Source organism: Lichenostomus cassidix, chromosome 18, assembly GCF_008360975.1.
Source record: "Lichenostomus cassidix isolate B80296 chromosome 18, HeHo_3.0, whole genome shotgun sequence".
NCBI classification, from domain to species: domain Eukaryota; kingdom Metazoa; phylum Chordata; class Aves; order Passeriformes; family Meliphagidae; genus Lichenostomus; species Lichenostomus cassidix.
This window is the reverse complement of record NC_139498.1, coordinates 3,360,643-3,462,849: the sequence shown is the minus strand read 5'-3', so window position 1 is coordinate 3,462,849 and position 102,207 is coordinate 3,360,643. Positions and strand designations below refer to the sequence as shown.

The window sequence follows — 102,207 nt, the reverse complement described above, 5'->3', positions numbered from 1 at the left end:
TCTCCTCACCTCCCCCTGTCGGGCTGGACCAGCTGGACCATACTCCCTGCCGCTAGCAGGGTGGGGGGCACAGCTCTGGCAGCACCTGGCACCTCTCCTGGCATTTCCAGGATCAATGCCCTATTGATCCTGGCATTCCCAGGGGATCAATAGGGCAGGTGCATTAAGGTGCCTCTTCCCCTCAGGGGCATATGCTGGCCAGCCCCTGCCCGCTTGTGTATGTGCTGTGCTCAAGCCACCTGTGCTATGGCTGATGCCACACTGCTGCCTTCTCCCTCCCTCTGCCACGTGCCCCCCCAGCCTTGGCCCCCCAGGTCCCCTATCCTGAGCCTCCTGCAGCTGCCCCCCTGCTGTCTGCTCTGCCTGTGCCCCTGCCTGTGCCCCTGTCCATGGAGCCCCCTCCCTCACTACCCCCCGTCGCCCCCCACGCTGTCAGCCCTGCAGATGAGTGAGCCATAAACAGTCCTTCATGAGACGTTTTTCACACGCAGGGCCACATGTTAACAGTTTTTCTTTATTTACTGCCTCCATTTCCTCTTTGTTCCAGGAACTTGTCCTCCAACTTCAAGCTGCTCATGATTAGGCAAAAAGGCCTCTAATCTCCCCGATCTGATTTACCGTCACTGAGAGCAGACGCTTCCCGTTACTGGCCCTGGACCTGGGAGCATGGACAGCTGAGCTGTGCCGGCTGCTGAGCCCAGCCGAGCCTCCCCAAAGCTGCCCCGCCGCACACACCGCCTTCCCGGCAGCTTCCTCTTCCAGTAAGCACTGGGCAGCACAGCCGGTCATGCTGCAGGTGAAGGGCTGGGGGAAGAGCAGCTGTGGGGCCCTAGGCCAGGGATCCCTCCCTCCACCTGGGGTGGCTGCTGTAGGGCAGGGCAGGCTTTCTGTGCTTTCTCTGCATCCCTCAGCATGGCATTCCCAGCCACTCACCCATCCACTCCCACAGCACCCGATGGGGTGGTTGATGGCCCTGGTGTGCCCAAAGCTGAAGGCAGCTCAGGGCTCTGCTCTGTGCAGCACCCCCAGCCCAGTCAGGGTCTGCAGCCAAGCAGGGGCTACTTCACTGGGCAGCAGCCACAACTTCTGCAGGACTGTGCAATGTGGCTGGGCATCCTCCGCAGTGTCCCTTGTCCTTCAGCCCCATCCCTTGCCCTGGGACTTCGGGCTGGGACCTACCTTGGTGGTCTCTCCTTACTATCAGCACCCCCAGAGCTCCCCCATCTGCATGGGGCCCAGCAGGGCCATGGTGGGGTCAGCACCGGGTCCATAGAAGTGCTTGTGACTATATGTGGAGTGGCTGAACCGAGACCACAGGAGTTGGGCAGAGAGTGGGCACTGCCAGCGCCTGGCCAGGGCATTGGGTGGCAGCTGGGGACTTGATGGGGACCAGGATTACACTGCACCATAAGTCTGCAGTCACCTCCTGCCTACACCAGCTCCTGTGGTGGCCTAGGCTCCTGCCCTGCTGGGCTCAGCTCCTGCTCCAGTTGTGCCTCCCCAGGGCTAAAATTAGCAGCTGAGGCCTGGCTGGAGAGCCGGGAGTGGAGCCCAGATCCCACCGCGGAGGATCGAGTTTCCCCCCTCCCTGCCACAGGCCTGGCAGTCGCTGGGGCTGATTCCCGGAGCTGGGCCCCCCCTGCTACCAGCCCCACCGGCAGCCCCATCCCTGCCCTGCCAGGCCCAGCTGCTTGATCTGCACATCCCCATGGCTGAGCCCTGGCACATCCCAGCTGCAGGAGGCTCAGGAGGGGTTGAGGCATGGGGGAACACAGTGCTGTAGCTCCCCAAGCATCACCGGGCTGGGGCTGAGCCCTCTGCTCCTGGCACACATGGCACACAGAGATCCCTGGGACAGGCTGGGAATGGGCTCTGCTCCCAGCCTCCCAGCAGAGCCAGTGGCTGCAGCCATGGAGCTGTCAGTGGCCCTCGGGGTCTTGTGCGGGGTGCCAAGGGCTGACTCAGGGCCTGGCAGTCACCATAACATGCTCACCATGAGCTTGGGGTGTTTTCCTCTCGGGCTGCCTTAGCCCTGCAGTCACACTGTCCATGCTGCCCGTGCTGCTCACCCTGTCTGCTCTTTGGGCTAGCATGGTTTGTCCCAATGGGATGGCACTGGCGCTGCCTGTTCCCACCGGTCCACCGGTCCCACTCGTGCTCCCGGTCCCACCAGGGCTTGGGCAGCTGCCATCCATCACCCCCGAGGGGCTTGAGCCCCAGAGCCGAGCAATTTCTTGCTGCTGGGAACGGCAGGGCAATGTCCGGGAGTGCTGGGAGCCCCGGCTCCAGGCTCAGGCGGATCCGGTCGTCCCCCACCCGCCGCACTCCCGGTGTCCCCGTGCGGGTGACATGTCCCGAGCTGCGACACGCGGCGGCAGCCGCTCGCACACGGCACCGGCCGAGCTTCGGCCAGGGACAGTCCCCCGACGGACAGAGTCCCGGGGCTGCCGGGGCCGTGCTCGGTGCGGGAGCCGCGAGCTGCCCCGGGGAGTCTCCGATGGAGCCCCGCGCGGGCCGGTGCCGGAGCTGGAACCGGAGCCCGGCGGCCGCGTGGTCCCGGCCGGTGCCCCGTCCCCAGCCCGCGAGGCCGCGGGTGCCCCCCCTCCACCGGCAGCGACTTTTCCAGTAAAACCGCCGCAGAGATCCCGGCTTCCCGACAGGCCCGGCCTCCGCGCCGGGGGGGCGCCGGCCGCCCTTAACCCTTCCCGGCCCGGCCGGCCGCTCGCTGCCCGCCCGACGGGCGTCTCCGAGCCTGGGACCCAACTGGGTTCTGCCCGTCCGGCGCGGCTCGGCGGCTCCGGGGACCGGCGGGGAACACTGCCCGCCTGAATCGGGGCGGCCATGGCCCCGCTCCCCGGGGTCCCGGAGGCGCCAGTGCGGGGGCAGCCTGACCCGCCGTGCACCGGGAGCTAGTGGCAGAGACCTGGCTCCGGGGGTCTTTTGCGGCCGCAGCCCCCGTGGGTTCCAGCCATATCGGGAAGGGTACCCCCAGCCCATCGCCCCCCCCACACCAAGGGTTTGCCTTCTCAGGGCGCATCTGAACAGGGGCTGGACCCCATCGTGGAGCAGAGGGAACATCCCAAGGGCCGAGGAGCTGGAGAACCGTCGGGGAAAAAGCCCCTCTGCACGGCGTACCCCAGTGCGGGCTGCCCAGGGGCTGTGGGGAGGGAGCAGCTGGGGGTTCCTGGGAGAGCCCTGGTGCTGGGGGAGCTCTGGGAGTACCCTGGGAGAGTGCTGGTGCCAGTCATGGCTAAGGGCTGGTGGCTGTGCTGGCCCGGCGGGCAGACCCGGGGATGGCTAGGCACCGGGGGTCCGTGCCGAGGGCTGTGCCGGGCCGTCCCCGCTGTGCCCTGCCTGCCGCCAGCTGCTACACTGGCCGAGCCAGGGCTGAGGTAAGTGCTCTAATTGTTTTCTCTGTGGCCCGAGATGAATAATTGAGAGGTCTTTGAGGAGAATTAATTAGCCCATTTATTGGCAGTAAATGCTTTTCTCCAGATGATGAAATAGATCCTGAGCCACACGTGAGGCAGGCAGATGCAGGTCATTGATGCTACTCCAGAGCTTGTGGGTTCCAGGTCCACAGGCCACCCATGCTGATGTGCCATGCCCACAGGCACACTGGTTCTGGCTCCCACAGCCTGCCACCGTTCCCAGCGTGCCCGGAGTTCACTGTGCCTTCAGCCACCACTTTGTGTGGGGAACCTGGTGTTGGTGGGAGCAGGGGACACTGAGGGGCAGGTAGGGTCCTGTGGCAGCGAGGGAGCCCTCTGCCCCCATCATGCCCATGTGGCTTCCTGCTTCCCCCTGGCTCACATCCCATCCTGGGGGCTCCCACCCTGTGCAGACCCTGCTATGTCCCTTTGTGTCTCCTTCCTCACTCTCCTGACTGCCAGGGTGGTGCCAACCTGGGGCTTGTAGCTTGCACCTCCTGCTCTTCCTTCTTCTCCTCTGGGCATGGGGTGAAGGGCCTTGCATGGCCAGAAATGCTTAAACAAGGATTTCCTTGTTGCTGCATGAGCTGTTTGCCTTCTCCCGGGCCAGCCGTTAATGAGGTTTGGCAGGAGACACCGTCAGCCCCAGCCATTGGATTTCTATAAATCAGCCTGGAGCTGATGTGTGGGGCTGTGATGGAGCTGCTTGACCTTGGTGCATGGGACTTCAGCTTGTGGGTCCTGGGAGCCCCTCCAGGAGTGGAACATCCTGGCATAGTGGAGAGGGGCAGGAGCTGAGTGGGACAACGGGGCTGTGGCTGCTTCCCAGCAGGCAGGTCAGAGCGGCCACTTCAACTGTTTCCAGGAATGGCAGAAAGTGCAAAGCAAAAAATAAATCAGCTTCCTACAGCTAAAGTGCTGCATTGTCCTGATCTTTCCCACATGCCCATCTTTATTTCCCAGACCCAGAGAGGCCGTTGGGTGCTCAGAACTGGGGTAATGATGCCTGCCCTGCTTTGGGGTGGGGGGCTGTGGCTGTGTGTCCCAGGGCAGCCTCAGGCGTGCAAAGCGGGGCAGGCAAATCATGCAGATCCCCGGGAAGCATTTGCTGCTTCCTCCTGCCGGGAAGCAATGTTACGGTGGCAGGGCTGGCATGTTGGCCCCTTGTGCTGAAGCCATGGTGGCAGATGTGTTGGCTGCCACTGGCGTAGGGCAGCAGGTCCTGTGGTCTCTGGACTGCCAGGCTGCCCCATCCCACATGGAATGTGGGGATGCCTGGAGTGTAGCAGGGAACAGGTTCTCATCAAGAAGGGTCTCCTGGGAATGGCTGCTCCTGGCAGCTCTGTGTCCAGGAAAGGAGGTGCTGGGAAGTGGGACCCTTATCTTTGTTTTCCCAAAGCCATTTGCTCTGCTATCCTCACCTGTGGGATGGTTTGTTTGGGAGCAGGCACAGCCCATCTGTGCTGCGTCAGACTGAGAGGAGCCACAAGTCTCAAAGGTGATGTTTCCATTCCTGCTTTGAGTGTGATTCCCCCTTATTCAGAAACACCTCTGCTCAGAGTTTCTGCTGTGTGTGGAAACTCAGAGAATCCCCAGTCCCAGCATGGCTGCAGGACTCCTTGGAGTCACTACACTCTGCTGGGAAGGCTCTGGCCCCCTTCTTGCCTCCTCTCCAGTAGCCTGGCCCATGGTGGATCAGCCCCATGGCCACTGGTGTCTGTCCAGGTCAACGGTTTCCCCACAGTGACCCCTCAGCAGGACAGCACCAAGGTGGTGGCAGCAGCAGTGGGCAGAGGTCTACCAGGAGCTGTCCTTCCATCTGCAGCTTCATGCCTCCACCCTGCCAACGTTCCCCACACTTGCCAGCCTGGGAAACCGTCAGCCCTAATGCGGGTGGGATGTGCCCAGTCGGAACAGAGGGAAGATACTCCATCGGAGCCCCCACTGCAGGTGGCACCCTCCACTTCCCGGCTCTGTCTGCACACGCTCGTGGGTGTGAGTGCAGCCGGAGGCTCCAAACTGCAGCCGATCGCCTGGCGACAGTGCAGTGCTGAGCGTGGGCAGCACCGGGGAGCCCTTGGCCCCATGGGGACACACTCGCGACTGTGTGGGGCACCAGGGTGCGCAGCTCTGTGAGTGGGCAGCTGTGCCGCGCTGCGAACCAGGCCTGGCCCCTGCTCTGTCGCCGCTCTGCCAGCTGCAGGGCTGTGCTCCGTGCCGTGGGTAGGGATCCTCTACGCTGGGACGCCTGTGCCCGCGCCCCTCAGCGGCTGCTGCGGCTGCGAAGCCGGGGCTGGGAACAGCAACCCCGGCGAGAGGTTGTGCAAGAAGGGGGGACCCCGGAGGGCACGGGCGGTCAGTGTTGAAACTGCATGCTCTTACAGAAAAGCCCCCGGGCAGAATTCCTGACAGGGGTGATTCATCCCCCACTGGAAGCGATGACTTTGCCTCTCCAGTAAAGACGCCTCAGCTCAGCGGGGTGGCACTGCTCCCTCCTGCCACCCGCCGTGGGGTGACAGGGCTGCCCTGACCACCGCAGGCAGCGCCGGGGGTGCCGGGGAGGGCCGGGGGGGCAGTGGGCGAGTGGTAGCCCACTGCTGGGCAGCAGAGTGGTGGGCGCCAAGGGCAGAACTGAATCTTTGGCTCCCTGCCTCAGCTGCCCCCCAAATCTGGCACGGGCCATTGCTGCTGCCAGGTGCTTTGGGGGCCCCGTCTCCCACTGTTGAGGGCACATGGGACAGCCCTTTCCAGGAAGCACGCAAGGGCAGCCAGGCTGTGGAGTTCCCGACAGCAGTTCTGGTTTTAATAACAGCAAATCAATGGATGCCCAGTTCTGGCCAGAACAAACTCCGGTGCTTCCTCCCTGGCCTCCCCCGCCAGTAGCTTCCCCACAGGGCAGAACAACCTGTGTGAGAGCCCCAGCTCTGGCCGTGGCACATGAGGTTCTGAGTTCTGATGGCCCATGCCTGCCTGTCCTGCCTGCTGCAGCCTGTCCAGGCACACTGACTGCACCCCAGCCCCGCTTTAGGGAGGGAAAGTTAGGGGTCCTCGGTGCCCCTGCCCGTCTCTGCTGTACCCACCCCCCTCTCAGGTGGATGCTGCCTACAGGGCTGTTTCGTGGCTGGGCATTCCCAGCTGCTCCAGCATCTTGCCTCCCCAGTCCAGCCCCGTGCTGTGATTCTGCCTCCTCCCCCCGGGTTTGCACAAACCTCCCTCTTGCTTTGTGCTTGTTTTGAGAACAGATTAGTCATGGCTCTGAGCTGGCTTCCAGCAAATGCACAACAGCACCATGGAAAAACGAGAACAGTGAAGTGATGACTCAGCAGGGCTCCCACTCTGTCCCTGGGGTGCCAACTGTCCTTGCTCCTGAGTGGCTGGGAGCACCAGCGAGGACCACCCGAGGACACCGCAGCTGGGCCAGGATGGGTGGGTGGGAGATGGTAGGAAAGAGCCAGGGGCAGCTCCTGCCTGGAAGCTGCAATGGTGCTGGCAGGGTGGGATGCCAGGTCCCTGGGGGTGACAGGCAGCCTCCTCCCATTCTTCTGCCCCCTCCTGCGCCCTGCAGGTGGGAATTCCCCTCCAGCCTGTCGGCACCTTGCTGTCCTGAACTCCCACTGCGCAGGTGGCTGGAACATCCTGCTGCTGGAAGCTCCAGCTCAGCACCCGGCAGGCCGGGTGTGTTCTGGGGGTGCCATAGTGGTGGGCGGCTGCTAGGATCCTGCCAGGACCTCAACAGGCTGGGGAACCCTAGCTGTGTGGGCTCAGCAGTCAACCCTGGACACCAGGGACCTCCTGGCTGGCACCTGTGCGCCAGTGACGGGAACTCCTGGGGTGGGCCCTTACCGTACCTCACACCTTGCTCCTCAGCCCTTCCCTGCCCTGTCTTGGCCGGCTGCCCGGTGGCACAGCATGTTGCCAAGCCTCATTGCTAGGTGGCTTATCATGATCCCATGGCGCTGGACACCAAGTGGTGTCAGCTGCCAAGGATGAACAATGTAATTACTGGAATTACAGTAAAGTGCTTCCATTCCCACTCATTAAATGCCAAGACAGGGCCCCTGGGTCCTTCTGGGGAGCATCTGCTCCAGCTGTGCCCTCTGCCAGCCTCACACCCCATCTTCACACGAGTGGCACTACTGGCACCCACCACCCCTTGCCCAACTGGCATGGCTGGAGCTGCTCTCTGCTGATGGCTGGCAGAGCTGTGGGATGGGCAGAGCCCCCCAGGCTGGTGGGGACCTTCAGGCCCCCAGCATTGTGCACTGGTGAGGAGGGGGCAGGCAAGGAGGGCAGGGCTGGATCACAGACACAGGTTCCCACATCTGGGACCCCCATCCCCAGCCACATGTGTGGCGCTGCCACTGCTGGCTCCTGTACCGCGGCAGAGACCAGGACTGATGTGAGGCCAAGGGATGCTCCAGGGCTGGGGTTTGGCACCTGCCCATGGCTGCTCTGCCAGGGTCATCTGAGGACTCTGCACTGTGCTGGGCAAGCACACCCCAGGCAGCTGGCAGCCTGCTGCTGGAGCACCCACAGGGACCTCCCATGATGTGCCACATGCCCAGCAGTGACCACGGCTGGTGGTTGGCACATCGTTGCTCCCTGTGAGTGCAGGTGCAAGAGCAGTGTAGCTGTGGGCCCGGGTTTCTGCCAGGGAGCAGAGAGCTGGGGCTGGGGGGTCCAGGGCAGTGCAGCTCACGTAGCTGCTGATGGAAGCAGTGAAGAATCCACAGCTGCTGGCTCCCTGGAGCTGGCCGCCGGTCTGGCTGGGGAAGCAGCAACAGAATGGGGTTTCCATGGGGATGTACACAGCCTGCTGGGCTCAGCTGCATCCCGAAATACTTCCTGGCCTGGAAGTATTCCTGGCACGGGTTCCTGCTACCACCCCCTGCTCCCTAGTAGCCCTGCCTTCTAGTAGCCTTCTAGTAGCCTTGCCTGGCCCAGGCAGAGCCAGGGCCAAGCCAGCCCCCATGGGTCCCCAGGCCACCAAGGCTCTGGGCCACGTCACCACCAGCTGAGCTGCTGCCAGGATGGGGACATTGAGCAGTACCTTGAGTTCAGAGGCCCAAATTGAGGGGCAGTTGTGGAACTGAAGGGCTCTGGGAACATAGAGCTGCAGCCCTGCTCCTCCTCCAGCCCAAGCAACTGTCTCTTGTCTTAGGTCTGCAGCTGGGGCCACCAGTGCCAGCGCTGGGCTCTGCTGCAGCGCTTGTGCTTGTGCTTCCCGGCAGTGCAATGAGAGCAGATGTCCCAGTCCCTGTTCCCAACAGTCCCCGTGGCCCTGGCTTGCAGAGGAATTGCCACGTAAGGAGCAGGTGGTGCCATTTACAGTAAGTCCCCAGATGCCGCACAGCCCTTTCCTGCATTCTACTGGGAAACGTGGTGGTAGATGTGGGAATGTCCTGGCGCTGCAGAGCAAGCAGGAAGAAGTGCATGAGGGGAGTGCGAGGTCGGGGTGTTCACAGCAAGCTCCCTGACTGGCTCTGCTGCCCCAGTGACCTCTGGTGCTGTGTTCACTGCCACCATCCTTGGCATCCTGGTGCGGGGCTGGGGAGCCTTCATGGGTCTATCCTGCTTCCCTGTGTTTGTGCGTGGCTGGTGTAGCCACAACAACAGAGCTGTGGTGCCGGCCGAGCCCTCCGCTGCTGTGCTGGGGCTCTCTGCCCGCAGCAATCACAGGCTGCTGTGGTTTCCTGTTTTGGCTCTGCAGAGGCTGGTACACACCAGAGCAGGTTTCCTGCACCCCTGACCCCACAGGGTTCAGGTTCACCATCCCGGCGGACACTTCCTTCTTGTGCCAGTAATGAGCCAGCAGTGTGATGGGAAGCATTGGCGGTTACCCTGCACCCCATGGGGAGGCCAGGCTGAGGCAGGATGGGGGATTGCAGGGGCTGAGGCAGCAGCCTGTCCCTGCCTGACCACCTGCCCGTGCCCCAGCACCTTGTTAGACTCTCATTGGGCCTGGTGCTCTCACTCTGCTCTGTGTGGCCACCATCACACCATGGAGGAGCTGATGGCACTGGTGACGTGCTATGCTAGCAGCTGCACTGAGTTCTGCTGGTGCTGCTTGGTGCCCAGTCCCAGGAGATCTGGGGTGTGGAGAGCTGCAGGACCTCAATGTCCCAGCCTTGCTTCTGGAGTCCTGTGCAAATTCCTATGTGGCTTCTTGCACCATCACACAGTGACAGGGGCTGATCACCATGATAACACCTTCCCCATCCAGGAACCCTCCCAGGGGGAGCTCAGCCCAGGGGCAGAGGGGAACTGGCTGTGGGACAGGCTTGATCGGCTGCTTACGAAATGCAGGACCAAGTCCACTCAGCTGCTCTGGAGCAGGCGAGAGGTTTGTGAAACCTTCAGCAGGGATTTGCCCGCCTGCTGCTGCGTCACCGCTGCCGCGAGCTTGACTTTATTCCAAGAAACCCTGGGGCTGGCGGAGCTTCCCGGACTCTCGACTCAGCCGCGGGTTGCAGCACCGCGAGGGAAGAGGCCCTTGGTCGGCGGTGCCAGGGCCCTTCTGGGAAGCGAAGAAGTTGGGGCTGTTCCCGCAGAGATGGGAAGGCTGGGGTCTGGCTGGGGGACTTGGGCAGGGTCCCTGTGGGCAGCGTGGCTGCCTTCCCTGGGGGCAGCTTCCCACTCTGCCCCACCATGGGGTGCTGTGGACCCCTTGCTCTGCCAGGAGGGCTGGGTGTGCTCATAAACCCTCAGGGCCCTGGTTTCCCATTCCCTGATGCACCTCATGCTGCCTGGGAGCGGTGGTATTCTGCACAGAGATGCTCCTGCCAGCTGGGGGCTGCTGTGCCTGCAGCACTGCTCCCACCCCATGCCTGGCATGGGACCGGGAGTCACCGGTTCTGCCAGGAGCCCTGATGTCAGGGATGTGCCTCGGCAGGGTCTGGCGGGCGGCCACCCATGCGCGTGGACATTCCTTGCATAGCTGTAGCAAGTGCCTGGGCAGGCCACGGCACTTCCTGGCAACCCGCGTGCCATGGCCCCACGTAGAGGCCCCAAAATAATCATTGGGACTGTGCCGTGCCCACAGCCTGGACCGGCACACTCACCATGCCTCTAGTCTGGGCTGATTCCTAAGGAAATCCTTTCCCCAGCAGCAGGGGTTCCCTAGAGAGGGGGGGAAAGGGGGGGGTGAGCACAGCACATGATGCCAGGCATAATGCCCACAATGTGGAGCTGCAGATTGGGGCCTGGGCACAAGGCACCTGGGTACAACCTCCTTCTCACAGCTGGGGACTCTGGGGGAGTTCCTGAGGGCTGACCCACAGGGGATCACCCACACCCCTGGATGCAGCTCTCCAGACGGGCACCGCACTGTGCGCCAGCCAGATGGAGCTGCAGGTTTATTCCCACACCTACTTCATGTCCTCAGGAGCAGGGGCCAGACACTTCTGGGGGCCTCTCCTTCAGGAATCTGTGCCTGGCTGGGGTTCTGCACAGGACAAAGCTTTTCTCTCTGTGTTGTGGGGGTGAGCAGGATCTCAGCACACTCTACCCTGAGCCCGCCACATTCCCAGAGGAAGCACCTGCAGACCCTTTCCTACCTGTGCCTCTCAGCACCCAATTCCAATTCCTGCAGCTCCTCACCCTGGCATGAGCCAAAACAGGGCTAGGGGAAAGCAGGACTCATTCAGCACTTCGCAAGTGCTGCAGTAGGGCTGTGCCATGGATCACCCTGGGCCACCAGCTCAGCTCCTCCTGTGCCCAGGGCCACGGGCTGTGTCTGCTGTCCCGGGACAGTCTGTGAGCGAGCCAGGAGTGGATCCCATCTCTGTGGCTTGGCCGGCAGAGCAACGTCGCAGGGCTCAGACATACCTGAGTGCTGGGGCAGAGCTTACGCATGCCGGGCTGAGTCACCGCGGCGGGATCACCCGGCATGGACAGCAGCTCCAGGAAACGGCGCTTACGTGGTGTAAACACATCCCAGCATTGTGTCGGGGCCAAGCGGCCTCAGGGGTGTAAGAGAGAAATCAAACCAGATCTGACGTTTTTCATTAAAAAATAGTGCTCTTTATTATAAATTATGGAAACATTTTCTTTCTGAATATAAATATAAATATGTGCAAAGTTTCATCTGAGTTTGGTTTTGGTTGAATTTTCAAGCATCGTTTTGCTCAGCCCTCAAGGCTGGAGGTGAAGATGGAATCTTTATAAAAGACAGTGATTCACGTTGGCCTGTAAACATCCCTTCGGTTAAAAAAATAAGAATAAAAATTAAAAAAAGCCAGAAAACCCAACAACTTCTCTGGGCAGACGCAGAAAAGCACTCACGAGATGACACGCTACAGGGGATCCTCCTGCTGCGTTCCTGCAGGAATCGGTGCCCTGCAGAGCAGCATAGCCGGGGTTTGTGGGAGTGGCTGGGTAGAGGTGGGATGTGACTCTCGGGAGTAAGGGCCCGGGGTCCCTGGGATGATCCTTGAAGGTTGTGTGGAACTCAGCAGCATCAGCATGCGACGCTTCCCCTCCAGCTTCACAGCACATCAGCAAGACCGTCACTGCACAGCATCACCAGTTGATGTGCACTAACCCAGACCACGGGGCAGGGAGGGTATTAAGGCTTAGTCCCCTGGAAAATGGCAATGAGAGGACAAAGGCATCGACCTCTTAGTCTGGGTCTTGGTCTTGCCTCCACCCACAAGGAGGCAGCAAGAGGTAAAGTACAGTATGGGCAAAAAACACCTTCCCCTTAAAACAGGAAAAGCGATCAGGCACTCCTGGGCTCCAGTGCTTTCCATTTCTGGGGGTAGAAGGGGCTCTTGCTAGGACACCCCCAGGAAGGGGCTGCCAGGGTGCACGTTCCCCCACGCTGCGGGACGTGTCCTGGCTGCCCAAGCCCACACGGGCTTTGCCAATGGGCTCACTGTAACATCCACAGTCCAGCCGGAGTCATCTCCTTCCCCCATGGAAAGGAGGTGTCATGCTTGTTCAGGGAGTCTCCCCAGCACCAAAGGTGCCCAGCTGTGCTGGCCACAGCCCTGAACCCATGGCAGTCCCAGTTCCCCCCTTCTTCTTCCCAGATGGAGAGGCTTGGTGTGCCCTGCCAGCTCCTGTGCTGGTGGGGCATTGTGCCTGTCCCCTGTTCTTGTGCTTGTAGCATGTGACCTTGCTCCACTGGCCCCTTAAAGGGGGGCATCATACTGGTCCAGGAACTCCTTGATGGGGGCTGGCAGCTGAGTCATCTTCTCATAGGAGTCCAGGTGCCCATTGACAGTCTTGCGGCAGAGGTGCTGCAGGGTGGAGACGCTAGAGGAGAGCGGGCGGCTCAGCACCAGGGGGATCTTCTCGCCACCTGAGTAGATATAGTAGGTGCGCTTGGGGTGCAAAGCCCCCCCTGGCTGCTCGGGGACTGCGCAGGGTGAGGGTGGCATGTAGTGATGGACCAGCTTGAGCACGCAGTCAAAGCGGGGCACAGGCTGGCTGCTGTGGGGGTCACTCTGCAGGGAGAAGCTGCCACCCTCACATTGGATGCGCAGATTCTTTGTGCCCGACTCCGTCTTGACGCTGAGGGTGAAGAAGTGCCGCTGATCTGAGCTGTCCCTGATGAGGAACGTGCCAGCCGGCTCGGTGCTCAGCAGCAAGTTGGCTTCGCCACCTGTCACAGTGCTCCAGTAGAAGCCGCTCTCCTGCAGTTTGCGTACGGTGTTCACCACCAGCTGGTACTCGCTCTTGGAGCTGAACGTCTTGAGGCGCAGGCTGGTGTCGAGGGGGCGGCTCATCCCGGCGGCGGGGAACTTGCTGTGGGTGACCATGGCGCAGGGAGCCAGCTTCGTGTGCTCGGGATGCTGCTGCCAGCAGCAGCCGCAGCTACACCATCACCTGTGGCAGAGAGAGCGGTGAGCCCCGGCAACCCAGTCCCCGGCTCTCCCTTCTCTGGAACACCTGCACACCCGGTCCCTGGCTGTTATCCTCCCGCAGCAACAGCGCTCCCGGTCCCCGGCAATCCCCTTCCCCAGCTCTCTCTTCCCGGGAACACCGGCAGCTTCCATCCCTGGCTCTCCATTCCCGGGAGAGCCGGCAGCCCCCGTTCCCGGCTACTGTCCTCCCGCGGCACCGGCACTCCTCGTCCCCAGCTCTTCCTTCCCGGGAGCAGTGGCACACCTGCGGTCTCTCGCTCTCCCCTCGCTAGGAGCACCGCTTCTGCCGGTCTCCTGCTCTCTCACTCCGGGGGGAGCATCGTTACCCCAGGCCACCGGTTATCGCCCCGCTGAGGCACCAACATCCCCGACGATCCCCTTCCTTGGGCAGCACCGGCATCCCCGGTCCTCGGCGAACGCCCCCCCCGGAGGTCCCGGCATCCTCGGTGCCCGGCTGTCCTCCCCTTACCCTCCGGGACTCCCTCCCGCGGCCGTACCTGGGACGCGGGAGCCGGTCTTGGCGGCAGTACGGAGCCGGTTCGCGGCGGCGGAGCTGCCGAGGCGGCCCGGGGCGGTCTCTTATAGCGGGCGAAACGCCCGCCCTCGGGTTCCTGGAACTGCGCGGCTTCTTGTAACGCGGCGGCACCGCCCGCGCCCCGCCCGGCCCGGCCCGGCCCGGCCCCCCGGCGCCCCGCCAGCCCCAGCTCTGCCAGCTCCGGCCCCCCGGGTCCCCGATCCGGCCCCAGCCCCGACAGCCCATTCTGGGCAGGGCGGTCGCCCCCGCCCCCCGGCCTGCGGGGAAAGGGAGAGCCCCGGACTGGCCCCCCCGGGGCCTCCGCCGTCCCCCGCCTCCGCTGGGGTAGCTGGGCCCCGGCCCGGCAAAGGAGCGGGCCCGCCCTGACGAGGAGTTTGGGCTCGATTGATGGGGGTACACTAGAGGAGAATGGACTTCGGGCGATTACACCGGGGCGAAGGTTGCAGCCGTGCCGTGGGGCAGCAGGTCCCACGTTCCCAGCCCCGATTTCCAGGCTAACGTGCCCAGCTGCTGCCAGCCCCGGCCGCGCCTCCTAGGGGGCCCGCGGGGTACCCTCGGTCTGGAGACGGGGAAATCCACTCCCGGGGCTGTGGGGTGGCTCTGGGCTCCGCAGCTGTTCCCGAGTCCCGCTCCAGGCGGCGGTGGCTCCGGGAGCCCCGGGACACTCCATGGGGTTGGTGCTTTGGCCCCCCTGTGAGCCCCCCTGCCCCTGGCTGCTCCCCCGGGACTCTGTCCGAGGGGGCTCCTCACCCCTCCACCCCGCCCCGGGCCCGCAACCGGAGCCCCCCCGGTTGGGACGGTGCCCGGCGGGAGGAGCAGCCCTGGTCTCTGCATTTGGCAACTGTCGGTTCGAAGCTCGCGCACAACCCGAGCTCTGTCCGTGGGTTTATTTTAAACAGTTTAATTTGCCCCGGAGGAGCGGCCGCTGCCCGGCAGAGACCAACCCAGTGCGGCAGTTCTGGGAAACAGCTCCGGCGAACCGGCTGCTCTGAAATGCAAACGAGCCCCGGAGCGCTGCCGGGGCGGGCAGGGGATGGCGGGGGAGGGACGAGACGGGCACGAGGCGGCTGCCGGGCCCCCGGGCGGGACCGGCTCCTCGTGTCGGGACCTGGCGGGGGGACACGCGATCCCCGGTGCCGCCTCGCCCTGCCCGCGGGGCGACGAACGCCGGTTCCGCCGCGGGGAAGAGCCTTATACGTCCCTTTCAGGCCATTCGGCCAGGCCGGGGCTCGCCCCGGGGGGAAAGGAGAGACCGGGGAGGTGACATTGCCGGGGCGGCGATGTGGCTCCGCGTGAGCCCGTCCCACGTGTGCAGGACCAGGGGAGCCTCGGCCCGGCCCCACCGGACACCGAGCCTTTCCCGAGCTCCTTCCGGACCCTTCCCGGCCCTCCGCCGACTCCGCGCTCGCAGGCCGGGTGGGACAGCGGGAAACAGCGGACACCCCGTGTGCCCAGCCCGGGGACCCCGGTGGCTGCGGGTCGGGCTCGGGCGGGGCGGGCGCTGCGGAAGCCGCGGGCAGCGGCGCGGAAGCGGAAGGCGGTGTCGCCATGGCAGCGCGGAAGCGGAAGGCGCGGGCGATGGCGGCGGGCGGCGCGGCGCTGTGGCGGCGGCTCTCGGCCTGGCTGCCGCGGGGCCGCCTCGGCCTGACCGCACTGCTCGGCCGCCTCTCCGACCGCCTCTCGCGCGGCCGCGACCGCCGCGCCCGCAGGTAAGGACCGGCCGGGACCCCGCCGGCTCCCCCGCGGCTGCAAGGCAGCGGGAGCCCTCGGCCGCCCCCGCAGTCGGTGTCGCGTTACCGGGGCATTCCCCGCTCTCCGCTTCCCTTTCCGGCTCGGCCCAGCCCCTTGGAAACGCTGCGGAGGGGGGAAGTGGCGGCTCGGTACCCCCAGGCCGGGGTCGGGGTTGGGCTCGGCTCCGTTCCCGCAGCCCCCTTTAGTTCGCCCCACTGCCCCATCGCCCTTCGGACAACAGCTGAGTGTTATTTCCGTTAATTTCCTATTTCTTTGCCTCCCACTGCCATCAGGCGCTGGCCGATATCTCCCTTCTCCCAGGCCAGGCTCCCCTCGGCTGTCACGGGTGCAGCTCAGCACCGGCCGGGTTTGGGTGTTCGGCACAACCCGGGCGGGGTGATCGCGGAGCGGGAGATCCGAATGGCGACGAAATAGGTGTCTGTTTGTCCCTCTGTGCCAGGGCTGCGTCAGGTAGAGAGAGATGAGGGGCAGGGCTCGCTCTGCCTGGCGGCAGTGACTGCTGGCTGTGGCCGGTGACAGAGACCGGCGGCAGTGACCCGTGGCTGTCACCGCGGTGTTGGAGGAGGTGGACCATCAATCTGCTCTGTGTTCTTGTTCACGCCAAGGAAATGCTTTCCACACTTCTCTTTTAGTCTTATCAGTGTTTTTAGGGCAGATTAATCGGGCTGAGCCGTGCAAAGCAATCACTGAGTTCAAAGAGCAGCAGTGTAGATCCCCCCGTGTGGTGATGTGTGTGTGAGTGAAAGGACAGCGCCGTGTCCCACAGTTTCACTTCACGTCTGGCTCTGCAGATGAAGTTTTACAGTGAATAAGAGTTTCAGCTCCATTGTGGGTTTCTGTACAAAACCGACATTTAAAAAAAATAGAATGCACGCCCAAAAATCCGTGGTTTCTATTTAGGGTCACCTCTTTATTCGGAAAGGATCTGAGGTGGTTCCTTTTGGTTCTGTTTTTTCTTTCTGGTTAACTCAGTGATGTGGAGTACATGGAAAGGGTTCCCCCCTAGTCTGTTTTCTGTTCCTCTGAAACTGGTTTGTCACAGTGTGGAATTTTGATGATTTCTTCATAATGTTACATGGTTTCTGGTAGTTTTGTGTGTGTGGTTGCAAGGATTGGCTGTACTCAGGTAGTCACTGAGCTGATGTCAATCACTGGTGGGTAGAAGCTGCTGGTTTGGGAGCCAGCTGGTTCTGTGGCTGGGCCATAATATGGATTTATTTGATAATTCTAAAAGCCATAGGTTCTCAATGCTGAATAAGGTGTAAATTTCAGTATTGGGTCAAAAGATCAAACAGTGTAGACACACTGTAAATTACTTAAGGAATGAAAAATCTGAAGGATGGAATTAGTGGGGATGAATTGACCTATGCAGAGTTAATCTGAAGGCTCAAACCAAATAGCACTGGTATTGCAGGTTGGTGTTCCTCCAAGTGTTCCAATCAGAACCAAGATGCTCCAAGATCAATCCATCGCTGCCTGCAGCCCTCAGAGCTACCTCTGGCTCCAGGCAGGCAGATGCAGGGCCACAGGCAGGGAGGCAGGTACAGTTGGACTTGCAATTCCAATAGTCCTTGCCAGAAAATGGCCTCTGGGAATCATGTTTCTGGAAAGTGTCTGCTTGGCTGCTGGTCTGGCTTCTGGAAGTGTAATTGGATTGGCCAATGGGTAATGAGGACAATATTAGTCTCTGTTGGTTGTTATTGTAAAATACATGAAATTTGCCACTGCTTCCTCCCTGGGAATAATTCCTGAGGATGTTGTTTGTGACCTGCAGGGCTGGGTTAGGGCCTGACTGTGCCACTGCTCTGTGGGCTGAGCATTTGTTGGGTTTAAAAACCTGCTGGTTTTGGATCTAGTATGAATTTCTGTAGCTCTGTTTGCTGTCTCCCTTGCAGTGATGGAACAGTGGGAATCTGCTTTCTGTGTGTGGCCTGTGTGGCATGAAGTGGGCAAAGGTGTATGAAGGTCCTGCTCAGGTTTAGAGCAGATTTATGAGATTTATGAGATTTATGAGAGTAGATTTATGAGAATGTGCTTGAAAAGTGGTATTTCTTGTGTTTCTGTTCTGCTTTTTTTTTTTTTTTCCCTTTAACTTTTTAGGGGATATTTGTATTGTTTTTAACAGCCTGTGCTGGTGATTTGTCTATTCTGGGTATTCAGGCTGAGCCCAGTGCACATGATCTGTTGAAACCCGCCATCCCAAGAATTCCTGCACTGATTGACTCAGATTTTGGTGTTGATGAATAGTTAGTGACAAACTCGTGGATTTTCCAGGAAACACCACTATGAACTGGTTTCCTTGTAAGGATGTTCGGAAACCTTGTGAAGATCCAGGGTTGTATCATGAACCAGATGAGTGAAATCATCTTCCTGGAATCTGTGGTCATTTGGGCTCTGGATTGTGGTAAAAAGCCAGAAGTTCCTCCTAACAAATTCTGGTAAAGGTTGTGATCAAGTTTCTTCTTGGTGTGTGGTGGCGGTGGAATGATCAGGATGGGCCACAGGATGGTGGCTGCCTGCTGGCCTGAGGACCTAGTGGTCCTTGGGGTGAGACCAGCCACCCCAGTTCCATCCCAACAAGCCTGGCTCCCATGAGTGGGATTTGCAGACTGGAACGGTTCCTGTCGGGTTCACGGATGCAGTTAAGCCCATTGCTCATGGATTCCTGGATCTCATGGGAGCTACTGCTGCTAATTGTGTTGAAATGTGGTTTTGTCATGCGGACAGACTTCATGCTGGGGGTTATTCTATGACTGGATGAATTTGCATATGTGAAACCTCCGGAGAGGAGAAGTTGCTGCTTGCTTCCTGTCACCCCCTGCATGACGCTGGCAGTAAGCTGGTTTCTTCCCGAGTGACTTCAAAGAAATTAAACTTATTCTGAAATTTCTTTATGAAGAATGAGCTTCCTGCTGTTTCCCTCACAGCTTTTGTGAGGTTTGCAGGGGAAATTGTGACCCTCTCTTGTACTTGTGCAGAATGTCGGTGGCATTGCTGGAGAGGGATGGATCCCTGTTGTGGTTCTTGGAGCATTCCTGCTGGGACATAGTCGCGCCTTTTGTGGGTCATTCTTGGGGTGCAACTGCTCTGCCTTTGCTGAGGCTTGCACTTGGGCATCTTGTGTGCTACAGATCTATTTTTGGATATGACTGAGGGGTTGAGGCACTTTTCTCTTTAGAGCAGTGTGATCTTTAAACCTGAAATGGGAACAACTTCAGCCCAGCTGAGAACAAAGCTGGACATTGTCTTGGTTTGACCCTGGCCGAATGCCAAGGCACCCATGGCATCTACTCACTCGCTCTCCCCTGCCACAGCTGGGCAGAGGAGAGGAAAAAAAGTGAACAAGGAGTTCATGAATTGAGATAAGGAACTGGCAGGGAGAAAAACCAACTCCAAGGGCAAAACAGGCCCATCTTAAGTTACAAAGTGATTTATTACTAAACAGAGTCAGAGGAAGCTAATGGGAAGTAAAATAAAGACACTTAAAGACACTATTTGTCTGCTCACTCCTCTCTCCCTCCTTGCCACCAACAGCACAGGCAGACAGTGTATGGGGGTTTAGTCAGTTCATCACTGAGATCTTCTGCTGCTGCTTAGGGAGAGGAGTCCTTTCCTCTGCATAGCCATGGGGTCCCTCCCACGGGAGACAATTCCCTGTGAACTCCTCCAGCGTGGGTCCAAATCTCATAAGCAGCAGTCCACCTAAAGCTGCTGCAACATGAGCTCCTCCCACGGGCAGACAGTCCTCCCAAAACTGCTGTGCCATGGGTCCCTTGTTCCTCTATAAAGAATTTCTCCATCTTTCTTTGCACAGATCATCATGGCTCCTTCTAGCCCCACTGCTCACCCCTCCTGTTCCAGTGATCACAGCCCCACCATGTTCGCTTTGTCCAGAAGGAGCACACAGGTTCCAGTGGATCAGGAATCTGGTCCCGGAATTTGGGATCTCCAGCTCACATGTCCAGGTGCTTTCATCCCCTGTGGAATTCTATGAACTCCTGAAGGTAAGGTGTGGGCTGCATGTTGTGGGAATGGTTTTGATACAATCTCAGTGTTGCAGCTGATGGTTCCTCAGGATCAGACACCGTGTGTGAAATTGAACTTGTTTTCTGCTACTCCCAGGTGCAGATAAAAGCAGCCAAGCAGCGGGTGGTGATGGCCTCACTGTACCTGGGAACAGGACTCCTTGAGCAGGAGCTGGTGAGTGGAAGGTCAGGAAGGGAATGCACGGGAGGAATGTGGAATGGAGGCACACGACACTTCTGGTTTAGGTCTGGTATGGAGCCAGGGAACTGCTGCACTTCTTCAGGGGGTAGTTAGTCTGGGCCTGTCAGGGACTGGCCTGGTGTTCATAGTGCTGGTCATGGGAATGTGTTTTTCTGTGGCATTTTTCTTGAATGGGATTCAAGCTGTAGGTGTGTAGTGCTGTGTTTGGTGCTCCAGGTGCAGGACACAGATGAAGGATTGGTTCTCTGCATTTGAGAACCGAGGTCAGCTTTGCTTCATCGTATTTGCCTTTTTTTTTGTTCTTTCCACTGGAAACAAAAGCATTTTGCCTAAGGCTTTAGGGAGAAGCCTGGCCTTGGCTAGGTTCTGATGTTAGGATGCAAATGCCCTGGCAGGGTAAAGGTGGACAGAGCCTGCACAGGATTTGTGCCCAGCTGTGTCTGGACTTGCACACAAGATTTGAATTTGCAACTGGCAAACAACCTTCTACTTAAAGAATAAAACTGCAGTGAATTCCTACCAATGTTTGTCTTTGGTGATGCAATTCTGTGATTTGGGAATGATGTTGGGGCTTTTTCTGCTAACATTAATTGCTCTTGGGAGGCCTGAAGAATGTGGACATGTAAAACGGAGGCCCTTTGATCTGTGGCTTTAGGCTGCCAGAGGCTGCCAGGCTGGCAGATGTAAAGGCTGAGCTGGCTGTGCTTGGCACCAGGAGGAAGGACTCGCACCAGGGTGTGGGAGCTGTCTTGGCCACAGTCTCCTGCTGCTGAGCACTTCCCTTGGAAAGAAGGGAAAGTGTGTTTGCTTTTGTAATGAGGAAAGAACTGTCTCTGCAGGTGGATTGCTTAGAAGAAACACTGGAGAAATCGCTGCAAGCAAAAGGCTCACCCGACCTCAGAGTTTCCATTCTCCTCGACTACACCAGGGGTTCCCGGGGTAGGAATTGCCTCTCTTTGTTTTTGTCAGAGCCTGATTTTACTGTTAGGCTAGAGAGACAGTTCTTTTCAGAGTGACTGTCTTGGCCAATTGGAACTACTTGATTAAAGAATGCACCTTTCAGTATAGCCCCTTTGTATTCCAGAACTGCATATTCCCGGAAAATGCTCAAGCTGAGCAGCTTTTCTTCCAAAGATGGGTGGTAGGAGCAAGAAGGGCCAAACCACTCTGTGCGACTTGTGCAGTCTTGCTTAGTTCATTTGTTAGTGCATTTGCCCTTATTCGTCATGCTCACTTACATTTTCATTTTGAAAGGAGAATGGGAATTGTTGGAAGCAGCAGCACACTGAATCAGGAACCTGTGGTCATGTGCAGTGACTCCTGTAGGTGTGTTACCAGTGCCAGTGAGGTTTGGTTAAGAAGCTTGAAAAGTGTCAGACCTGCCCTGTGACTGATTCTGGATGTTGGTTACAATACTGACATAGTGCAAATGAAAAAAAAAGAAAAAAGGGGAAACATGTGAAGTGCCAGTGGATGGGGTGGGTGCTCACCCTGTAATTGGCTGAAGAGCTGTGTCATGATGTCTCTTGTCTGTGTGATCTTTGTGTGAAACTCCCTTTCTTTCCCAGGCAGGAAGAATTCTCGGACAATGCTGATCCCATTGCTGCAGCGATTTCCCGAGCAAGTCCGTGTGTCCCTGTTCCACACGCCAAACCTGCGTGGACTTCTCCGACTCCTGATTCCAGAGCGTTTCAATGAGACCATTGGGCTGCAGCACATCAAGGTCTATCTCTTTGATGACAATGTGATCCTGAGTGGGTGAGTCCTGCTGCATATGGCCTTGGTGCAGGTTATTTCGCTGGGATTTGGAAAGGGTGCTGTGCTGCCAGAGTTGTCTGTACATCTGAACTTGCCATTATGATTCTATCAATGTTCTTCTGAGATGGGAGAGCAACCACAGTTCCTCCACATGAGATTCTCAGATGAAAGAGAGTCTTTCTTAAAGGGAAAAATCTTTTGAGATTCTGAAGGAAATGGGCAATCTGTGCTTTTGTGGGGCCTGTAGCTTGGGCTGGGAGGTTGAGAATCTTGTGCCCATGTTCTGAACTTAGCTCTTCCCTTTCTCTTCAGCGCAAACCTGAGTGATCTGTACTTCACCAATCGTCAGGACCGCTACGTCTTGCTGCGGGATTCTCCTGAAATCGCAGACTTCTTCACGGAGCTCGTGGATGCAATCGGAGATGTGTCCCTGCAGTTACAGCAGGATGATACAGTCCAGATGTTGGAGGGAATGGTACACCCATACCAAGGTAGGAGGGAGGTGTTTCATCTGGTTGAGTGGTGAGTGACAGCCAGGGTTTAAGGATGACTTGGACTCCATCCATTTGGGAATTGCTGGGTATCTGACCATTGTTTAGACTGTGGGGTGTCTGTTTTGTGCCATCCAGTATTTAAATCAAGATTGCTCAAGTTTAGAACTGGGTCTGTTGGAGTTTTCCCAGCACAGTGGCTGTTACAGGCTAATCTGGCAGGGTGTGAAGAGGCTGGAAGTAACTCTGCAGCCATCTCAGCGGCTCCTCCTAGATGTGCTGCTTTTGGCCTTAAACAAGAACTTCAGTTCTTTGGGAAGTTTTTCTGATATTAGCAGCTGCAATTCCACGTGCTCTGGGTGTGCATGTTCTGAAGGGCTCATGAATGTGCTGCTATTGTTGGCAATTAATTTTTTGTAGTAGAGTTTCTTCTGGGAATCAAATGGGAACTGGTTCAGAAAGACTGGGAACAAGCGTAAAAGTGGGCAGACAAGGGTAGTGATGTGCCAGGCTGATTGCGTCATCAGTTTTTTGTCCTGGCCTTGCGCTGTGGGGTGATGTAAGTTCAGGCTGGGGGTGGGAGTTTATTTGTGTGCTCCAACTCATTCTTGGTTTTCAGTGTAGCCTTGCCCTGGTTGTTTCCTTTCTCAGAGGATTTTTCAGGTTGCTGCCAGTTACTGAGCATTTCAGTTCTGTAGCATAGCTCTGCCAACCTTGAAATGGGTGGTTTGGGCCTTAGGACAGAGAGTCACGTTCACTCTGTGTTGGCTCCTATTTGTTCCCATATCTGTGTCCTGTCAGTAGTTTTTCCTGGTGTGTAATAGGTGACACATAGCTCTGTGCCTGTAGGTCTCAGACACTCTCTCTCTGGTTTTTCCTGCAGGAGACAAGGTGGCTTACTGTGAGATTGCCAACCGGAGGGTCATGGAGGTCATCAACTCTGCCCGGACACGGCAAGAGCTCCTTCACGCTAAGACTTTCCACAGCAGCCAGCCAGGCAGCTCCCTCTTATCCCAGCAAGGCTCTCAAGCATCTGGGAGTCTGAAACCAGAACCTGACACCTGGATCTATCCCTTAATCCAAATGAAACCTTTTGGGATTCAGATAGATGAGATGGTCACAGAGACGCTACTGACCGAGGCTGAGCGGGATGCCAGGATATACCTCACCACTGGCTACTTCAACTTGACACAGGCCTACATGGACCTCATCCTGGGCACGAGGGCTGAGTACAGGATCCTCCTGGCCTCGCCAGAGGTCAATGGGTTTTTTGGTGCCAAGGGGGTGGCAGGTGCCATCCCTGCTGCGTACGTTTACATTGAACATCAGTTTTACAGCGAGGTCTGCTACCTGCAGCAGCAGGAGAGGGTGCAGCTACAGGAGTACTCCCGCACTGGGTGGACGTTCCATGCCAAAGGTAAGATGTCCTTATCCCAAAGGGTCTTGTTCAGAGGTGTGTGAGAGTTGTGCTTTTGGATTGCGAAAGGAGTGAGGGGCTGGCTGGGTGCCAGCCTGGGTTTAACCTTCTAAACACTCCTCCAAGGTTCAAACAACTTGCTTGTGTAAACGTGGAAGGTTTGGATCACTTGGGGGATGCCTTGCCTCTGGATTTCCCGTTCAATACAGTTCCAGGGATGATGTAAGAGCTGTTCCTGTGGTGACACTGAGACTCTGCCTGGATGAGAAATGTGATGTGAAGGAAAGGAAGCATCTGGATGTGTTTATGATGCAGTCAGGGCCGTGCTGCAGTTTCTTGTATCCATTGGGCTGGTTTCAGCAGTCAGGAATGCTGACTCTGTTGGGGACCCTGGAGCAGTATGTGGAGCAGGTGCTGGAGGGGAGCTGCATGTGGGCCTTCCCATCAGATCTGTGTGGGGACCATGTGAATGTTGGTGGATTTGCACCAGCTGCCATTCACAGCACAGAGGGGATGTGGTGTGTGAGGAACTGCAGCATGTGCTTATGGGAGTCAGGGCAGCCAGAGGGCGAGGGGCTGAGGAAAGAATATGGACTAACATGCAGTGAGTTAATGAACTCAAGGTCTTCTATGGGAGATCCTGGATTCCTGCTGGATATGCTATGCCCAGCTCCCACACGCTCAGCGTGGTGCTCTGATTGAAGTGTTTGGGCTGTGATTGGAGTGTTCGGGCTGTGATTGGAATGCTGGGGCTCTGGCCATTCCTGTTTTGAAGAGAGCTGTTAATGGTAGTGGGAATGCCTCCATCTCTGTGCTTCTCACAGGGATGCTTGGAGATGGTGGGGAGTGAAAGCTACAGAGTAGGCCTTCTAACTGTTGAAAATCCCTGTGTGCTACTGGCTGCCTCTGTGCTGAAACCGCAAATGGATCTCAGGGTGTCACACCCCTCCACAGCAGGACTGGGAATGCAGTGCAGGGAAACCCTTATCTCACGCAGGACAGAGCAGGGGAGATCCTTGCCTGCCTGCCTGGGATGTCCTGTGTCCTCCAGCATGCATGTACTTGAGCAGCCCATGGTTCCCAGGTTCTGGGCACTGCTAGCTCCCAGTGGGATCTGGTTTGGCATAGATTGAGCCCAGAAAGAAGGGCTACTTTTCCCAGCTACCAAAATGCATGTGTTCATTGGTCCTGTTTGGGCCAGCCAGACCTTGGGATAGTGCTTTGGGCTTTCTACTGTGTGGTGTTCGCTTGGAGAGGGATGCAGGGCTTGGAGCTGAGCAGTTCCCCTGCCTAGCAGGAGGGACAGTCGGAGACATTTGCTGCCTGGTTTCCATTCCCCTTCAGAGTGCTGAGAGGATCAGCATGCAGATCCTCCTCTGGCATGCTCTGCCCTTGGCACGTGTTGGATTCACCTGGCTTCCTTCTGCAGGAGTCATATGGTGTGTGTGGCAGAGAGGGCAAGGACAGAAGAGAGAAGGGAGGAAGCCTTGGAGATCTGTGGGGGAGTTGCACAAGGAGCACTTGTAGCCTAGCTCCTGACTGAGGACATGAAATCCCCAGCAGCAAATAGTGCCTGTTGGTCCTTCCTCTCTGTGCTAAGACATGAGACACCCTTTAGTCTCCCACAGGATCTGGCTGACATACCCCAAACACTCTGGCTGTACTGCAAGCTGCTCCCACTCCCCTTAAAATGTTTGTATCTGCACGTGTGGTGTCAAGTGGTGTCCCCAGGAATGTCTCTGGGGTAAGTTCAGCACCATGCAGATGTAGCAAAGTGCAGGGGTGTAGCAGGGGTGCACATGTGAGCAGGACTGCCAGCAGGTGTCCTGGTGTGACATCCCCGAAGCCTACCTGCAACTTTCCTGGATGTGATGTTGTGGGTGACACAGGTACATCCCTTGGGATCAGGGTCCCTTCCAAGCAAGTGCTGGTGGCAGGGTGCTGGGCAGGTGCTGTGTGCTGTGAGATAAACCCTGTTACTGCTATTGACTGCCGCTGGGAAACTGCACTTCCCCTTGCTGGAAAGGTGAGTCACTGTTTGAGCAGATCCTGCCAGATGGCCATAAAACCAGAGACCCATAAAGGCTGTGGGACTGCAACAGGACACTTGGGAAGGCGAGGAACCTGTTCCTCCTGGCTGCTGCTTGGGCAGCCTTTGACTGGTCGGGCAGCAGACAGCCTCTGGCAGGGTTGTGCTTGGTGGCAGAATGTGCCAAATCTCTGTGCCATGTGGGTGCTTTCCTGTGGCTACCAGAGGCTGTGGTGGGCTGTCCTGCCCCTCTGTGGTGGGGTGAGCCCACAAGGGCTCGAGGTGGTGTGTCTTTAGGGCAGTGTCAGCTATGTGAGTGTGTGCTGTGGGGGCGGGGAGGAGGTTACAGGAACTGGCGGTGAATCGGCAGCGTCTTACTCAAGGCATTCTTGGAACTGCTCTGGGGCTGAGTTAGGAAACCTGATGCTATTTTAAGGCTGAGGTGATTTTTATGCTACGGGTTCTTTGTTGCAGTCTGTGTGTGACTGGTTGTGGGGATAAACCTCTACCAGGGACTCACCCAGGGCTCTGCTAAGGAGAGCAAAGGATTTCTGGCTCCATTTGTGTACAGCGTGGCCACACAGCCTCTCCTTGGCAGCAGTTCTGACTCTGCTGCGGCTGTTCCTTCTTGCTCTGCTGCAGTGGTGTGCTATAGAATAATGTGGTTGCTATAGAATAATGTGGTGTTTCCATCTTTCCCTTGAAAACCTGTCCTGGGCTCTGTCCCGCCTGCTCTCTTTGCTGGCAGAGCTGTGGGAGCTGTGGTGGTGAGTGGCGGCAGGGGCCAGCTGCCCTGGCAAGTGTCTAATCTCATCCCTGGTGGCTCCTCTGGAAGAGAGGGAGTGAAATAATTTGCACTTCTCTTCTGCACAGTGGCATGTGAATTCACCTGCCAGAGCTGGGAGATGCCTCTTCATATCAGAGTCCTGGGGTTGGTCACTGGCCCTGGGACAGGTTGGACATACCTAGCCTGTCTGCCCGGGTCTTTGGGGCTGGTTCCTTCACTGAAAACCTCTTTGTCTTTTCTCAGTGTTTCTGAATTCACTGTGGTGCTAAACAGCCTCTAATGCAGTGTCAGGGACTCGTTCTGGGTTGTTTTGGGGCAGTGTCCCCCTGGGGCACTTTGGGAGTGCTGCACTTCCAGTCAGAACACTCCAATTTGGGCTGTGCCAAGGCACCCTGTGAGTCACGCACAGTATCACAACCCTACAGGCCCTGCTGGGCTGCTCTCTGCTCTCCACATCCTGTACAGAATCTTTAATCCATGTTTAATGCATTTAATTCACTCTGAGCAAAGGGACCATGTGAGCCCACCCTGGCCATTCCTTTGGCTGTTACGCTGCCTCTCTTCCTCATTTTTCCTGCAGGCCTCTGGTTGTACCTGGCAGGGAGTGACCTGCCCTGCCTGACCCTGATTGGCTCTCCAAATTTCGGATATCGATCAGTTCATCGTGACTTGGAGGCTCAGGTTGCGATAGTGACAGAAAATAAAGCCTTGCAGCAGCAGCTCCATCAGGTAAGTGACAGATTCTGGGGATGCAGCAGGGATGTTGTACTTCTGGGTCACACAGGGAATGCTGATGACGCAGTGGCAATAAAAACCTCCAGCTACAATAACTCAAAAAGCTGCTGGAGCATGGGGAGTCCTGAGGAGCTGTCAGTGAAGTGACTATTGATGATCTGCCTGCTGCAAGTACTCAGTGCTGGGAAATGAGGCCATAACGGGAAGGAATGTGTGTCCCCAGTGACCTCGGGTACCAGGAGTGCTCAGGGCTGGATGTACAGAGAGTGTCAGGAGGATCTGCTGGCTCCTCTGCTCACCAACCACACTGCACCTCTCAGCCTTAATCCCAGCATTTGGGCATTGAAATTTTCTGGGGTAATGAACAGACTGGAGGAGGGTTTCTGGGTTGGCTGGGTTGCCCATGAAGTTCTGTGACAAAATTCATACATGGAATAATAATATGGCATTATATAATCTTGACACAAACATTTTCAAGTGGTTTGGTATTCAGTGTCCCAGGGTTTTTCTGTGCTGGTATTTTTTTAATTAGGCAGCTTGGAATACTCAGCACTTCTGCTGCTGCTCTGAATCCTGCCTGTTTCTCCAGCTGTCTTGACTGACTCTTCTCCTGGAACTGACTGTCCCAAGTAATCTCTCCTGCAGTGTTCTGTTTCAGAGCAGATCAGTTTGGTGCCTCTGTGTGACTTGGAGACCTTAGAAATGCACTCTGTGAGGTAGATCCTGGCAGAGTTGTCTGCAAGATCAATGGGAATTGCCCTCTTGCATCAGGGCTCTTCCCTGGGATGAGTCAGAGTGTATCTAATCAAAAACAATTCTATTACTGGAAGAGTTGCTTGAATATTTCAATTCATATCTTGCCTCTGCTTGTTTCTAATGGAAGGGGAAAATCAATGGAAATGTGACACAAAGGAATTTTCTCACACAGGGCTGCACTGATCTCATTCAAAGGGCTTTAAACCATTCCCGATTGCTGGAAGCTGATTCTGAGATGGGCTTGGTGTTTACTTTCTGTGGTTTTGTTTAGAAGGCTTAATCCATTCCTGGGATGCTGCCATGAAATCACTTTGCCTGTGTAACGTTCAGTTCCATTTTAAAAATGTGTGCTGAGATTTGGGAAGAAATGTGAGTGGTCTGGGTGTCTTTGGGTACTTCTCTGAATGAACTGAGACTGATTCAGGGAACTGGCCTCGCCTCCAGTGCTCAGACCTCACCATATTGGATCATCATGGAGCAGAATTCTCACAGCAGGGCTAACTGTAACTCTTGGAACATTTTGGGGGCTCTAAAATTAGAGTGAATTGGCACATGCATGTCTTGCTTCTGCTGTTGGTTCATCTTTTTGGTGTTACTTTCCAGTACTTGGTTCTTGCTTCCCTGTTCCACCCTGAGTTTAAATAGTGCAGGGTATTTTCTGCTGTTTGTGACAGCTTCAATGATAAAAAAATATGATGAACAAACTTCCAGGAGCTGTTCTGCTCCTTGTTTGCCTGCAAATCCTGAAACCTGACTGTGCTAAAAAACTCATTTACCTGTGATCAGAGCACTGCTCTCACGTGCTGTGAGCTTGTTATCAGCAGGGTGGTTCATTTCCTCCCTCAGCAGTTGGGTACATGCTGTGGGGGCCCCGAGTGTTTCTGGTAATTTAGCTGAGATCACTACTGCACATTCATCTGTAAACACAGAGCCTGAGCTGTGTCTAGAAAGAGCTGTGTAAGCCAGTCCTGGGAAGTTTGGGTGAGGTTTCCTTTTCAGGCAGTTACAGCCAGGAATTGAGGAGTTTTCTGAAACTGAAGCTCTGCTCTTGCAACTGTGGGGCACAAAAGGGCAAAACCCTCTACCCTTGTTCTCTGTAGAATTTAAATTGCAAATTCTTGAGGAAAAATGGTGCATCCTTGTGGCAGGATCCCTGCTCAGCTTTATCTGAGAATTTGCTTCTCATTATATAATTTAATACTAGGAATGTGTATATGTATATATATATGTATATATGTGTATATATATATATATATAATATAATGCTTATCATTATATAATTTGACACTAGGAATTTACTGAGATGATGTCTCCTTCACTGTTCAGGAGCAAGAGCAGCTTTACCTCTGCTCAGGTGTGGTCTCAACATCAACGTTTGAGCAGCCAAATCGTTACGTGAAGCTGTGGGTGAAGCTGGTGACACCTCTGATCAAGAATTTCTTTTGAAAGAAGAAAAGTTGCTGCTTTGGGTGAGTTTGCTGTCATTATGGGGAATTATATTATGACTGCAGTGAATAGCTGCAGTGCTCTGTCACGAAAGAAAGACGATGAACATGCAGATGATGTGGGGAAAACCAGGCACTTCTTGATTCCTCTGGGAATGGAGATTCCTCTGCCATGGATTGGGATCAGTGCTCAGGTCCAGACTGGGTTTCATCTGCTAGAGTTTCTGGAAGGGCTACTGGCAGAGAACCCATGCAGGGGTATTTCCCATGACCCATACAGTGGTATTTTCCATGCATGGAAATAAAACTCCCATTACTGAAATGTCTCTTTCAGAGTTTCATGGAGAGAGACTGTGTTTGTTTTATCTTGACCAGCCAATAGAAAGCATTGCTGGAATACTTAAAAATGTTTTGTCTTTGCATCCAGTCAGGGCTTTGCTTTGCCCCTGTAGTGTTGGTTTACAGGAGCAGTTGGTTTTGCTTTTCTGTTTTGTGGTGTCCTGGGTTTCTTGGCTGTTCAGCTGCCCCATGACTCGAGCCCTTGTGAGCTTCAGGACATCACTCTTGACTGTCTGTGCAGTTGTCACCTGTGTACATGTGCCCAGGATGCTGTGTGTTCCCATATCCCTTATACTTACCCTCAGCAGGGTTTGCCTGGCTCCTTCACCTTCAGATATGTTACGAGTGTCTTTCATGAGTTGTGGAGTGGCTGGAGAAGACTTTTGGTGCAGATGTGGGTTTGGGATGTTACTTGCTGAAAGTGGGAAGTTTGAACCATAACATCCTGCAAAGAAGGTGGTTGGAAGCCAGGTAAAAACATGTGGGAGTGCAGGGTGTGGCTGCCCTGTGTCACTGGTGGGGTGTGAACAAGGGTATCTGCTCTGGCAGTGCCACAAACAAGATTTCTGGCACCTGGAAAAGATTGATGGAAAGTGTGAAACTCGGTCATAACTGATTATGAATGCTGCTGTTCTATAAAGAAATGAGGCACTCTCTGTGCCTGCCCTTGGGGCTTCTTTGTGAGCTGTGAGGGAAGTTTTAGGCAACTGTATTTTAGAACTAATTGTTCCAGTATTTCATGGGGTGGGATTTTGGTGAATTGTTTTATGCCAAAGGGACTGGCCTTGGCAAATCTACTCAGCTTAACATGTGTTACTGCTGCTAAAAACAATTTGTTGTGAAGAAAGGGCTGAGAAGGTTTTGTACCCTAGAAATAGAAGTAGCATACTTCAGAGAAAGACCTGTTTGCAGTTGGACCTTCTATGGGCTGTGCAGGTTGGGTTTGGGTGAACTGGACCAAATAGACATCTTTCTTCTCCTGTCTGCTCCAGCCAGACACGTGCTCCATGCAGGAGCGTGAGGAGTTTCTGCTCAGTTTGCACTGAGCCATCACACAAAGAGCTGTGGGAAGATGGAGAGCCAGGAGAGAGAAGGGAGTCAGGCACTTGCGTGCAGCTGTTCGGTCTGGCTTCCCACGGTGGTCTGGCTCCCCACCAGCGCCACGTCAGAAACCACCAGTGGAAAACCAGTATCCGCCCTGACAACCCCGTGTGCCGCGAGAGCAGGCTCCACACAGCAGCACTTCCAGCACTGCTTTTATTGATACTTTGCTAAAATAGTTCTGGTACAATCAAACATAGATGAGTTACACATCTAGGAGGTTTATACAAGTAAAAGCAATGCTGTTTTCCATTGTCATTGAAGTCTAGGCCTCTAGGAGCAGAGCCACACCAGCCAGGACCCACTTGGCAGCTTTTTCTTTTGTTTTCAGGTTGAAGGTCCAGACGAAGGTGGGCCCTCGTGTCCGTGTCTTGTAGACGGGACATTCGTAGATGTTGATGGTGTCCATGCGGTCCACAGGGATGGCTCTGAGCAGGATGACTGGCATCTCAGGCGTCAGCTCCTGCATCCGCGCCTCGGTGATCGACCCAGAGGCGATGTCCCAGCGCGCACCTGCAGCGTGACAGCACCATCAGGGAAGCCTGACACCTCCACTGGGGCTTCTCGCTGGAGGGGCTTTGTTCAGAACGACTGCTGGGTGGGAGCTCAAGGGTTAAGGTTGGGTGAAGTGGCTCAGTAGTGGTTAGGGCTGACATGTTCTCATCTCACTGTGACCCAGGACTGCATTTGCCTTACTGCATGTGGGATGTCTGAATAAATTGTCCCCACCCCTCCCTTCAGTACAGCTTTATATGGGAATTGCAGGATTTAAGGTGAACTGGCCGTGGTGGAATCTATCATGTGCTGTCTGTCCCATGTGCTTTCTGCTTTTGTCCAAGTGGACCTCTCAGTTGCTCTGCTGAACTGCCTCCTTCCCCCTCATTTTAGCAGTAATTATTATGGGTTTGAGCTTCCCAATTTGTCCTACTCGAGCATCAGCTAAGAATGTGACATATGTAATCACTAGAGCTCTGTAGCGCCGGGAGCCCTGGGGTTCCTGAGCCGCAGGCTGAGTTGCTAAAATACGAATTTCTGGTTTGGAAAGGCTGTGTAATCCGGGCAGTGCTGCCCTCAGCTGGCTGCTGAGCCAGGTGGAGCCAGGGCTCTGTGCTCTGAGCTGCTGCCAGCGCGGGACAGAGCAGACCGGCCAGTGAGTGCCAACACTGCTTGGCTGCACGAGGGAGAAGGGCTGAGCTGGGCCTGCTCCATGTCTGTAACATCTCAGAGATACATTTTTTACCTTCCATGAACAGCCCATGCACGTAGGAGCCTTCTCTAGGGGGAAATGTTATGTCCTCTCGGATTTTCTTGGTCACTTCCACTGCCAGACACATCTTATCCAGTGGCCACTGCTTTTTCCTAGCTGTGGACTGCATGATCGCTGTGAGGAAGGATTGGGGGTTGAAGAATCCTGCTAGCCACACTGTCGCAGGCAGCACAAAATCTGTTGCCCAGACTTCCAGTTCCTGGAAAATAAACAAGCAGAGTCGGGACTGGTTGGAGGTGGTATGGGAGGACTAAACAGCAGATTCCCCTGCAGCAATGAAGCTGAAACTCTGAATTCACAGTGCAGAAAATACTGCTGTTATTTTTTAACAAAGCCTATTTTATGGATTTTTTTTTAATGGGACACCCAGAGTTGTAAGAGGTGAGGGGAAGCTGATGTTCTTTTTCTATGGTGATGTACTGTTATGGGAATCCTGGTCAGACTTGTGCTCTCATTCCTGGGGGAACAGCCCTTTTTCAGGTACTTCAGGCTGGTTAAATTGATACTGATAAATAAACCAGTTACCAATAAATCAGTGCACTGGTGGGGAGAGCCCTGGTCTCTGGGGTACCTGCTTGCACCCCAAGCTCTGACTGTCACACAAACTCTGCTCACCCTGATCCGCTGGAGCAGGTCTGCATACCAGGTTCCCAAGCTGAGGAGAGAGGGATAGGCATAACGTGTCCAAGATTCTGGAACGCTGTCATAGAAGAGAGCATTTCCCAGGTCTTCCATCTCAGATGTAATTGTCAGCTCTCCCTATGAAAAAGAGAAAAGTCCAGGCAGTGCCACCTGCAGCCTGTGGTGGGACATCTCCACAGGGATGTGCTTGGGCTCAGAGCAGGAGGTTGGGGCTGCCTGGCTGCACCTGGCACAGCTTGATAGGTGTGAGTTCCAGCAAAGGTAGAGGGTGCTTTGGAAATACTGGGAGGTGATCCAGGCAGCTGCCTGCTGTGTACCTGCAGTCCCAGGTCCAGCTCCTTCAGTGAGCGCCTAATCTCACGGGTCAGGATGTTCATCCTTTCACATTCCTGGAGGGCTACAACAGTGTATGGGTTTTTATCCTTTGCCTTTGCCATCAGCTCCTCCATGTTGAACATCTCTGGCAACTGCTGAATGATTTCATCCAGGACGGACTTCACCTGAAATGAGAATGCCATAAACTGCTCCTACCTAGAGAAAAATGCTTCAGGGTCACATTTAATTAAGTTGGTAAGATTTTTTTTCTTTTTCTTCCCTGGTGTTTCTTTGTACTTCCTCCTCTGTTACTAATGGTCCATTCTATTACTAACTGCTCTTGGGTCTTGAAAAGCTGTAGCTCTTTTGATAGCCAAGGTAAGAGACGTGAGGCTGTGGAGGCTGTGAAATGCAAGTATGAAGTCCAGGCAGTCAGGACGAAGACTTTTTAAAAAATGTATTTTATATCTTTGTTTTTAGTAGTTACTATCATGAATGGAGGCTTCTCAGCCAGCTCCATCTGCTGAGGACCCCCACGTGAGCCACATGTTGCCAGTGGTGCATCTTGGCTCCATCAGGGCATGAGGTTCCCGACCATGCTGGTGGCTGCCCGTGTGCTGCCATCCCCAGGCTGATGACCTCAGCATGGTTGGGCTGGAATCACCTCCCTCTGCTATCCCTTCCTTACTGCTATGGGTCCTGCTCTCTCAGTTGTCTCCAGGCCTGTAGCTGTCTTCCCCTCTCTCTTGTCACCTTTAGGGTTTTTTTCCCCCTACCTTAATTACCTCCTCACGCCTTAAAAAAGTCAGTTAATTTCTACTACAAAGAGACAGGGCTTGACTTTCCTGTTCCTCTCTGGAGGTGCCTGAGCCTCCAGCAGCCTCGGATTCCTTGGGCTGCAGTTCCAGCACCGTGCGGAAGAGCCTCTCCGAGGTGACGGTCAGGAAACCCATCTCTGCGTTGGGGTGCAGGCCATACAGGTGGGGGCTCTCTCCTGGCAGGTTGTCTTCAATGTACTCGTGGTAGGCCTGAGCACAGGGCAGGGACAGCATTATTTTGGAAGTACAGGCAAAGGAGCCCAAAATTCCCTGCAACTTTGAAAACTCGTCACCACACTCAGGGGGCCCTTTGCAGCACCTGCCTCTGTGCACAGAGGCTCTTTTTTGACTCATGTCTCAGCCAAGTTTTTCCCTTTTCACCTCAACCACAGGAATTACTTTTGCAGCAATTCTGCACATTTCCAGGGGATTGACACCCTCTCCCTACATTCCCCTTGTGTGTGAGTGTGAGGGAGCTTGGACTCATGCATTTATCCAGAGCCAGGGGTTTCTACAGTAAATTGCAATGTTTCTTACCTGGTAATCCAAGCGGGGAGGGATCATAAACCCTGGAGCCAAGGACACCTCCCCATCCAGCATCTCGGCCCGGATGTATTCGCTGAGGTATGTGCGGCACAGCCGGCGGTCCCAGTCATCAGTGATGTGCCCCCCGTACATGATCTCACCAAAGAGGTACCGGAGATCGTCCCATGGTACCTGCAGAGAGATGCTCAAGCTGGGACTCCTGAGTGGCTCCCCAGGAGTCTCTCATGCAGCCTCAGGGCCACAGAGTGGTGGCTCCAGGATTGACCTATGCAGGGAGGTGACAGTCCCTGGACCCACAGACCCTCGGGAGGAGGGGTGTCTCTTGATCATCCACAGATTTTGCCTTGTCCCGCTATGAACACAGCCATCTGTGTTTTCCATCCCATCTTTTTTCCAACCAGCACTGATAATGTCTATGAGGGCAGGTCCAAAGGTGAGACTTCAGCCCTGCTCACTGCACCTGCATTCTTGGGGTAGGCTTTGCCCTTTAGGTGGAACCACCCACCAATCACCAAGGCATGGGATGGGGCAGGTCATGGGCCAAGGGCAGGCACTTGTCCTGGCTGGTGCCTGACACCCCTTCTCATCCAGCTCAGTCAAACAGAACTCATCCCCTTCCCCTGCCTGAGCATGCAGGGGGCAGGGAAGGAGCTGCTCCTGGCCCTGAGCTTCTTCATTAGACAGCATTTATGCCAAAAACTGGTTCATGTTCCAAGGAAGGCCAACTGTTGCAGTGTGTGCTGTGCTGAGGGAGCAGTCACCTTGGGGTTGGCCTCCAGGTAGTTGTGCAGGACGTTAACGGAGACGGTCAGGTCACCATTGTTGAAGGGGTATGGCCTGTTCCAGCCCTGAGTGCCGAACCTGCGCCGCTCGGCCACCGCTGCGTGGAAGTAGCAAAGTGCAAACAGGATGCACCTGAACTCAGATTCTTTGCTGCACTGCTCCAGTGTTTCCTGTGGAGGAACAATGAGGGTGGGTTGCAGCTGAATATGCCCCTCTGGTGAAGAACATTCATGGGCAAAGGAGAGCTGAAGGTGTTTATTAGAAAAAAAAAAAAGGCATACGATTATATTTTAATTCTATGCTAGTTGGTAATTCTTGCACTCATTTGTTTATAAGAGAATTAGGACTTCACACCTCAACGCCCTGCTGACAGCTGAGGCAGCTTGTTCATGGCAAAGCTGCATCAGCTCCAGGTTCAGCCTCAGGAAAGGCACTGGCAACCTGGCACTTCTTGTGTTGGAAACCCTCGGGCAGTTCTGGTTACCCCTAAACCCATGGCAGAGGGGAGCTCTGGGCACTCCAGGAGGACGTGCTGGTGGGTGCTGGCTCCAGGTGCAGTGTTCCTGGCAGCAGTGACACCCCTAAGGTGTTCAGCCTGTGGAACCCTGGGAGGGGACACACATTGACTGGAGGATGCAGCTGTGGAAAGGGCAGGGGGTACCTGGGAGAAGAGGTCGAGGGCTCTGTGCAGGTTGGCACACATGCCTGTCGGTGGCTCGCTGGTGATCTTGATGGAGTTGTCCAGCAGCCCCTGTGGGATGATGTGTGTCTCAGGGCTGGGGGCTGGCTCAGCACTCATGAACAGTCGGTACTCAGCGTGGCTTTCCAGGCTGTGGTGCTCCACCAGCTTGTCCAGCGTGTCCAGCCATCGTGCCACCAGGTGGATATTCTGCAACAGAAACCCTCTGGATCTTGTGGATCTCACCTCCCCCCCCATATTCCTACTGTGGCTCCACAGGGAGAAGGTGCAGCACAACATGACACCACTTGGGCTGGCTACAGCCAGCTAGCTGAGGCAGTGTCACTGCCATCACCAGTGGGGTGATGATGCATGGTGTGCCCAGATGCTGGCAGGACTTTGTGCACTGGTGTGCCCCGGTTGCTGTCAGGGCTGTGCACCCCACGGTGTGCCTCACTGCCCCCCACCCACCTGCAGGATGACCCAGTGGCCCTCTGCAGCTGCCACCTCCATGGCCCGCTCTGCCACGACCTCCTGGCCTTGCCCCAGTGATACATTGTGGATCTTCCCATTGTCGATGGTGAAATTCAGCCTTGTGCCTGGGAGGGGAATGTCCACTGTCATTATCGGTATCCATACCGAGCTGGGGCTGTGCAGTTCCGTCTGCTTGGCCCCACAGCAGCTCATGGCCACTGAGCTGGTGTCAGCCTGGGGCAGGCAGCCTCTCACCCAGTGCCTCCACATCCTTCAGTGGGTCGACACCGGGAGAGAGAATGAAGAACATGGGTGTGGTGGGGCTGCTCTCCTTGTACACCTCAGAGAGATCAATGCTCCTTCCTTCCACATACTTCTTCCCCATCTTCTCTTCCACAAATTTCCTACAGAAAAATAGAACCATCCTGTGAGTTCAGAACAGTCACTGATCCCAGGTGGTGTGGTGACACTGGGGTTCTTGCAGGAGAGGCCTGTGCTGGGCGCCAGCATACCTGATGGCATATGTCATCCTGTCAGGGCGCAGGCACCGCAGCACACACAGCTTCTGCATGGCTGTCTTGTTCTTCCAGTCCATGGGGAACACCTCGTTCTCCGGCGCCTCCGTCTCCACAAACCTTTTCCATCGCTTTGCCGAGCCCTCGATGTCACTGTCCAGGCTCCTGAAGTCATCCATTTCTGAAAGTGCCTTCAGGTCCCACAGAGAAGGACTAAATCACTCCTGGTCACTGGTCATCCTCAGGGACCACCTGCAGGTGACCCCGGACCTGCTGCAGTAGGAACTGTGCTGGCATTGCCTTGGCACAATGGGCAACTGTGCAGACCTACCTTGACGGAACCCCAGGCCTGGTTCTGCAGGAAGTCCACAGGGGACGTGACACCGGGCTTGGAAGGGAATCGCAGGAGAAAGTCCAGTTCTGCTTGGTTCAGTTCTTTCTTGAGAGCCAGGACCTGGAAGTTGGGAGTGCAGTGTCACAGCCACCCAATGCCCACAGCCCTGGTGTGAGGGGCAAGAGGCTCTGAGCATCCAGCGGCAATACCAGAGTAAGAGAACAACCTGTCTAAAGTCACGTTAAAGCCTGTTGTACAACAGGAGCCCCAGACATTTGCAGGGATTACCTGGAAGGCAACCTGGGCCAGGAAGATGAGTTTGTCTCTCTCAAAGAGGCCCTGAGCAGTGTACACGTAGACTGAGTAGGTGATCTGGTCCGTCAGGTTGATCACCCTTTCCTTGGTTTCTTCACTGGGGGTTGCACGTTGGATGGCTTTCTCGAAGACCCCATTGAAGGCCTGAGGAAGATCCCAGCAGGCATCAGCATCTTGCTGCTGGTGTCTCATCAGCAGCATGAAAGCTGAAACACTGAATCTCAGTGTTCCCTCAACTCTGTCCCACCCACAGACATCTCTGTCCCTCCTTGCTCCCCATCTACCTTGAGAGAGAACTGGTAGATGGGGTTGATCTTGCCAAGGTCACTCAGGATGAAGTACAGTAGGGATGCTCGCTCTGCTGCCGGCCGGTAATTCTCTCTTGCAACGTTTATCTGTACTTCAGTGACTTTAGCTTCTTTTACCTGGAGGCACACGGGGATGAGTGTTACCAGAACCCTGTCACATGTCAAACAGTGCCCACCCTCCTGCTGGGTGCTCAGCCAAGCTGTCCCTCTGCCTGCGGCACCAGCTCCAGGGAGCATGTTTACTTTTTCCTCAATTTCCTTGGCTGTGCGCTTAGTTATCTCCAGGTTCTCCACCAGCGCTGTGTCCCGCAGGAAATCTCCCCCAGCAGCAGACAGCCGGGCGAGCAGTGAGTCCTCCAGCTCCTTCAGCTTGATCTTGAACTCATTCTGACTCTTGGTCAGGTTTGCCTGCGATAGCAGTGCCCTGGGATGTATCACTTTGAGATCACGACAGAGTGCTGGCACCAGTCATTCTGTCATAGGGCTGGTGTGAGGGGAGGGTGAATGTGGCCCCTCCTGGTACTCACTGTCACCCACAGGGTGAAGTGATGAGTGTGCCCAGGCAGTGCTGAGTGCGGGGGGCAATGGGGGACCTGCAGCTGCAGGGTCTGGTTGGGACTCACTTGGCTCTCAACAAACAGCAGTGAGCACATGGAGGGGAGATCTCACACTTCCTGCCCCAAAACCTGTGCAGTACCCTGGCCTCTCCCACCCCTGTAGCCAGCAGCCAAGTCTGTACCTTCAGGGTCTCCAGGTCTGGCCGCTCTCGGGCTACCACAGCAGCCAGGAGCTGGTCCTCCAGGCCCTCCCGTGTCACCAAGAAGTTGATGAGAGTGCACTGAGCCTGCACCTCTGGCTTGTAGTGTGGGTTGAAACATCGGGTGTGCAGGATCAGGCGGAACTGCTGGTGATACTCTACTTCTTTATCTCCAATTCTAATGTATCTGTTCAGTTAATTAAACAAATTAATCCCCATTCACCGGGCAGTAACTCATCATAGAAAGATGCTCTCAGCCTGTGTACTGTTCCTGGCTGCTTGGGATGAATTTCTTTGATTGGGAAAAGGCATAGCAAGGGCAGAAGTACCAAACTAGCCCTGGCAGGGCAAGGGCAGAGGAGCAGGAGCTGGAGACTGCCCTGTCACTGCCCCCCATGGCTTCTGGGGTGCTGTTCCCCTTCCAGTTTATCATGCCATATATGGCAGGTATCCCAGGGAATATATCCTTAAATCACTAAGTGAACTGGATGCTGAGGACCAGACCAGTTGAAAAGGCCCCAGTTAGTATGGTGTCCTCTGTGGGACATGCTAGAGAACACTGGGAAATATGGCCAAAGCCAAAGAATGATCAGGCCCCCAGCTGCTTACAGTGAAGGTGCATCTACCAGCATTTTTGGGCAGCAGTGGTTGTGTAGCACTGGGATGTGCTGACCTGCCCTTGGCGGTGGTCCTGCCCAGCAGTGGGTCCAGCACCGCCTCCACTGTCTCTCCGATGTCCTCGATCAGTAATGTCTGTCCTTCAGAGACTGCCTGTGCGATAATGTCCAGGTATCTGAGGGGAGAGAAGAGAGGCATGTGTGGCAAGCCTGTGCACTGTGGGGGGCTTGGGCTGCTGCAGGGGGTTCACAGAGTGCTTTCCACCCTCTGTGCCCCATTGGACCCCTGCTGTGTTCTGCCAATCCCAGCCCCCATAGAGCCTTTGGAGATACTGGGTGCACCATCAGTGCACCCTTGGATGCCCTGAGTCTGATGGGCGACATGATTGCCCTGACTCAACACATTTCAATGGCAGGGAAAGGGGGGCTGGTGCAGCCCCAGTCTGTGCCCACCCCACAACCCGTGGCCCACCTCCGTTGGCCCAGGCGGACGATCACAAGGTCCTCCCCGAATTTGTTCTTGATCCACTTGCTGCCCTGGAGCTGGGCATCCACAAGCAGTGGCCACCGCTGGGTGCTGCAGAGGATGGCAGCATTCTCGGTAGAAGTGCGGTCGCTGGGCAGCCCCTGGTTGTTCCAGGCAGCCACGTCGGCAGAGTCCGTGAGGAGGCTGAGGGGGTCCAGGTCTGGTGTGATGGGGATAGGCACCTGCAGGGAGGGGCTGTTGGGTGCCTGGCCACAGAGAGTTGGGAGACCCCGGTGCTGGTGGCCATGGGGGAAGGAGCCCCAGGCACTCTGGGATGGAACCTGTGGTTGCTCACCTTCTGCCCATTGAGGAAGGGGAGCCAGTGCTTCTCCAGCAGCTCAGCCCTGTACTTCTTGGTAAAGTATCCGATGTAGGACACAAAGGCAGAGACCAGCAGCACGTCCCCGCACAGCGTCTTCTCCTGCTCTTTGAGATGCTCCACTGACTCAGCCCAGCGGACGTTTTCAGACGCCAAGCCACCGACAAGCCTGGGTGGTCAGAGAGGATGGTGGCTGCTGTGGTCCTGGTGCTGTGACCCGCGTGGGGGTGTGTGGGGACTCAGCCATGGTCACCCAAGGTGTTGTCACCAAATGTCTCCATGGTTGCCTCCCCCGTGAATGTCTAGTCCAAATAATCTCAGAATTTTTTAATTCTGAGCAGCTCTGCTGCTCCCATGGTCCCAGTGTCATGCCCACTAGGCAATGCCAAGGAGCAGCAGCCTGCCTGGATTCTTTGAAACCAGAATTTGCATGGTACCTGTTTGCCAAGTTGATGACTTTGTTGGTTTCATCAGCCTCCTGCTGGCATTTGATCTTTTCTGCTGTGGCTTTCTCAAACTGAGCAGTGAGAGTTGCCAGATTTTCATTCAGCATCTTTGGAAGAGAACAGCCCCAGAGTTACTCCCTGCCCAGATGGAGGGCTCCATGGTCCCAGAGCTCTGCAGCAGCCCCATCCCAGCACAATGCTTGGGCTAGGCTCTGGGTTCATGGAGTTCTTTCACTCGTTTGGTGACTGAGGGGCTTGCGGCTGGGGCCTGCAGGGATGCACACTTACAGCAATTTTGCTCTTAATACGACTGAGCCTCTCCTGCGCCTCTGCCAGCTCAGCATCAGCATCAGCCACTGCCTGTCTCTTGGGCTTCACTATGCAGAACACCTCATAGTAGCGGACCATGTTGAGGCACCAGGAGCACAGCCCTGCTGCAGCTGTTGACTTGGACTTGATGAACTCTGGATTAAACCTGGGGTCTGACCTGTATGGCCTGGAACAGGAGTACATGCCGTGCTATGGCACTGCACTGCAGCTGCCAGCAGCCCGTCCCACTCCTGCCAGAGGTTGGGTTGCCTCTGGATGGCAGGGTGGGAGAGCAGGGTCAATGCCTGGATCCCACTCCTGCTTTTGGGAGGGTCCTCTCCGGCCACCCTGCTCAGGGCAGCTTGTGGCAAGGGCTGTAAAGGGGCAGGAACCAGTCACAGACTCACTCAAATGCCTTGAGACAGGGCTCAGGGATGTTTGACCCATCAAAACCTTTTAAGGCTGCAAGGAAAGCATCTGCTTTTCCTATTGTGACTTTTGCAGCTGTCCAGCTCTTGTCTTTCGGAATCTTGCCTTTTTCAGCCGTCAGAATCATCACAGCTGCCATCACATTCACCACCTCTGGTGGTGGAGCCCCAAAGGACTTCAGCTCTGTCAGGTTGTACTGGGAAGAAACCAGAGGGCCACTGAGCATCACCCTGGCCCAGGGCTGCCAGCACTAGCTGGGCACTTGCTTCCCACTGAGAGGTCACCCACCTTGTTGAGCGTGTTGAGGGCCTCACTGGCAGCGGTGAGCACCACCTCTGCTTCAGCCAGTTCAGTTGCACAGGCTTGTTGCTTTTCAGCCACCATCTGGGGAGGGAAGACATGGCATGGGGTGAGTGGCTGTAACCACAGAGCTCACACTGCCCCGTCCCACGTTGGACATCAGCTCAGCACTTTGCACCTTGTTGATGGCCTCGACCTTCAGCTCCTCCTCATCAGCAATGGCTTTCTCCTTGCTGACCTTCTCTGTCTCAACACCCACCACGTGGATCAGTTTGTCTGTGTCCTCATTCTTCTGCTTCAGCTCTATCTCCTGGACTGCCAGCATGGCTTTCAGGTCATCCACCTCAATGAAGGAAGAAACAAAGAAGATAAGAGGGCTGATCCTACCAAGCCCTGCCTGATGGAGCAGCAGTGTCTTGGTATGGCTTAGGGACCTCATGGACACTGTGACCACTTTGCAGGGATGTGCCTGCTTTCTACCCCTCTGCCAGACCCAGCGCAGGCATGATGCACAAGAGAGGCTGTGGGCAGACACCTGTGATGCTGTGCTCTGCAGCTTCAGCAGCCCCTTCTCCAGCCTGTCGATGTTGGCGGAGAGCTTGCTCCTTTTATCCGCCAGCAGATTTTGGTAGAGCTTTATCTGCTCCAAGAAGGTCTTTGGTGTGGTGTAATTATAGCGTCTTTCTGCAGCCAGGTAGATCTTGGACATCTCCTTTGAACTTGTGTGGACGAAGGACATGAACTCGCTGATGGAGACCTTGACATCCGGCTGCACAGGAAGCACAGACAGGGAGCTGCTGCAGTGTGCTATGGTGATGTGCAGTGGCTGCACTGAGCCCTCCCGCAATGTTGGCTCCATGTCCAGCAGCAGAGGCTGGAGCAAAATGAACCTTTTCATCAGCAGCACAATGCGGGACAGAGACATGCCAATGGTCAAGGCACCAGTGCTGGTTTCCATGCCCAGCTCTGGGTCCCTGACCCATCCTGCTTGGGGAGGAGCTGCTGTTCCTAGGCTGCTTCCTACGGGGGTGTTTTAAGGACAGAAGGGAAAGGCTCTGACCCTGGAGCCAGGGTAAGCTTATCCCTATTCCCAGTTTGCTGTTCCCAGCCCCCTGGGTCATGCCAGACCCCCATCCCTGGGCACACTAAACAAGGAGAGCAGCAGAGGTGCAGTTTGCTGCCCAGTGCAGCCTGGGATTCCCAGTGCCCTAGGAGAGCAGCTGTGCTGGGATCCCAGCTCACCTCGATGTCTGGGGTTTCCTCCAGGAACCTGCTGCTGACGGACACGAGAGCATCCTCCGGCCACTCATGGAACCAGTCGATGGCCGTGCAGTTGACTACAGCAGGGAACTTCCTGGCCCGGACACGCAGGGTTGAGCCCACAGGGGAGAAGCAGAGGACAACCTGGGGCAGAGCAGCACTGCTGAGTGGGGTGTCCCCACTGTTGGGGGTGGGGGAGAATGTTGCCGGGGGCTCCATGTGACTGCAAGGATTCTGCTGCAGAGCAGAGCTTTGCTGCCTTCCCATTAACTCCCAGTATGGAGGACGTGGTCTGTGGTTGTGCACCCTGTGCCTCTCACCAGGGCTGGAACTGGGTCCCCTTTGGTGGCTGCAGTCCACCTTTGTGAGTGAGTTTTTGTGAGTGTCCCTGTGAGTGCCCAGCATAGTGTGCGGTTGTGGAAGCTGCTGACCCCCAGGGAGGTCAATACCCTGGTGCCTCTGGGGCTAGGGGCACCTGGGGAGTCCCTGAAAACACCTTTTGCTCAAACCCACCACCCAGGGATGAAACTTTGGTGTTCTGTGGCTTGTTGCAGAGAGGTTTTGGATCAGGCAAATCAGGGTCCTAGGCAAACCAGCATGGGGAGAAAACACCCACCTTTAACTGGCGCCTGACTTTTTCTATAAATATTTTCCAACAGTTTTCCTTTGTATCCTCCAATCCAAGGGACTTCACTTGAGGCCTCATGGCACTGATGATAGTTTCCAGGTCAGTATCCTGAAAGAGGCCTGGCACCTCCCCAGACGCCAAGAAATCATTGATTACAACAAGGAATGATTCTTCAGCCACCTGGGAGTCTGTCATCAGGAACACCATGGGGATGTTCTTCACAGCTGCCTTGATGTACTGGGAGGCGAGGTCCAGCTGGGACAGAGAGAAACTGTCACTCCACAGGGTCAACCCCCATGAGGTGTTCTCTAAAGTGACCCATTTGGAACAGCCCCGGGCTGCCCCAGAGAGCTGGAAGGAAGACTTTTGGAGGGAGCTGGTGCCAGCTGCTCTGCGCTCAGGCACAGGTCTAGCACCAGAGTTATCCACACCACACCTGCTATCACCTGTAACTCCTGCCCATGCCTGGCTGGAGAAGTGCTGTGGCCTCTTGGGGCAGGGTGCATGGGTGAGCAGATCCTGGTGTGCAACCGCAGTGTTGCAAGGAGAGCAGAGCCTCATGAGCCCACCCCAGGCACCGTCACTGCAGGTGCAGGACCCACCCCCAAGTAGGTGGCACTGACCCAGCATCCAAAGCCACTCCCACCTTCAGGTCTGGGGTGCTGTAGCCTTTCCTCAGCGTGATCTGGAACACACCCAGATTGCTGATGTGAGCTGCCAGCCGTGCCAGGCTCTGCTTGCCGCTGCCTCCCACCCCCACCAGGAGTGCATTGCCCCGGGGACACTCCAAGATCCTGTTAATTCTGCAAATGTGAGACATCGCGTCTTCGAAGAGAACCTGAAGAAAACAGGAGGGGAAGGTTCAGTGTTCTGGATCAGGGCAGAAAGAGCAGTGGGTGCTCCATAATGCACCAACCCAAGGAGTGCAATGCTGCAATCCCGTATTTTCGGGGAGGTGTTGCCTGCCATGGGTACTCACCAGACTCATTGCTGCATTCATCTCATTGTAGCTTTCCAGGGCTTCCCCGAGCAGGTCACTCAGAACTGACCAGCTTGGCACTGGCATGTACTTGGACTCATCCATGCCCTGGGCGAAGTGGCAGTAGATGTTGGGCTTGGCGAATACCACATCTTCACTGATGTTCTGGGAGAGGCAATTCCAGCCATGAGGCTCAGCTGTGGGGCACCAAGGACCACCAGTGGGCTGGAACACTACTTTTCAGCACAACTTACTTGAAAGGAGGCTTTGCAGGTGTCCATCAGCAGCTTATTGAAGCTGTACTGATCCTCTTCATCGACAAGCTTGTCTCCATACACCCTCTGTGCTTCGTGAAGCCAGAGACGCAACAAATCCGTGGGGCTTTTCAGGCAATCGGGGGTGGAGAAGAGCAGCCCCTGATGAACACACAAATCCCTCAGCCCTCAGGGTTATTTTAGTGCCACACAGAGCTGATTGCAAAGGTTGGCTCTGGGAAGAGCCCAAGGCCCTTTTCAGAGACATGGTATGGTGCAAGGGTATGGGATGAGGAAAGGGAGGAATAAGAAAGTTTTAGAAGAAACAGCTCTCCCACTACCTGGAATATGTTGGAGAGGTCCCGCAGGTTGAAGATGTAGTGGAACTTGATGGCTGTTGGCAGATAGTTGGAGGCAACCCTCTGGTGCAGGGCTGTTGGCAGGATAAGGGGTGAGCAAGTGCCAGGTCCACAGAGACCCCTGAGCCTGGCTCCCCAACAGTGCATTCCCCAGGAGCTTGTCCCACCCTGGCATGGCAAAGGCTCACCCAGAGCTGCTGCTACCAGCTGGGCCTGCATCTTCCGGAGAGCTGCTGGTAAGCTCTGCCGGGCCAGGTGCTGCTCCAGGATGGCACCATACACCTGGTGCAGAGCCTCCCGGCTGGGAAAACTCACAGCAAGGACGCAGAAGTGGCGCTGCAGAAAGGGGCAGAAATTTATTTGGGCACCTTGCCCCACAGGGCTGATGGAGCCAACTGGCACTGCAGGGTTCCCTGCCCCATTCCACCCTCTGGGCTTTGGTGCCAGGAGAGTGAATGTGCCAGGCACAGCCTGGCCCCCAGGTCCTGCCCACCTGCAGTCGTGAGTCGATGGTGAAGGACCCTGCAGTTGGGTTCATGCAGGCCACATACTGGCAGTTGCGAATGTCCTTCAGAGTCAGTTTGGTCCTGTCGTACCTGTGCAGGGACCACCACTGTGACACTTTCCCCAGGGATGGGGACTGGTTCCCCCCATCATGCTGTGCCCCTCCAGCACCCACCAGTGCCCGTGGTCCAGGTGCTGCCGGATGAGCGTGTGTGGTGCCACAGTGCCATACTTATCCACCTCTGGCATGTTCATGTCATCAATGAAGTACACCAGCCTTCTAGTACCAGGTGGGCCATAAATTCTCCCTGATTTCTTCTCCAGGGGTTTCTCAAGGACAGCTGCAGTGAGAGGAGTAGGTGGGTGGTGGGTCAGCACTGCAGGACCCTACGGCACAGCCCAGTGCAGGGCTGACTGCTGGGTCTGCCAGCCTTACCCTGCAGCATGGCCGAGGTGGTGTAGAAGTTGAGGGGCACAGACTGCACTAGATATTCATCTGTGGGGAGTGAGTCCAGCTTGTCCCACATCAGGACTGACTTTCCTGTTCCTGCATTCCCCACCAGCATCACTGGCCGCTGCTTCTCCATCAGCAGGTCCATGAAGTAGCGGAGGCGAACAGTCTCTGTGGTGTGCACCACAGCAGCCTGGGGAGAGGCACCATCAGTCCCTGCACTTACCCTGGCATTGGCAGAGGCAGGATTCTCTGTCAGAGTAGTGGATGGCGTGCCAGAGTCCTGCACAGCATTTTTGGAAGGTCCAACAGACAGTGCTCTCTGCATGCAAACCTGGTTCCTCTCAAAAGCAACAGGTCTTGGGTGCTCTATTATGCTAAAGACTTTCTGACCAAAACCAGGTTATTACACAGAACAACATGGACAGTTCCTGAAACCACCAAACCCAGCCATAGCTCCCCACCTTTTCCCTGGCAGCTTAGATAACCCCTGCAAGGTGCCATTGTAGGAGACACAAATTGAGTGCTAACAGACATTTTGCACTCAGGCAATAGTCACAGCTACTTTGTGGGACTCTCAGAAGCTGCAGGTTAATCTGAAGGTAAAGGAGACATGGAACTTGCAGCCCGTGCTGAAGCTTCTGTGGGGTAAAGAGACAGGCTAAACAGGTAAACAGAATAAACAGGAGGCCATTGGGTTTACTGGGTGCTACCAGTCCAAATCCTAATGATGCTCCAGGCATTGCTGAGGGGAAGCCTGTGGAGTGATAATCAAATAAACCATATAAACATAGAGCTTGTGGGAAATACCTGTAAGGGAACTTCAGGGTCAAGCTCAAACTCTGGCACTCTGTCATCCCAGGGACTGAATCTCTTCGTTTTTGGATCAATGTAATAGTCAAAAATTGTCCCCTGACTAGGAAACTTGACGGTTTTGAATTCTGAGAGCCACCACTTGCTGAACATCTGGCGGTGATCCACCAGCTGGAGAACAAAACAGAGATACTCAGACACTGGCCACATGATAGGATGCAGAGAGGGGTGGCAGATACCGGGCAGTCCCATGGCTGTACCTGGTCCTGGAACAAGGCTGCACCAAAGGCCCAAGCACAGGCGAAGACGAAGTAGAGCTCATAGTCCTCCCGGGGTGAGTCTGGTGGGACATTCTTGGGTGTCAAGAAGCATTCTAGCAGGGACAGAACTGTCTGTATGGCTGTGATCTCAGGAACAGGGGTGATTGTCTTGAACGAAGACTTGAGCTTCTCCAGGCATGGTGGCAAGTACTTGTCAAAGAGGACCATCAGAGCAGCCTTCTCACCCTTCTCTGTCCTTGTCTCAATCCAGCTGGCCACAATGCTATGGCAGAGACAAGCAGGGCTGCAGCAAGCATGTGGGGGCCAGTGCCCATCCCATCCCGTCCTGTCCTGTCCCCATGTCCCATCCCATCAGACCCCATCTTGTCCCATCCCATCCCATCTTTCTCCCTCCCTGGCTCACGGGTTCCAGCCCAGGTCTGCGGGGTTGATGTAGAGAATTCCAGCCCGGGACACGGTGGCCGGCGTGGCTGTCCGCAGGTGGCTGATCTCGAAGATGAGCCGCATGGTGGGAGTGAGGGGGATGCGCTCGTTGCTGGCCAAGGTGAGAACCTGGGGGAAGTGGCTCGTTGTGGAGGATGCCTGGAGCTGGTCCCCCCGAGTTCATAAACAATCAAAGCCCCTGGGGTGTGATGGCACCAACCTTATTATCATCCATGACTGTGTTCAGGGACTCGATCCACATTGGATCAATGTCTCCATCAAGGATGATCCATTTGGGCCCATCATGTGTTATGTTGGCCAGGTCACGCATTGCTGTGGAGAACAGACCTGCCCCACAGAAAGACACGAGTTGCTCCTCTCCACTCATGACTGTTTGCTAGAGGGCAGGCGGGATTGGTGCTCCCATGAAATAAATTCCTTCTCCCTCCCACTCCAGGAAAGAGCCAGACCTAAGGAAAAGTCTTCACATTCCCTCTCATATCCTATAAACCGAGCTCGGAGCATTGGTGTCTCACCATCCTTCCATTCCCGTGTGGCTGGGTGAATGATCCCAAACAGCTCATCGCAGGTCACAGCCTTGGGGTCGAGGTCCACAGTGACTGGCCTCCTCTTCAGCCTTTGGTACGTCTTGTTGAGCGACTTCATCACCTGTGGAGAGGGGATGGTGCAGCCAAAGGTGCTGATCCCACCAGGGCAACCACAGCCTTTGGCAGCCTCTGCCTGCAGTGAGGGGCATGGAGCCTTGCTCCCACCTGGACTGCTTCTGGGAAAACACCTGACCTCCCTCTGCAGAGCCACCCCTTGACAGGGCATTGTGGAAGGCAAGGCCCTGCCAGCCAGCACTGTGCTGTCATCCTCCCGGCACCACAGCACACACAGGATCAATCATGAGAGTGTGTCCCCATCTGCTCCCTGTCTGTGTCTCAGGCAGCCCCTGGGCTGTGCATCCCATACCTGCTCAGCTCCATGAGGTCCAGTCTGGCCCACACAGTGCCCGAGGGCCTGGCATGGCCATGGCTGCACCACCAGCCCAAACACTGCTCTGGCAGAGCTTGGGCTGTACAGCCAGCTGAGGCCAGTGGCCATGCCCTCGCCAAGAAGCTGTGGGAGGCTGTGGGATATGTTTGTTGGAGGCCAGAGGGGCCCCATGGCCTCAGAATGGTTTGGCTATTACCTGGGTCTTTCCGCAGCCAGCGTTGCCGACGATGAATACTGAGTGTCGCACTTGTAGCAGCTCCTCCAGCTGTACCACCTTCAGCACAAAGTTCTCCTCTGCCTGCAGCTTCAGCTCCAGCACGGACTCACGGATATCCTGGGAGGGAGAGCAGGCACTGACCACCAGCAGCCTTGGCAAGACCCTGGAGATGAGCTGGCTGCCCCTAGAAGTGCTGAATAGACCATCAGCCTCTGGGTCCTGCCAGGACTGGGACACCTCTGGTGATGGTGCCATGCTCGGGCTTGCACCTTCTCAAAGTTGAGGTCCCTCTTCCTGGGAACATCCAGTGCTGGAAACAGGTCTCCAATCAGCCCCAAGAATACTGGCAAGTCATCTGTCACGATCTTGGGGATGTTGAAATCTCGTAAAGCTCTCATCAGAACCTGGTCCTCTGCAGAGCCAGGGTCCCCCCTCTTCAAGGAGCCTGCCACCACCAGCACGGACTTGATGGCCCGCAGCCCCCAGTCATAGTGGTCCTGCAATAGGAAGCAGAGAATCACCATTTCACTTTATTGAGGGAGAACTTCTTCAAACAGCACCATAGAGGAACATCCTGTCCATCACTCCCCAGCCAGGTCATCCACACGGCACCCAGTGGACTGGACCTAAATCAAACTTAATTACAGGAGAAGCCTCTGTCAGTAACGGGGTGGTTTGGAACTGAGAATCTGACTTCCTTCTTGGAGACACATTTGTAGTGTAAATTACCTCTCCTGAGATGAATAATCTGAATGCTGTCACCTTAACTGGCCTAATTCTAATTCTAATTCTAATTCATTCTAATTCTCTGCTAATCTACTTTTGGGCTTCTTGATTCCTTCCTGGAGGCAGAAATGTGCCATATGATGCACCAGGTAGAAGTGGATCTTGTCCAGCCACAAATCTGAGCTGTGGAGAACCGTCACTCCATGTGTCACCACCAGCAATCCCACTACCGTGTGTCAGGCTTGATGATCAAATGGACTCTTTCCTCTCACAGCACTGTGTAATATTGTTAATTACCTGTTTTGACAGCAGCTCTTTGCAGAGCGTGTAGAGAGTGATGAACTTTCTTGCCAGGAGCCTGGCATCGAGAAATCCCTCTGCCACAAGCATAATTTCGCAGATCAGTTCAAAATCGGGGACCACCATAGCACAGGGTCTAGAGAAGAGCAGCAGCAGTTGGCAGGGCCACTTACCATGTCCTTACCCTCCCACAGCCCCCAGGGTTTGCCCCCAAGTTTCCAGTACAAGCCAGTTACTGAAGTTACACTGTTGGGGTCTCCTGCCCAGATTCTTTCTCCAAGTGGGGCTCATGTCCCACCAGCCCTTCTGCAGTCATGGGTTGAGTTTGTCAAAGTACAGGGGTCCCAGAGTATGCCTGTGCCTCCCCTTCCAGTGCTTCACCAACTTTTTGTCCTACTCTCAGCTGGATTTTTAGCTGAGGGTTTCAATTAGACCCAACCAAGCAGACTCTCCCCTAGCTGAGCAGCCCAGCTCAGCCTGCCTGGCCACCTCTGGGGAGTGACAGGACTGTCCCATGGTGCCAAGGGCTCCCTCACATCAGAGCCACCAGTGCACACAAATGCCCTTGGCTTAGGTCACACTGTGGATGTGGCACAAGTGCCAGCACGGAGGTAAGTGCTGCACTGACACCAACCCACCTGAACAGAGCTTTTAGATTTTCAGGCAGCTCTGTGCGCCCGGCGTAACCAGGGTTCATGGTGATGAACAGCCCAACTGATGGGACCAAGGAGATAGTCTCCCCAAGGAAGTTGAACGTTTTCTTCTTGGCACGGATTGCATCTTGAATACATTTTACCTGCGAGGTGAGCAGAGGTGTTGATGCTGGGAGTTCCCAGCTCCCTGCCCAGTGCCCTGGCTGGCCCTCACCACTCCCCAAGGTGAGCCTGAGGGTTTGGCTGTGCCAGGAATAACATGGAGATCTTGCTGAAGCCACAGCAGCAGGAGAGCTGGCCTTAAACCAGCTCCTTCTTAATCACCCCAACTCCCTATCCCAGCTGATGGCAGAGCTGGGGTGGTGACAGGTCACCAGGATGGGACACAGCTGGGCTGTGAGGTTTAACTGTGCCCTCTGCTGTGCTTCCACCTCCCGCCCTGTGTCCAATCAGGACACAGTGGAGAGGACAGTAGCAAACTGTCCTGTGAGTCAGGTTTAACTGGGGCAGCATCCAGGACATGAACTGGGAAGTCTCTTTGGCACCCGGTGCCAGTGGGTTGCGGGGACAACACGCACCTGCACCGCAATGACAGACAGGACCTCCACCAAAATGCGATTGAACTCATCGAAGCAGCCCCAGGCACCTGTCTGGGCAAGTCCTTTGTAGATGTTCCCACAGGACTGGAAAGAAACAGCAGTAGAAGGGGACTCAGGCACTGCCATCCCTCATGGCAGCTGTAGTGAGGGGGTTTGGTGACAAAGCTCGAGTGCTGAGAGCTTCTCATGCTTTATGGATTGTGATCTTCCCTAGGGAAATTCCCCACAGTGATAAAGCCCCTTTGCTGAAGGTCTCCTGGGCTCCCATGGACCCAAAAGGGGTCTCCCTTGTCTTGGACACCCCATGGTTCTCACCTCGGTGCCCCCATCCTGTTTCTCCATGCCCTACCTTGTAGTCCATCTGCTCGGAGCAGTTGAACACATAGACCATAATCCCCACTGCCCGGCCCAGGTCCTTGGTGGTCTCTGTCTTCCCAGTGCCTGCGGGGCCAGCGGGGGCTCCCCCCATGTAGAGGTGGAGGGACTGTGTCAGGGTGATGTAGCACCTGTGGAGGGACAACATTGGGGCTCAGTGGTGCAGCATGGCCACAGTGCCACAGGCAGTGGGAGATTTGGGGAGCCAGGCTCCAACCTGTCTGTCAGGGGGGTGATGACCAGCCGGGGGGTGTTCCCCAGGTACTCATAGGAATACTGCAGCTGAGCATCACAGATGTTGGCAAAACAGTGCTTCTTCTCGTCATCCCAGCGGTGCCGGAGCTGGGACTGCCAGGCGAATGCCTGGGAGTTCTCCACCTGTGGAACAGCCAGCTGTGGAGGGCAGGTGGGCACTGGCACTGCCCACCCTGACCCACTGGGACAGCGATACCGCCATGCCTTGGGACTGTTCGCCACCTCCCAGCACAGGGAGAGTGTGCAAAAAGGTCCCAGTGCCATGCTGGGGTGGGTGAGGACCATCCCTCCTTGTGGCCCAGCCCTGTCCATACCACCAACCAAGGTGCCCAGCCCAAAAATAATAGAATAACAGGAAATCTCTTCTCCAAAATTCTGGGAGATGGTGCACCAAAAATACCCTCTTGTACCAAATACCTTTGTTTGGATCATTTTGGCCACAACGTCCCTTGCATGGACATCAATGGTACAGATTGTCATGATCTTCATTCTGTCTCCAGCACTCAGAGTCCCAAGAAGTAGGGAAATCAGGGCGTTCAGCCGAGCAATCTGGGGGAGGACAGAAACAATGGATGTAGAGATGATACCCTTGTTTGCCCAACTCTTGGTGACCCCCAGCCTGTGACCCCAGAGAGGCTTGGGCCAGGTTCAGGTCAGGTCCAGGTGATGCCAACCTGCTTTTTGTTATAATCCTTCAGGGCATTCTCAAAACCTTTCTCCAGACTTGCAAAGGCAACACTGACCTCTGTGGTCCAGGCAATCTGGGTACACGTCAGAGCGATCTGCAGCAAACCATGGGGACAACATGGCCATAAAGAGGAATCTGTCACCCCTGCTATGGCTCAGGGCGGGTGCCTCTGTCTCTTCCTCCTGTCCCTCTCAGACCTGGCCCCATGCAGCAGCACCCACCTGTGCTGGGTAGTCAAACACCCACTCCTCCCGTGGCTTCCCCTCGTAGGTGCTCAGGGCCTGGGGCATGAGGTGTCGCAGCGTCGAGCGCATGCTCTCCAGCAGCCGGTTCAGCCAAATCTCAACCTGGAGGGTCACAGCCAGCAGAGCTGAGCGAGCAGCACCCAGCCCACATCCCCTTGGGCTGTGCAAGCCTCTCCCTGCACATCCCAACAAGGAGAGAGAGCCTGGTGCTGGTCCCACACTGGGATGTGATGGGGAATGGTCTGAGGGCAAACAGCCAAGGGCTAACCACCCTGCAAGGGACTGTGAGGCTGAGCAGGTTTGCATGACTGTGATGTTCTGTACCTATAATGCAGGTCCCATTTTTGGGGTTTTGGGCTGAAAAGCTTTGTAACTGTATTTTTATACTCCTGCCAGGCTGTTAGAACACAACCAGCAAAAGGCTCATCCCCTCCTCAACCTGCTCCCCCACCCCAGCGTGCAGAGGCTCCATGAAGCTTAGCCAACCTGGCCAGACAGGTCACAGTCTGCATCAAACTGCACATACTCCCCATCCTGGCTGAACATCCCATGGGCCATCTTGGTTGAGCCCTGTTTGAACTTCAGCTTGGCCAAACTGTCGAATAGCTTCGTCAGGTGCCGGGACACCTGAAAGCAGAGGCACAGCCACTATCAGGACCCCCATGACATGTGGAGGTGTGATCAGCAATTGGATCTACCCCAGGGTGCTCCCTGGGCACTGCACCCCCAGGAAGGGGGATCAGGGATGGTGTTCTGCCCATACGAATGAAAAATATTCTAAAACTGCTCGAACAAGTTAGCAGGGGAATGGCATGGGACTCACCCCCATGCTAACACACGGACTATACCTCAAGGGGCTCAGTCCCCTTCGATAAAATATCCAGTAAGTCTGCAGAGGAGACAAAGTAGAACCGGGGAAAAGCCAGTCTTTTGGTCTCGAGGTATTCAGCTAAGGCCTTCTCACAGAGCACCAGCCTGACAGAAAACAGAGAAAAAACATTAACCCCCACATACTGGTTTTACTCTTTGCTTTGCCTTGTCTTGCTTTGAGGGAATCAACCCCTTCCTTTGGCCCTCACAAATGCTTTGCCAGGATTACTTGACCCTCACCTGTCCTGCAGCTCTTCCAGACGGGCGAGCAGCCCAGGCTTGTTGGTACATTCAATCACATTGGGGGTTGTTACTGCATCCTCCATTAGTTCCTGAAGAGGAAAAACACTTCAGCCCATCTGAACTGACAGAGAGCTGCAGGAAAAATAAGAGGGAATGAGCTTCGTACTCGGAAATCGTGGTCAATGGTATCAAACTTCTTTGACTCCTCTGGCAGTTGACTGCGTGTGTCTTCAGATGCTATGAAGATTGTTTCCAGGTGACTCCACTTCCTCTGCACCTCAGACCAGGTGTTGATAACACTGTCAGCAGTTGACAGCTTCTGCTGCCAGTCCTGTGCCCTATCAAGGAAGTAGGCTCGGTACTTGGAGGCCAACACGTTCTGCAGCTGCATTTGGTTGTCCTCCAGTGTCTCGATGAGGACCTCATCCATCTTGAGCAGTGGGAGCTGGGTCCTGCTGTGGGGCTCATACTCAAACTCCATTGTGTCCCAAGTAGTGTCCAGGGCATTCAGCACCTGCAGTCAGGGTGTGAGGATTAGCTGGATGCTATGGTGCTGGGTCCCGCCCCTGCAGGCAGGAGGAGGATAGAGGAGCACCTGCTCCAGGCACGAGCTCCATGAGCTCTACGTGCTGCCTGTAGACTCCAGCCCCAGGAAGTGGAACACAAGCCCTTGATAGCCACAGAGTCACATTGGCACAAGGGTCTCAGCAAAGTGGGGGAGGAGCTGAGTCCCATTTACCTTCTCCATTCCTCCCTCCTTTGACGCTTTATCCACAATGCCGCGAACTTCCTCCTCAAACTCGTGCAGGTTCAGATTCAGCAGGTCTGCGAGGGTGGTGTCCTCGGACATGGTGAATTCCACCTGGAGCAGAACCAGATGGGCTGTGGACTCTCCTCCACAGAGAGGCAGTCCAGCAGATCACCCAATCAAGCTCATTAACACCCACATGTAGAGACCCTACACAAATATTTGCATGTGGCCAGATTTAAACCTGATGGCACCCTTTCCTTGCTGGGTGCGGATCTTGGGAGCCTCCTGGGCCAGGGGCTGGAGCCTTCTGGGCCAGGGATGGGCAGGAGGACTTATGAGCACCTTGGTTGTCTGCACAAGCTCCTTCCAGTGCCGGTCCCTGATGGCTGGGTTCTGCAGCTCGCTCACGGCGCGCAGGGATGTCATCATGTTCTTCATGTTGCTGTCCAGCGCTATGTATGCATCGCTGCTCTTCACATCCTTATCCAAACCTCGGATGTCTTTAGCAAATTTTTTGCACTCAATGTCCATATCCTCAACATTGAGGTCCTTCCACCTGGTTGTCTTCCAGGTGGCGATGCTCAAGTTCACCTGGACCCAGGATACATTTTCACAACATGTGATTAGCAGAAGTATTCCTGCCCGAGAAGAAGAGCAACATACCCAGTGCCTGCATGCCCTGTGTGCCCCCTGGTCCTCCCACACATGTACATGCTATGCAGACCTGCTCTAAGTGTAACAACCTGCCCAATGTCTCATCCTCCTTCCAATGGCAATGAGCTCTCTGAGGAGCTGCAACAGCTCTACACCTTTGGCTGGCAATACCTAGCTGGTGCCAGGTGCCTGTGCCACGTGCCTGCACCAGGTGCCCATGCCAGCCAAGAGCAGCCTGCTGTCCAGCCCTTGCCTGGAAACAGCATGGGGCACTGTGCTCTGGCTCCCAGACCACAGCACATACCAGGGTGACCATGTCCCAGAGCTCCTTCAGCATGCGCAGCTCCCTGCGACATGCTTTCAGCTGTTTGTAGTCTGGAATTGACACCTCAAACAGCTCCCCTGAGGTGGCCAGGGCTTCCATCTCCTTCTCCAAGACTGTGATCTTCTTATTTTGCTGGATGGAGGAAAGGAAAAGGTCTCAGCCAGGGACTGTGTGCCAGGGACATGTCTCCTACTCCAGCAGTGGCTGTCCCTGCTGCAGGGCCAGACTCTCCCTATCAGGCTGGGAGGTGGAGCCACAACTGGAGCAGCTGCCCCTCCCCAGCACCCAGTGTTGGGGGTGACCAGGCAGTGCCAGTGGGGACAGCAGTGGCCCTGGTATCTTCCCCTTCCTTACCTTGTTCATTGACTTGTAGGGGTCTGGCTCTTTGGATGAAAAAGGGGCTTTTGCCTTGAAACGCTCCCGGTAGGCTTGCTGCTGGATCTGTGTGGGAGGATGGGACTCATGAGAGGCAGCCAGGATCCGGCAGTTGGGAAGAGCAGCAGAGTCTTCCCAAAGCTGCCGAGGAGCTGCCTCCCTGCCCACAGCCCTCAGGCAGGCACCTCAAACTCGGCGCATTTCTTGCGGATGATGGAAGCCTCAGCGGCTTGCAGGGGTGCTGCGCTCTCTGCAGCCCGCAGGCAGAGCCTCTTGTTGTTCTCCCAGCGCTCGGGCAGGTTCTGCAGTGGACACCATGTGGGGTCACCAGCCTGTAAACCCCTGCCCAGCCTCCCACACCCTAAGCAGAGGGTGCTGCAGGTGCTACCGGTGCCTACCCGGAGCTGCAGGTGAACCTCCTCCGGCATCTTGTCCCCGTATGTCCTGAGCAGTGCAACTGTGTCGTTCAAGGGCTCAAACATTACGTCAGTTGCCTCCTGCCTCTCCTTGACCTTCGCCAGGTGACCCATCACCGCCACCAGCCCTTCATAGTCTCCCTCCACCAGAGGTTTACTCAAGCCAGCAGTGGACTCTTGGATGAAATCCTGCAGACCCTGGAGACTGGGAGGAAAATTGCGCTCACCAGGTGTCCCTGACAGGGCTTGGGGCTCCCTCTGCAGGGCACGGTCCCCCAGAAACTCACCCCTGAAGGTCCTGGAACTTTCACCTGCACATCCAGGGCTCTGTCTCCCAGGGCCAGCCCTGCCCTGGCACACAGTAGTGCCTATGCCACAGCTTAGCTGGGCTTCAGTCACCTAGAGGACTCCATCCCTATGCCAGGGCTCACCAGGCCTTACCTGCTGGTGACATGGTGGATGAGGAACTGCCGGAGCACCATGCTCTGGCCCTTGATGGCATGCAGCAGTGCTTTCTTGAAGGGGCGGCAGTCACTCCGTAGCCACCCCCCAAACACCTTGGTTTCAGCAAACTCTGACACCTCTTCATACAGTGACTCGAGTGCATCGATCTGGGGACAAGAGCAGGTCATAGTCTGTGGCTGGCACCTCCCTGGGCACCCAGTGTCCTCTAGGGTGCCCCAAGCACCCAGCACATCTCAAGGCACCCATCCCACACCTCCTGTTGAAAGAGCTGGAGAGGGGGGATCCCAGGCGCCAAGGGCTCCAGTTGTGGATCTATCTCCATCTCCTCAGGGCTCAAGGAGAGGAAGCGCTGCAGGAACTCCTCAGGGGTCTCCTGCCACAGGTGGGAGTGCTCCTCAAAGCTGGCACTGAACTCCTCACCTTCTGCCATGGTGCTGACCACCAGCGACATCAGCTTCTCCTGCATCTTCACGAGGTCCGCCTGCTCCTCCAGCGCAGACTGAAGGGACAGGCAGAGCTCAGGGACTGCTGGGGACACTGGCCACCCTCACCCACCTCTCACTGGGCTGGGAGCTGCTGCCCGCCATGGACCCACCTTGTAGCTGACCTCCCCGTCTAGCAGCCGTGGCATGGAGGCTGCCACAGACTCGGTGTCTCCAATCAGCCCCTCCACCACCACCATGAAGCTGTCGCCAGCCCCCACCTCCAGTGAGGGTTGGTACTGCACCTCACCCTCAGACAGCTCCATCTGCACCTCAAACAACGGGAACACGTCGGCCTGAAACAGATCAGTGCCTGATGCTGGGCTTCGTGTCCCACAGCCCCACAGCTCTGCAAGCTGCAGGGACAACGGGGGGCACCAACACCACCAGGGAGCAAGGGGACAGTCATATTTGGCCACTGACCAATCTGGCAGTGAGCTGTGGGACACCCACTGCCAGAACACTGAGACTTACATCAGGGGCCATGTTGGTGAGCAGCAGCTGCAGGGATTTGTGGACGAGTCTGCAGAGCCCATCCAACACAATTTTGTCTAAATATTCCACGTAGTGCACCCATGTCCGCGAGGACAAGTCAGCCTTAAACAGAGCTGAGTTCTCCTGCCACGGGAAAATCAGCCAGTGTTGGTCAGTGAATACCCAGCAAAGGCATCAGCTCCTGACATCACTGGCAAGTCCTTCTTCATGCCCCTGTGAGCCATCCGATGTTCCAGTGCTGTATCTCACCTTCATCATCTCCTGGATCTTCTCTCCCGTGCTCTCAATGGCAGCGCGTCGCTGGGCTAAGGCATTATCTTTCCCATCCAGGTCTAGAAGTGCAGTTTCCTTGTTGTCCTTTCTTCCAAACAAGGGAGCGACTGTGCAGTCCTGCAAGGAGGGTAGAACGAGGCTGCTCTGCTGAGCCAGGGAAAGGACAATCCCTGCTAGATGTGTCCTGGGAAGATGCTTGTGAAGAGCCACCAAACATTACCTCCATCAACTGGGTAATTTTCTCTAGGTTCAGCTTCACTTGCTGGACCCGTTTCTGTAGGTCATACAGGGTCTCTCTCAACCCCTGGATGTATTCCATGACACCTGGGAGGGAAACAGGCACACAAGCACATTGTGGAGACACCCCCAGGGCCATGGGAGGTCAATTGGTGCTGGGAACCAGGGACCCCCAAAATGCACAAGGAGGATCCCCAGCCTTGGATGGCCAAGGTGGGGGTTTGTACCTTCATGGTTCCAGAACATGGACTCCACAGCGCTGGCCAGACGGTTGTCCAGGGCCTCCATCTCCCCGGCCAGCAATGGCCGTTCCACTGGAAGCAACCGTAGCTTCACCTGGAGCCAACACATCCACAGGTGAGTGCCCAGGTGGAGCAGGGACCCTGTTCCAGCTGGGCACTAAGGAACAGGGTCCCCACCCCACCAACACAGTGGAGGGGGCAGAAGGTGGATGGCAGCAGCCACAACTTGGCTTAGCCACAGGATGGGCAGGGATCTGAGGTGCCAGTGATGTGCCTGTGGTACCCAACCCACCCCCAGTCCCTCTCAGCCTGGCTGAGGCTCAGGGCCTGGAAAAGCAGCTTGGTTGTCTCCCCTTTAGAACCTGCCTCATTGTACCAGGTCACGATGAGTTCCAAGTTGTCCCCTATCTTTTGGAAAATCTCATTTTGGGCAAAGAGGCTCTCAGCATTGCTTGGGATGTCCTGCTGCTGCTGGATTTTCAGGTACTTCACCTCCCGCAGGACAGCAGAGAGCTGCAAGACACCACAGCTGGGAAGGGGCTCATTGTCAACACCCACCACACCACAGGCAGCCCCTGAGACCTGCGGTGTTCACGCCAGGGTGAGGGATTGCTGGCATTCCCCGTGCCAGCACTGACCTCTTTGCTGAAGTTCACGCTGAGGAGGGCAGAGTCAGGGTCTCTCAGGAGCAGGGGCTGCTCCAGGCTGAAGTGGCATTCCTGGCCGGGTCCACTTGCCCATTCCTCGTAGATCTTCTTGGTGTATCCTTGCAGCAGCCCCATCATTTCCTCATACTTCCTGGACACCAGCTCAGCCTCAGCACCCACCATGGCACTGTCAAAGTCACAATAAAGCAGCAGCTGCTGCAGCAGGACGTGGGAGAGAACGCACTCCAGATCCTGCCCCACTGCTGCTCCATGTCCCCCTGGGATGACAGGGGACCTGAACCTACGGGTGGTCGATGGCCAACAACTCCTTGTATGGCTCATCCAGCCGCTGCTGCAGCTCCAGAGCCCACTTCAGCTGCCCAGCCACCGGTGGCATGTTCTTGTGGACGGCTGGGGCCCCCCCAGGGGGTGGTGAGGACACGGTCCGGGTGTCATACAGTGCCTTCACGCTGTCCAACTCGGCCTCAAACATTTCCAGCAGGGCCAAGTAGCAGGGGGAAGCCTCAGCCCTGATCAGGGGTCGCTCCAGCACAGAGAAAAACATGTACACCAGCTGCAAGAGTGAGAGGCAGGCACTGGTTCCTGCACCCTGGAGCAGTTCCACGATGGGTGAGACCCCCTGGTTTCTGCGGGTGCTGTGTGCCAGGCTGCTGAGCTGGGGCACAGGTACCTTCACAGCAGCTGACAGGCGGTTGCAGTCATCAAAGCCATGGCAGAAGATGGCAGCCAGCTGCTTGTTTGCATCCTCAACCTTCTTCTGAAACTCTTCAAAGTCTTTGTTCCATTCCTGCCAGTGAGACCAAAATGGTTTAAAGTGGCACAGCCCCTGTGCCTCCTTCCTGAATCCTCCAGGAAGGATTTGCTGAACCCAGAGAGCCCAGAGCCCTGTGAGCTGCTCCAGAGCCAGCCCTGTGCTGCTGTGGGACAGTCCTACATGTCACTCTGCAGCATGTTCTCGCAATAGATTTTTTCTTTCCACTTAGTAAATGTTAACACCTCCATATCAGCATCCATTACATTTCCATTCCAGTATCTGCTTACCTCTTCGTCAGGATCCAAGGGATCATATTTGCAATCAGCAAAAGCCTTGGTGTCTTCACAGATCTCCTCAGAGATCTGCAACACCCAGCTCCCAAGGAAGTTTCCTCGCACCCCTCCCAGCACCGTCTTCTCCAGCTTCTGGAAGTCGACGGCTGCCTGGAACAGCTCCTGGCAAGCATAAAACCCATTTTACCTGGTTTCCCTTGTTCCAGGCTGCAGGTGCAGGAGCTGCAGCACCAGCACAAGGCTGCGTCCTGCCAGCGCAGCAGTCCTGAGGAGTGTCCTGCCAGGGATGCTCCCCAACCTGGCTGGGGTGTGCCCATCCTGCCATGGGGGCTCAGGGCTGGGGGGAAAATTGTGCTGAGAATGGTGCCACTGTGCTCCCAGTGATGTCCCACTGTGCCAGTGGCCCCAGCCAGCCCTGGGCTGCAGCTGAGTTCACCCTGTGCCACTCCCAGGGACCACCCCAGGATCCCCGGGGCAGGGAAGGTCTGACTGAGGCTGGCACTGTGCCCTGAAATGCTGTGCTGTCACCTGGATCTCCTTGAGCCTGTGCAAGAAGGCGTCCATCCTCTTAAAGATCTGTGGAGGGGGGAACTCACAGACCTGTGGCTGCTCCTGGGAGGGGAGAGGGGCTGTCAGTCAGTGGGGCTGGTGTGGAGGGGGTCAGATGTTCCTGCACTGTCCCTGAACCCACCGGGAACATTGAGGGCATTAGGTCAGAGCAGTAAGTGCTGTAGGACTGGAAAAACTTCTCTGTGGTGGAGATGGATAGTTTGATTGCCTCCAGGGTCTCCTGGGGTTCTCCTTGCAGCCCTTTCAGCACATCCTCCGGGCTCAGGAATTTACAGGTCTGGGACAGACAGATACAGACAGGGGCCATTGTCAGGAGGACATGGAGGCTCCTCCTGGCTCCCTTCACCCCCATGGTCCTGCTGGTGGTTGCCTGCAGCTCATGCCTGCCCCAGACTCTTGCCAGCCCTACAGGGGACTCTGCTGCTCCCTTGTCTAGATTGTCTCTGTGTCACCACAGCTGGACTCTCCAGATCTGCCCTAGAGAGGCAACTGGAGGGGACAGGGGTGGGTTGGTGCTGGCCCTGAGGGCTGTACCAGGCTGATGAAGAAGTTGCAAGTCTCGTGCAGGATACGGGCTATATGGGCAGGCGAGTGGTAGTGGATGCAGTGAGCCCGGAGCAGGCAGAGGGTGCACAGCACCTTGGGCACGAAGGGCTGCACCTGTGGGAGCAGAGCCTCGTCAGTGTGGAGCCGTGGCAGAGCTAGGGGGATGTGTCCCCCCAGCAGCCTCTGGGGCTCTCTCACTGCCCAGATGAGGCCCCCAGGCTGTGCCTGGTTATTTTGCCACATATCACTTACTAGGGGGTAATCAGCTTGCTCTACCTCCTCCAGCAGCGCCTGCAGTGGTTGCAGGTGGAGGCTGACATCATTGGCTTCCTCCAGACCTAGGACAGGGAGAAACAATGTGTTGGGACAGGGACACCTTGTTGGAGGCAACCACCACCATGTCATGGGACCTCACCACCACTGACGGCCCTGAGCATGTTCTGCAATGGCGGCCAGTAACAGCTGTCAGCCTTCTCCAGTGTCTTGGCCAGCACTGTCACTTGGGGTGAGAGCAGCTGGCAGGGAAGAGACATCAGGCTCAGCATGAGGGGCTCACTATGGGGGGGCTTAGCATGGGGATGTGTCGCCCTGTACCTGGTCATTGATGCACTCTAGGCTGGTCATCCTGTTTTGCCAGAAGTCAAATTCAACCCTAGGCAGGGGGTGCAGCCCCTCCATCAGTAGCTGTGCTGGGTCCTGGTTGAAGATCTCTTCAACCTGCTGGAACCACTCAATGACGACAGTCTCGATGGAGTGCAGCACTGAACCATCTATGGGCCCAACCAGGCTGAAAGGCAGATGGGTTATGTCCCATGGGAGCCCTGAACTGCCCCAGGGGAACCCCAAACAGACCCAGGGAAGTCCCTTGAGCATGTGTGTGGCCATCTCTGGTGGTACAAATGCCTGACGTGAGCTCCTCAAATGCTCTCTGCTGCAGGGGATGGCTGTGCCCAGGGCTGTGCAGGGACCGAGCCAGTGTCCCAGCTCTTGTCCCTCCCCAAGTGACTTATGCTGTCCTAGAGCCCCGCCAGGCTTTTCTGGCACCAAGTGATGCCAGCAGCACCCACCAGTCCAGGGCAGCGCCTGAGTCTTCCCAGCTGATCAGGTGCTCAGGCAGTGGGAGCAGTGGCTTTCCCTGCATCTTCCCATTCATCACGAATATCTTGTTCTGCAGGTGGTGAGTCTGTCGCATGATATCCTCCACCACCATCCTGGGCCAGTCCTGGCTCACCTCCTCCTGGTTCAGGAGCAGAGGGGACACAACCTGGGAGACAAGGCTAAGTCAGGCACTTGGTCATGAGTTCCGGTACACAGATACATACCCTATGTATCCCAGAGTCCCCTCTTGCTGCCCAGAGAAGCAGTCTCAGCACAGTCACGGCTCTGTCTGCCACAGATGGGTTTTGCTGATGTTTATCTCATCAGTGTGACCAAGAGGCTCCTTGCTCTGGGTTTCCAGCTCTTGTGAGCTGGGAAGTGCTAGAAGCGGCACAGTGAATGCATCTAGTGAACTCAGGGGCTGGGCACACAAGCAAAAGCCCCCAGCACTGAGGGAGAATTGTGGGGGCTCCTGGAATTGATTCAGCTTTTGGGTGCTCTGGGCTGGCAGCGGGAATATTTATGGGAAGTTTGAGAGAAATCCACTTAGACATTTCCCAGCTGCAGGGCAGAGGGAAGTGGACATTATTACGAGTTCCCAAAATTGCAGGGAGGAAGCGATCCAGTTGGGGCCAGGAGAAAAGTGGGCTGGTGACCTTCACCCAGTTCTTGTCCTCATGGGGCTTGTTCAACCAAGGATAGGAGCTGCCACGAGGTCAGGGTGAGTGCCCGTGGCAAGTTTTCTTCTATGCATTTTTCTTTACTTTGGAGCCCACCTGGAAGTTTGGCTGGAGCAACCCACAGCTGGGGTCCCAGCACAACAGTGTACCTGAGGAGCTCAGCTCACCCTGCTTGCCCCAAGCCTGTGCCTGTGGGGGCAACCCACCTCCATCAGCACGGTGATGAGCTGCTCCACGGGTGAGGGGCTAATGTCTCCCACCAGCAGACCACTCCGACAGTTCTCCTCGACGATGCTCTCTCCCTTCTTCTTCACAAAGTAGATTGCCTTGCCCTTTAGGGTTTCTGGGAAGCTGGTAGTGGGCACGGGCTGCCCGGAGGAGTCCAGCCCCAGCACCAGCTCTGGCATATCCTTCTGCTTGAAGAACTTCTCCAGAAAGACTGCAGTCTCCTCAATGGCCATAAACTTGTCCCACTTGTCTGGCCGGGCACGCAGCAGCGCCATGGACACGCTCTCAAAGAGGACTAACCGCTCATCTTGCATGGCCATTTTGCCAGCACCAGGCTTGGCGGCAGGTCCTCAGCACCTGGGATGGTCCAGTGGGCAAAACCCTGCTCAGCCAGGGGCTGTGCACACCCCACACCCTGACCTCCTGTCACTTCTGCATCTTCTGCACTGCCCTCAGCCTTCCCTCTGCACATGCAGTCTTAGGGGAAGCTGCCAGTCCCATCCCTGCCTGGCCCCAGTGGCCCCCAACCTACCCCATCACTGCCTGGCCCATCACCACCTGGCCCTATCACCCCCTGACCTGCTCCATCTCTGACTGGCCCTATGGCTCCCCTGGCCCACCCCAATCTTACCTGGCTCTACTGCTCCCCTGCTCTGTCGCACTCCTCAACCCTGCAACAGCCTCCAGCCACGGTCTGCACCTCAACTGACACTGTCAGCAGCTCAACCGACAGTCAGTGCCCCAGCCGGGCTGGGCACCAGCCCAGCAGGTGCTGGCACCAGCCCAACGAGCCTGGCACCAGCCCGACTGCAGGGCTGCCCTTCCCCCTCCACACCCCCAGTGTCCCTGTCCCTTTGCAAGAGCTGTTTGCCCACCCTGGCCAGACTCAGGCAGCAGTGCCAAAGGTTGCCTCATCTGAGGCACAAGATGGGCAGGGACTGAGGCAGGGAATGCCCTGGCTCTGGCAGACCCCCACCATAGCACAAGTGTGCATGCCTGGACCACCCCCCTCCAGTTCTGGTGGCAGTGGCACAGCTGGCACAGGCTCAGCACTCCCAGCTTGGCTTTGATCCTATTCACACCTGGTACTAGCTGGGTATGAATCCCCCAGCCCCATGCAGAAAACAGTACCCGAGGGGCTGCCCTGCCACCCCCATTGTCCCAGGTCCCTCCATGGTGCAGTGAATGCTGCTGCGCTGGGCAACCACCTCCCTGCCCACCCAAGCTTCATGCCCTCAGCAGGATGCCAGGTCCAAGAGTTGTCCCAGCCTGGAACAGCCACCCTGTGTCCTGCAGTGAGGTCCCCCAGGCACTATCCTGGTGGCCAGGGGCAGCTGGTGAAAGCACAAGGCTCATGAATACCTCCAGCCCACTGAGACCTCGGACTGGGAAGAGCATGAGCCCAGTCCAAGGCTCGGCACAGGGCAAGGGCTGACAGTGGCAGGGGACTCCTGCCAGCCCCAAGCTGCACACAGAGCACAGAAGGCCAAGTGAAGCGTGGTGCAGTGTTTATTTGCTGCTGATAATCAGCACTAGTTTACAAGGCCATGGCAAATTAAAAAAAAAAAAGAGATTAGAATAAAAAATCCTACCCCCCTGCCCCTCTCCCATGAGGTCTCTGCACTGAACCACCCACATACAAAATAATCTACAATGAGAAAACTATACAGGAGTATTTACACCTCTGATAAATAGACTAATACTGATCCAGGCGCCTCCAGACTGTGAGTGGGGGTGGGGAGAGGACAAGACACAGGCGACTGCGAGGCAGAGAGGTGGGGGCCACAGCCCCCCCCAGCCAGAGCCCCACCAGCAGCCATCCTGAGGGCAGGCTCCAGCTCTGGGCATGTCCCACCGTGGCACCTTGCCACCCTGGCACAAGGGCTGTGCCACAAGGATGTGCTGGGGCAATGACAGCCAGTGCTGCCACATCCAAGCCACAACCCACATTGCTGGGTGAGGGCACATCTGTGCCCTGTGTGCACCACTGCTCATTGTGAAAGTGACAGTCCATGCCCTTTGGCCCTCCTGTGTCCGTGGGGACTGTTCCAGTGCGGGGGGTGGCTGGGAGGGTCCAAGGCAGCAGTGTGGGGACACCCAGGACAAGCCCAGGCCCGCTACAACGAGGGCCAGGAGCTGTGTCTCTGCAGGGCCTCCCTGGGGCTGACACCCTGCACCCCAGCACTGGTGGGACCTCAAAACTGTCAGCTGCTCCCCTCCTGAAGGGACACCCCAAGTGTGTCTGAACGTGGGTGCTGGGGGGACCCAGTGCCAGGCGGCTGCAGGTTTCCTGGGGGTCAGAGGCAAGGAGGGTGCCTGTGGTGGTGAGGCCAGGGATCCCAAGAGTGCTGTGTTCCACTTGAGCCTGTGAAGACGCTGTCCTGGTGATGAGGCAGTGATGGGGGGCCAGAGTCACTAAGATACCCGTGCCCCTTCCCTCCCCCCATGGTAAAGAAATGGCAAAGCTGAAGCTCAGCCTCAGGCCTCAATGGCCAGGCTGCAGCGAGGCCCCCACCCCACAGACCCCCATGATGGGGGCACACGTGGGCTGCCACAGGAGCATGCTGGCCTCACACAGCCAGTCTGGCTGCTAGTGCCTCTTGGTGGAAGAGACCTTCTTCTTCCTGGCAGCCAGCATCTCGTAGAAGGGGTCCCGGCTGATGGCTGCCCTGGCAGGGGAACAAGGGTTGGGTCAGGCCAAACTGCTCCAGGGATGGATGCAACCTGTCTGGCCTGGCCTTGGGCAGATCCCTTTATGTCCCTGGGGAAGTTTGCTTCCCCTACCCTTGCAGGGTGCCCTGGGAAGCACTGTCCCCTTTGAGGGCAGCAGGCAGGACCCTGTTGTGCCCCTGCTCAGTGCTGTACCCCAACATACTCCTCCAAGCACTCACTTGATGCACTTGATCCACTCCTCCTTCTCCTCAGGCGTGGGGGCAGAGATGCGATACACAGTGTGGTTCCCCTCCACCACACGGCCATCAGCCTCAGTCTTGCAGGCCTTGATCACCTGGTCCTTGTTGTCAGGGATGTAGAGCTCAAAGCAGTTCTGGGAGGGAGAAACCACTCAGAGGCAGCCCCCACTTCCAAAGGGGACCCCACACTGGGAGGGAAAGGGCAGAGCAGCAATCCCACGGCAAAGCCACCCTAGCATGGCAGAGAGGGACAGACACACCATGATTGTCACCCCCTGGCCCTGCATGGGCCCTGCCACCAGTCCTAGTCACTGTGGTGACCAGCTCCAGGTCTGCATGTGGCCACCATGATGGTGGAGGCAGTGACCACTCTGGGGCCCCATTTCTCCTAGGGGCATCTCAGGGTGCTGCAACACCTCCCCAGCTTTCCCTGCCCAAGTCAAAGCTGTCCCCAAACCCCAGATGACACTGCTGCAGCACTCACAGGCTTCTTTGAGTCCTCCACCTCGCGGATGCTCAGGTTCTCCAGGGGAATGATGCCACGGGGCTCCTTGTCCTGGTGCGGTCAAGCAGAGGTTTAGCTGTGGGGTGGACACCCCCAATCCAGCCCCTTCCCTGCCCTAGCCCGGCTCACCCTGCACAGAGTCCACTCACCGTCGTGTACTCAAAGTAGTAAAGGCAGTTGTCAGTCAGGATGAACCAACGTCGCTTCCACGTCTTCACCCTGCCTCCTGGGAGCAGAGAGGGACAGTCGGGCACAGCCCTGCGGAGCACAGCCAGGCACACGGCAGCTCGGCAGCACCGGAGCCAGATGGACACACAGAGGCTCCAGCAGCACAGGGCCTGGGCGGACACACAGAGCCAAGCAGAGCCAGGCAGCGGCGGGCAGCAGCAGCAGGCAGCACACACCGCACCGAGCTAGAGCGGGAAGCGGACGGATGAGGATGGAGGTGAGGGTGGGAGTGCTGGGCTGGGAGTGCTGCACCCATTCCCACCCAAACAGATTCAGCACAGCTAGAGCATAATGCGGCCTGGCAGCTCCCTGGGAGGGACCAGGGACTTTCTCTCCACACTGACCATGGTCCCACTCGCCCTGGAGCCTGGGCAAGGCAGGACCCAAGGCCACAGCTGAGGTCCCCAGCTGCCACCACGAGAGAAGCCAGTCCCTGGGCACAGGCTCTGCTCACCCCCGGGCCAGCTCCCCTCCACCACAGCCACTGCAGCAGTGATGGATGTGGGACAAGCACCCACCCTTGTGGCCTGCACCCGGCATGGACATGAGGAGCCACAGTGTACACCAGGGATCCTGCTCATCCCCCCCACCATCAGGAATGCCCTGTGTCCCCTGCTCCCCCATGCCAGCTGGTAGCCCACCCCTGTCCCTGCCCCACAGCATTTCCGAGGGCCAGCACCAATGCTTCCCGACACCTCGGAGTGCAGGCATTGGAGAAGTGCTGGTGCCTGCATGGGGACTGCTGTGAGCCCTTAGCACAGCACAGGGCACCATGGACACAGATCCTGCCTGCTCCCGTCCAGCTCCAGGCACTTGCCACACCCTAACCCCCTGCGCACAGGCTGGGGCCTTTCTCGAGGAGACCCCAAACCTGTCCCCATCCCTTGCGGCACTGGAGGCAAAGACCCACTGGCCAGGCTGAGTTGTCTGTGGACACGGTGATGCACAGCCGGGTGGGTGGCAAGGAGCCACTGTGGCCCCATCCTCCCCCAGGGTGGCAGAGGATGCCGCAGGCCTTGGGGAGCGTGAGGCATCGGCAGGGCCGGTACCCCACATCCCTGCCTGGAGGTGGAGAGGGGCTGTCCTGCAGCAGGCGAGGTCCCCGGGCAGTGTGGCGTTAGCAGCAGCAGCAGCAGCAATGAGACTCATCACCAGCAATTAAAAACGCAAAGGAAACGAAGCCCCAGCAGTGTGAGCAGAGCAGGGAAGAGGGGTACGTACCTCCTGGAGTTGGGGGGCAAGGAAAGGAAGAGCCAAAATCATGGAAACATATAAATGAGGGAGAAAAGAAAATTAAAAAAAAAAAGGGAAAAAAAATAAAGAGGAACCCCAAAGCCCCCCCTTGCCCTGCGGGTCAGTGGGGCCGGGCTGCAGCGGGGAAGCTGTGAGGGGTTGGGTCAGTGGCAGGGCCATGGGGCTGACTGCCCTGGCTCGCTGTGGCTCTGAGGGATGGGGCTCCTCGACTGCTGGGCACAGGGCCTGGCTCCCTCCACTCCCTGGCTGACTGGCAGGGTCCCTCCCTGCCCCCCCCAAGACAGCTGGAGTGCACAGCCACTCTGCTGCCTGTCTGCCACCCCATTAGTGGTGTCAACCTGAACCTGGGTGCGCAGGGCCCCTCCAATCAGGGACGGGAGAGCCTGGGGCTATCCCCTGTGTCCCCCTAAGCCAGGGCAGAGAGCAGGCAGCTCTTGCTCAGCCCCTGGGGTGGGGCTAAAGCCCCTCTCCCCTCCCAAGGGGTTGACGATGTATCAGGAGTCCTGATTCCAGACGGAGTCCTGGGGAAAGGCCCCACCGGACCCCAATCCTGCCAGCACCCATCCTCCCCCTTGCTGAACCCGGGCAGAGGATTCCCCAGAGGTGCTGAGAAGAGAAGCCACAGGAGCCAGGGCGCGGAGGGCTCCGGCTGCAGGAGCCGGGCGGTGCAGCAGGGATGCCATGCATGCTGCCTGCATGTGGAGCTAGGATGCGGAGGTGATAATGCTGTGGGAAGGTGAGGCAGGGGTTGTCTGTGGCATGGAGGGGGGACGCACGCAGCCTGGGGCAGCTCGCCGCTCGCTCCTGGGGGCCTGCTCCAACACACCCTGCTGTAACTCGGTGACCTGAAGGGCCTCGAGGTCTCTGTGCTCTGACACTGGACCCTGGTACCAGCTCTGCACCCCAGGGGCTTGCCCAACCTAGAGGCAGAATCCCCCAGGATGCCCACCCAGCCGCTCCGCAGGGCCTTGTCAGCTCTGAGTCCGCTCCTACTGCCCAGCCAAGGGAAGATGGAGGGCTGGATGTACAGATGCCTTTCCTGTGAAGGCTGTGCCTGTCTCTGCAGCCTCCTCATGGTCTGAAGAGCCAGGCCAGCAGGGGAGGTGTGGGAAGCTCAGGGGCATTGCACCCTGAGGACAGCCTGCCCTCCCTTGCTGCTGGCACTCACCAAGCTTCAGGAGCCAGCCCTCCCGGTCGGGGTTGAAGAAGGTATGGGTGAGGTCATTGCCATCGTCCTCAGGGATTTTGAAGGGCTCATTCTTGATGCTCTCGTACAGATTCTGGTACAATGACATGGAATCAGCTCTGCTCTGCCCTGGAAGCCTTGCAATGGGTCCTGCTCTGGGCCAGCTTTGCAGCCTGGCCCCAGAGCTTCCATAACCCGGCCCTCACCTGGAGCAGCTCCTCAGGCAGGTCCCCCCCGTCATTGATGCCACGGTTCATGGCGATGAATCGCTCTGCCGTGGGCTTGTCCTTCACATTGGGGTTGTGCAGGCTCGTGTTCAGCATGATGATGGCGAAGGACAGCACATAGCAGGTATCTGCAGGGGCAGAGGGGAAGGTCAGCTGTGGGGCAGGATGCCAGGGAGGCTGTCTGGGCCAAGCACTCACCTGTGGACTGGAAGACACCAGGGTTGCACTGGCAGTATCTCTGGGCAAAGGCCTCCATCATCCGGTCAATCTTCTGTGCCTCCCCAGGCAGCCGGAAGCTCCACAGGAACTGCCTGTAGAAAGTGAGTCATGGCACTGATTTGGGGGCTCCATGTTTCCCTGGCCATGCTCAGCTGCAGTGGTCCCCCAACCACCTCTCAAAGGGCTTAGCTCCTAGCCCCTCACTCACCGCAGGGCCTGCACAAGGTTGAGGTCAGTGAATTCATGCAGCTCCACAAAGGCATGCAGGACTTGGATGTTGAACTCATCCCTGTGGGAACAAAGCCAGAGCACGAGGGATGCATGATCAGCAATCCTGTGACTGCTGAGTGGCTCCACTGTCCCTGCCCTGCTCCAGACTCATTCATGGGGGAAATCTGCAGCTATGCCCCCATCAAGTCCTGGTCTGGTCTGCACACACCAGCCACCCACAAGTGCCAACCATGGATTGAACCCCCCAGCACCCTGGGTACCCCCATTTGGCTGCTCTGTGAGCTTAGAGCTGCAGTGTCCCATCTCTCAGGTGGCAGGAGCCCAGAATATCCCCAGGAAACCCGAGACCAGTGCACCTCTCGCCCAGGTAGTCGCCGATGGCTGTCTTGTTGAGGCCCTCTCCCTTGTACAGAAACTGAGCGATGTCCTCACATGTGTTCTTCAGCAGGTCATTCTCGATCAGGAACTGGATACCCTGGAGCAGTGCAAGAGAGGCGCTTGGGGGTCTGCAGCTGCCTCTGCCAGCCTGCCTGCTGACTGCTAGCCCCTGCCCTGGCTGCTGGCTCTACCCCAGACCCAGGAACCTGGACTGGGAGGTGTCACAGCCCTGCACAGACCCAGAGACTGGTGACTATCCCTGCTCCCTATCCCACAGTACCTTCTTGGGATCCATGTTGAACTTCTTCCTGCCCATGGCCACCTGCTTGTTCCTCTGCATGTTCTTCCTGAAAGGCATGAAGCAGCTCTGAGCGCCTGGCAGGGACCCGCTGCCTCTGTCCAGCCCCTGGGGCAGTGCACTGTGGGGTAGGTCAGCCTGGACCGAGGGGAGCCAGGCCCCCGTGCTGGACCCACACAGGGCAAAGCCAACACACTGCTCTGCCTCTGTCCCACACCACAGCCTGGGGCTGCTCTTGGCCTGCCAGGCCCCAGAACAGAGTGGAGCTGCCATACTGTGTCCTCAGGGTCACCCTGAGAAGAGGGGGTGAAGGCACAGCACCTGGTTGATCATCCAGAAATGGGGAGGCTTGGGCAAGCTGGCTGTGGCAGGGCTCTAAGGAGAGCAGTGGGGCTGGCAGGAGGGGACGGTCTTCATGCCCCAGTGGGTGATTGGGAATGATGATGGGAGTCAGCTCCCGCCGGCTGCTGGGACCCCCCTAATCCTGGCAGGCACCAGATGCGCCAGCTCAGAATAACAAAGCCCGCCAGTGGCTGTGTCCAGACAGAGGGGCTGGGTCTTGGAAAAATAGACCTGGAAGCAGCAGATCAGCCTGGGATCCTGCTCCCAGGAGCTCAGAGTGTCTGGGAAAGCTGCTCACACTAGTACTCATGAGCAGGGCCAGGGCTCAGCTGCCCTTAGCTCTCACACAGCACAGGTGAGCCCGTGGGGGCTCCGTGGTGCTGGGGACTCACCTCTCCTCCGTGGAGCCCAGGTTCTCAATCTCATTCGTCACTTCTGCTATCTCATCCTTCAGGCGCTGTGGGGAGAGGGGGCATTGAGACAGGAGGTGCCTCCCCCACAAACCCTCCAGCCCTTAGTCCTGGAGGTAGCCCCATTTCCCCAAGAGGCCCCACAGCCCCTCCTTCCTTCCCTCCCTTCTTTCCCCCACCCCCCAAGCACTGCCCTGGGGCTGAACCAGCTCAGGGGGCACTGGTGATGGGGCTGACTGCCCCCCCCGCTGCTAATCCCTGCAGAATTGCCACGTTCCCAGCATGCAGGAAGGAAGAGATTCAGAGGTTAACAAAATTACCCCTAATCCCTTCAGATCATGCCCAGCATATGGCAGTAATTAGCCTCTGCCGCCTTAATCAGGGACACGATTGACAGTGTCTCAGATGAGCCCCGACCTCACAGGCACATGCCAGGGCAGTGGCCTGGTCCAGAGATATGGTCCCTTTTCATGCCAGGCAGGGGCTGGCACAGACACTGGTGCCCCAGGGAATGGCACAACTACATGGCCTGGAGCTCTGTGGGGCACAGGAAAAGATGTGGCTGCTTTGGCAGGGCAGGGATAGCTGGCTGCCACCCGGGATCACATTCCAGTTGGTTCCCCCTCCCTGTCCCCAGAGCCCCTTGGAAGCAGAGCTGTGGGGCAGCAGCATGAGGGATCCTGGATGTGCCTGCAGGGACCCTGCCAGTGACAAAGGCAGGAACACTGTCCCCTACCTCCCAGACTGTTGTCTCTGGGACAGGGGGATTGTGGGTGCCCCTTAGCATCACACCTGTATGTCAGCCAGCAGCTCCTGCTTTCGGCGGCGGATGTTCTCCAGCTCCTGGCACTCCTCTGGGGTCAGGTCACTGGGCACTGAGCAGAGACAAGATCAGGTCAGCATATATGGTCCTGGGAATCAGCCCCACCAGGCTTCTAGCAGAGCCTCTGCTCCCACGCAGAGGCCAAGTGGCACCAATGGCATGAAAGGAATTTGAAGGCCAGGGCATCTGCTCATTCAGACTGTGGCAGCTGCAGAGTAAGAACCAACATGGCCCCCAGATTGCCTCCAGTGCTGCTTCTGCCAGCCCCAGCCCTGCTGCCCCCCACAAGCCCCACTCCACTCTGCTCTACCCCAACCAGGCTGGTGTGGGTGCCTGTTCCCATTCCTGCCATGGCTGGGCAGCTCTGCTGTGCCCTGCAGCACAGGCTTCACACTGACCTGCAGCCGTGCAGGTTATTCTGCTGCACCAGGTCAGCCCCAAACATAAACCAGCTCCTGGCCACCCTTGAAGCTCCCTCTACAGTGGATTCATTATTCTGCGGCAGAGCCTGGAGCTGGTGCGCCCTCCAGACAGACCTCACCTACACACTATGACATGTACACCTCCCAGTCACCCTGCAGAGCCAGACACCGCCTCTCCAACACCATCTCAGAGGCTCAAGCCCAGGGCCACCACATGGGCTCCCTTACTCCAGGAACATTCCTAGTGCTCCTCAGTGTGTGACCTCCTTGCTTCACGGTGATAAGGTTCATTCCTGTTCTCTCCAGTCCCCAAGGTCACCTGCTCAACTGTGCATCGATTCTCCCCACACTGCCACTGCCTTTGTGGGAGCTCCCTGGGTAACAGCAACCCTGCACCATGGATCTCCAAGCTCAGCATTTCCCCAGCTCTGCTCCGGGGTCTGATGAGCTTCCTCCTTCACCTCCTTCACAACCCCTTGTTGCCAAGGCTGAGGCGCCTCAGCTTGAGACACTGTCCCTCAGACACGACGCCAACACTTCCCAATACTTTCCCATGACAGGAACCCTGAACCAGACAAGATGGCTCAGGGCACCAGGTTAAAAGTCACTTAAACTTACAGTACCAGAGCCGTGTTGATGCATCCCAGCACCTTCTGCATGCCCCAGCGCCATTCCCACCGGCACCAGCCCCCCACTACCAGGCCCCCAAGGCAGCCAGCAAACCCAGGCTTGCTGTGGGAGGGATGAGCTGCACCACACCCCATAATCAGGGTCCATGTGCCACAGGACCCTCCTGTCTAGCTGCAGAATCCTCTTGTCTAGCTGCTGGACCCTCCGGCCTGGCCGCGGGGAAGGTCAAATTTGTGCCAGGGCTAGAGCTGGCCCCAGGCAAGCCCTCAGCGCTGCCTCTTCCTGCCCACCTGGGAGTGGGTGGGGGTTCCAGCGAGGGTCCCGGTGGCCCTGGGATAGGCACGGCGCAGGATGAGATGCTGCAGGGCAGTAGGGACAGTGGGGCTGCTCCAGAGCCCTGGAAGGTCCCTCCCCGGTGGAGGCTGAGCACTCGTGACAGCAACCCAGCCATGTCAGCAGCAGCCACAGGAAGAGAAACCCCAGACGCAGGAGCTTTTCTGGGGAAGGAAGGAGGCATTAACCCTTCCCTGGCTCTGCACAGCAACTGCCCTGGAGAGCCCCAGTGAGTCTGGCCGCAGGCAGAACAGTACTGGGGAAGGCTGGAACAGACACTTCCCCTGTCTTCAGCCTGGCACAGGAGTCGCACAGCAACCCACCACACTGCAGGATCCTAGCGTGGTTAGGCCTACCCACTCGCACAGGGAGCCAGGGGTTCCCACAGCTCCTGCTGCCGGCAGCAGCAGGAGGACCCAAGGCAGCCCAGGGGCAGCAAGTGCCACCAGCAGGATTTGTCCATCTGTCTCTGGGTCTGGGCTCACTGGGGGCTGTGGCACCCCAAAGCAGTAATAGCAGCACATGCCCCTTCCCCACCTCACCCAAAGCAAAGCCCTGCTTGCCTCATCCTCTGTCCTACCACTGCCCAAGGCCTGCAGCAGGACTAGCAGCAGGGGAGCGGAGCAGGCACGGAGCCTCTGGCCACCCTCACCAGGACCCTCATGCCCCGACCCAGCTCACCGTTGCCCTCTGCCCTGAGCACCATCCTGCCAGGGCCTTCTCCCAGCCCTGCTGGCCGTGCCCAAACTGCCAGGGGCTCTGCAGTGGTGCTGCCGTGCCGGCTGCAAACACCTGCGGCCTCAGTGCTTCTGTGGTGACTCAGGGCCACGGTACCAATGAGCTCCAGGGCCTCTTGGGCGTCATCCCAGCCTCACCAAGAGCCAGCACCAGCAACACCCTGTTCTTGCTGCCATGAGCCAGAGCCGTCAGCACCTTAACTCCTCTGCTCCCGGCTGGGTGGGAAATGGGGCACCAGGGCCCTGCTCCCCCTCCTTGGCTCAAGGCCGGCGGACGTGATGTGCTGGGGTCCCAGCCAGACAGGCCCTGGGGCTGGCCCAGCCCTTCCTTCCTCACGAGCTGCCAGGACACTCAACACAGCACATCTTGAGCTCACTGCGCAATTCCGGGGTCCCCTCCCTTCCCCTCCACCATCTGGGCCCCCCATCCCAGCGGACCTCCAGCCCTGCAGCTCCTCCCATCTCTGCCAGACCTCCCCACTGCAGGTCCAGATCCTGTGCTGGCTGTGGGGACCACTGGTGCCTGCTCCCCTCTGCAGGCTCCATGGCAGCTCCCACAGCTGGCTTGGACAAGAACTGAGATCAAGAAAAGGGCCAGGAGCCATGCCAGTCCCTGTGGGATGTTGTTCCTTACTGTCTTGCCCCCTTGCTACAGGGTGTCTGTAGGGACCCCATTGCTCTGTGCGGCACTCCTGTGTGGCAAGTCCGGGCCCTGTGCCCACAGTGGAAGTGACCCCAGCACATCTCTGTCGCCATCAGTCGCCTGGAGAGGCCGTGTCAGCCTCGACTGCCTTGACTCAGCTAAATCTTGCTTAGCAGCATGAGATGGAGACTCAGCACCCAGAATGCCAGCTATGGAGTGAGGGGAGGGTGGGCCTTGGGAGCCTGAGGGTGTCCTTCGGCCCCCTGAACTGCAGCAGCAGCCAGCCCTGCTGCCAGCCCACACCAGAGGGATGACAGTCCTGGGATCAGGCAGACCATAGGGATGAGTCCAGGGTCTCTGGGCACTTCTGTGGCTGCCGCTACCCACTGTGCCCTTTGGTGGGGTCCCATGGGGCCCCCAGAAACATCCTGCCTGTCTCCTCACACCACATCCTGTTTTCACCGTGCCGCGTGCGCACCCGGGGTTGCGTCAGCCCCATCCTTCCCCACCAACAGCTGAGGTGCATCAGGAGAAGGGTCTGGGGACAGGCAGCTCCAGGACAGGCCCTCCCAGGCTGCTGGACCCTGTGCTCAGAACACTATCCTGCTTTTGTGCAGCCCTCTCCATCATCCCATCAACCCCACTTCCCTGACCCAGAGCCCATCAGGGAACCCCCTCCACAGCTGCTGCCTCACTCCCAGTGGCTTGAGGCTCCACCACTCCCACGCACAGACCCCCTGATTCCAGCACTGGCTCAGCCATGTCTACAGACACTACGCAGGTATCAGGAAAGCAGCCAGGCAGGTACTTCACCTGTCCTCAGCACTGCTTATGGTGCCAGGCCTTGAGAGGAGCATAGCCCACTGCTGCTCAGCCACAGGGCTGGCCAAGGAGGTCCTGCAGCCCCCTGCCCCACTGTGCAGCCCCCACAGTCCCACAGCTGGGCAGAAACCAGCAGACAGCAGCAGCTCATGCAGGTGGCTGACCTTTAGCACACTCACAATGTGGTAGGAGTTGGGCTTTCCCACACAGAATTCCCTTTGGTGAGTGCCACCCTCCCCTCTAGCCACAGGCACTTGTGACGAGGGTGACCGAGCGCTCTCACATCCTCCAGGCCAGGGCAGGGTGCAAGGGGCTGGGGCAGGACATGTCATGGCCATGCCCGACTGCCTGTGACCTCCCAGCCAACACCACTGACTTCCAAACACCCCCGTCCCACCGTGGCACCAGCTCCAGTGCAGGGCAATGCCAGGCGAGGGGCCTGGTGCCCATCCTTCCTACAGGAGCTCGGTGCTTGCAGAGGCCTGAGCCTGGGAAGGCCAGTGGAGGAAGAAGGTGGTGAGATGGCGAGGACACTCTGTGCTGCTGTCAGCGGGAGCCATATGGAGCCGGAGCCATATGGAGCCAGAGCCATGGGCAGCGCTGTGTCTGCTGGGGGATGGGGACCCCACGGCACAGAGGGGAGGGGGGCAAGCAGTGCCTACCTGCCTTGGCAGCCACCGAGGGGCAGAGGAATGCCTGGAAACTGGAGGCGCAGAGCTCGCTGACTGTCCCCATGCTGCGGGGGTCCCACGCAGGATGCAACCAACTCCAGGAGGGCAAGGCAGGGGGAGGCAAAGGCCAGGCAAGAGCAGACAGAGGCCAGGCAGGAGCACGTAGCTGAGCAGTGGGTTCCCCAGTACTAAGCAGGTACCCAGTAGCCGGGGCAGCTGCCCAGTACCGTGGGGCAGGGTGCAAGCGGGGGAGCTGGAGCACTCCCGGTTCTGGTTGGAGCTGGCTCTGGTAGGGGAGCTCCAGCCGCAGGAGCCCACGCGCCAGCCCAGCCAATCCCCGCCGCACCGGCACACCAGCCTGTGCCACTGCCAGAGCCCCAGCGCGCGGCTCAAAGCCACTTAGAGGACAAGGAGTTTGGGAACTCCCCGCCAGCCCCCCTGCCTGGGCCGCCTGCCCCCCGTCAGCCCCCTTGCCCCCGCAGGGGGCCGGCAGCAGGGTATTTTTAGAGTGGTTTTATCCCTCCGTATTAGAGCATTAAGCATCAGGAGCCGGCGGTCGCGTAGCAACGAGCGCTGCATGAAGGAAGGTGCACCCAGAGAAGCGCGGCAGCGCGAGTGTGGGGGTGCCACCACGACCCCCGCTCTGGGGTGCAGGGCGCAGGTCCCGACCCTGACACAGCCTGACAGGCTCAGCCAGCCCTGTGTGCTGGCACGAGCAGACACCTAGCCCCGATCATGCCGTAGAGGTGCTGTCTGCCCTGCTGCGGTCCTGGGGTGTGGGGGGCTCCTGCGGCAGGAACCGGGGGGTCTTTCCCTGGGATCCCAGGCTGGGAGACAGCCTTGGAGCTGGGAAAATGCACAACCCTCCCACCCTCCAACCCCACAAGCGCTGAGCAAACCCAAACCGGACTGACAGCTCCTCTCCTCAAAGCAGGAGCGATCTTGAGCACAGGGCATGGCCATGAGTAACAAACCCCAGGGCCTGTCAGGGCAGGAGCAGCCTGGCAGCTCCACTCTCCCACCCCTGCAACCACTGGGATTGCTGAGCCAGGAGTAACTTGAGTGAGGCAGGCAGAAGCCCAGACGGGGCGGGTGGTGGGGAAGGGCACCCTGGCAGGCAGGAGCAGTCCCTGATCCTGGGAGCAGTGTGACTGCAAAGAGGAGGAGAGATGGTGGAGAAGAGCAGCTGAGAGGGCTGCAAGGGCAGCCAGGCATTTGCTGCTGATGTGACAGACCTTCTACTTTCAGCACCAGTTCCCCTTTCCAAGGGGTCAGAGCAGTGGTTGCCTCATCACTTGGGGGCAAAAGGGCAGACTAAGGGAGCCAGGGACACAAGGAAGGCTAAGCTGGACACAAGATGTACAAGCGCCTGCCTAGGGCCTGGACTGGCATCTGGAGAAGCTCCTGTGTGACCCAAGCATGTGGGTGCTCTGGCTCAGATGAGGCAGGGTCAGGTGGCATCTCCCACACAGAGCAACCTGGATGCCTGGCTCAGTCCTTGCACTATGTCTGGGTGAGGTGGGGTGTTTGCAAACCACAGTTACAGCCCTGACATGATTGCAAATGTCAACAGCAGGGCTCACGTTCTCTGCTCCAAACACCCCAGGAAAGGAACTGGACAGCTGCCTCTGCCCGAGCACCTGGCTCTGCTCTCCAAGCCTAGTGCTACCTGTGTACTCTCTGTGCCTTTGACCTGGAGTCCACCCTTGAGCTCTGAGGAAGAGTTACTCCCCAAGCTGGGTCGAGCAACTTGCCCAGGCTCACGCCACACTGTGCAAAGGAAAGTGTTGCAGCATCGGCAACAGCTTCCCCAGCAGTGTTCCCTGGTGCAGAGGGGCATGCCATGGGTCCCAGGATGCATCTGAAACAGCTCAGCCTGTGCCAAGGGGCTGCCAGCACCCACTGGCAAAACAGGACTTTGCAGGATGGTGGTGAGGAGGGCAGGGACTACATGCGTAAGGAACCCCCCAGCCAGTCTGCTGAGGACCTGGCAGCCCACCTTCCGTTGGGGATCCTCCACACCTTGACCAGCCCACCCTACCTTCACACATCCATCCTACACCAGACAGTGAGGCCCCTCAGACACAAGCTGCTTTACTGGAGGCTGCATCAACCCCGCTTACAGAAATCCCTTAATCCCCAGGTCAGAGCGAGCCGTAATCCCTCGGGTGCAGTGGGATTACCAGTACTGCCCAATCCCCCTCTCCCTGGGGCCAGACCTGAGCTGTGACAGGGCCCAGCTCAGGACACGGTACCAGGACAGGACTGTTCTCCCAACATCCTCTCACCGGTGCTGCAGCTCGGCAAGGCAGGAGTCGCCAGGACAGTTCCCCGCCAGGACACCTCCTCCCCACGCTCCAGAGGCACTTGACCCACACCACCGCTCTCGGTCAGTTCTGGTCTGGGATGGGTTTGGTCTTGCTGCAGTCCCCACGGGAAGATGCTGGGAAGGGAGTGGGAGTGCAGCCCCACACCCTGGCAGGAGCGGGGGGAGCCCACATCTGTGCTGCCAGCTGCTCACCCTGGGATTTGCTCTCTGCTGAGGCCAATGGCTGAAAAGAGGCCGTGAGCCGTGGGGCAGACACTGGCGTCAGCACAATCCCACCAGAAAGAGACTCCCTATCAGCTCCCACTGCGCTACAGCCGCAGCAGAATGTCCTTTGCTAAACCAACTCAGCTTAGGGGCTTCAGGGCAGCTGTGGGTTGTGCTGCCCCCAGCACAGGGACAGTGGCATGGGTTGGAGGCAGCTGTGCCACTCCCTGTGGCCCCTGTGGCAGGATGAGAGGGACATTTCTGATGCTGACAGATGACCCGGGACGTCTTCCAGGTGATTCCAGGAAGCAATGAGAGGCTGCTCATGGAACCATTCCCCACAGCGCTCTCCCGCTAATGGGTTGTATCTGACAACACCAGAGCCAGGCCGCAGCAGGGCCGGGTGCTGGCACCTTATCTTACAGTGAAGTCCTCGCAGCCAAGCACAGTCACTTCTGGGGCGGAACAGCAGCTCCTAATCGGCTGTGTCGCACAGCTGCGCTGGGCAGGAAACCGGCCTGTGAACCAGCACTGTCGGCAGTGGCACTTCGCTGGCACCAGCCGCTCTCAGGAAGAACGGCCACCAAGCAGGGCTGCAGCACTGAGGCCGTGGCCTCAGATCTCACCCAGACTCCAGCCTCCCCCCAGCAAAGTCCCTGCTCAAGGCAAAACCACCTGCCGACACACGGGAACCTGCCTGGAAGAGATCAGGCACAGGCAGGTTCTCCCTGCCCGGTCCCGGTCCTCAGTACCGGGAGGGAACGCTCTGTGGGCACGGAAGACCGAGGGAAGCGGGAGGAAAACGCACGGGCATGAGAGGGGAGACTTTGCAACCCCTGAGCCACCGTGGCCCGCCTAAGGAGCGGGTCCAGGGCACACGTCGGGAGCTCCCGAACAGGGTGGGGGCTGTGACTTTTAGCATGCGCCATCGAGGTGAGCCAGCCCTGAGCTCTGCGGGGCCGGGACTCGGCAGTGCCGTTGGGACACCCGAGCAAAGGGTAAGCGGCGCACGGAAGGTGTGCGGGCAGCGCGTCACGGAGCAGTGCCGGCGCTCCGGGACCCAGGGAGGGTAGCCCCGCAACTCGCCCGCCCCCCGCGCTGGCGGCGGGCACCAGGTGCCAGTTCCTCCCGGCGCTTCCTCTATCGCCACCGGCGCCGCCCGCATGATGCCGCCAAGGCCGCGGCCGCTCTGTCACTTGCGGGCGCAGGTCCCGCCGCCGCCGAGTCCCCTCCCGTCCCGGAGCCACCGCCCCCGGTCCTGCACCTGGGAGCGGCCCGGCCCAAGCGCGCCCGCCCGCCCAGGAGAGTCGCTCCCTCCCACCGGGGACCACGGACTACCCGGGCGCCTCGCCCCGGGCCAGGTGGGTGTCCCAGAGCCCTCCGCGCTGCCCCCCCGGGGTGCCGGGATCCCCCGGCCCGCACTGACCACAGCCGCCGCCCTCCTCCTCCTCCATCCCGCCGCCGCCGCTCCGGCCCCGCCCGCGTGACGAACGCGCAGCGGCCGCCACGGCCGGCGTCACGTGGCACCGGGGAGGCGGAGCCGCGCCGTCCCCGCCCCTTGCCCTCCGCTGCCCCGCGCCGTCCCCGCCGCACCCGGTGTGCCCCTGCCCGTGCTCCCGGTGTGCCCCTGCCACCGCTCCCGCCGTCCCCGGTGTGCCCCTGCCCGTGCTCCCGCCACTCCCGGTGTGCCCCTGCCCGTGCTCCCGCCGTCCCCTCCGCACCCGGTGTGCCCTTGCCCTTGATCCCGCCGCTTCCGCTGTGCCCCTGCCCGTGCTCCCGCCGTCCCCGCGGCTCCCGGTGTGCCCCTGCCCGTGCTCCCGCCCCTGTCACCGCTTGCCCCTCGCCATCGCAGTCCATCGCGGCCGATTGACAAAGACCGGGATTTATTCAATCCAATCCTTCAATGCCCGCGGCCCCGGCGGCAGCGCTCCGGCCCCCCAGGGATCCCGCCGGTGCTCCCCGCGCCAGCGCGGGGCCGGGGCCACGGGGAGAGGGCGGGGGAGGCTTTCAGTGCAGCTTGTGCAGGGGATGGGGGGTCAGGGACGGAGTAGCGTAGGGGAAGGTGAGTGTGGGTTACACGGGGAAGGGGAGGCAGGGTAACAGAGCAGGAGGTATAGGCTTGAGGCACTTGCCAGGAGCCCCCGCAGGAGTGGGCTGTGGTAAGATGGGGAAGAGGCACGGAGAAGCTGCTGAAGAGCCTGGCCGAGGCAGGTGTTCAAGGCAAGGCAGTGTGGGCAGGCTCCTCTGCAGCTAGAAAAGCAGCTCCCCGAAGGGAAAGGCACAACCCCAGGGCAGCCGCTGTCTTTCCTCCCATCTGAGCATGGTCCACCAACAGCTCCCAGGACCGTGCTGCCCCTGGTCCTTGACCTGAGACTGCTCCCTGAGCAGTCTGGGGGATGCAGATCTCAACCTGTGATGCAAAGAGTAGTGTCAGCTCCCATCAGGATGCCACCCCTCCCTGCCCTCCCCAGCTCACTGTGCACTCCGGCTTGCTTACCTGAGAGTCGGTGGCCCAGGCTAGCCATCTTGGCAGGATGTGACATTAACCAGAAGTTGCGCTTGTTCTGTAGCTTCTGAAAGGGATTTGAGTCTCTCCTCCGCTCCTGCTTCATCTTTTTCATTTTCTTTACCTGTGCAGAGGCAGGATGGCTCTCAGGTCAGACTGCAGAGTCCCCAGCCTCCTCCCACTTGCCCCAACCTGGCACAGGGCAAGCACCCACCTTTCCTTTGTCAAACTCCTGGTCCCACTCATCTACGACCGTCTCACTTTGGGCCAGTGCTGTGTCCCGAATGGCATCCTGGCTCACGGCTGAAATCTCACCCTGCCAGGTCAAGACTGCAGAGCAGCTAAGTCAGCAGAAGCACCAGGCTGCGACCCACTGCAACCACTTGCACCAGGCCTCCCCAGGCCTGAGGCTGGAGCCCCTTGCTCCAGCTCCCCACCCTGTGCCACTCCCAGCAGGCCCATTGCTGGGTGCACCTGCCTGGTTCCAGGACCACCCCCTACCTGCACTGGGGGCAGGGTAAGCTCAGGCCCTGGCAGAGCTCTCTGAGCTCTGCCCCCATCCAGGGCTTAGGGCAGGGGGGCTGTTTGCCCACCCAGGTATGCCAGGATTACCTTGTTGGCCATAAGCCTTGTCCAAGGAGTTCTGGAGCAGCTTGCCCACCACACTGGACTCCTGGTCCTCACGGGCTGTGCCAGCCCAACTACCGGCCACAGGGCTCAGGGCTGCCAGAGAGTGTCTCTCATCCCCAGTCTGGTTGTCCTTGGCATGTGCCACCACTGCAGAAACAGGAGGGGTGAGGATGAGCCAGGGGGAGCAAGAGGAGCTACCATGTCCCTCCCTCTCCAAGACAGTTCTCACCCCAGGAGACACTGTTTGGACAGACAAGGTCCTGCTCGCTGATATTTGGGCACAAAGTGGCCTGTCCCCACTTCCTCCTCCAGGAAACAGGCAGGGGCCCTGGGCTCTCCCCCAGGAGCAGCAGGCAGGCCTGGAGCAGGGCAGCCGAGGACTGGGGGCAGGACAGCAGGCAGCTGTGGGACCAGCAAACACTGGGGATGGCACAGCAGTGCTCTCAGGGGTTCTTGGGCAGACAAGCTGCTGGCTTGACACTGCCAGGCACTAGACAAGGCACATAGTCACACCTGGGGTGTTCGTGGTGGTGGCAGGGACAGCGTTGACAGCTGGGCTGCTGAGGCTTTCCATCCACTTGCGCTTGCGGTGCTTGTGCTCTCCAGCCTCCACACTCTGATGTGTCTTACAGGGCTCTGGCTCAGCCGTCCTGGAGCTGGGGAAGGCAGCAGGGTCAGCTCACTCCAGCCTGACTGGAATGGGAGAGTCTGAGCTTCCCACAGGGCAACGGAGCACAGGGACACCTGCACTGCACTCAGGGAGGCATGAACCTCCGTGAGAAGCACCCAGGAAGTGGGTGATTCAGCTGGATCCATGATGAGGTGCATTCCACCTGTGGGAAGATGAGAAGCCCCCAACCACAACCCAAGGAGCCTGACCTCAGGCTCTCACATGCCCCTTGTCCCTCACCTGTCCAAAGACATCATCCCAGAGCTGCACTCTTCTGTCTTCTTCAATGGCCTGTCTTTGCTCCTGTTCTTTTTCTTCTTTTTTCTCTTGAGGGGGAAACTTGGCTCCATGCCCAGGTTAATACTGGACTCTGGCACATGTTGCTTGGGCCCACTCTCCATGTCCTCACAGCCCAGACCATGGCCAAAACCCTTGTCCACCACTTCCTTCCCCGTGACGGACACCAAGTCCCCTGGAGAGACAATTTTCTTCTTGGGGGACCTGGACTCTTTATCAATGAAGTCCTTCTGAGAGCCAATGCTTTCCTTCTTGGGGGGCTTGGAGTCTTTGTCCTTGAAGCCCTCTGGAGAAATAATTCTCTCCTTCTTGGGGGGACTGGAGACTTCATCCATGTCCTTCATGGCCACAGCACAAGGGTTCCTGTCTGTGCTACGATGCTTCCTCTTGCGACGCTTCTTTTTGAAAGAGCCCTCAGTTTCCACCTGGCCAGATCCTGTCTCCTTGCTACCAGAAGAACAAAGTGGTGTGAAGGGTGGGCAGTGGAACCAGGGCCTGCAAAGCTCCCTCCCACACTGTGCTAAAGTCAGCTCTTGTCAAACCTGGAGTAACTCATGCCAGCCTTGGAGAACCGAAGAGCTGTCTGCAATGGCACTGCTTACCTGGTACTGCACAGAGGCCCAGGAGTGATGACAGGATGGGTGATGTCTGAGGGCTGGGACTGTGCTTGGTGGTCACTCCCACACACCTTCTGTGAGGGTTTGGCCTGCAGTTATTGAAATAAATAAAAACTTGGTGGTCTAACACAGAGGTTTCCATGAGCAAAGAGAAAAAGAGGAGCCCAGAGAAAGGGGAGGAGAAAAGACACGGACAGGGGCAGGGAAGTGGGAGGTGGGAGAATCAGAAGTGTGTTCAGTTAGAAGAACAAAAGAAGGAAAGTAATTTAAATACCTGGAACCCTAGCACACCGTCCCAAGCCCTGGCTGCATCATGGCACCAAGGGCTGCCTGGGAAGAAGGCACCTCCACACCCTCCTGCTGTGGCATTACCCCCTGCCACTGGCGCCAGGGGACACGAGACCCCAAGAAGGTGCTGAGGCCACCCCATTGCAGGGACTGGCACAGCCACCCCTCTGTCTGAGGCAAGAGGGCAGGAGCCATCCCCTGCATCACTCAGGGATGTGGACAACAGTGGGACCTGGTCCCACACCCCGACCCAGAGAGTGGGTAGAGCAACCTCACAGACCTGGAGGAGAGAGTCCAGGGGGACTCTCCCTAGCCAACACTGTTCAGCAGGCACCTGGCAGTAGCTCTACACTTACCCCACCACAACCTCAGTTCAGAAGGCACAAGGTGTCAACCGGAGTCTCTGGGGAGAAGCTCAGACTCACCTTTTTGGCCAAGAGCACTGGTTTCTTGGCCAGCAGTGGTGACGTGGTGCTGCCCTGCTCGTGCATGGCACTGCCCAGTGGAGAGGGTTTCACAGTGGCTGTCCTGGAGCTTTTGGGGGCAGCCAGGTCAGAGTCTTTGGGGACAGTTGGCTTGGCGCCAGGGCCAGCGGGGAGGTGGGTGCCACAGTCCCTTCCCTGAGAGGTGCAGAAACTGCTGGAATTGCTCTTGGCCATGTGAGTCTCCTTGGCCAGCTGCCCTACTGCATTGCCACAGGAATCCTGCAGGGTCCTGGCCATCGCCCCACAACCACTGGGCTCCTGACTGAACTTCAGCAGCTTGGATGAGGTAGGTGGCTTCTTGTTGTCTGAGCCCTGTGGGGGCAGCCCCACTTTGGCCCTGCTCATGGTACTGGCGACATGGAAGCCTGCTCTGGGCATGCCAGGTGTCTGCAGCTTCTTGGGACTCTGAACTGTGTCATGGGGCAGTGGTGTGGCCTCATGGGTGGCTTTGTGGAGCTGTTTGGATGATGAGGTCTGAGGCGGCAGCTTTGACAGGGCAATTCCATTTGTCAGCTTTGACCCCATCCCAGGAGTGTTGCGGGCGACAGGGACTCCAATGTCATCTGGGCCTTGCAGCCCCTTCCCCAGTAGCTTGTCTTGCTTCTAGACAAGGAGAAGGAGAGAAGTTCAGTGAAGAGAGTCAAGGAGCCAAAACCACAGTGATACTGCCCTCCTCGTGTCCACCCAGCATCCCTGGGTTCAGCAGGATCAGGATCCCTCCTGCGCAACATTCTCCCACTCATCCACCTCCTGGCATGGCTGCAAGACCTGGTGCCCATGGAGCAGCAGCTCCTGGGAGCACCAACCTTCAGGACTCACCAGGCCCATCAGTGGCACAGACAGGGTCCCATTAATCCCAGTTTTCTTCATCTGGTTGGAATCACTGCCAATGCAGCTGGGCAGGTTGGAGGCATGCTTGCCCATAGGCCCTACCAAGCTCTTCCTGGGGCTGCAGAGTCTGGGGAAGGCAAAGAGCAGGCATCAGTCATGGGGGTGTGGGCAACCAGGACTCTTGCCAGACACATACAAGGAAGGGGAGCAAGAGGCTCTGAGGAGGTGAAGTGCTACAGAAAACCATGACAAGGGACTGGACCCCACCCCACCATCCCCCACCCCAAGCCATCACACATACAAGGGTGTTTGGGCTGCTTGGGCTGAGGTAGGAGGGCCAGGAGGCACAAGGTGCTCTCTTACCTCAGGTAGAACAGCATGTAGGCCTGCTGGTTGAGGACCACTTTGATGTTGCTGGGGTGGACTTCATGGTCATTCATTCGATACCACTGCCCGTTGCTGGCCTGTGGAAGGAGAAGAGGAAATGTCAGGCTGTGTCCAAGAGCAGGGTCAGGCTCTGATCAGGGATCCTCCTGGCCTGCAGAGCAGCAGAAACAGCACTTGTCGTCAGAACTTCTCTCCCCAAAACCCAGAGATGGCCCAGGGGCAGGCCAAGGAACTCTGCCAGGGTAGACCTTCACGTTTCCAGCAGCGGAGCAGTCTGTGCCCCATGTCCAGTGCTCCACACTGCCCACCCTGCTGAGAACCCTCCTCTCTGAACCCTACAGGGACCCACAAGCACCTACCAGCTCCCAGCCCAGACAGGGTGCCAAGAGAGCATCTCAGACTCACCTTCACGTAGCAGAAATAGTGCCCTGCGTTGCAGCTGTACCCAGAGTGCACCAGCACTGCATAGAGTCCATATGTGATGGGATTGCCCTTGGGCTCAGACATGTACGGACGGATGTCCAAGAACTCAGGGTATCCCACGTCCTGTGGAGAGAAGATGTCTTAGGAGCTGGCATGGCTTTCTTGCTGCAACGGCAGCTCTGCTGTCCTATGAGTCCCATCTCTCAAGGGAAGGGATGTGCTCTCCCCAAGCAGAGACTGCAGGAGGAAAATGCCAGCATGAGTCCAACTTCCCCCATTGAGTGCAGTGGGGAATTGTAGGATTAGGGAATGGCCGCAGGACTGCACCAGGACCACTTCCCGCCCTGCTCTGGGGGTAGAACCTTGGGCCCAGACACAGCCCTAGCTCTGGATCACTGAGCACTCACCTTGGTGATTTTCCTTCCACCTGAAGAGCCGCAACTGCCAAAGCGTTTCAGTGAAATTGTGAGAACGTTGGAGGCTCGGTGGATGGTGAAGCGTTTGCTGGCTGACACTTTCTTCCTGCACCTGCCCAGGAAAAGTTCAAGCTATTCAAGCTGTTCTAACATCTGGATGACTGCTCGCCCTGGCCACATAGCAATGGCAAACTCCATGGGAATGGCACTGCTGACGCCAGGCACTGCTCCAGACACCTGCACATGGGCCACATCTGCTGGCCCAGGTCCTCCTTGCAAGATGAGGGAGCTGAGGAGCAGCAGGCTTCATCACAGGCTTCCATGGCCCTGTACATATGGTTTAGCCAAGGAGCAAGTACAGAATCCCTCCCATATTGTGGCAGCCTTCCCACCAGCACACCCATTGGCCCCGTCCTGCCCCCAGTGCCCCACACTCACATGCTACACCTGTAAGCGTTGTCCCCACCCAGCTGCTCTGGCTTCACAAACAGCTCCAAGGCCCGCACGATGTTTGCGGCTCGCTGCAAGGACAGGGTGGAGGTCAGGGCACAGGGGACCAGTTCACACCACAGCCCTGCTCCCTGCCAAAGTGCTGGCCCCAGGACAGAGCACACAGGACAGGGTAGCAGGCTGCCCCAAAGCCCTGAGCCTGCCCTGGCACAGTGTATGGCAGCTGCTCTGCCTCCCAACACTGCTGAGCCTCCATGGAGGAGTCATGGCTCATGCTCAGGCAACAGGCACTGCTCTGGGAGACAGGGAAGGCAGTGCAACAGCACAAGCTGCTTCCCTCCTGCCAGCATCATGTCTGCAGGTTAAGCAGCCTCAGAGCATGAACATCCCTCCCAAGAGCAGAGACCCCCATCCCCAACCCTGCAGCAGTACCTCAACCTCCAGTGTCACATCCAAGTAAGGGTCATAGGTATCTGAGACAGTCTTGCACTCCAAACATTTCACTGCAAAAGGAAGAATCATGAGCACACCCTGGCACAATACCAGCACCTGCAGAGAACACCCCAGCAGAGAACAGACAGCTGCAGTAGTCCCCCCAGTCCAGGTCTGGGCTCTGGGATGTGAGCACCAGGATTCAAAGTCTTGCAGGGAGGAGGAATGGCAAATCCACTGTGTTGGGGATGTTGCTGGGTAGCTGGGAACATGGGTCCCTTTGCTGGTGGCAATGAGCTGGGGACCCACACATGGGTCTCAATCAGTGGCTTTTCCCATTGCCACAACAGGGGTCAGGACTGGTCGACTGCAGCTCTGGATAAGTTACATTTGCTAAGCCATTTTCCCAAAGGGTTTTACTGCCCAGGTCCAGACCCTGGCAGCTAATACTCACCGCGGGACCGCAGGTAACCACCAAAGATCTGGTGAACCAGAGTTGTGGCCTGGGTCTGGCGATCCAACCTACAGAGACAGCAGCACCAGATCTCACACCAGATGTCACACTGCAACAGCCACCCCCCTTGGGACGCCCTCAGGACAGCCCTCCTCCACGCTCTGGCCAGTGGCTGGGCTGTGGAGCTCTGGGAGCAGTGAGAAGTCGCAGCCCCTGCCAGACTGCTCTGCCCGTGCTGCAGCCGAGGGATGACACCAGGCCACAACACACATCTTCCTCTCAGAGAAGCAGAAGCTCCTCAGAGCTCAGAGCCGAGTGCTGAGAGCAGAGGCAGTGCCTCCCAGCACTAGAAGCATAGTGGGCCTGGGAGAAGCTGCCCTTCCACAGCCACAGGGCTGGAGCCAAGTTAGCAAGTGTGCCTGGATCCCTCAGAAATTGGCATGTGACCACAGCCTGTAGCAGCCTCAAGATTTGGGGGCAGGACTGAAGTTATGCTGAGGTGCAGGAGTCAGGAGAAGGTGAACAACAGCCCAGAGCCATGTCCCTGAGGGGCAGAGAGCTGGACCCCACTCCCGAGACCCCTGGAGTCAGAACCTCCCTACAGTAAGGCTGACCTGGGGTACATGTTCACTCCATAGTCCACTCCAGTGAGTGCAGGGGACCAGCAAGGGGACAGCAAAGAGCAGTAATGGGCCATCAGGCCCCACATACTTGGTGTAGCCATTCAGGCAGGCCTTCTGCATGGCATCAGTGGTGTAACGCAGAAATTCGTGTGCATCCTCCTGCCTGCCGAAGCGCAAGTTATGGGAGATCTCTGCAAGAGAGGGAGGACTTAGCATGTGCTGAAACAAATACCATCCCTCCCTGCCTTCCCTGGGGCAAGGACTCTGGGATTGGAGCCCCCTCAACCCGAACTGGACATCAGACTCATGTCACAAAGGAGCCTCCTGGCAGCCCAAGAGACCACCAGGCACTCTGAGGCTCCATGAGTCATTTCAGTGGAGCTGTTTGCCAAAATATGCCCCAATCCCAATGGTTCTGCTCCCACATTAGTCATTGTGGGGGTGGGCAGCCCTCCTTACTCTTGAGGTCTCGGATGATGGAGAGTGGCTTTATTGCATTGCCGCTGTTGGCAAAAGCCTGTATCGTGTGGTTCTGCATAGTGCACATCATACAGAAGCCTCCGTGGGCACCTGGAGCAGGAGAGATGACACAACGTTGGGGACAAACCCAGGAGATATGGAGGCAATACAGGTGATCTCTGGTCCAATAAAGTTCAGCCATACTCAGTTTCCCTATATGTGCGATGCTCCAGGACACAGGGACCAGTCCATGCCAGCCCAACTGGCAAAGCCCATCACAGGACCAGCCACAGAGGCTCCCCAGGTGATATAGCATTCACATGGATAGAAAACAGGTCCCAGGTATGCACTAGACAAGCCCATAGGTTGGCCCTAAGGGCCAGATCCCACTGGCAGTCCTACAGATGGGGTTCCAAGCCTGGTGTGTTCCCTGCGGTGACAACTCACAGCAGGGCCTGTCACACTGCCCTTCCACAGTCCCCCCAGTCAGGGGCTATTCAGGACCCCCCTGCCCAGACCCCAAGAAGCCAGCAAGCCCCACCTTAGTTCCTGGCTACACTCCGCTGAGACAAAGTCTCCCCAGAGACAAAGATGCCAAACTTGGGAACATTACTATGGCCAGGAAAAGAGAGTTGGACCCAGGAGCAGCCTCTTGACCGAGAAACGAGCAGAAAGGAGCAGGGCAGGGAAGGTGCATCCTGACATCTACACTCCTTCACCAGAGTCAGGCACAGAGGTGTTGAGCACAGCACTGTGAGCAGGACAGGCAGGTGCTGCTCCTCCCTCCCGGCCCCCTGAATTAGGGTCCCTGCTCACAGGTGCGTCCGTGTTCCCGGGAGAGCAGGTAGTTGGTGAGTGGCGGCGTGTAGGTCAGGCACTGCAGCGCCGAGTTCAGGAAGCAGGTATTCCCAAGGTTACTCAGCCCGGCACCCACGCGGTGGACCCGATCCCACTTCATGGAGAGGCGCTGGGCAGGGAAGAGCACCTTCTGCGGCGCGGGGATCCCATCACCCGTGGCTCTTGGCAGGCCATGGCTGTGGCCTGTGGGGAGCAGAGGGGTCAGCCGGGGATAGGAGCGGGTAGAGTCCCTTCACCCTCTCCACTTACCCTGGGAGTTCTGCGGCCGCTCCGGAAGGCTGCCGGTGATGCCGAGAGGGCGGCCGAGGGTCTCGGCCCCGATGTGCTCGTACTTGTCCCGCAAGTGCTCCAGCTGCCCGGCCAGGCCGCGGCGGGCGGGCGCGAACTCGATGCGCTGCTGCAGCACGGAGCGGGCGGCGGCAGCCAGCGGCCGGCTCAGCTCCGTAGCCGTGTCCCGCCGCCCCGGCTCCAGCGCCTCCCGCAGCTTCTCCGTGATCATCGCCGTGGGCGGCCGGCTCGGCGGGCCCGGCGGCCGCTGCTGCGGGGAGGCAGTGAAGCGGCGGCTGAACGGGGGACACCGGCCCGGCACTGGCCCTCCTGCCCGGCTCCGGCTCTCAGAGCAACCCCGGCCCCCTCAGAGGGTCCCTGGCCACCGCGGCCACCGCGCCCTCCGTCTACAGCCACCCGCGACCCCGAGCGCCGCCACCGCACGGCCCCGGCCCGGCCGCCAGCATGTGCGGCCCGCCCTGTCCCGGCGCTCCGCTCCCCACGGGCGGCCCCGCCGGCAGAGCAGAGGAACGCGGCGGGATCGGAGCGCAGGCCCCGGCGTCCCCGGTCCCGTCCCGCCCGGCAGCGCTCACCATCCGGGTCCCGCCGCACACACGTGTCGCCGCAAAGCCGCTCGCCCGCCGCCGGCACAAACTCCTTCCGCGCCGGCCCTGCGGGGCGGCTCCGCTCCGCCTCTGCGCGGCCGCGGTGACTCGCTCGGCACGGCCCGAGACCGCGTACGCTCCGCCTCCTTGTTCGGAAGAGCCAACGGAGAGACGAGCCCCGCCCGCACGCTGAGATCTCCGGCGCGGACGGAGGCGGGACGCGGCCGCCGTTCCCAGGGCGGGCGCTCCCACGGGGCGACGTTCCGCGCGGGACGCCACGATGCGCTGGCGCGCAGCCCCGGTCCCGCGCCTTCCTACCCCGGTTCCGCCTCCTCCGGCACCGGCACCGCCCCTTGAGTTATGGCTCCCCCTTTCCTGCCCTGGTTTCGCTCCCGGTTTGCTGCCGGTCCTGTCGGATCCCGCGCTCAGCGTTGTCGCCGGGATCCGAAGGCGGCCCCGCAGCAGCTCTTCCCCTCGCTGTTCCTTTCCCTCCGGCGGCCCCGCGGGGATCGCTTCTCTCCGCAGCTGAGGAGGGGCGGGGAGTCCTGGGGGTGTCGTGTTGGGGTCTGGAGGGGCGGCGGTGGCAGGGGAGATTCCGGCCGAGCCGCCGCAGGACCGAACCGGAACAGCAGTTCCCGCCCCTGTTCCCCCTTGCCTTGGAGCTCCCGGCACGGACCCTCTGCCGGTACCGGGGCGGCTCCAGCGCCGGACGAGGAGACGGAAATCACGGCACAGGGACCACAGAGCCGGCGGCAAAACAAGTGGCGATATTGAAGTCAAAAACAGAGGAGTAGCAGCAGCGACAGGAGCACAACGGGTACAGCCATACAGAGCGCCCGGGATGCGCGTTCGGGACTGAGTAAAGGTTGGGGTTTTTTTTTTTCTTTTTCTTTCTTTTTAATTTTTCTCTTTAATATGTTGAAATTGCCCAGACTGGTCCAGTACGACATCTCAAACCTTACAGGGACGCACAGCATGAAAACGCCCCCGGCGCAGGGCTGCAGGGAGCATTCCCGGAGTGCTCCCAAAGCCATGGGTGCACGTGGGGGTGCCGCGGGCGTCGCGGTGGGGCAGCTCCACGGCACACGCCAGCATCGCTGTAGGATGGGGATGGCTCAGAGAACTTGGGGCCGAGGGGTGTGGGGGGCTCACCGGAGGGGACGGTTTTTCCCAGCTGCCCTACCGCCAGTTCCAGGCGCCATTCCCGACAACGCAGAGAAGGGAGCTCACCTGGCTGCAGTGGTGCTGAGGGCCATGGCATGGCCCAGAGCTGCACGAGGCTATGATGGACACCCTGGCCAGTGCAGCCAGAGCTCCAGCCCCTGGTGCCCTGCCAAGGGTTCCAGGCCAAGCCTGTCTGACGGTGGCAGCTGCAGAAGGATCTGCAGGAGGTTGTAGGGGAATGGAGCCCACTGGACAGCGGGGCAGCAGCGCCCGGGTGCATGTCAGGGGTTACCCCAGATATGTTAGCATGCCCCTCCAGTTTTCTGGGACAAGGCACCTGCACAGGAGTGGTCTGGCCCTGTGAAAGGCCCAGAGCCCCTTGCTGGGGGTTCTGCCACATGGTAAATGATCTCCAGGAGCCCCTGCCCAGAAGGGTACCCTTTTGGCACCACCTCTGGGAGAGGTGGGTGGGGAGGGGGACAGCAGTGGGGATGGCTGCCTGGCCGGAGCTGCGGGGGAGGCTCCCGCAGCGGGGCACTGGTAGACCTGCTACGCAGCCGGGGCAGCTCCTGCCACTCACAAGGGCTTGATTCCTTTACAGCTACCAGGGCCAAGCATGGCTGGGGGACTGTGACCCTGGCAGGGACGTCCCCACACCCTGCTCAACCCTGCCACAAACGCAGGATGCCCAGCACGGCTGTGGGCTGCCAGGAGCCTGCAACAGAGCGGGCTGTCCCTGTCCCTTATACGCATGTGGCAGCCACCGGGGCCCCCTGCAGCCGAGCAGATTTTCATGCTGTCTCCAGGATTTGATATCAGCGTGGACCAGTCTAACATCTCGCAGGTTTTTTCTACTGGCTACTGGAATGCGCTCGTTTGGCTTAGGGGTCCTCAATGTCGAGAAACTCTTGCTTGGGGGGGGCCATGCCGCGGTACCAGGCGCACGAGCCGTCGCTCCTCTTGATGCAAGCATAGTGCTTCGCCTGCCGCCCATCCACGTTGTTCTTCTCCATCGCCCAGTCGGTCCAGAGACACTCATCCGAGGAGGAGACGAAGCAGGGGATGGAGAGGCAGCGCGAGATCTGTGCATGACAGAGATTGTCACCCACCAACCCAAGGGGGACACTGGGCTGGGGTGGAAGCAGTGTGGGGTAGCTGGGTTGAGGGTCTTGCACAGCTCTGCTTCATCCACCCCCAGCTCTGGACAGGGATGCCAGGCTGACCCTGCCCTGTGAGGCACGGTTAGGATACAACCCCAATACAGGAGAACTGGGGAACCCCTGGTTGCCAGTCCCAGGGCTGGCCTCGGTCCCCAGCAGGAGGAAGCCAGAGGCTTGGCTGCCCTTCCTGTCTGGCCAGCCGTGTGCTGTGTCCCTGCACTGCATCATCCTTGAAGGACAAGGAAGAGCATCTCACTGTTGAGCCCACCCCTCCCTGGTGTGGGGCGTGGGGCACATGGAGGGGCAGCCTGGTTGCTCACCTTGCACTCGCAGCCCATCTGGTACCGCTGGTTTAGGCTCTTCTTCTGGGTTGGGGTCAGCGAGTCCCAGGTGGATACCAAGTCACAGAGTGTGATGTGCATCTTGCCGTTGCCCTCTGACTTGCCTGGGTAAAGGCCAAACAGACCACTCAAGGGGAACCCCAGCACCTTGGGACCCCACGTTGAGTCATGGTGCCTGGGGCCCCTCACTCTGCACTGTCACTGGTGACCCCCGGGGAGCAAAGGCTCATTCCCCAGCTGCCCCATCCATGGCCCAGGGCTGCCAAGCACAGCCAGAATACAGCCAGGGGGTTCCCTGAGGGCTGGTGGTGGGAGTGGGAAGGGCAAGGGGAAAATATGCCCAGGTAGCAGGTACACATGCCAGGCATCTTGCAGGGCACAGGACACAGCAGAGCCAGCACTGTCCTAACATCTCCTGAGAGCCCTCCCCCGCAGTGCTCACCTGCGATGAGATACTCCTTCTTCCCGCCGGTGTCCAGCAGCCGGCCGCACACGGCAGTGGATGGAGCCGTGTAGATGAACTCTATGTCCTGGTCGGGGCCCTTGAACATCTGGGGAGCAGAGGCAGGAGTGAGTGACTTGTGAAGGGGCCACCCTGTCCCCCCAGCCTCCTGACCTGATGTGCCCTGTTACCTTGATCTGCTTGATTTCATACTGGATGCGTTTGATTGGATTCCCATATATATCATTCCCCGAATCCACCTCTTTCGCAGAGACGGCCTTGGCTCGGATCACTGTAAGGGAGAAGTGAGGTAAGTGGGGGTGACCAGTATCCCACTCAGCCCCCGCATCCCACAGTGTCTCGCACCCTCACAGGAGACTACTGCCTGCAGCAGACCCCACTGGCTGCCCACAGAGCTGGCTGTCACCTGCTGTCCCCAAAGGCATGGGGCTGTAGCACATGCAGAACAGCGACCAGCAGCATTGCAGCAGCACCCACAAGGTGATAAGGAAAGTTCACAACGGGATGGCTTGGCCCTGGGGTTGGTGATGTGGTGGCACTGTAAGCCAGGGGACAGCTCTGCTGTGGCATGGTCCCTGTGGTCATGCTGCTGGCACAGCCCAGGATACGCAGTCTGGCATGTGAGTGCTCGGCACGTGGCAGTGACCCACAGGATGCCAGGCGGGCAGGGCAGGCAGCCAGCTCAACCTTACTCACCGGCTGGGACATGGGGCTGGCTCAGTGCCATGCTGTGCAGGTTGCCTGAGTCCCTGCACTGAGACTGCAGCCCCCAGTCCTGCCCAGCTCCCTCCACCAGTGTGGGGATTGAAGGTCCCAGGTGGCACTGGGGATGCTGATGGTGAAGGGGACAGTGGCAGTCCTGAAACTAAAGCTCCTGTTCAGCACTCTGAGACTATGGAGGGGGCCTGGCTGCAGGGCATGGGCTGGCAGGGCTTCCTGCTCTGCCAGGGGTGCCCACATCCAACAGGAAGGGCAGCTCCTCACCCTGCAGGGCTCCCTTGAGCCCTGCCAGCCCCCTGAGCACTGTGGGGAAGGGGACGGGGAGCTGGTCACTCTCACAGAGTTCATCCCAGCTCATGTCCCCACTGAAAGGTGCTGGGCTGGGAGCAGCCGGGGACATGCAGAGGTCACCCACTGCCTGGCACAGAGGAGCTTCTCCCGCCTGGCATGACCAGGAGAGGGAATCTGACCATGCTCTATAAATACCATGGGATGTGGGGGAATGTGGACAGGCTATTTAAGCTAAAGGTCAGGGCGCACGGCCCCACGTGGGTACCAGCAAGTGCTAACAGAGTTCACTCTGGAAAGGTGAGAGTGACATCAACATGAGCAGGGACCAGGGAAGAGAATTCCCAAAACAGCCATCCATGGTCACTGGCAGGGCTCACTTGGTGCAGGGCTGGGGGAAGCAATGGCTGCACTGGGGGCCTTCCCATCCCTTGGGAAGCACTGGCCTGTCCAGGCACAGTGGCAGCACCTCAGCCATGCCTGGGGACAGTGCCCACTCTGTCATCAGGATGGCGGGGTCATGGCAGACACAGGCCACCCTTCACCCCTGCAGCTGCCATGTATCCCTTGTGCCAGGCCCTGCGCATCACCAGTGTAACTCGGGTGCAACCAGTGCCGGCCCTGTGGCTCCCGTGTGGGGAATGGTTACTGGTTCAGTGGGCTCCAGCCTTTTCCATTCACGTGCTGATGAATCACTTGACAAAAATGCAGCCCAATTCTGGGCGGATTTGTTCTGAACAGTGCGGCTTTGTGGAGGGGATGGCCGCGCTGCGCTTTCCCCGCCAAGACCCCGCAATGCAGCCAAGCTGCTCCACGCCCGCCAGGAACTGGGGCAGTGGAGGGAGCCCTGAGGAGAGGCTGGGACAAGGAGGCTGGGCAAGGAATGGAGGAAATCCCTGGGTGCCCAAGGACCAGTAGTCAGATCTCCCCAAACGCCAATGCCCCCATCAGCTTTGTCACCCACCACTCCTGCTGCTGACCTGGGCAACCACCAGCCAGGGAGCCCAGACCCTCTGTAAAGCTGAACCAAAACTCCTGGGGTGCATGGCAAGCACAGCACACTGTCGTCACTGGATTACCAAGTCTGACCAGGGAAATGCTGGAAACACTCCTTCACCACGCAGGCTAAGCAAGAAGGTGCTCTTTGGGGTGGTCCCCTCCTGGCAGAGTGGGACCCCCACTGGTGACGTCTCCTGTGCAGGTCCCCAAGGCTGCCACTGTGGCCTTCCTATAGCAAGGACTTTAGACACTTGCAGGGACAGAGAGACCCTGTGAGGTAAGCAGGTCCCCTTGCTGCCCTCTGCCACCAGCATCAGTCCCACTGCACTGGCAGGCGTCACAGTGCCACAAGGAAGTGTCCCACACTTGGAATCAGGACCCTGCACCATGCCCCCTGGCTGGGTGACGGCACATCAGCCAGGATGGACCAGGGCCACAGTGCAGCTCAAGGCGCAATGCTGGGGATGCACAGCATCACTCAGTGCCACAAAACCACCAGCTTGTCTCTCTGGGCTTGCCAGTGTTGGGGTTTGTCCGCCCTGGTCCCATGTGGGGCTACCCCACCTCAGGGCACCACTGTGCTCACCTGTACCCCATGGGAAGAAGGGCACCACAAGGACCATTGGCCATGTGATCCCTGTTCTGGCCCAAGACCTGCAGAATGGCTGCCCCTTCCTCTGCCATCCCACCCCAAATCCCAACAAGCCACCCTGCCCACACCCACCCACTGCTGCCCGGGAAGAGCCAGTGCCCACAGACAGCAGGGGCCACTGCTGGGCTGGACGCCCAGGGAACAAAGCTCCCTTCTCCACTGCCTGCCTGGCACTGCCAGCCCAGGCACCTGACCCCTTGGTGAGGGCAGCCCCACAGTCACTCCAGCCCTGCTTGAGGCTGGCAGAGATGGGCAGCTGGCAAACCACCCTGCTTGGTGCAAAGGCAACTACCACCCCCTAGGTTCTTGCTCGCATCGCAGTGCCTGCCTGCACGCCAGCAGCTGCAGGGGCAGCAGAGCAGGTACCCCCACCCTGGCACAGTGGTTTGAGGATGCTGAGGCTGGAGGCATGCAGGCTGAGAAGGGCAGCCCTGCAGCACGGAGGAAGCGGAGGCCATAGAGGCTTCTTTATGCCCAGCAATGCCCGTGGGGCGGCGAGAGGCAGCGCGGGCGCCAGGTCCCGCTCGCCCGCCGGCCTGCGCGGGAGCCACGGTTTGCGGGCTGCCATGGCCGCCTGCGTCATCCTGGCCGCTGACGGGAGCGGGATGGAGCCCAATCAGCGGCAGCCCCCACGTCAGCCCACGGCCCCTCTGCGCCAGCCGCACAGAAGGGCTCCGGCTGCCGCGCTCGGCAGGGCGGCACCGGGCACCGGCAGCTGCCCGGCCCCGCCAGGATCGGCAAGGTTTGCAGGCAGCTGAACCCCCGCCGCAGGGACAGCTCCCACCACTCCCCCGCAAATCCCCTCCTATGCCCGGTCCCTGCTGGCTGTTGGCAGCCCCCACACTCACCACTCACTTGGTTCTCGAGGAACCAAGCACTGGGACGACTGGGATCAGTGCAATGCTGTCAGGGGGTGCATCCCAGGTGCCCTCGCACCGAGCAGCACCGAGCCCCTGCTCTCCCCTGCCCTATCGACCCCTCCTGGAGATGGTGCTGCCACGCAGGGGCAAAGCCACAGGTTTGCCTGGAAGGGCTCAGCATCACCCCCTTACACTGATATCCCCACGCTGCTCCAGAGGAGACTAAGCAGAAGCCGAATTTCCTGCTGTGGCACCTGGTCTGGCAGTGGTGCCACTGGGCAGCCAAGAATCTCCAACTACAGAGCAGCCCAGCAGAGCAGGCACCAGGCCCCACTGCCTGGGCACAGCCCCAGTGAGGGATGGTGGGCAGGGCAGCCCCAGGCTCCTGGGCCCTGCAGAAAACCCCTGCTCATCTCATGAGCCAGGACATGCAAGCACAGGCTGGCAGGTTCTAAGTCACCAGCCCCACTGACACAACCCCAGCCCTTCTATGACCTCCAGCCCCTCGGGCACCCCGTGCTCAATGCATCTGCCTCCCCTCACACCGCCTGGAAATGCAGACCTGGGCTGCAGTTGCTCCAGCCCCACGCTGTGGCAAAGCAAGTGCAGGGGCAAGTGCAAGGCCAGAAAGGCCATAGGGATGTGACAGGTGCTGCCCATGCTGTAGAGAGGGCATCCCAGGGCCAGGAACCCACACTGTGCTCATCATGATATCCTGTACTGAGGGTTGAGCACGAGCCTTGGAGCCCATAATTCACCTTGGGTGCACCCACCCAGCTGATTACAGGATTACAGGCTGATTACAGGACATCAGCCATCCCCAAACCACCACATCTGTGTCAAGGGCCCAGCCTGGAAATAGGTCCCTCCACCCACAGCAGCTGGGAAAGGTCCCAGCAGCACCAGAGGCCCCAGGTTCTCCCTGGGCTCCACACACCTGCTGGAATGGAATTGACTGAGGAGCATCCCAGCTCCAGAGAGCATCCAGGGAGAAGATAAGAAGGAGCAAAAGGCCAGGGAACACAGGATCATCCAAAGTTGTGCCCTGCTCTGTCCCCAAGGCCAGCACTGTTTCCACTTGGGCCCACACAAGGCACATCTGACACAGACAAACCGCACAAGGGACTTGGGCTGGGAGCCAGAAGGTGCCAGCGCTGCTTGCAGCGCGGCTGGAAGAATGCTGCCTCGGCAGGACAGATTCTGGCTGCATGCAGGATGGGTACCTGTTGAGGGCAGTGGGGCAGCTGGAGACCAAAGCTCAGCGAGACAGTGCCCTCCCAGGGGATGGTGGAGACAGCCAGGGACGCCAAAAGAGACAGTGACTCAGCAGCTGAGTCAGGGCTGAGCCGGCACCCCACGATGGGCAGTGAGTCACGAGTGCCCCGAAAGATGATCCTGACAGGAGCGTGATGGGAAGCCACAGCCACACTGCCAGAGCAGGCACAGGGCATCCTGTGGGCTAGGGACATCAGCTCTAGCAGCAGCTCCAAAAATCCAGTGCTCCATTTTGTCCCAAAACCTCCCTGTCCCCCACATGCCTTGTGGCGGGGCTGGGCACGCGAGGCAGCAGCCAAGTGCTGTGGGAGTTACCCTCACAGAGGAAAGACGCCGGGAGCAGGGTCTGGAAGGGAAGCCTGTGAGGAATATCCTGGATCTGGAGCAGGGGACAGGGCAGGGCCATCCGGAGGTTGGGGCTGCCTCAGTGTTTGGGAATGTTACCTCTCCAGCTGAGCCTGGGAACGGCCCCGCAAAGGAAAGCGCCGGGAACTGGGGCTGGCCTGTTCGGTTCATATGTTAAAATTTAATAAGGGCATTATTCATAGAAAGAGGAATCCAGATCCCGGCGCTGCCAAGCCCTCCCTTTCAGCAGCATCCAAGCCGAACAAAGTGGGACGGGGGAAAGGAAATGCCTGGAAATAAGGCGCAGACAGGGGTGACCGAGCCGTGGGGGCGGCTGCCGGGGATGAGGGCTCCTCCGGGCTCCTGGCCGATGCCGTGGCCGCTCTCGGAGGGTCCCGGCCGCCCCCGGGCCCCAGCCCCGCGCTGCCACGTACCTCTGCGGTGTCATCAGACTCGGGAGAGGCCGGGCCCACCCGTGTCACTCACCGGGGGGCGGCCAGTGGGGACCCGGCCCCGGCGTGGCGGCGCTCCGGCCGCCCCTCGCAGCGGCGAAGCCGCCCCGGGGAGCGATGCTGGGCGTGGGAGCCCCCCCGAGACGGTGGGAGGAGGTGCGGGGTGGGACGGGCAGAGCCCAGACGGAGGGACCGCGCCCGGCCGCGCATCTGCACCCGCCGACACACCCCCGGGCCGTGCCGGGGCTACGGGCAGGTGCCGGGGGTCGGGGGGCTCTGCCAGCTCCCTGCCCGCCCCGCGCCAACTTTCCCGTCCTTCCCCCGCCGGGAAGTTAGCGCGGGCCGGGCCGGGCGGGGGCTCGGGGGGCTCGGGGCGGGGTTCCCCGCGGCGCTCACCTACGTCGGCGTTGCAGAAGGCCTGCTGCGGGTGGATGGGCGAGCAGCTGCAGGCGTCGGCCGGGCGGGCCCTGCCGAGCAGCAACACCGCCAGCCAGGCCAGCAGGCTGGGCAGCGCGGCGGGCATGGTGCGGGGCTGCGGGCGCGGCCACCCGGCCCCGATCCCGCACCCACCGCCGGGCCCGGCCGAGCCGCCGCCGGGAACTTGGGTCCGGCCGGGGCGGGCGGTCTGCGGCCGCCGCTCCGTTGCCTCCACGGAGCCGTTCGCTTCCTCCCCGCCGTGCTCGGCCTCGCTCTTTAACGTGCTCCGGGGATCTGCTGCTCCTCCTCCGCGTGGCGCGGGGCCAGCCCGGCTGCGCCCGCCCTCCGCGGGATGCGGCTCCGCCGCGACCGCTGCCCCCGCCCCGGCACGGCCCCCGCCGCGGGCACCGGTCGCCCCCGCCCCGTCGTATCCCGTCCATCCCCTGGCCCCATCGCTCCTGGACCCGCCGCCCCGGGACCCACCGCCCCGGACCCGAAACCCCCGCTCCGTAGCTGCCCCCGCCCACAGCAAGTAGAGCAGTGGATGGCCGGACAGGCAGCGGTTCTGGCCGTGCCCAAGAATTCCTCCCCACCTTCGGCCCCTCCAACCCAGCTTGTCCCACACCCGAATCCCCCTGCCAGCTCCCTGCTCCCACTATGGGTCCTGTGCCACAGCGACCTGCCCGAGGCCTCGGGCCTCTCTTCCTAGACAGCAGCTCCTGCCTTGGAGCACAGCTCCAAAAACCCACTTGCCCCTATCCTGGATGCATGATGGCATTTAACCTCAGTGGGCAGCTCAGCCTCCAGCTGCCGTTGGCTAATTCCTCCCAGCAGGGTGTGAGAGAGCTGAGAAGGTGAAAATGAGAAAACTGCTGAGCTGAGATAAAGGCAGTTTTACAGGTGAAGCAAAAGCCACACATAAGCAAAGCAAAGCAGGGAATTCTTTCAACTCTCCCCCTGGCAGGCAGGTGCTCAGCCATCCCCAGGGCAGCCAGGCTCCAGGACATGTGATGGAAGACAAACGCCATCACTCCAAATGTCCCCCCCTTCCTCCTTCTTCCCCCAGCTCTGTATGTTGAGCATGACGCCATACAGTGTGGAATATCCCTTGGGTCAGCTGTTCTGTGTCCCTTCCTGACTCCTTGTGCCCCCCCAGCCCCCCACTGGTGGGATGAAGAGCAGAATAGGCCTCAAGCTGTGCAAATGTTGTTCAGCAGTAGTGAAAACATCCCTGTTATCAACACTTCTCCCAGCACAAATCCAGAACACTGCCCTACATCATCTAGTATGGAAAAAACTGACTTTATCCCAGTAAAAACCCACACATGATGTCACTGTGGAGGTGTTGAGATGCTGCTACTGTCACTGTACCTGTACTCTGTGCCTGTCTGCCTGCTGAGTGTGCTCTGTCTCCCCATCAGTGCCACTCACAGCAAAGTCAGCAGGGAGCTCAGCTCTGCCTCTGGGCAGGGACACAGCTTTCGAGCACAGCCGGACCAGGTGTCACAGGCATGTGTTGGCAGGCACAGCCACCAGCATGGCCACAAAATCTGCTCCTGAACCAGCCTCTTGCCACAGCACTGCCAGACATCCTTGCAGTAGAGGGAGATATTGGAGCTGTGCAGCCTCTGGGATGAGAAGAAAGAGCGGAACTGGGCAGCCGGACCTGGCCTAAACCCTGCCTAAGCCTGCAGGGAACTCGTGGGACGTGACAGCATTGACAGCGCTGGGACGCTGGATGACACCTGGAGATGGGGCTGCAGGTCACCAACAGGGCTCACGGTCTGCAGAGGCTCTGACAGCAGCAGGATTCCTGCTGGTCCAGCTGCTCAAGGCATTGGTGCTGCTGCTCTGAGGGCACCGCAGGGCTAAGGGCTGGGGCCCAGGGATGCTTCAGCTCAGGGGACAAGAAGGGGCCAGGCAGCAGTGACAGCCACTGGGGGAGCCTAACAGGTGCTATGGAGCTGCCGGCACTGGGCTAGGAGGGTGAGTGAGGCCAGGAGAGAATGCCAAGCAAAGCATAAGTGGTGGCTGAGTGGCCATCATGGACCGTGGCCAGCTGGCACCCAGTGTGGGCTGCAAATGCATCCTGGGTGCCCTGCGCTGGGTGCTGCACGATCCCAAGGCCATGTGCAGAGGCCAAGGCCAGGTCTGCCCATGGCACTGGGGACAGGTCCATGTCCAGAGACAAGCGCATCTGCTTGCAGCCCAGCATTGGCCGCGTCATTGTCTGGGCTAAATGAAAACACATGTCTGGCCTCGTACGCACTCCACACGGCTCGCCGAGGTGCTGACACTGTAAACAGGGATGGGGGGAGCAGCCTGGCTGGGTTTTTGGGACGGCCCCATCCACTCTGCAAATCCTTCCACCCAACAACAGCCTGATTGCTGCACCAACAGGCTCTCTCCCTCCCTGAGCACGGCTGGACCCCACAGCAGAGCACTGCCCAGGCACAACAGAAGGATACAGGGAGAACAAGGCCCCCCGAAACCACAGTGGCAAGGTCCAGCTCTCTGAAGCCCT

At 58.2% G+C, this 102,207-nt stretch overlaps 6 protein-coding genes across 9 annotated transcripts; 1 reads left to right on the top strand and 5 right to left on the bottom strand.

The window, feature by feature from the left end:
• Positions 1–11,430: 11,430 nt before the first annotated feature.
• SOCS3 (suppressor of cytokine signaling 3) lies at positions 11,431–13,915 on the bottom strand. The gene is made up of 2 exons (XM_085077523.1): positions 13,798–13,915; positions 11,431–13,262 (listed from the first exon to the last, which is right to left on the bottom strand). Exon 2 carries the CDS (start codon positions 13,193–13,195, stop codon positions 12,566–12,568), a length of 630 nt encoding a protein of 209 aa, XP_084933649.1. The 5' UTR covers positions 13,196–13,262; positions 13,798–13,915; the 3' UTR covers positions 11,431–12,565.
• Positions 13,916–15,368: 1,453 nt separating this feature from the next.
• Positions 15,369–32,491, top strand: PGS1 (phosphatidylglycerophosphate synthase 1). The gene is made up of 10 exons (XM_085077519.1): positions 15,369–15,544; positions 19,402–19,591; positions 19,710–19,787; positions 20,654–20,753; positions 21,383–21,572; positions 21,885–22,063; positions 22,947–23,480; positions 26,877–27,025; positions 29,114–29,256; positions 31,004–32,491. The coding sequence occupies exons 1-9, from the start codon at positions 15,384–15,386 to the stop codon at positions 29,231–29,233; spliced, it is 1,701 nt and encodes a 566-aa protein (XP_084933645.1). The 5' UTR covers positions 15,369–15,383; the 3' UTR covers positions 29,234–29,256; positions 31,004–32,491.
• Positions 30,822–63,797, bottom strand: DNAH17 (dynein axonemal heavy chain 17). Of its 2 annotated transcripts, XM_085077517.1 has the most exons (81): positions 63,677–63,797; positions 63,024–63,402; positions 62,107–62,303; positions 61,634–61,826; positions 61,455–61,554; positions 61,292–61,377; positions 61,028–61,153; positions 60,615–60,770; positions 60,452–60,535; positions 59,918–60,085; positions 59,547–59,663; positions 59,161–59,429; positions 58,847–59,042; positions 58,575–58,721; positions 58,194–58,302; positions 57,950–58,053; positions 57,706–57,846; positions 57,436–57,579; positions 57,075–57,257; positions 56,733–56,978; positions 56,456–56,625; positions 55,997–56,219; positions 55,784–55,900; positions 55,578–55,664; positions 55,203–55,355; positions 54,587–54,835; positions 54,233–54,355; positions 53,660–54,007; positions 53,491–53,582; positions 53,229–53,355; positions 52,867–53,007; positions 52,357–52,482; positions 52,122–52,229; positions 51,865–51,996; positions 51,410–51,570; positions 51,167–51,323; positions 50,797–50,901; positions 50,204–50,361; positions 49,563–49,701; positions 48,809–49,036; positions 48,519–48,656; positions 47,860–47,992; positions 47,544–47,671; positions 47,304–47,452; positions 46,880–47,162; positions 46,617–46,790; positions 45,792–45,999; positions 45,531–45,696; positions 45,345–45,447; positions 45,040–45,187; positions 44,834–44,925; positions 44,493–44,654; positions 44,239–44,403; positions 43,906–44,097; positions 43,248–43,514; positions 42,614–42,775; positions 41,907–42,140; positions 41,550–41,714; positions 41,360–41,455; positions 41,050–41,267; positions 40,622–40,829; positions 40,325–40,440; positions 39,864–40,056; positions 39,515–39,750; positions 39,099–39,218; positions 38,408–38,612; positions 37,912–38,076; positions 37,645–37,785; positions 37,334–37,504; positions 37,043–37,165; positions 36,709–36,902; positions 36,452–36,600; positions 36,194–36,321; positions 35,705–35,932; positions 35,022–35,213; positions 34,252–34,431; positions 33,745–33,924; positions 32,899–33,084; positions 32,555–32,698; positions 31,913–32,138; positions 30,822–31,185 (listed from the first exon to the last, which is right to left on the bottom strand). In XM_085077517.1, exons 2-81 carry the CDS (start codon positions 63,363–63,365, stop codon positions 30,938–30,940), a joined length of 13,368 nt encoding a protein of 4,455 aa, XP_084933643.1. In that variant the 5' UTR covers positions 63,366–63,402; positions 63,677–63,797; the 3' UTR covers positions 30,822–30,937. The 2 variants fall into 2 exon arrangements, with proteins under 2 accessions (XP_084933643.1, XP_084933642.1); XM_085077516.1 differs by having other exon boundaries at positions 30,986–32,138.
• A 739-nt stretch (positions 63,798–64,536) lies between these two features.
• On the bottom strand, positions 64,537–80,370 carry CYTH1 (cytohesin 1). Of its 3 annotated transcripts, none has more exons than XM_085077522.1 (13): positions 80,276–80,370; positions 72,028–72,110; positions 71,218–71,282; positions 70,466–70,532; positions 70,164–70,282; positions 69,785–69,865; positions 69,556–69,668; positions 69,337–69,485; positions 69,113–69,224; positions 66,612–66,688; positions 66,442–66,513; positions 65,937–66,091; positions 64,537–65,714 (listed from the first exon to the last, which is right to left on the bottom strand). In XM_085077522.1, the coding sequence occupies exons 1-13, from the start codon at positions 80,301–80,303 to the stop codon at positions 65,636–65,638; spliced, it is 1,200 nt and encodes a 399-aa protein (XP_084933648.1). In that variant the 5' UTR covers positions 80,304–80,370; the 3' UTR covers positions 64,537–65,635. The 3 variants fall into 3 exon arrangements, with proteins under 3 accessions (XP_084933648.1, XP_084933646.1, XP_084933647.1); XM_085077520.1 differs by lacking the exon at positions 80,276–80,370 and adding an exon at positions 76,308–80,052; XM_085077521.1 differs by lacking the exon at positions 80,276–80,370 and adding an exon at positions 74,125–74,432 and having other exon boundaries at positions 66,612–66,690; positions 69,112–69,224.
• Positions 80,371–80,715: 345 nt separating this feature from the next.
• Positions 80,716–91,172, bottom strand: USP36 (ubiquitin specific peptidase 36). The gene is made up of 20 exons (XM_085077495.1): positions 90,536–91,172; positions 89,925–90,213; positions 89,634–89,858; positions 88,818–88,928; positions 88,447–88,549; positions 87,736–87,803; positions 87,282–87,352; positions 86,838–86,920; positions 86,391–86,511; positions 85,966–86,106; positions 85,537–85,637; positions 85,162–85,300; positions 84,283–84,945; positions 83,555–83,658; positions 82,896–83,399; positions 82,499–82,641; positions 81,968–82,132; positions 81,570–81,685; positions 81,347–81,479; positions 80,716–81,259 (listed from the first exon to the last, which is right to left on the bottom strand). The coding sequence occupies exons 1-20, from the start codon at positions 90,536–90,538 to the stop codon at positions 81,255–81,257; spliced, it is 3,288 nt and encodes a 1,095-aa protein (XP_084933621.1). The 5' UTR covers positions 90,539–91,172; the 3' UTR covers positions 80,716–81,254.
• Positions 91,173–91,293: 121 nt separating this feature from the next.
• On the bottom strand, positions 91,294–99,937 carry TIMP2 (TIMP metallopeptidase inhibitor 2). Its single transcript, XM_085077515.1, has 5 exons — positions 99,663–99,937; positions 93,846–93,946; positions 93,655–93,763; positions 93,192–93,316; positions 91,294–92,793 (listed from the first exon to the last, which is right to left on the bottom strand). The coding sequence occupies exons 1-5, from the start codon at positions 99,787–99,789 to the stop codon at positions 92,593–92,595; spliced, it is 663 nt and encodes a 220-aa protein (XP_084933641.1). The 5' UTR covers positions 99,790–99,937; the 3' UTR covers positions 91,294–92,592.
• Between the last annotated feature and the right edge of the window lie 2,270 nt (positions 99,938–102,207).

Coding starts and splice junctions, on each gene's coding strand:
- DNAH17 (XM_085077516.1), bottom strand. CDS start 63,365: ATGGCCATGCAAGATGAGCGGTTAGTCCTCTTTGAGAGCGTGTCCATG. Junction 61,555..61,633: donor TAGAGTGCATCAATGACCAG/GTACAGGGCGAC, acceptor CTTCCCTGCCAG/CTGCTCTCACCCCAAGTGAC. Junction 41,715..41,906: donor TGCAGAGCACAGCATCACAG/GTGTCTGCCCAC, acceptor TCCTTCATTGAG/GTGGATGACCTGAAAGCCAT.
- SOCS3 (XM_085077523.1), bottom strand. CDS start 13,195: ATGGTCACCCACAGCAAGTTCCCCGCCGCCGGGATGAGCCGCCCCCTC.
- USP36 (XM_085077495.1), bottom strand. Junction 88,550..88,817: donor CATCATCCGAGACCTCAAGA/GTAAGGAGGGCT, acceptor CCTCTCTTGCAG/AGATCTCCCATAACTTGCGC. Junction 83,400..83,554: donor GGGCCTCTGTGCAGTACCAG/GTAAGCAGTGCC, acceptor TTCTTCTGGTAG/CAAGGAGACAGGATCTGGCC.
- CYTH1 (XM_085077520.1), bottom strand. CDS start 76,380: ATGGGGACAGTCAGCGAGCTCTGCGCCTCCAGTTTCCAGGCATTCCTC. Junction 69,669..69,784: donor AACCTTGTGCAGGCCCTGCG/GTGAGTGAGGGG, acceptor CACTTTCTACAG/GCAGTTCCTGTGGAGCTTCC. Junction 66,514..66,611: donor ACTACTTTGAGTACACGACG/GTGAGTGGACTC, acceptor TGACCGCACCAG/GACAAGGAGCCCCGTGGCAT.
- TIMP2 (XM_085077515.1), bottom strand. CDS start 99,789: ATGCCCGCCGCGCTGCCCAGCCTGCTGGCCTGGCTGGCGGTGTTGCTG. Junction 93,947..99,662: donor CTTCTGCAACGCCGACGTAG/GTGAGCGCCGCG, acceptor TCTCCCTTACAG/TGATCCGAGCCAAGGCCGTC. Junction 92,794..93,191: donor AGATGGGCTGCGAGTGCAAG/GTGAGCAACCAG, acceptor TGTCATGCACAG/ATCTCGCGCTGCCTCTCCAT.
- PGS1 (XM_085077519.1), top strand. CDS start 15,384: ATGGCAGCGCGGAAGCGGAAGGCGCGGGCGATGGCGGCGGGCGGCGCG. Junction 19,788..20,653: donor GACTCCTTGAGCAGGAGCTG/GTGAGTGGAAGG, acceptor CTGTCTCTGCAG/GTGGATTGCTTAGAAGAAAC. Junction 22,064..22,946: donor AATGGTACACCCATACCAAG/GTAGGAGGGAGG, acceptor TTTTTCCTGCAG/GAGACAAGGTGGCTTACTGT.